The sequence below is a fragment of the Lepus europaeus genome, chromosome 11, assembly GCF_033115175.1.
Source record: "Lepus europaeus isolate LE1 chromosome 11, mLepTim1.pri, whole genome shotgun sequence".
NCBI classification, from domain to species: Eukaryota; Metazoa; Chordata; class Mammalia; order Lagomorpha; family Leporidae; genus Lepus; species Lepus europaeus.
In genome coordinates this window covers 53,844,475-53,988,653 of record NC_084837.1, presented here as the reverse complement: position 1 = coordinate 53,988,653, position 144,179 = coordinate 53,844,475, and the positions used below count along the sequence as shown (strand labels likewise).

Genomic DNA, 144,179 nt, shown 5'->3' with positions numbered 1-144,179 from the left:
TGTATCTAAGTGCACTACCCTGCTCCAGCTCCTGACTCTGGCTTCCTGCCAAAGCAGACATAGGAGGCAAAGTGATGGCTCAAATAATTGGGTTCTTCACACTCAAAGTGGGAGACCTGGATTGAGTTTCCAGCTCCCAACTTCAGCCTAGCTGAATCCTGACTGTTATGAGCATTTGAGAACTGAGTCAATGGATAAAAGTGCTCTATCTCTTTCTTTCTCTACTCCCTCTCTAATTAATTAATGATTTCAAATAGCTTAATGGTAAAGATTTCCGAATTACAGTGCTAACAGAAATAACACTCTACTAATTTAACATGAGAGACAGAATTAAGAAATACAGAAAACAGAAATATGTCAAAAGAAATCATTATTTTTTAAAATCACACTCTAGATATTTATCAATCCCAGCCAAATTAGAATTCCTTCTCCTAAAGCTGCTTTCACCCTAAATATTTTGTACAGACTGACCATAAAAACTTAATTTCAGGAGGCTTTGGTGGAATGAGTGGAATCTCACATAGTCACCAAACTACACTCTATTTTGAATTCATAAAAGTTATTTCCCGAGTATGGTAAAATCGTGAGTTCTGCCACCAATACTGTTGAGTAGCAACCACCTGAGATATGAGTTGAAACAACTGGTATAAATGAATCCTCCATTTCCATCTTCCAGGGAAGAGGAAGAAATAAAGGAGAAAACAGATATATATTTTTCCAGGTCCAGGAAAATTATCTGCCTAACACCGTCCCACTGGACCAATATTGAAATACAATGAGAATACTTGGCTAACTTGGAGCTATTACATTCCTATGTTGGCCACATGCCTCTCCATACCCATTCATGTGGTTGTGTCTCCCAGGGAGTCTCTATTTTATTATTTCTCAACCCACAATCTTCCCTCAGCCAGAATTTCTCTATGGTGCTCACTCAACAATTAGTGAACCTGGATTTTATCTGCGCATTAATAGAACTCAAATCCCAGTAATGATCTACTAGATATTTCAGGGTATATATAAGTAAACTTATTTCTATCTTAATGTCTTTGTAATTTCACCATAAAGAGGAACGGATGAAAATCATAGTGAAGGTCGAGGCACTCACATGGAAGGACAAGTGAAAGCAGCATCATGTGAAATGCTTTCCACTTCAGAACACTGGTCCTCAAGAAGACTGTAAAGTATACCATTGATCTCTCACTTCTCTCTACATAAAATATGTCTGTTAACCAACTTCCTCATGGCTGTCTTTACTTCCTTGTTTCTCAGTGTGTAGATGATGGGATTAAGTAAAGGGAATATCACAGTATGGAACACAGAAACTACTTTATCTAGGGAAAAGGCATCAAATGGACGTGCATAGATGTAGATGGATGGCCCAAACATTAGCACCACTATGGTGATATGGGAATAGCAGGTGGACACTGCCCTGTTGGTACTCTCACCTGAGCCCGAGTGTTTCTTGAGCATGGCCAGAAGGAAGACATAGGACATTAACAGAGCGATAAAACACACCACGGAGATCAGACCACTGCTAAAGATCATTACTAACTCCTCCGGGAAGGTGTTGGCACAGGCAATGCGGACAACCTGTGTGATGTCACAGAAGTAACTGTCTAACTCATTTGGCCCACAGAAGGGGAGTCGAACAATGAGAGCCACCTGTATTATGGAATGAATGAAGCCCCCCATCCAGGAGAGAGCCACCAGGATGCAACAGAGTCGTCTGTTCATGATGGTGGCGTAGTGGAGGGGGCGGCAAATGGCAGCATAACGGTCAAAGGCCATCACCGTGAGCAGGAACATCTCCGAGGCCCCAACAAAATGCAAGAAGAAGAGCTGTGCAATGCACCCCCCAAAAGAAATGATCTTCCTCTCCACAAAGAAGTCTACCAGCATTTTAGGGGCTGTGATGGAGGAGTACCATATATCGAGAAAGGCCAGATTTGCCAGCAGGAAATACATGGGAGAGGTGAGGTGGGGGTCGAGCCTGATGGTGCAAATGATAAGGATATTCCCTGGGAGAATGAACAAATAGAAAGATAGAAATACAACAAAAAGCACTAGTTGCACCTCCCGAGTCTGGGATAGGCCAGTGAGAATAAATTCTGTCACTCTGGTGTAATTTGCAGGTTCCATTTCTTCAATTAACTTTTTCATATTGTCCCTATGAAAAATAAAGAAGTTATAGTTTCTACAAATAACATTGAAATAGTTACATCAAGATTTTCAAAAATTTCACATGTCCTCTGTCATTAAGAAGCTGCACGAGGATATTTTTGGCTGTCCAATTTTATAGCTGAAAAAACAAAGATAGGGAGTAAAAATGATCTTCTAAATTAAACCATTAAAACCATATGAACTGTGTAACTTATCCAAAGAACAAATCTCAGTCTGTTATTATTCTAAGATTCTATTTTTAAGGCCCTAAGTAATGCATTAATCCTTCCACCAGACATCTGCCTTAGTGATAGAACATGCAGCTACTTCTGAATTTATCCAAACTTCAAACTTATAATGGAAGAAACAGCCTATTTCTCTCTAGACTTTTTTTTGTTGGGAAATCTTACCAATTTGAAAATATAAGCTGTAATCTAATATAATGTAGTCTGATCTAGCCATATTTTTCTTTTTGTTTTTAACTGACACAGAAAAATTATATATATTTATGATTTATATTTATATATAAACCATGTCATGTTTCAATACATGATGAAATGTATGGTGTCCAATCTGGGTACTATACCCATCTCTCCAAAGTGTTAACATTTCTTTATTGTTAAAAACATTAAAAATCTTTTTTTCTAGTTTTTTAGAGAAATATACTATACATTATCACAGAACACAAAATAGATCCCAGGGCTTTCCATAGAGCTAATGGACTTTTTTTCTATAACCAAAACGGATAGAGTTTAAATCTCAAAATTTGGTAAGCAGCTCCAATACACAACAGTGCAGGGCTAAGGACAATGCAAGTTTCTCTGACTATGACCGGCTCTATCCGCCAGGTGTGGACTTCAGTGAACTAATTAATCATATTTAGTAAAAGATGTGTAAGTTTAAAATTCAGTTTAGATTTTATCAAAAGAAACACAAATGTTGTCAAACTTAAAGCCTCTAATTTCTTTAAAATTTCGCTTCCCAGATGATGCATTTCCTATGACTCAAGAAAGCAAAGAGGATACAGCCTATAGTCTTCACAGCTAACAACACAGTACATAAATGTAAACCCACAGCACCCTAATTCGTTTTCATTGACTAACTAGTAAGTAAACTACAAGTTTTTGACAGTTGCATGCCACTGAAAGCATTTGAAACATCGTGATTACTCATAATCATATGAGTTCTCTTGGATATCTTGCTATTATGTAAATTTTTGAAAAGGTAGAATTTATTAGATTATTTATTCTTAATTAAATAATTGCTCTCCTGTTGTTGAAACAAGATGAACATCTCAAAGCAATAAATACTATTACAAGTCCCTAAGCTCTTTTTAAAAAATTTTGTGGTCAACAGCAATTCTGGTTATCATCACACAAGTCACACTTTCTTACCCTGCTCCAGCCTGTCCCCATCCATGAAAGAAGGAAAAAATGGCACTAGTCTAGAAAAAAAAGTGGCGAAGGAGTGTTGATGTCTTGGAAAGACAATCACACTTCATGTGTTGTGTAATATAAAGGTCATTTTACCACAAAAAAAAAATCAAAGAAGTTTCCTTTTATACATTAGTGTTTTAGAAGTGTCATCAACTTAGGAATTAAGGATATATACTTTACATCAATAATCAAACCTATTCTTATTTTTTGAGGAAAGAAATAGAGCACTCAACTTTCTTCATTCCTTAGTACATGACTCTCTCCTCCACTCCACACAACCACCAAGCTGAAACCCAATATTTTATTGGAGCACCCGAATCCAATAGTAAGAGAGACAACCAAATCCCCTATTCCACAACTAGCAATTTTTATAACACTACACATACACAAACACATACACACACACACACATATACACACGTGAAACCCTGCCATTAATATCATAAAACATATAATGATTCTGACTTTTGCCAGCATTTGCAATCCAATACTTATCAAAAGTTCTACATACACTATTGAGAGCTCTGTCTCAAAATAGACAACTCTGGGTCACTCCTATCAATTATTCAACTGTATATCCAACAAATATTTAGGGAGTGTGTGCCACGTACTCACTGCTGAGATTACACAAATGAACAAGGAAGTTTCAGTTTCTGCCTCACGGAACTTTCAATCTAAAAATATAATAAGTAATTAAAAAAGCAGTAAGTAAATAAAATATAAATGAATCATTATAGGCATTCTTATATAGAATTTCTTACCATGGATGGATGGAACATATTGATTCAAAATAAAGATATAGCAATAGTTATTTAGAGAAATGAATCGCTTATTTACAAAATATTTCATAGATATGACTGGTAGTGGATTAAATTTTGCTATGGTCATCATACCAATTTAAGCTGGAATTTGAAATTCATAATGGCAATATTTTTAAAAATTCTTCATATTGTCTGTCTCAGATCATATTTATCCAGCAACAATTCAGGCCTTTATTACCAAGCAAATTTACTGGTATATATTTGAATACACCTGTCATACTCTAAGAAAGGCTGAGAATTGTACAAAGAAAGTCTAAAGCAAGACATTATGCCTGCAGAGAACGCTTAGGGGAGCTCAGTCATCCACGGAGATGGTATGAGAGCACTCCTTTCCAAGGCTGCATTTAGGAGGAGTATCTATTCCACATCAGTTCTTTCTCATAGAGCAGCTAGAAAAGTTGTTTAAGGAGGTTTTACTTCATTTTGTGTCTACCCACCCTGTCTTGTCTGCTCCTCTTTCAGCAACATACAGTTAATTCCCATTCTTTGCTTAATCTACAGGGATGTAGTATCTAGGGATGACTATGGAAATACCTAGGTGTACAGAGGCCCTCCCTGGAGGTGAATATGAACTCCTAAAGGGAACAAGAATCTATACAGGCATTCTGTATTACTAACCATAGTACCCACCCATGTACCTAGCTAGCTAACACCTGACTAGCTACCTGGAGAATGTTGTTTTACAACTTTGAGGAACCTAGGGTGGTTGTCATATAGATACTGAAATAATGAGAGATTAAATGACTCAAGAGAGACTGAGTGACACTATACACAAGGCTTCAAAAAATTAACCATAATCTATATCTACCATCCAGTTTCTTTCCTTAGATGAAGATGTGAATAAAAAAACCTCATTTCTCCCAGAAGAGAAGTCACTGAGCCTCGCCATTCTTGGTAAACCGAAAACAAGCTCACAACTGAAAGAAATGCCTTCAGAATCTACTTCAATAACATCAAGTAGGATTAAGCTGAAACTAAGAGATTGGGAAAATGAAAGGAAGGGAGGCTGCAAAAGAAAGAAGATTTAAATCTTTGAATCTTTACGAGGATAGAAGAGCATCTTTATGGATTGAACAGCTAAGAGATGGGTAAGGAAAAAACTGATAAAAAGGGAAAATGATCATAAATAGACTTCAAGTAATGCTTTTTGGAAATCTTCTTTGGAGGAGTTTACTTGAGTTTTTCAAACTCACTGATGATGGGAAAAATGGTGAAGAAGATATTGTGTATTAGCCTTACTGAGCTAACGATAAAGCAAAAGACACACTGTGAAAGGATACTGAGGTCAGATGGAGAAGTGAGACTGTGAGTAAGTGTAGCAGGAAGCCACTAGATTTTTTAGAAAACACAAAGATATATGAAGTTTTTTCTAGAGGGCCTCCTACCTCAGTGAGATCCATATTAGAGAACTTGAATTCCAAAAGATATTTTCTCAACAGTGGGCTACACAATCACGTAAATAGTCATTAATTTAAGGCCTTTGTTGTGTCTTTATAACTCAGAAACATTTCATAGAGACTCATATACACACATGTTTATTTTGTACGTTTTTACCCCAAAGTCTTCACATATAACTGAATTTCAGAAGGTGTGGGATATTTATGAGACTCTTATTACAGTTTTAGAAGTAGCTGGAAATAATACTGAACAGTAATTGTGAGACTTGTGTTCGTATTGTATTTCAGCCACCAAAACATGTGTGATACTAAAAAAAGTTCTTCAAACTTTTTCCATGCAACTTCTTCCTAGAAACATGAGGCAATTAAACTAGAATTCTGATGGATATTCTAGCTCTAAAACTCTACGATTTGGGTCTGGCATTATGGCTTAGCTGGTTAAGCCGCTGCCCGTGACCCCAGCATTCCAAATGGGTGAGGGTTTGAGTCCAGGCTGCTCTAATTCTGATCCCGTTCCCTGCTAATGCCCTGAGAAAGCAGCCTGCACCCACATGTGAGAAGAAGCTCCAGTCTCTTTGCTTTGGCCTGGCCCAGCTCTGGCTGTTGTAGTTATCTGGGGAGTGAACAAGCAGATGGAAGATCCTCTCTCTCTCTCATTCTCTCTCTCTCTCTTTCTCTCTCTCTTCCCCCTCTCTCATGCTGCCAATCGAATAAATAAATAAATCTTTAAAATAAAATTAAACTCTATGATTGTATGAAACCAAGGGTAGATTGAATCACGGAAAGATAAATTAGCTGTAATATGGGTAACATTAAGCCAGAAACCAGAAAACAAATATTACATGTTCTCTTTCGTATGTGTAAGTTTTAAAAATTGGTCTCAGTGTAGAATAGTGATTACTAGAGGCCAGGCAGGGTGGGAAGGGGCAACATATGGAGACTGAATAATGGAGACTAAAACACAATCAAATAGGATGAATATGTTCTAGTGGTCCACAGCAAAATGGAGCAACTATAGCATACACTCGTATATTAAATATTTTATGATGAATTAGAAGAGAGGAACTTCAGACTTCAAATATTTAAAAATGATAAGGAAATGGAAATGCTAACTACCTGACTGGATCAGTGCATTCTATACACATATGTTGAAATATCATGCTGTACTCCATGAAACAATACCAGTATCACATTAATCCAAGATTTAAAAAAAGGAAAAGTACAGTATGAGTGATGATGTAGACTAACAGTAATATAATCACTGTTGTGGATATATACAACTACAACAGCTAAAGGAAAAAGAGAAATAGCTGGAATTTATTTTTCTGTTCCTCAGACAGCAAGCTTGGGGCTGGCGCTGTGGCACAGAGGGTAAAACCACTGCCTGCGATGCCAATATCCCATACGGGTGCTGGTTTGTGTCCCAGCTGTTCCACTTCCAACCCAGCTCCCTGCTAATGACCTGGGAAGGCAGCAGAGTATGGCCAAGTGCTTGGGACTCTGCACCCATGTGGGAGACCCAGAAGAAACTCCTGGCTCCTGGCTTCTGTCTGGCACAGCTCCAGTTGTTGCAACCATTTGGGGAGTGAACTAGTAGATGTAAAATCGCTCTCTCCCTCTGTCTCTCCTCTCCTCTCCTCTCCTCTCTCTCTCTCTCTCTCTCTCTCTCTCTCTCTCTGTAATTCTGCCTTTCAAATAAATTTACAACTCTTCTTTTTTAAAAAAGATAGCAAGCTTACCTATATTATTCTGTAAGACAATGAGGAAGGAGTGTATAAAAACATCTCCATATACTGAAAGATGGGTCTATGGATACACAGGGACTACAGTTCTCATAAGGAAACAAGTCACAGAAAATACCCAGATGTAGCAATTATCTTGATTTCCTGTACACATTGTTTTCCATAGTAAACTAGACAAGAAGAAAACATTGGACTAAGAGAAGTGCTGATCTCAACATGAGGGTGTCCTGAGGATTGTTTGCTGCCTTAGTGGAGCACTAGGGCTTTGTTCTAACCACAGCTCACTACTCACTTTTAACCTCAAGAAACTCACTTCCTTTCTCTGCCTCATGTGCCCCGTCAGTGCAAAGGAGATAACAGAACCTGTCTCGAAGGTATTCTTAAAGGCGGAATGAGGTCAGAAACATAACTTGGACAGAGCTCACACTTAACAAATCATCATCATCATGAGTGTTTCACTTCACAAAGTAGCAGGTGGAATAAGGAAATTATCATGCTAACATATGGTTTCCAAAACAGTGCCCTGTGATGTCTGTTTTCACGTCTCTGCCCTGCCTTGGATTGGGAAAACTAAGCAGCTCTTAGCTTGGAAGAAGGAAAACAAGGGCATTTGATCATTAAACATCACCATCTCCCCCTGTTTTTCCCAGACCCACCTTCATTTTGCCTGTTGCAAAATCACTATTACTAAATCTTCTGTCTACTCTCCGAAAGTCTCCTTTTCAAAATGCCTGCCATTTTGTGAAGGCCGTTTCTAACAACCTCCCTAGACATCATTTGGACCCACATGTCTGTACTCCATTCATACTGCCACTTAAAACTTCAACACATCATATGGTGATTTGTCAGTTCATATTAAACCTGACAAAAATATAGAAACGTTGAGTCCCTTGAAGTCCTAGAGTTTTTCTCATTTGTGTATCTACCTAGTGCTTAAGGTAGCAGCTGATAAACTGTGTCTTCAGTATGTTTAATGGGTAAATTAATTGATGATTAAATGAATTTCAGAATAGTGAACAAATGAAAAGTGACTCCAGAAAAAAATTATCGAATACTTCCAAACCTAATTGTTTTATTAACCCATTCAATTTTTTCTGATTCTGCTTCACAGTTCTAGATTTGTTTTCTAAAATCTGCTTTTTTTAAATACCTAGTCCACCTACATTAATTTTAAACAAGATGTCTTTTTGCTTCTAAATTTCTGTTTTGCTGTATTAACTTTCAAAGTCATTACTACTGCTAACTGCAATCCCTCACAAAATGAATATCAGAGGCTCTACACATCCAACCACTTCACAGGGCTCATCCTGAAAAACCATCCCTAGAAAGTAACTCTAGATATTGAGGGAATTTCCCCCAAGTGACAGCATTCTGATGACTAGCAGATTATTCTACTGATGTGGCATTCTCTGAAGGCCCATAAATTGTAATAGTCTTCTCTGTTAGAACTTGTTTAAGAATTGCTCTCGGGGAAGGTGCTGTGGTGTAGCAGGTAAAATGCTGACATCCCATATCGGTGCTGGTTCAAATCCCAGCTGTTCCACTTCCAGTTCAGCGCTCTGCTATGATCTGGGAAAGCAGTGAACGATACCACTAAATCTTTGGGCCCCTGCACCTGCGTGGGAGACCCAGAAGAAGTTCCTGGCTTCTGGTTTTGGATTGGCCCAGCTCTGGCCATTGCAGCCATCTGGGGAGTGAACCAGTGGTTGGAAAACCTCTCTCTCTCTCTCTCTCTCTCTCTCTCTCTCTCTCTCTTTCTCCCTCTCTCTCTCTCTGCCTCTGCCTCTCTGTAACTCTTCCTTTCAAATAAATAAATTCTTAAAGAAAAAAAAAGAATTGCTCTCCTGTAAGCAGATGATGACCAAGGTGTCTTCTCACTGCCTCATCTAGCCTTGAGTTTGATATTCTTTAGTTGTTGTAATCATTCCAAAGAAGAAATATGTTACCCCCTATGGTTATGAAGTGCTCTACACCATTACCATGGATTACATTTGCTTACTTGAGGTTTTCTGTTTCCTACCACTCTTCTCTGGGCATTTTACATGATTGTTCCCATCACTATATCTACCCAATTATTTTTAAAAATAGAATAATTTATATAAGTATTGCGACAGCATTCTTCTACCTACCAGTCTCAATATACTTGAAGACTATGGAGATGGGGTAGAAGATACCTCTTCCTCCATCAAAAGCAGTGGGCTTTGTCTTCTATATTTCAGCATATATCAGTTCCTGCACTGATGTAACAAAGAGCTAACTAACATGGCTTGTAACTATGAAAATCAATTCTCTGGAGGACAGGAGCAGCCAGGTAGGAATAAAAGCTCTGGGGGATAATTCAAAAGTTGGCACGAGCTTTGTCCAAAGAGCATTGAATCACAAGTTTTGAGTTGCAAAAACAAGTAAGGGGATATAAGTAAGGAAATTAACTAATTCCTAGGATTGGAGATATAAAATGTTATGATATGAAGTACGTCCTCCAGAGTAGGAATTGCATTTCCAATTCCCTAGCACAAAGGATTGTATTATTTAAAAGCGAGCAAAATCCTTAGGAAAATGGAAATATGCCCAAGTTCAATATTCACTGCTTGAGTAGTTTGCTTGTGTTTACCAATAAAGCCTTAAGTACTAACTCCCTCATCCAAACTATATTTCTTCATTATTCAATATTTTCTGCATGCACTTAATGATTATGCATTTGTCAGACATTATAGTAGGAACCAAGTATACAATAATGAGCACCAAAAAATTGGTCTTTATTTCCATAAAGTCACCCACAATTAGCTGGCCCATTTATAAAGCCATAGAGCTTGCCTGTATCTCTAACCTTGATATAACAGGTTTGCACTCGAAATTATCTTTCTGTGTTTCAATGTTGTGGATCCTAAACAGCATGATCATTTCAGGACATCAGAGTTTTTTGAGCTAATTGTTGCACTGACCATGGTAAACAATATATTGTATAAGTAAATGTGTGATGAACTAAATTATATTTTAGTACACATGAGATCTTCATTCTCACAGCCTTATACTAATTTAATGATTCTCTTACAGAGTCAACCTTAACAAATTAAATATTCCATGATAAATGACATTTGGTTCTATCTCTATTTTATTCTATCAACCTGATCTCAGTTTAACATAAAGTTGTTTGTTTGACACTAAGAATAAAATAGTCAATATGAGGCTGACAGAAAAACGCTGACGAGGGGAAGGAAGAATATATAAAACAGGCCAGTGCCGCTGCTCAATAGGCTAATCCTCCGCCTGCAGCGCCAGCACACCGGGTTCTAGTCCCGGTCAGGGTGCCGGATTCTGTCCCGGTTGCCCCTCTTCCAGGCCAGTTCTCTGCTATGGCCCGGAAGTGCAGTGGAGGATGGCCCAAGTCCTTGGGCCCTGCACCTGCCTGGGAGACCAGGAGAAGCACCTGGCTCCTGGCTTTGGATCAGCACGATGTGCCAGCCGCAGCGCACCAGCCATGGCAGCCATTGGAGGGTGAACCAACGGCAAAAGGAAGACCTTTCTTTCTGTCTCTCTCTCTCTCACACTGTCCACTCTACCTGTCAAAAAGAAAAAAAAAGGAAAAAAAGAATATGTGAGACAATAATCAGAGGATGTACTTAGAAATGTACTACATAAAAACAGAACATAAAAAGTTTTTAGGTCACATCATATGCAAATAATGTCTATTTAATTTCAAATTTTACAAAAATGTTGTCTTCTATCTTATTGCTTGGGCAAAAAGAATATGATCAACAAACATGATGGGGCTCACTCACGTTTAGTTATAATTATAAACCATACTTCAAAGAGTTCATATAAAATGGAATCAAAATGCAAGTTTGGTGCCAGCATTGTGGCAAGGCAAATTAAGCCTGTGCCTGTGACACCAGCATCCCTTATGGGTGCCTGTTTAAGACCTGGCTGCTCTACTCCTGATTCAGCTCCCTGATAATGCAGTTGGAAAAGCAGTGGAAGATGGCCCAGGTACTTGGGCCCCTACACCCATGTGGGAGATGCAGAAGAAACTCCTAGCTCCTGGCTTTTTAGCCTGGTCCAGACCCAGGTATTTCAGCCATTTGGAAAACAAACCAGCAGATGGAAGATCTGTCTCTGTGTGTGTATCTCTCCTCCTGTTCTATAACTCTGCCTTTCAAATAAATAAAACAAATCTTTTTTTTAAATGCAAGTTTATTTTGATGCACAAAAGTTAAATTCTATGCATAGTTGTATCATAATGCACATTTTCCATGAAATTTTTGAAGATCTCTGTTATAGACTACATATTCCTGATCTGTTCATTGATTGATGGAAACAAAGGTTATTTCCATTTCTTGGTGCAGAACACACCAGGAGCTAACACACAGGCATTGAGATCTATCACACCCAACTTTGGTGTACCCTGGATACTCACCACACATTGGAGCATTGACCAGAACCCCCTGGCCACACCCACCACACACCTCTTGGTATTCACTAAAAATGCTGACATTCAACCAAGCCACAGAAGCATAGCTCAAAGAGAAGTCAACTCCACAATGCCTAAAAACAAATGCAAAAAATCAAGAAGCAAGAATAAGGAAGACACCATGATTCCCCCAAAGGAACATGACGACATTTCAATATTAGAATGAGAAGATGAAGAGGTTGAGGAAATGCCAGAAACAAATTCAAAAAAACTAGTCTAGAATTACTCAAAAGTATTCAGAAGTAAATCTATGAACTGAAGAAAACTATACACGACATGAATAAAATTTATTTCTCATGAAATTGAGATCTTAAAGAGAAATTAAAATAAAATAGTAAAGAATTCAATAGATCAAAAAATGCACCGGAAACCCTTAAGTCAAAACAGAAATCAAAAAATTTCTGGAAATTACTGAAGACAACATGCATCTTATCTTGGATACAGCAAAAGTGGTGTTAAAAGAGAACTTTATAGCAATCGATGCCTACATGAAGAAATTGGAAAGGTACCAAATAAATGAGCTATTAATACATCTCAAGCACCTAGAAAACAACAAACCAAACCCCAGATTAGTAGGAGGAAAGAAAAAATTAGAGAAGAAATAAACAAATTTGAAACAAACAAAAAAAAAAAAACAAGGATCCATGAAATGAAGAACTGTTTTTTTGAAAAAATAAACAAAATCAATACACCATTGTCCAACTGAAAAAAAAAGGAGAAGACCCTAATCAATAAAATAAGAGATAAAAAGAAAATGTAACAACAGATACCAAAGAAATAAAAATAAGCATCAGGAATTACTATAAAGAACTATATGCCAACAAATTGGGGAACCTAGAAGAAATGGATAGATTCCTAGACACTTATGGTCTACCAAAATTGAGTCATAAAGACATAGAAAACCTTAACAGATCCATAACCAAGATGAACAGATGTAACATATATAAAAATCCTGAACAAAATATTAGCTAATTGTATCCAACAACACATCAGAAAGATCATTCACCTAGACCTAGTGGGATTTATCCCTGGTATGCAGGGATGGTTCAACACCCACAAATCAATCAATGTGATACACCACGTTAACAAACTGAAGATTAAAAATTACATCTCAGTAGATGCAGAGAAAGCATTTCATAAAATGTAACATCATTTCTGATGGAAATCTTAACCAAATTGGGTGGCAGGGAACATTCCTCAACAGAATCAAAGCAATTTATGGCAAACCCACAGACAGAGTCCTATTGAATGGAGAAAATCTGGATGCATTCCAGCTAAGACCCAGAATGAGAGAAGGATGCCCATTCCCACCATTGCTATTTAATATAGTCCTGTAAGTTTTAGCCAGAGCCATTATGCAAGAAAAAGAAATAAAGGGTTACAAATTGGAAAGGAGGAAATCAAACTATCCCTATTTGCAGATGGCATGATTCTATATATAGGGGATCCAAAATATCCCACTGCGATGCTACTGGAACTCATAAAAGCATTTGGTAAAGTGGCAGGATATAAAACTAGCACACAAAAATCAATAACCTTTGAATACACAGACACATGACTGAGAAAAAACTTTTTTATTATTTATTTGACAAATAGAGTTAGACAGTGATAGAGAGAGAGACAGAAAAAAATGTCTTTCTTTTGGTTCACCCCCCAAATGGCCACTACGGCTGGAGCTATGCCAATCTGAAGCCAGGAGCTAGGTGCTTTCTCCTGGTCTCCCATACAGGTGCAGGGCCCTAGCACTTGGGCCATTCTCCACTGCCTTCCCGGGCCACAGCAGAGAGCTGGACTGGAAGAGGAGCAACCGGGACTAGAACCCAGCACCCATATGGGATGCCAGTGCTGCAGGTGGAGGATTAACCAAGTGAGCCACAGCACCGGCCCCGAGAAAAAACTTTCAAGATCAGTCCCATGCACAACAGATCCAAAAAGAATTAAATACCTTGTAATAAATTTAACCAAGGATGTCAAAGATCTCTATTATGAAAATTATAAAACACTAATGAAAGAAACAGAAGACATTAAAAAATAGAAAAATCTTCCATGTTCATGAATTGGAAGAACCAATATCAAAATGTCCATACTACCAGAAGCAATTTACAGATGCAGTGTGATCCCAATCAAAATACCAACGACATTCTTTGCAGATTAGGAAAATAGTGATGTTAAAATTTATATTTTAGGCATGGAAAGCCAAGACACTCTGGCAAAAAAAAAATCTCTGGGAGTGAGATCCCAGTGGAAAGAACGGGCCATCAAAGAAGGAGGTACCTTTCTCTGAAGGGAGGAAAGAACTTCCACTTTGACTATGACCTTGTCTAAATAAGATCAGAGTCAGCGAACTCAAAAGGCCTTCATAGCCTTGGCAACTTATGACAAGAGCCTAGGGTGATTACTGATGCCATAAACAAGAGTGTCAATTTGTTAAGTCAACAACAGGAATCACTGTGCACTTACTCCTCATGTAGGATCTCTGTCCTTAATGTGCTGTACATTGTGATTTAATGCTATAACTAGTACTCAAACAGTATTTTTCACTTTGTGTTTCTGTGTGGGTGCAAACTGTTGAAATCTTTACTTAATATATGCTAAATTGATCTTCTGTATATAAAGAGAATTGAAAATGAATCTTGATGTGAATGGAAGGGGATAGGGAGCAGGAGATGGGAGGGGTGCAGGTGGGAGGGAAGTTATGGGGGGGGAATCCACTGTAATCCATAAGCTGTACTTTGGAAATTTATATTCATTAAATAGAAGTTTAAAAAAAATGAATAAGGTAAATCTAGAAAAAAAATCATATGGAAACACAAGAGACCGTGAATAGCTAAAGCTATCTTATACAACAAAAACAAAGCTGAAGGCATCATAATATCTGATTTCAAGACAACAACAGGGCACTTATAGTCAAAAAATACTGGCACTGGCACAAAAACAGACTTGCAGACCCATGGAAAAGAATAGAAACTCCAGAAATCAACCCAGACATCTACAACCAACTTATCTTTGACAAAGGAGATAAAATCAATCCCTGGAGCAAGGACCATCTCTTTAACAAACGGTACTGGGGAAACTGAATCTCAGGATGCAGAAGTATGAAACTAGACCCATACTTTACACCTTACACAAAAAAATCCACGCAAATGGATCAAAGATCTAAATCTATGACCTGATACTATCAAATTACCAGAAAACACTGGGGAAACTCCACAAGACATTAGCATAGCCAAAGGCTTCTTGGAAAAGGCCCAAAAAATGAAGACAATCAAAATCAAAATTGACAAATGGGATTACATCAAGCTGAGAAACTTCTGTACGGCAAAAGAAACACTCAGTAAAGTGAAGAGGCAACCAACAGAATAGGAGAAAATATTTGCAAACCATGCAACTGACAAAGGGTTAGCATTCAGAATTTAGAAAGAACTCAGAAATTCAACAACAAAACAAATTATACAGTTAATAAGTGGGCAAAGAACTTGAATGGCCATTTTCAAGAGAAGAAACTCAAATAGCCAACAAACACTTGAAAAAAGTGCTCAGGATCACTATCCGTGAGGGAAATTCAAATCAAAACCACAATGAAGCTTCGTCTCACTCCAGTTAGAATGGCTCTCATACAGAAATCAACAAATGACAAATGCTGGTGAGGATTTGGGGATAAAGGTACCCTGGTGCACTGTTGGTGGTAACGTAAACTGGTGTAGCCACTGGGAATTACAAATACCTCAGAAATCTTTTTTTTAAAGAATTATTTTATTTATTTGAAAAACAGGAGTTACAGAGAGAAGTAGAGCCAGAGAGAGAGAGAGAGAGAGGTCTTCCATTCCACTGGTTCACTCCCCAAATGACCACAACAGCCAGAGCTGAGCTGATCTGAAGCCAGGAGCCAGGAGCTTCTTCCAGGTCTCCCACACAAGTATGGGGCCCAAGGAGTTGGACCATCTCCAACTGCTCTCCCAGGCATAGCAGAGAGCTGGATCGAAAGAGGATCAGCCAGGACACAAACCAGTGCCCATATGGGATGCTGCCACTGCAGGCTGGGCCTTTAACCCACTGCACCACAGCGCCAGCCACCTCAGAAATCTTAATATAGACCATGATCCAGCCATTCCACTCCTGGGAATTTACCCAAACCTAAAGAAATCAATAAATGAAAGTTATCTCTACCCCCATGTTCATTGCAGTACAAGTCACAATAGCTAAGATATGGAATCAACTCAGATGTCCACCAACTGTTGACTGGATAAAGAAATTATGCTATATATATATGCTATATAATATATATATATGCTATATAATATATATATATTAGTAGAGTACTAGTCAACTGTAAGAAAAAAAATGAAATCCTGTCATTTGCAACAAGATGGGTGCAACTGGAAACCACTATACTGCCAGTATCAAAAAGTCAGATATCATATGTTTTGCCTTATCTGAGGTAGTTAATAGAGTACCTGAAATGTACTGTATTGAAGTGAGATAGATGTTTTGAGATTCGATCATTGTTTACAGCCCTTGTCTTTTCCGTTGTGGAACTGTGCTGGTTTTTTTTTTCTTCTCTTCATACTATTTGTTGAATTCTTTTACTAAGTATAGAGTTAACTGTAGGATAATTAAGTAAGCTAAAAATAGTTCTTTGTAAAAATTAAGTGTGGGAGTGAGAGAGGTAGGAGGAGGAAGGGTTGGAGCATGGGCTGGGGGGAGGGTAGGTGAAGGAAGTGTCACCATGTTCCTAAATCTGTATACATGAAATATAGGAAACCTGTACAGCTTAAATAAATTTTTGAAAAATCCATTTATAAAACATCATTCAAAATTTTTGTGAATAAATGCCTTGAATTTTATTAATAAAAATAATATGCTGAATTTTTTTATTTACAAATGGGTATATGTAGACAATGGTGTTTTTAGATGTTATGGGAAAGTTTTCCATATGTTGTAAAATATTTTTGCTCTTTGTTAAACAGTTCTTCTATGTAAATATTACTAGAAAGTATTCCCAAAAATTTGGATATGCTCCTCAATAAAAACTATAAAGCAGTTATTTAAGGGAATTTTTTACAGTGCATGTCCAACTCTTGAACAAAGCTCAACAGCTTCAAGATCATACCTTTGAGATATAGGCCACAAGGAGGATCACTGCTAAGGTGTCCCTGAGGAGTGTTTCTATGTCCAGTGGCCAAGTGTTCTAGAGAGCCGTCCCCCACAGAGATTTATGAGCTAAGAATTCACAAGTTACCAAGAAACCTAGGAAGCTTTGCCTGAATTTGCTAGTAATAAAAGAAATCCACAACTAAGGAAGATACTCTTCCATTTTACTAATTGATTTGTCACATGGAAACCAAACACTTAAAAATTGGCACACACTGTAGGTAAATACTTTCTCTTACTGTTGAAGGTTGAACTTGAAAATATGCATTATCTATCACTGTAGGTTCATATTCTTTGTGAAAGAAATCTGCCTTCCAGAAACATATCCTAATGAATCATCCAAGATACACAAATACACACCTACAAGTTTGTACAGTAGTGATTGTGATACTTACATATGATATATAAGTGATATACATGATACATAAAACAATCTACCTTATTTATCAGTTGAGCAGTATATAAATTTAATGGAATACTGTGTAACTCTTACTATTTTGTAAAATATTTAATGATATGGAATATGACTAGTGATTTAGTATTCTTTTTAAAATTAATTTTATTTTTACTCCTTAATTTTCAAATTTATGAATAATCTTCAATTTTCAAAAGATTTATTTATTTGAAAGAGTTGCAGGGGGGGGGGGAGAGACAGTGATCTTCCATCCACTGGTTCACTCCCCAAATTGCAATTGCCAGAACTGGGGCCGGTCCAAAGTCGGGAGTCAGGAGCTTCTTTGGGGTCTGTGTAGGTGGTGGAGGGCACTGTGCTTGGGCCGCCTTCAGCTGCTTTTCCAGCCACATTAGCAGAGAGCTAGGTCTGTAGTGAAGCAGCCAGGATTCAAACCAGCACCCAAGTGAGATGTTGGCATTGCAGGCAGCAGCTTTACCCATTATGCCACAACACCAGCCCCAGTAATTTTCAATTTTATTTTGTCAATTATTCCTCAGTAAAATGAGGAGGCAGTAGAATAAGTTAGAAGTTTTTATTATTCCCTTGGCCACCTGGTAATTGCTCTTAGATTAAAGGCCCATCCTCCTCTCAAATGGCTATTATAAATCTCTCTCTTTGGGGTTTCTATATCTCTGTTTCCCCAGTCCTTCCAGGTGTAGGGGTGTTAACAGCTCTGTTTCATCTTATGCCTGGTAAATGGCACTGGCCCACATGGCTCCTGCACATCTATAATGTTATAGACCATCTATTTAAAATAAGTCTTTCTCAAATTATACTCTTCTGAGTGTATCACTGGTTTCTTGTCGGGACCCTATGTGATACAGATAGTTTTATATATTTTAATGGTATCAAAGTATTCCACTCTATTGATTGTAGCCTTAAAAGTAAATGCCCCAAGTCATCAAATAATATAAATTCCTATTCTACCATATTTGCTGAAGCCTTGCATCCTGAGGGGTTCCATTCTGCTACATTCATTCTTCTCGGAGGGCGCTGTTCCTACCACCAGCTGTCTTCATGAAAGCAATGCAGGCCACCACCTGCAGTGTACGTACTGATGTATTTAACCTGTCTCTTTCTCTTGTTTTACCGGATAACTTGTAGCATACTTTCAAAGAAATAATACTTGTGAAGTAAGATTTTTAAAGTCTTACATATCTTAAAATATTTTGTTATGTCTTCCTCCTTTATTACTGGCTTTGTTCTGCATAGAATTCTAGGCTGAAAGTCAGTTGAAGTTATTTTCACACTGTATTCCTGAGCCAGTTTTGCAATGGAATGTACTCCTATGCCATTTGAACTTTTTTCTCATTTACAACCTGTTTATTTTTTCTCTTTTGTAATGAGTTAATAATCTTGCCAACCCCTAGAGTAATAAAATGTCAAAATAGTGTGCTTTGGTGTTTTTATTGAACTGTTCAGCTGGGTGCTTGGCAAATCTTTCATATCCACAGACATAAGCCTTTCTAAGAAATTTGTTATTTATTTTTAAATCTCCCCTTCTGTTTTTTCTGTACTTCTTGAACATGTATGAGCGGGATGCTTTGTCTTTTGACTTGATTCTTTGTGTTTTGCTTTGTTTTTTCCTATTCTATTTTCTATTTCTTTTTCTTTTAAATTTTACTGTCAAGGAGACTTCTTTACTCCTGTGATGTCTTTACCTCCTTTACTTCCCTTAATCCTTTGTTGATTTGTTTCAATTTTTAAAACATTTGCATATTTATGTATTTATATCATAGGCAAAAGTCAAAAAGACAGAGAGCTCTTATCTACTGGTTCACTCTCCAAATGCCCCAAATGGCTGGTGGTGGAACGGGCTGAAGCTAGCTACCACAAACTCAATCCAGGTCTCCCATATGAGTGGCAGGGATCTAACTTCTCGAGCCATCACTTGCTACCCTACCATGGAGCCCACTGGCAAGAAGCTCAAATTGGGAGCAGAACTGTCACTCAAAACAGGGTATTTCTACAAGATGATACCCAAATGTCTTTAACTGCAAGGCCAAATTCCCAACTCTGTTTAATTTTATCTGAAGTTCTTTAATTTAGCTTCCAAACATAATTTTAACTCTCCCTTTATTTTTTCAAAGCATCATGTTCTCATTTCAGGAATTCAAATATATCCTCTCCTACAGTAGAGGACATGAACAATTTTTAAAGTTTTTTTCCCTTGTACTATTTCTGATCACTAGATTTCTTTTGACCTTCATAGAGGCTCCTTTTTGTTTTTCTTTGTATGTTTTATTCTATGAATATAAAATATAAAACACAAATTATATGATCTCTGAACCTCTGGATCAATAGGATCAATTTTGCTAATTGATAGGCTTCTGGTGGGGGTCCCAGTAGAGAGTTAGTCATTCCATTGTGGTCTCCAAAGTCAGGATGTGAATTTTCATTCTGTTTTCAAAGCCAAGATGTCAATGCTCTACTTGTGAAACATATGCCTCTGTTAGCATGAGAGTAGGCTATGGGAAGAGGGAAGGGGAGACTGAACCACTCCTTTCTCCTAGTCTGTGTTGCCACCACTGAACCTCATCATCCCTCTGATCTGGTGTTTGCATCCCAAACACTGCTGGGATTCCAGGAAATCAGTGTGTCCCCTTCTCAGGGCTCCTCTCTTCTGCTTATTGAGAGTCAGCCTTCTCTTCCTACCCAACTTCCCTCCTTTGTCTTCTATCTGCCACATCTTCCACGGTACATAACTTCTGTCCTTTTTCCTTTGGCCTTATGGTTCTGAATGTTTCCCCTTTATTGTGTGTGTGTTTTTTTTTATCACTGTACTTACTTAGATCTTGGAAGAAAAAAGAAAACTAATGTAACCTATTAAATACAGTTCCAATGTATTTATTGTTTATTTTTAAAAATCAACTTTAAATAGGGATAGTTTACTAAAAAAAGTAATATAACAAATGACTATTAGGAAATGCAACAAAATATTAATAGTGATAATATCCAGAGGAGCTCAAGTGTAGAGAAATCATTTTAAAGAGTTTTCACAAGCCTGAGCCATCCATCATTAACATCATATTGTCCACTCGCAGCTGAAAAAGAGAGATATTACAATGCAGTATTTTAGCTTGGCTATCATAAAGTGGCCAAGTGTCTGTTACTGAGAGAGAAAAAGGAGCAAAGGATATCAAAATGACAACAGGAAAACCAAATTCCTAGTATGCAGCCATCCCTGGATCATATGTAGAGTAGAAAACAAGTGCTACGCATTATTTATATCCTTCATAAGTGTGAAAATGAGATAAAAATCCTTTAAAAACAAGAGCAAGAGTAAATAAGAGTATGATATTATTTTATTAAATTATATAAAGAATTAAGCTATGGAGAAAATAAGTGTTGGATAAAAATAACAACAGAATTCCTATGGCCAGCACTGTAGCTCAATAGGCTAATCCTCCGCCTGCGGCGCCGGCACCCTGGGTTCTAGTCCCAGTCGGGGCGCCAGATTCTGTCCCGGTTGCTCCTCTTCCAGTCCAGCTCTCCACTGTGGCCCGGGAGGGCAGTGGAGAATGGCCCAAGTGCTTGGGCCCTGCACCCCATGGGAGACCAGGAGAAACACCTGGCTCCTGGCTTTGGATCAGCACAGTGCGCTGGCCGCAGCGGCCATTGGAGGGTGAACCAACGGCAAAGGAAGACCTTTCTCTCTGTCTCTCTCACTACCCACTCTGCCTGTCAAAAAAAAAAAAAAAAAAAAAAGAATTCCTAAAAGACATGAGCTGTGAAACCAAACCCATAAGAAATTCCTAAGAATGAAAATGTCTTTTTCAAAGTATTATTGGGAATACTCAGCTATATCCAACATTGCTAAGACAACCACAAAAAGAAAATGTGCTATTCCAAGTTGTGCCTTTAAAGAATTGAAAACAGTGTTAACTAAGAATTTATAATAGAACTACATCTTGACTCAGTCTTTCAGTCACTCAAATGTCAATTCACTTCAGTTTCTTTAATTAATGTTGTCTCTGTATTGCAAAAAAAAAAAAGGAAGCAAGATTAGAGATATGATATTCGAATTCTGAAGGCGATCTGTAAAAACACAGCTCTCTATCTCAAAACTCATGAAATGCCATTTTCCCCCTGCGCAGAAATCATCCCTTGGGCAGCTTTTCAGGTTATGCTAACTTCCCTCATTAGATGCTGTGCATGTGTCTAAGTCTGCACTTGTTTTATTGCACAATAATTATCTCTCTACAAATATATTTCCCTTATTGGATTTTGTGGTATTTGTGGGGAAACAGTAGGAAATAAAGAAAAAAAAAAAAAAAGGATGGGGGGAGGGGAGGGAAGGAACAGGAATGCACCTGAGAAGCTAGATGTCTTTTCTAGCAGAAATGATCTTATTCCTTGGAATTTCTTTCTCTTGTAACCTCTTTCTAAATAATGAGATTGCAGCTTGAGTGTTTCATGTGAATAAAGGATTTAAAAAAGCATTCAAGTGAGGTATTGAGTATGAAGGTTTACTGTTTGATTGTGGAAGTAAGAGAGAACAGAACCTGCCCATGTGTGAAAGTTTAAATTTATCATAAAAAAGAGTGTCAACTGTTAACTCAACAACAGGAATCACTGTGCACTTGCTCCCCACGTAGAATCCCTGTCCTTAATGTGCTGTGCTGTGAGAATTAACGGTAAAACTAGTCTTCAAACAGTACTTTATACTTTGTGTGTCTGTGTGGGTGCAATGTGTTGAAATCTTTACTTAGTATATACTAAGTTGATCTTCTGTATATAAAGATAATTAAAAATGAATCTATTTGAAGGATGGGATGGGAGAAGGAGTTGGAGATGGGATGGTTTGCAGTTGGGAGGGTGGTTATGGGGGGGAGAACTGCTATAACCCAAAAGTTGTACTTTTGAAATTCATATTTATTAAACAAAAGTTTTCTACTAAAAAAAAAGAAAGTTTAAATTTAGCCCATGTGCAATAGCCTTGAATTATTTCCTGTCAAGTGAGGTAATTATGAAATAGTCCTATTATTGTTAAGTAAAAAGTTCAAGGTAGCTCAATTCTAGGGACCATCCCTTAACATTACTAATAAATTGGGGACCAGATCAGGTTATCATCTAGTTCTCAGACTTACCATGATAAGCTATCCCTTCTGCTTTTCCTTCAAGGAGAACTTGCGATCCCACAGTCTTTTCATGGCATTCTTTACGTCCTCGTTCCTCAGCGTGTAGATGAGAGGGTTCAGCATTGGGGTGATGGTGGTGTAGAACACAGACACTGCCTTATCCAGCGGGAATGTAGTGGATGGACGGAGATAAATAAAGATGCAAGGGACAAAGAAGAAAGTCACTACAGTCAGATGAGACCCACAGGTAGAGAGAGCTTTGCGCCTGCTCTCTGCAGATCGTTTCCGAAGACTAAACAGAATGACAGTGTAGGAGGCCAGGAGGATGAGGAAGCACCCCAGAGAGATGAGACCACTGTTGGCAACGACCAACATATTCACCAGAGTCGTGTCAGCACAGGCGAGCTTCAGGACTGGGTGGACATCACAAAAGTAGTGGTCTATGACCTGAGCCTTGCAGAAGGGCAGCTGAAAGGTCAGGAGCGTCTGAACAAAGGAGTGACCCAGGGCTCCCAACCAGGACAGCGACGCCAGCACGATGCAGACATTGGCACTCATGATGGTAGTGTAGCGGAGAGGCTGGCAGATGGCGGCATACCGGTCAAAAGCCATGACAGTCAAGACAAAAATCTCAGCACAACCGAAAAAGTGAAAGGTAAACATCTGAGCTATACAGCCCCCGTAGGAGATAGTTTTCTTCTCAGAAACGAAGTCGGCCATCATCTTGGGTGCTGTGGCCGAGGAATAGGCAATGTCCACGAGGGACAGGTTGCTGAGGAAGAAATACATGGGCGTGTGGAGCCGGGGGTCAGCAAGCACCGTGAGCAGAATGAGCAGGTTCCCCACCGTGATCACCAGGTAGAAGAGGAGGAATAGGGCAAAGAGCATCAGCTGAGCTCCAGGGTCTTGAGAGAGTCCCAGGAATATAAACTCTGTGACATTGTTGGCCACTTCCATGGGCTCACTGGCAGAACTGGTGGAACGGCTCTGGTTCTCTTAAGACACACACACATACGTTAGAAACTATGGTAAGCTTTATCAAGTCTAATACGAGGAGTCCTAAGAGAACATCTAAGTGATGCTAGACATGGTAGAAGAAATTATTCAGATTTCTTGAGAATAGTTCATGGGTATACTTTCTCATCATTAGTTGTTGAGCCACAGTATGGATTCACATTCCACTTTTTGTTACTTAGTGTTAGAGTTATTTTGTCCAAAAGAGAATCTAAGTAATCTGAAGTAGCTTTTCTCATTATTATCTCAAATAATAATGTTATTTCTAAAAAAATATTTTCCCTAATTACCTCTTTTTCTCTCTTTATCGCTTATCAAAAGTTTTTGCTGGTATGAAAAAAATATTAAGTGAGCAAATTAATTTGAGCTTATAGATTAATAACAAGTCAGAATCTAATATCCAACATTTAAAATTCCAGTGACTCTTTTTACAAATACTATGCACAGATTGTCATTAAAGAGTAACATTCTATTTAATCAAGGGAGGAAGACTCAGTTTCCAGTTTCTAAATTAGACTGGAAATTCCCAGTTCTTTTGGTTTGGTGTTGTGGTACAGCAGGTTAAGTCAAAGCTTGTGACACCAGCATCCCCTGTCCAAGTGCTGATTTGAGTCTCATGCACAGTTTTTTCCCGTAATACACATGCCATGAACTTTTTGAAGACCCTTCATGTGCACAGATTTTTAAAAAATGCTAACCAAAACAAGCATCTGTAAATTCCATTTGCCATGAACTTTTAAATATACCTGCATACAGCCTTCACCTTGGATCATGTTCAAGAAATTTGATGAAAAAGAAAATGTGTCCAACTGCATCCAGTTGAAAACCTCAGTAATTAAGGGTATTAAGAACCAATTGATAGATCAATTTCCAGGTATTGAACCATGGCTTAATCAAATCATGCCTAAGAAAGATCCTGTCAAAATAGTTCGATGCCATGAACATATAGAAATCCTTACAGTAAATGGAGAATTGCTATTTTTTAGACAAAGAGAAGGGCCTTTTTATCCAACCCTAAGGTTGCTTCACAAATATCCTTTTATCCTGCCACACCAGCAAGTTGATAAAGGAGCCATCAAATTTGTACTCAGTGGAGCAAATATCATGTGTCCAGGCTTAACTTCTCCAGGAGCTAAGCTTTACTCTGCAGCAGTAGATACCATTGTTGCAATTATGGCTGAAGGGAAACAGCATGCTCTGTGTGTTGGAGTCATGAAGATGTCTGCAGAAGACATCGAGAAAGTCAACAAAGGAATTGGCATTGAAAATATCCATTATTTAAATGATGGGCTGTGGCATATGAAGACATATAAATAAGCCTCAGAAGGAATGCATTGGGATAAATATGGATATTGTGCTGTATCTGTGCTTGTATGTGTGTGTGACAGCATGAAGATAATGCCTCTGTGGTTATGTTGAATAAATTCTACAGATGCAAAAAAAAAAAAAACCTGCATACAGTTAAAAAGGATCTTAATTTTAAAATTTTTATTAACATGTAATACTTACATATTTTTATAGAATACAGTACAATATTTTAACACATATACAGTGTAAACCCATGAAACCAGGAAGCTACTCTTGCCATTTCCTTCTACTTTCTTTTTGTTTGGAAGCTCCCAGCTCCTCTCTTTCAGCAGTTTTGTGAACTACAATGAACAACTACATTGTGCAATGGAACACAAGAACTCGCTACTCCTATCTGACTCTGTGTTGGTACCCATTGAGGTCATTTGATTTAATGCCACAGATTCAACCATTGGTGAAATAAATGAGGCACATAGAAAGAACTATCTAAGTTTTACTGTGAAGGGTCAAGCTAGGACTAAATTCTGATTAGAATAATATTGCTATGCACCTTAATGAGATTTCCTAAATTGCTTGATAGAATTATTAGAACAGATACAAGTGAGGAATTTAAATCTTCTTTATCCTTCAATATAATTTTAGTCAATACATACTGCCTTTGCTTCCTGTTAGTGGTTAAGGTATCCAGTTGGAAAACTTACTGTGGCTATCGTCTTGAGTGTGGTTCCACGACACAGATTTGAATAGCCTGAGATCTTAGATCAATAAATCTTTCTTAGAAAAAAATGTGATCTACACCCAGATGTTTGTACAAAAAAAAATGAGATCTAGATGCTTCTGTCATGTAGCTGACATCTCCTCTTGTACAGACTCTCTCTCTCTCTCTCTTCCTCTCTCTCTCTCTCTCTCTCTCTCTGGGTTTTATGAGGTTAAAATCATGTGTTGCCTTCTGACCTGGTCTGCAAAAGCTTCTCTCTATATTTATGGACTCCACAAGGGAGAAATTCTCAACAATCTTTGTGCATCACTAGGACCCAGGGGGAATTATTTCTGGGCAAGTAGTTGGATAGCAGTTGGAGAGTGTCATTAGGCAGAAAAAGTGCAAGTACAAGGGTGCTTGTGGAAAATGTGAATTGGATCTAGAACTTTATAATTAAAGATGATATTCACACTATTCTGTATCACATGAGATTGATGGACATACTACTCTATGAACTTGGAGAGAGTTCTAAATATGAGGGTTTCTCAAAACTTTGTGGGAAATAGGATTATGTATTTCATGCAAGTTTTTTAAAAACACATATAGCGCTTTCGTAATACACATTTTCAACAAACCTTGTGAAGGCTTCTCATATGCATGGATTTTTCCAGACTTTCTTTCAATATCAGCTGACTGAAACACCCCCTTTTCCAATGTTTCTCTTTTATAACAAAATTTAGGTCTTGAAACTCATTTTAAATGACCATGAATAATTGGGATTGCCAGTCTTATCTTTTAAAAAGTAAGAACCATGTGTGCTCTCTTTTGCATTTTCAATCCTCCAATACTTGCCTAATCAACTACTCACATTAAAATTCTTTTTAGTAACTGAAGTTTCTGATTTTTCATAATTAATATTATTTGGATGTCTGAAGTTCCATAGTGCCTGAATCAGATGCTGTGACCATTTCCAAAGCCTGCCTGAGCCTCCTCTCTCCAAAAAACATATCATTCTCACTAAATAACTCTTTGGGCAACTATATTGAAGGTCACTTGGCAAGTAACTAGCTAAAAGGTTGGGTCATTTCCACAGATTTACATAAAGTTGGGGCAAGGAAAGGGAAGGCTGGTGCTTCACATCATTACATTGGACCACGAACTCAACCACAACTGTCTTTTTGCTCATGAAACTATTAAAAGATTTGATTTCTTTTAAAATTTGCTACAGACACAGCCTCACGCCTATTATTTTACACCAACACATTTCTAAGGGATTTATGTCAAAGAAGCTTGACTATGGTTGAGGATTATGTTTTTTGAAATCTAACAAAGTTTATCACTGAATCACAGCACAAACTTTCAAGTCAACCCTAATGCTCTCTGAATGCCACAACCATAACAACAAAAAAAAAATATAGTAACCCAATAGTACTTACCTTGCATAGAGTGACTTTTTTTTTCAACCAAAAAGTACTTCTGTGGCCGGCGCCGCGGCTCACTAGGCTAATCCTCCGCCTTGCGGCGCCGGCACACTGGGTTCTAGTCCCGGTCGGGGCACCGATCCTGTCCCGGTTACCCTTCTTCCAGGCCAGCTCTCTGCTGTGGCCAGGGAGTGCAGTGGAGGATGGCCCAAGTCCTTGGGCCCTGCACCCCATGGGAGACCAGGAGAAGCACCTGGCTCCTGCCATCGGATCAGCGCGGTGCGCCGGCCGCAGCGCACCGGCCGCGGCGGCCGTTGGAGGGTGAACCAACGGCAAAAGGAAGACCTTTCTCTCTGTCTCTCTCTCACTGTCCACTCTGCCTGTCAAAAATAAAAAAAAAAAGTACTTCTGTGTTGCAACATAAAAGTGTTATTTGTGACTCTCAAGGATGCAAATAAAAGAACTTTTTTTCAGAATTACTTGAAAGGCTGTGTTAGAGAGGGAGATAGAGAGAGAATTTTCCATCTGCTGATTCACTCCCTAAGTAGCCACAATGCCTGGGGCTGGGCCAGAATAAAACCAGGAACCTGGGACTCCATACTGGCCTCCCACATGGGTGCAAGAGCCCAAAGACTCAAGCCATCTTCTGCTGCTTTTCAACGTGCATTAGCAATAAGCTGGATTGGAAGTAGAGCAGTCAGGACTTGAATCAGTGTACATATGGGATGCAAATGGGAACTGGGATTAAGACTTGCTCTCAAATACTCTTAGTCACTAAAATTAGGCCCAAGTCAAGCGGCACTTTACACGTCAGTAAAATGGAGACTCCTGCACATTATCCTAAATGTTCTTATCACCAAGTATACTCGGTACCCTTACATAATCCCAGATATATTTTTACCAGCCTCTGAGGCTGGTCAGAACTTGCAGATGAGAAATTATGGATTTGAAGAAAGAAGAGGAGATAGGTATGAATAGGAAGCATATATTAATTAGCTCAATTGAGTCATTCAACCATGTAGAAGTATTCTGAAATATGTTGTGCACAACCAATACACACAATTTTGTTTGTCAACTAAATTAATTAATAAGAAATCAGACACAGAAATGACAGAGAAAAGGAAATCAAAGCATTGTTCACATTGTTCATTGTCCACTGCAAGCTAGCAAAACTGAAATATCTTCTCATTCCCTTGCAATTATTGGAAGGTCAGTTTCCAACTTAAAATTCTCAGACTCCTTGAATTTTTGCACCATAATGTGGCAATGTAGATGGAGCAGGTCTTTGGTCCTCAGGCTCCATCCAGTTCCACCCCCCCATCTACTCCCACCAACACACCCTGTAATTCTCCTAGTTCCAGACCCTACCACAAGAGGTCGCTCATATATGAATACAGTGTCCAGGTGTGCCCACATACATTGTCCTACCACCAGTCCAGCCCAGGGAGGAACACACAAATGGTACAGTTCACTCTCAGGAGGAAAGCAGAAAGAAAAGGCTCAGACTGGTTGTGGAAGTGGCCATGGCATCTCGGCAGGGCCCTCTGGGTCACTGGACATCCAGATAGTATCAATCAAGATAATAGTAGAAAATCAGAAACTTTATCAATTTGTTGACACAATCAGAAACTTTATTAGTTTGTTAAAAGAATTTTAACACAGGCAGTGTTATAGCAAATCAATTCACAACAATAAGATATGGAATCAACTCACATGTCCCTCAACTGATAACTGGATTAAGAAAAATGTGATATATATATATAGACAAGGGAATATTACTCAGCCATAAGAAGAATGAAATCTTGTCTTTTGCAACAAAATGAATGCAACTGGAGACCATTATGCCTAGCGAAATAAGCCAACCCCAAAAAGACAAATATCATATGCTTTCTCTGGTATGTGGTAGTCAATATAGAATACAAAAGAAGTATAAGAATGAAACTAACACCTTATGATTTAATTGTTGTTTATAGTCCTTGTCTATGCTCCTGTGGGACAGTGGTCTTTCTACTTGTTACTTGTGGAACATTATGGTTAGTGTTGCACTAAGTGTGTGATTATAAGGTAAATTTAAGTATGTTATTGCAAAAATTAAAGTAAAAGAGAAGAAAATAAGGAAGGAGGAGGGATTGAGGTAGGTAAAAAGGGAGGGAGGGAAGGAGAGAGGAAAGTATGGTTAACTTCTTAGAACTATAGCTATGAAATACATGAAATTTATTCTCTTAATATCAATTTAAAAAAAAAAGTATTGTGGCACAGTGGGTAAAACTGTCACATGTGAGACAGCTGGCTGCCCCACTTCCAGTCCAGCTCCCTGCTGGTGGCCTGGGAAAAGCAGCAGAAGATGGCCCAAGTGTGTGGGCCCCTGCCACCCACTGGGAGACACAAATGAGGCTCCTGGGTTCAGCCTGGCATGCAGCTGGCTGTTGCAGCCATCTGGGGAATGAACCAGTGGATGGAAGACCCCTCTCTGTCTCTCTCCTTCTTTCTCTTAGCTCTGACTTTCAAAATAAATAAATATTTTTTTAAAATATTTTTCTTAAAAAAGAAAATGAAAATGAAAACTCTGGCTCATCTAAATATATTACTACAATCCCAGCTGTCCACAGGACTTTTAAAATGTTTTACAAGATGTGGAGTTTTGCTCTGAAAGAGAAGAGTCAGAAAAAGGGGATGTGCAGTGAGCTGAAACTGAAATAGAGTCTAGAGAAATCCATATATATGAAGAGTCTCCAAATGGTCATGGAAAACACATTACAAAAAAAAAACCTGTGCTTGAATTTCAAAAAAGTCTTTGCAACAAAATAAACTCATCTTTTAATTCAATATTCCAAAAATTTGTTAGCTATGCTGATATTTGGGACCCTCTCACGTGGCAGCCTTGTTCCCGGTCTGTGAGAAGTACAAAGTTACAGCTTCTTAAACATAAAATCACTGCATTCTAGCCTTAAATGAAAATCCATTCTTTATTCCAATATAAAAAAAGCTCTTGCCTAATTAGGAAATTGTAAATTACCCAGCAAATCCTAGCATGAGGTACAGTTTTAAACATTTTTGTTTGCTTGATTTTCAGCTAAGGAATCATAAAAGCTTCTCCATAGCAACTGATAAGGAAATAAAGTTAGCAAATATAAAAATATTGCTAAAAGTTTGTCTTTTTCTTAGTATTTAGTGAATAAAATACTCTTCTACAGTCATAAAATGTTGCAAGGAACCTTATTTCAGAAATAGATAGGAGTGAATAAAATTCTTGAAGATTTATTTATTGATTGAAAGGCAGAGTTGCAGAGAGGCAGAGGCAAAGACAGGCAGGTCTTCCATCCGATGGTTCACTCCCCAGATGGCAGCAACAGCTGGAGCTGCGCCGATCTGAAGCCAGGAGCCAGGAGCTTCTTCCGGGTCTCCCATGCAGGTGCAGGGGCCCAAGGACTTGGGCCATCTTCTACAGCTTTCCTAGGCTACAGCAGAGAGCTGGATGGGAAGAGGAGCTGCCGGGACTCCAGCTGGTGCCCATACAGGATGCTAGCACTGCAAGTGCTTTGAACCACAACCGATTTCTTTCTCTTTTCTTTTAGAGCTCAGAGCTCTTGCACGTGAGGATCCGTTGAAGCATAGCAACTTTCCTCACTGTAACTCCACTCAAAGGACGACTCCTGATGGAGTAGGATGCCTGCTCTAGAGAAGCCTCTACAGCACAGTCCTGAGAGCTTCTGTCACCCGGCACTTTAAACTCCCTTATCCCCTGCAGAAGCTTTGTGAAGAGTTTGTGTCCTTTTAAGTGAGTTGCCTGACTGCATTTGTAAAATTTGGCAAAATATGGATCACAGTTTCTAGGTAAACATTAATATGGAGGTTGCTTGATGGTGTTTTCAGGCTTTGCTAGAGACAGGACAAACAGAATTCACATTGCTTTGGAAGAGACTGCTGAAACAGAAGAGGACTTTCTGATGCTAGGATGGTGGAGTCTTACAAGAGCAGGACACAGAAGGATATGTAGCATCTTTTGTTTAAAATGAAACAAACTGAAATAAAGCAAGACTACTTGCAAAGTCAGACAAGCTAATTTCTCAAAGTGTCCTCTAACTTTAGCTCCCAGTGTATTCCTGTTATCAGTTGTGGGCCATGAGTTCCCTTGAGTTCCCTGCTCAAAACTCAACACCCAAGAGCCACCTGTCTGCCTTGCTGCTATAATCAAGAGTGATACAAATTTATGCAGTCTTCTCTTTTGCATCAAAGTCATCCAAATGATTTTCATGCATATATTCATGTGTAGGAAGAGTTAAGAGGAACCAAGAGGGGCCAGCGCTGTGTCGTAGCGGGTAAAACCACTGCCTGCAGTGCCAGCATCCCATATGGACACCAGTTCAAGACCCGGCTGCTCCACTTCCAATCCAGCCCTCTGCTATGGCCTGGGAAAGCAGTAGAAGATGGCCCCTGCACCCACGCTGGAGACCCTGAAGAAGCTCCTGGCTCCTGGCTTTGGGTCAGCACAGCTCTGGCCATTGCAGCCAATTGGGGTGTGAACCAGAGGTTGGAAGACTTCTCTTTTTCTCTCTCTCTCTCTCTGCCTCTCCTTCTCTCTGTGTAACTCTGACTTTCAAATAAATAAATCTTTAAAAACAAAAAGAATGAACCAAGAAAGAGTATATTATCTAAGTTTTCTCTTCCTTCTCATCCTTTCACAAGGCAATGGGGTGCCACAAACTTTTTTCTCAGCTTCTTCATAGATGTCTTCATATCAGCATTTCTGAGTGTGTAAATGAGGGGGTTCAACATAGGTGTGATCACTGTGTAAAATACAGAGAATACCTTATCCACAGAAAAGCTACAGAAAGGCCTCAAGTAGATGAAGACGCATGGCATGAAGATCAAGCTGACCACTGTTAGGTGGGAGGCACAGGTGGAGAGGGCCTTGCTCTGGCCCTCGCGGAAGTGAGTTCTCAGGTGGATCAGGATAACGGCATAAGAGAGGAGCAAGACCAAAAACTGACGAGAGACAGCAGACCGCTGTTGGAGACCATAAGCACCTCTACCACAAAGGTGTCCACGCAGGCCAGCTTGATGACCTGGGGGACATCACAATAGAAGTTGTCCAGTTCATTGTGGCTACAGAATGGCAGCTGGATGACCAGTATGATCTGTGTGATAGAATGGATGAAACCCCCACACCAGCATGCAAAAACTAACTGAAAACAGAACTGGCGGTTCATTACAGTCAGGTAGTGCAAAGGATTACATATGGCAACATACCTGTCGTAAGCCATAACTGTCAGCAAAAACATCTCACTGGCTCCTAGGAAGTGGAGGAAGTAGATCTGGGCCAGGCATCCTGAAAAAGAGATGGTCTTGCCCTGCTGTAGGAAATCCCCCAACATCTTCGGCACAGTCACACAACTCAGGCATAGGTCAATGAAGGAAAGGTGGCCCAAAAAATAGTACATAGGAGACTGGAGCAGTTGAGCATCAGCTTGCACAGTTACCACTATCAAGAGGTTTCCAAAGATAGTAGCCATGTAAAACAACAAAAATATTAAGAAGAGAAATAGCTGAAGTTCCCAGGAGGATGATAGGCCTAGAAGAATAAATTCTGTTGCCACGGAATCATTTTCTTTTTTCATCAAGCCAAGAATACCAAGTGATCTAGAGAAATAATAATTAAATTGGAACAAGATACATTAGACAAAAGGCAATATATATAATATGTATATTAGCTATCTTATTATAAGTCAAGTATGCATAGAATCATATTCCACAATGAAAATAATTCAACCAAGTTCTGTGAGGTACTATATATGTATATATAATATATATATATATATATATTCCTATACTGATAGAACAAAGAACAATTTTGATTTCTTCCAATTCTTTATTCCTGTATTGCTATTCAATTGCATTCACAGCATGAGGTTTGTCTTTTTTTTTCTTTGATGCACAGTAAATACTTTTTAGATTTTTTTATTAAGATAAAGAGAACAGATTTCATATATTTCTTTTTAAAATTTTTGATTTATTTATTTATCAAAAGGCAGAGTTACAGACAGAGAGAGAGGTCTTCCATCCGCTGATTTGCCATTGCAGACATTTGGAGCTGAGCTGATCCAAAGCCAGAAGTCAGAAGCTTCTTCAGGGTCTCCCACGTGAGTGCAGGAGCCCAAGTGCTTGGGCCGTCTGCCACTACTTTCCCAGGCTGTTAACAGGGAGCAGGATCAGAAGTGGAGCAGCTGGGACTTGAACCAGTGCCCATATGAGATGATGGGACTGCAGGTGGAGGCTTAAACTACTAAAGTATATCACCGGCCCCTCTTGTATTTCATAGATACAATTGTAAGAAGACAACTCCCTTGTTTAAAGAGCCTACTCATTCCATTGTTTGAAAGCACAAAATATCCTTTAAGGACAAGAAATCTGCAATGAATTTCTCAATGACCAACTCTACTACTTACCAAGTGACCTCAGGGAAGGTGTTAAACTCTCAAATGTTATACTTTGATTATTCTGTCTAATGTAATGATAATGGTATCTCCTGAGATTGTTTTGAGAATCAAATGAGATGTCTATGAGCACCACAAAACAAAATGACTCTTTCAAGATGAGGAAACGTTTCTTATTCATCCTTGTATCTATACATTACTTACTGCCTAAAAGAAGTTCAACAATTTATTAAATTTAAAGAAGAATGTATTATAAGTAATGAATTTTTGTCTTGTACAAAGATTAGTAGTTCGGAATCATTTAGGAATGATAAAAAATGAAGGTCATGTTCTTTTTCTTTATTTTTATCCTGAGTCACAAAGATTGAGAAGCTTGTAGATATTGGGTAAGAAAACAATTAAATCTCTACAGCAGTACATATAAGACTCAGGATATGTGGAATAGAGGCTCCAAAACACTTATCACCCAGAGAAGAGACTAAGCTCTGGACTCATATCATTGAGGTAAGTACAAAAGCCCACCACGACCTATTTTGAAGAAAAAGATAATAAGATAAATGAGAATGACGTTGCTCCTGGACTTGTCATGGCCATAGGTACACATAAGAAATAAAGAATATGCTAAATTATTGTTCTGTACATCAGATATGCAAATGGTATCCATTTATACCATTTCACCTGCCAACACCACATTCAGTCACAAATATCTTGGGTTGCAAACACAAAATCAGGAAACAGTCTTATGTTTCTTCCATTCAAATGCTTAAGAGTTAGTAGATCCATCTCTATATAGAATATTTTCTATTTCTAACCCATTGTAATTTTGCAAAATTTGAATATATACAATTTTATTTGTCCATTATATCTCTTTTGTTTGACAGATAGAGTTAGACAGAGAGAGAGACAGAGAGAAAGGTCTTCCTTCCATTGGTTCACCCCCTAAATGGCCGCAACAGCCGGAGCTATGCCAATCCAAAGCCAGGAGCCAGGTGCTTCTCCTGATCTCCCATGAGGGTGCAGGGCCCAAGCACTTGGGCCATCCTCCACTGCCTTCCCGGGCCACAGCAGAGAGCTGGACTGGAAGAGGAGCAACTGGGATTAGAACCCGGCGTCCATATGGGATGCCAGTGCCACAGGCAGAGGATTAACCAAGTGAGCCATGGCACCGGCCCCTGTCCATTATATCTTAATAAAGCTAAAGATAAAAGCATCACATGCATTTTGAGATGAGTAATGTTAGGCAGAAATTTCTAAGACAGAGAAAATCCCCTGTACAATCAAATGAAGAAAAATTAAAAATTACTTGACATAATCAAGCTTCAAGATTTAATCAAAGTTAAGTAGCAAAAAGAATATGAAACTATACCTAGGAAACTGGATTTCTATGTTTTCTGATCTTAATTTATTATTTTAATAAATTAGAAGCAATTTAGATAAAATACAAAATGAGATAAGATCTATACATTTCGTCAGAAGTTACTTGTAAAATGTTGTACTTAGTTCTCCTAAGTCATTAGAGAATGTTGTCTGAAATCTTTCATTCATAAAAGGTGTCAGGCATTTAGATATGCAACAAAGGAAAGTACCTGAATTTCAAAAAGAATAATCTTTTATGACAAGAAATATTTTTCTAAGATCCTATGAACTTGAGCTCTGACACATTAGAAATTATTCAGTGCTCATTGCATATACCAAGGATTCCACATTTCCATGAAGAAATGGCATTCTATTGTTCTTTCCACCTATCTAAAATGTCCAGTTGATGGGGAATTGAGCTCTCAGTAAACTTCCTGATCTAATTTCAGACATCATCTTGGAAACACTTGGAAAAGTCTGATAAAAATCACGGTGGGGGCCAGCATACTGGTGTAACAAGTTAAGCTGCTGCCTGCAATATACAACCCATACGAGTGCCAGTTCGAGCCCCACCTGCTCCACTTCCCATCCAACTCCCTGCTAATGCACCTGAAAAAACCATGAAAGATGGCCCAAGTCCTTGAGCCCCTGCACTTGTGTGGTAGACTCAGCTGAAGCTCCGGGATCCTGGCTTCGGCCTGGCCTAGCCCCAGCCATTGCACTATCAGATTGCACCAACTCCACTATCAGAATGCTTATCATGGTATCACAGTGCCCGTGTTCAAGAAAAACTCTTTGTAGTTGCCTGATGTTACATCACAATGCCTACATCATTCACCTCACTTCACCTCATCACATAGGCATTGTAGGAGCTCACATCAGAACAAAAACAGGGGTGAGTGCAGGAAAATAAGGTAGTTTAAGAGATAGAGATTACATTCAAATAAGTTGTATCACATTATATCACAATTGATTGTTCTCACTTATTATTAGCTATCATCATTAGCCATGTACTATGCCTAATTAGTAAATTAAACTATCCTAGTTGTATGTATGCATGCACAGGAAAAACAGCATAGCATATACTAGATTCAGTACTAATCCACAATTTCAGACATCCACTTGGGATCTTGGAAAACATCACACATGGATAATGCTACAATACTTCCATTTGAAAGGTGTATCTTTCACTTACTATTTCCATAGAACAGATACAGATAAAGATAAGCATGTATTGGGGCCAGCACTGTGGCATAGCAGGCTCAGGCTCCACCTGGGGTGCTGGCACCGCATATAGGTGCTAATTCGTTTACTGGCTGCTCCTCTTCTGATCCAGCTCTATGTTAATGGGCTGGGAAAGCAGTAGAAGACGGTCCAAGTGCTTGGGCCCCTGCACGCATGTGGGAGACCCAGAAGAAGATCCTGGCTCCTGGCTTCAGATCGGCTCAGTTCCAGCTGTTGCAGCCATTTGGGGAGTGAACCAGCAGCCGAAGAACTTTCTGTCTCTCCCTCTCTCTGTCTGTAACTCTACCTCTCAAATAAACAAAATCTTTAAAAACTTTGCTTTCATATAATATGAAAATATAACATCAACCAAATGGGAAGCTCATTTTTAGTACTAATAAGATGGTCATGTTTGGTAGCAGCATCTTCTAGTATCTACGTTTCTCATGTCTCTGACAACAGTAAGAAAATCAATGTCTTACTACTGTGTGAAAATGGAAAGAGCACTATGTACGTCAGGGTGAAGGAAAATCCATCGCCAAAACCACCTTCTATTGCAACACAATTTCGTTTGTCAAATCTCTGCAGGTGCTGGGGAAGCACCAAGGTCAGCCCCTATCAAGTGTTTTGTATTCCTAGCCTATCAATAAAAGTATTCTAAGTTTAATGAGTGAAAGAAATTGACAAGGTTTAACAAGAAATAAAAATTCATATGGAAGGACCCTGCTATATGAAGAAAAGAGGATAAAACCAAGCTTTTCCAATAGTGAAGGCTACTTGTGGACAGCTAAGAAGCTAATTTCTAGTCTTTCTAGTAATGAGTAAAACCTTAAGAAGGGAACAAGGTTTTCCTTGTGGGATTTGTATTTTTTAAAGAAAACTTGTAGCATGCTGTATTTTGCTGTTTTATCTGTTTTTTGTTTCTATTCAGCTATTAGGCATTATTAGAGGAAGAAACCTGACCACACTAACAATGGAAAGATGTTTGCTATGTAGATACCTCCTTATGTAGGTATCCATGTTTTCTAATTTCTCCTGAAATACCAAGAAGTGGGTGCTGTTGGAGGGAGATGATACCCACGATGGTATTTCCTATTGAGAAGAGCATGATTTTTCATCTTGTTTGAAATACTATATTTTAAATTGAATGTAGTAGAACTGAAGAAGATTTGGTCAAAAAGAAATTGAAATGATTGAAGAAATGAAAAATAGTGTCTAAAGGGGACTATGGTAGAATTATAGTCCTAAAACAACGTTGCCATGAATCTAGTGCCTTCAGTAACATAAAACTTGTCCATGTTATCCAACCCTTTTAAGATACCACCAACCCCAAAATTCACTGATACTACAGGAATTTCAGTTTTCTGTGGATGTTTTTCAGTGTATAAACAGCAAAACTCCAATGATATCTTGACACCAGAGTGGAAAGAAAAAAGGAATACGAACAGTAAGGATAAACATGGTGTCAGAGACAGCAAGAGGTGCAGGGAGGTGTTCAGAACCTTGAATAAGCTTATATGAGAAACTTACATCATTGCTTATCAGGAGATACGTGGTTTCAAGGAAGGAACATGTTACCCTGCCATTCAGGCTACCAGTCACCTCTTCACAGTCTCAGCTAGCAAAATGAGCAATCCTCAGATGGCCAGCACGGTTTTCCAGTCCATGCCTGACCTGCTTCCTTTTAAGCCAAACTCTAGTTGAGGGCTGGCTGTATGGATTGGAAAGCTCTTCTGTCCCCAGGGCTCTAGAAATGTCTGAGGTTTTTGTGGACCTTCTATCATTGCTCAGCCTAATGAGCCCTGGGATTCCCTAGACTGTTGTTTGAGTTGTCTATGTCTCCTTTCTAGCAAGTAAGGAGACCTAGGAATTTGCAGACCCTGAAAAGAGAACTTTGTTAAAGCAGTCCGTCCTGTTCACTTACTTAGAGTCAGTTATCAATTTACCATATGCCACCTGTTTTCCATTCTGTTCCTGAGTAACAAGCTTCCAGGGTTAGCTTGGTATTTATCCATAAGCTTTGCCATGGAAAGATGGTTCAGATAATGACCAATGAAGATGTTAATGTGCTTTGAAGCAACACCTGAGTCTTTGGGCTACATGGCACCTATTTATGGATATTGTCTAGAAAATATGCCTGTTATCATTCGTAACTAAATATTTTTATTTTTATAAACTTTTCCTGTTATAAATTTTAAATACCATGGACCATATTTCTCAAACAAATATATGCTGATTACATGTCAAATTGTGTTAATTCATTAATCAGGGACAGCAGGATAATAAAACCCATTCTAAAGAGAGCACAAAAATGATTTTATATAATCAGAGCACAAAAATAACACTAGAATAAAATTTTAAGTTAGATTTAATCAATTTAATTTTTAAAGGGCAATGCAGTTTTAATCTTTGGGATTATCTTTGTTAACACAGTAAAAAACATTTATATGATTTTATAATTTTCTATAACATCTAATTATACATAATTGCACAATGTCTTCTAAATATTAAATAGTAATATGCTTAAATAACAAATTAAATAAAATTACATCCATCTACAGTTAGATGACCCTTATGTGGGCCTACTAAGCAATGCTTTACATTAGCTCAAAAGATCACACATGCAAAGCTTGGCCTTATTTGCAATTTTTGGATAGTTATTCTTAAATGGCTAAGAAAGTCTCATAAATATTCATAGCCTCTAAGAACATTCTACATCACAAAACTTTTTTAAGTCATGGCATTTTAATTTATTTGCCTTAAATGTGTATGTCCAAGAAGTGTAAAATCTTTGCAAATCCATGCAAATCTCTTTGCTGTACAATCAGCAAATTACATTCAACCATTAAGATCAGAAAAGTAACTACTGCCTGAAAGTCACATATGTAGTCTGGTTGCATATTCAATAATGTCCATAATTTTGGAGAAGCTCTCTTTATTTCTATTATATGTGTATTCAGAGGCTAGGAAACTAAAACCAAAAATTTTATATACATTTAATCTTGCTGCATTAACTTTAAATATGAACAAATTCCTCTTTCCTCAATATCCTCCACATTTTCAAATGTCTTTGACTTACCAGATAGTAATTTTCCTTACTACATGTAAACCTGGGGTCCTGCAGGCCGTGGAGTGGGATCAAACCAAGTTTTGGGAAGGCTTTGTAGGCATTGTTTCAACGTATGCAGTGCAACCACTGTCCTGTTATGTAACCTACTAAATTAAGAGCTAGAGACAGAAAGTGAAGAAGAAAAAGACTTCTTTATATGCCTATCAAAACTAGAAGATTAAAAGCAAACAATAAAAGCATATGCCCTTCAAAATGAACAGTATTTTTAAACAAACACAATTACATTTCTTTTTTAGAACCACTGAAGTTTGGACCACCAATCTGTTTTCAAAAAATACTACACTGTGCACTTACTCCTCATGTGGGATCTCTGTCCTTAATGTGTTGTTCAATGTAAATTAATGCTATAACTAGTACTCAAACAGTATTTACACTTTATCTTTCTGTGTGGGGGCAAAGTGATGAAATCTTTACTTAATATATACTAAATTGATCTTCTGTATTTAAAGATAATTGAAAATGAATCTTGATGTGAATGGAATGGGAGAGGGAGTGGGAGATGGGAGTGGTGCGGGTGGGAGGGAAGTTATGGGGGGGAAAAGCCACTGTAATCCATAAGCTGTATTTTGGAAATTTATATTTATTAAATAAAAGTGAAAAAAAAACTCTCTGTCAAAATCCTGTCTGAGTTCTCTGTTATAACCCTTCATGAATTGTTTACTCAATGAAACCATGTCCAATTATGCTGGAAAGCCATATGTCTATTCCTTATGATATGAATATATAACAATACGCACTACAGTTCTTTCCATGGAAGTTTTAAAACTTGTCTTTCTTGAAGACTCAGTTTCTGACCTGTAGCATGTACTATAGGTCTTCAAGATAGCTGGAAAAAACTAGAAAAGTCTATGTTGATGACAAGAGTAGATAGTACTGGGGAGGATTCTGAAAATGTTTTTCTTTTAAGATTTATTTATTTATTAGAAAGTAGAGTTAGAGAGAAAGAGAGACAGAGTGATACTCCACCTGCTGGTTCACGACCCATATGGCCACAAAAGGACTGGGGCTGGGCCAGGCCAAAGCTAGCAGCCAGGAGCTTCATCAGGTCTCCCTTGTGGGTTGCAGAGGCCCAAACACTTGAGCCATCTTCTGCTGCTTTCCCAGGCTCATTAGCAGGGAGCTGGATTTGAAGTAGAGCAGCTGGGACTTGAACCAGCACCCATATGGGATGTGCAAGCAGTAGCTATACCCACTACACTACAATGCTGGCACCAAGAATCTGTTTTCTTAACTAGGTAGCAATTTCACTGGTAAAATAGATAGACACATTATAACTATTTTATGTAATTCTAGAAGGCCTACAAATTCTAGGGTAAGGCTTGGATGATAAATTGTGGTTAATTTCAGTCAATTTCAGCTATTAGCCCAGAGCAGCTACCATTTCCTATCCCCCAGAATGTGGCAAACAGCTTTGTGTATGTTCCTGGATCAGCTAGCACACAGCTTACTGGAGTGGGGTAGGCAAAATGGACCTCCTCCTCCAAATATTGAGGATATGTGCTCTCCTTGTCGATTGCTGTTACTGACCATAGATGTGCAAAGATATGCATGTTCATTTTGGGATCTCCTTCCACTTTTGCAAGTCCCTCCTTTTCCAGTGGAAGGAACTTGCAGGGGCTTTAAAGGGCTGGCATCCTTTCTTCCAAAATTTCATTTCACTCTTTCTTTTTTATTCTTTGGGAGCTAAATGTTAAAGACTAGGACATTCTAAAGCATCCACACCTATGGAAAAAGCTGGAGTGATACATGCTCAGGAAAAAGTGTGGGCTCAGGGAAGATCTGACATCAAGGAGGAACTACAAATGGCCAACAGACACAGGAAAAAATGCTCAGGGTCACAAGCCATCGGAGAAATGCAAATCAAAACCACAATGAGGTTACACCACACCTCAGTTAGAATGACTCTCATAAAGAAGTCAACAAACAAGAAATTCTGTAAAGGCTGTGGAGAAAACGGTGCCCTAACACACTGTTGTTGGGAATGTAAACTGGCACAGCCACTGTGGCAGACAGTATGGAGATACTGCAGAAATCTGCATATAGACCTACCATATGATCCAGCCATCCCACTCCTGGGAATTTACCCAAACAAAAAGAAACCAGCATATAAAAGAATGATCTGTACCCCCATGCTTATTGCAGCTCAATTCACAATAGCTAACATATGGTGGTATCAATCCATATGTCCATCAACTATTGACTAGATAAACAAATTATGGTACATATACACTATGTAATACTACACAGCAGTAAAAAAAAATGAAATCTTGTCATTTTCAACAAAATGGATTCAAAATACAAATACCACATGTTCCCCCTGTTCTGTGCTAAGTAGTCTAGCACCTAAAAGGTAATCTATAGGAATTAAATTGACACATTGAAATGAGAAGATTTTGAGCAGCCCTTGTTTCTACTGCTGTGGAACAGTGTTGTTTGTTTTTTTTTTCCTTCATACTATTTGTTGAACTCTTTACTTAGTATAGAACTATGAAGTTAACTGAAAAATAGATCTTTGTAAAAAAAAAATAGGAATGGGAATAGGAGAGGGAGGAAAAATAAGGGTGAGTGTGCAGGCAGGGGGCAGGGTAGGGTGGAAAGAACCACTGTGTTCTCAAATTTGTATATATGAAATGCATGAAGTGTATATATCTTGAATAAACGTTTTAAAGGTACCAAAAAAAGCATCTTTGCCACAAAAATATAAACATTATTGAAGTAGAGTTGTGCAACATGGTAGATTTTAGGACTCATCAAATATTCCTTTTCCTCCCTTTTGAGGGACAAGTATACACCTTTTTTCTCTAATGATGTTAAGGCTAGCCATGTCAATAGAAAAAAAAAGTGGATGTCTAAACAGAAGATTTAAAAATGTGATGTGTCTTGTTATTTTGTAATACTACCATTTTCCATGTGAATGGATCTATCCCAGCTAGGAGTTAGCTTCTTCAGTCTGGTCCTGAAATAATAATAATTATGGAATAGACCTAACACTGTCTTACAGCCTGAAAAGTCATCTTAGCTGATTCACAATCTTGTGAATGAGAAATAATTTTTGTTATAAATCACCAAGATTTGGAAATTATTTGTTATATAGCATTGTCCAAATTGCACAACTGGTTAAGCTACCACCTGGTATGCCCACATACCTACCTGGTATGCCCACATAATCCTACCTCTGCTTTTGATTCAGCTTCCTGATAATTTGCCTAGAAAGCAGAAGATAATGGCCCAAATACTTGGATTCGTTTTATCCATGTGAGAAGCCTGGATGGAGTTCCTGGCTCCTGGATTTGGTGTGTCCCACCCTAGGCTTTTGTGGGAATGCAAGCATTTGGGGAGAGAACCAATGAATGGAATATTCCTCCTCCTCCTCCTCTCTCTCTCTGTCTCTCTTTTCCTCTCTCTTTCTTTCTTTCCCCATCCATCCCTTCCTCCCTGCCTCTCTCATCTCCCCTCTTTCTCTGTCACTCTACCTTTCAAATGAATAAATAAAACTTTAAAATAATAAAAAATAATTGGATATATTGCCTGAAATTATTGCAAACCTCACTCCTAAAAAAGATACTTTTGTTGCTTCCTTCATCATCAGTATTAATTAATCATATGCTATTTTAAAAATCCATGTGAAATTTTTGTATTAATCAGCATCACATGACTTATATGGACTTTAAGAGATTCACAAACAATGGGTTAATTAGACTCGCTATGATCTGATAAACATCTGGAATGCCAGTAAGTGCTAACTCACAATGATTACTTAAGTACAACTCATACATTTCAAATTAAGTGAGTTAACATTAAAAGAAAATGATGGGGCCAGCACTGTGGCCTAGTAGGTAGAGCCACCACCTACAGTGCCAGCATCCCATATGGGCACCAGTTCAAGATCTGGCTGCTCCTCTTCCAATCCAGCTCTCTGTTGTGGCCTGGGAAATTAGTAGAAGACAGCCCAAGTCCTTGGGCCCCCGCACCTGCACGAGAGGCCCAGAAGAAGCTCCTGGCTCCTGGCTTCAGATGGGTGCTGTTCCAGCCATTGTGGCCAATTGGGGAGTGAACCAGTGGATGGAAGACCTCTCTCTCTCTCTCTCTCTCTCTCTCTCTGCCTCTCCTCTTTGTGTGTAACTCTGCCTTTCAAGTAAATAAATAAATCTTTTTTAAAAAAGAAAGTGAAATAAGGATCCCATGTCAAACGGAGAATCAGGAGCTTACATGGAAAGGCAAAATCTTCAATTCTAATTTATACTTAGGGAAAGCAAATCAATAGTGTAAGAAAAGTACACTAAATTTCATCTCAATTCAACAAGCTGATATTTCAAATAAAGAGATACAAACCAACAAAAAACAAAAAATTAATTCAGATGGTGAAATCTGGAAAAGCTATTTAGGAAACATGTCAGAGGAGGCATTTTTGCAATATGATTATTTGGGCCAGAGCTCATTAAAATAATAGCTTAGAGTGTGCATACACATACGCACACAAGCTGAGAATTTGTTGGAAACAAAATAGCCTTAAGAGAGAAACCATGTTAATAAATATTGAGCTAATAACAGTGGACCACTGGGTTATAAAACTAAAAATATAATGGAATTTTTTTGATGTACCATAAAAAAACTCCAATAACCTTTAAGCTTCTACTGTTTTCTTCTTTACAAAAGGCAAATATATTTTGGTTGTTTTCTTCATTTTCCACCTCTGTCTGGAGACTGGTTATATGGTTGTCAGCTTTCCCTAGAGAAATCTTATTTCCATAAAGGACAAAATAATTGGCTTTGAGTTCAAAAGACAAAAACCACATGTATATTCTTCATGCCCACTTTTCATTTTTCCTGGGTCCTTTCCCCAAGGAATTTAATACGGAAAGTAAAGGCAGATGCAAGCCTGAAAGACTGACCTGCCCATAGGAGTTCTGAGATGAAAAATCTATCTTTTTAAACTCAAGGGATCAGATGTTGGAAAACACTGAACAAGAAGAGACAGAGAATACCAAACTCTTCGGTACACCCTTCATTTCTCTCCAACACTTGAAAATAGGTGGTATTTGGATCCTTTCTTGCAAGCTAGAAATTGGAGACTACTCCAAAAGTCTCATTTACATTGGTCTTCCAGCCAGCTCCTCAGAAGAGACCATTGGCAGATATTGCACAGTTAATTGTACAAAAGAGGGTTCGTTTCTCAGTGAAGGTCCAAGAAATCCATATGTTTCAGACTAAGAATGAGAAAAAAGGACACAATTGACTTTGGTCTGGGATTCCTCCCCAGATATCACACCTGCTATAGAGAAATCATATCATCTCTCTACCTTTTTTTTCTAGCAAGATAATCCTGATTTGTTGTTTTTGATGGTGGTGTTGTTGCTGTTTCTTATGAAAGATTTGAAGTAAAAAATCCAGGTAACTAGAGCTTCAATTCCTGGAGAGGACTGATATTTGTCATTGAGGTAAGTAAAAATGAATTTATTTTCTAAAACATAAAATTGGCATAGTTTTTTTCAAATCTAAGTTCAAGTGTGCTTTCTATTGAAATAAGAAGAGTCCAGTTATGACCAATAACTCTTTTTTAAGACCAATAACTCTTACCAGATAATGCTAAATGACCTTAAAACATTGTTTCCCTGCATCTGTTTTAGATCCTGTATCTATAGACACTTAAAAAGTTCCAAAGAAACATAGAACTGAAAATGAAAGCTACAATAAAAATTATTGTACCCTGGAAAGTCCTAGTAGGTTAAATAATTAGGAAAATTAATTTGTTTTGAGGTGTCTCTTTTTTTTAAGATTTACTTATTTATTTGAAAGGCAGGGTTACAGAGAGGCAGAGGCAGAGAGACAGAGAAAGAGGTCTTCCATCCACTGGTTTACTCCCCAAATGGCTACAACAGCTGGAACTGAGTCAATCCAAAGCCAGGAGCCAGGAGTTTCTCTTGGGTCTCCCATGTGGGTTTGGGGCCCAAGCACTTGGGCCATCTTCCACTCCTTTCCCAGGCCATAGCAGAGAGCTGGATTGGAAGCGGAGCACCCTGGGCTCCAACTGGCACCCATATGGGATGCCGGCACTGCAGGCAGCAGCTTTACCCACTACACCACAGCACCAGTTGTGGGGGAGTCTCATAAACACATTTTAAAGCTAAAGAATGTGAGATCTCTAAGTTTTGATTTTACTTACATGTGTATAAAATTGTTTGACTACTGAGTAGCCAAAGCTGGGGATTTCACACTAATGGTTTTATCTAGCAAAACTGGGTTCTGATATCATCACAAGTAATGAAGCAGATGCAGGCAGAAAACCTGGCCAGAGCAAGGCAACAACTGGCAGGGAAAAAAACGAGATCCTTGACATTACCAAAGGTTCTTAACACCAACGTCTGAATGATCCTCGGGGAAGGTGAAGAATTTCTTTACCTTAAGTGAGGAAATGAAATTAAACTACTTTAGGTCTTTGTATTTCCTAAGTTGCTATACCAATCAGAGTGATCTCCAGATACCAGATCATTAAATGTTTCAGAAATCATCAACTCATTCTAGACGGGAGTAGCAACACCCAACTTCTTAAAAACCCTGTCAGTCTTCCTCACTGGTTGCTTTATCCAATTATATGTCCCCCTTTTTCTAGGGCTTCATGGTGTCTCTTTCTTCTAACAACACATTTAGAGAAATTTGGATTAAAGTAGCAACTGCTCAAAAGAGAAAACAAAATGGAGAAGAGCATAATGGCTCAGAGAAACTTTCCAGGTCCGAAGGGCTGGAATTACAGAGTAATTTTCCTGATGCAAATAAAGTTAACAGGGCAGCCACGTCCCTCGCTAGGACTTTGCCATGAATCTGCACACAGCTAGTGCATCCAGAGAGTGGCCTCAGCTGATGATTAGAATGATCATGCTCCATAGGACATCGCAGTTCTGGAAAACCAATCTGAGCACTTCCTCGCCATTGTTCCCCTGTCTAAGCAGTATTTTCATGATTCATATGGAGGTCCTTTCCTGTTACTCTGTGAATAACTAAAAGGGGCGGATCTCAATAGAATCCACGGAAACCAGTGCACACACATTCTTAACATAGGCTGAGTCCGTCTCGGGATCTCATACAGGGTGAATGACCATTTGTATCTCCTTGAGCCTGAAGTACTTTCTGAGATGCTAAGCACTGAACAGTCCCAGGTGAAAAGGAGCATTTATTTACTTTAATGCCACGCCACATTAGGCACCTCCTCTTTTTGGAGTGTACTTGCTCTAATCTGTCCCCACTTCCAGCTTCCAGGTATGATAATGAAATGTATGAAGTGATTAACTATTCCAGGGGAAAAGTTACCTGAATCAAGACTCAATTGGAGGCATAAATAGTGATGCATTTATTTAACAAACAATTATAAAGCCATATTGCTTACAAGATAACGCATTAAATACTGGAAAAAAATAAAGATGATTAACACTTGAGCTCTATTCTCAGAGTTTTACAGTCTTGTATGTAAATTAAGACTCAAAATATCTGTAGTGCAAACTATAAAATGTAAATCTTATTTATTATAGAAAAATCTGTAGCTTGTAGAATGTTACTTCTCATTTCTTCTAGTTTAACATAATGATCCAGTTATGAGTTTTGATAAAGCATAGCTATAATAAGTTTACGAGTACATACATTGGATGTATGGCAGGACAAAGAATCAGCAATGATTACAGAGTCCAGGAATGCTTCATGAAGGAAGAAATTAATGAATGGTGTAAACTGTAAGAACAAGTTACCCAGGCCCAAAAAAGAGTGAATAACTAGGTGGAAAGAAGGGAAAGAGAAAAGAATGGATGGAGAATGACAGAGAAGTTAGGAAGAATTAACAGCTATCTTGGGTATGACTTGTTAGAAAAGAAGCTATTCTGGCTGGTGCTGCGGCTCACTCCCAAGTGCTTGGGCCCTCCACCCACATGAGAGACCAGGAGGAAGCATCTGGCTCCTGGCTTTGGATCAGCACGGTGCGCCGGCCACAGCAAGCCAGTCGTAGCGGCCATTTTGGGGGTGAACCAATGAAAAGAAGACCTTTCTCTGTCTCTCTCTCTCTCACTGTCTAACTCTGCCTGTCAAAAAAAAGGAAGGAAGGAAGGAAGGAAGGAAGGAAGGAAGGAAGGAAGAAAGAAAGAAAGAAAGAAAGAAAGAAAGAAAGAAAGAAAGAAAGAAAGAAAGAAAGAAAGAGAAGAAAAAGAGAAATAAAGTTGAGCTGTGGTGCAGTGGGTTAACGCCCTGGCCTGAAGCGCCAGCATCCAAATACGCCCTGGTTCTATTCCCAGCTGCTCTTCTTCCGATCCAGCTCTCTGCTATGGCCTAGGAAAGCAGCAGAAGACAAGTCCTTGGGCCTCTGCACCCACATGGGAGACCTGGAAGAAGCTTCTGGCTCCTGGCTTGGGATTGGTGCAGCTCCAGCCATTGCAGCCATCTGGGGAGTGAACCAGCAAATGGAAGACCTCCCTCTGTCTTTCAAATAAATAAAAGTAAATCATAAGAAAAAAAAGAAACAAAGCTGTTCTTTTCTTAGTGAGGCACAGGAGTCAAGAGGACACAGGAAAAGAGATGAGATTTAAAAAATAAAAGAGAGGAGGTTAAAGAATAAAGGACTAGATCACGAAGGGTCATGTATGTTATGCTCAGTTGTTTGAATTTGGTCTCATGATAAAATATCTCATTGCAGGACAATTCACAGCTAAATGGACGTCTCTGGGTCAGATCCCGTTCTGAGTCAGTGAGTGAATCCATCTCTCTGGGTTTCCCCTATAACAGAGATTCAGATCATCCTGTTTTTGCTCTTCTGCATCATTTACCTCCTGACTCTCATGGGAAACAGAGCCATTATCTGTGCTGTGTGTTGGGACCAGCATCTCCACACCCCATGTACATCCTCCTGGGGAATTCTGCATTCCTAGAGATCTGGTATGTCAACTCCACTGTCCCAAACACACTGGTCAGCTTCCTTTTAGAAACCAAGACCATTTTTTCACTGGCTACTTCCTCCAGTTATATTTTCTCTTCTCCATGGGGTCCATTGAGCAATGGCGTTTGATCAGTACTTTGCCATCTGTCATCCTCTGCATTATGCCACAGTTATGACTGGACAACACTGTTTCAACCTAGTGATTTCCTGTGGGGTGTGTGGCTTTCTCTGGTATCTGGTGCCTGTTATTCTCATTTCCCAGTTGCCTTTCAGTGGCCCTAATGTGTTGACCACTTCATATGTGATTCAGTTCCACTGCTGACCCTTTCGTGTGCTACTGCTCCTATGTCCAAGCTCACCAGCTCTTAAGCTCTCTCATTGTCCTCCTTAGCTTCCTTTTCATCTCATATCTTATGCCTTGGTTCTACTTGTTGCCCTCGACATCCAGTCGGCCCAAGGCCTTTTATACCTGTGGGTCCCAGCTGTGGTGCTGCTATTCTATTGTACCATTATGGTAATGCACGTGAGACCTGGTTCCAGCCACTCAACCCTGATGCCAAAGATCATGGCCTTGCTCTATGCAATGCTTATTCCTCTCTTCTGCCCCCGATTTACAGTCTCAGGAATAAGGAAATGAAAAATGCTTTTGGAAGGCTCTGGAGAAGTTTAAAGTGCCTGTCAAAGTCTCTGGCAGGAGGTCCAGGAGAGATGTGGAATAACCTAGTTCAACAGAGTGTGAAACAGTCACTCTGTTACTTTCACATTTGTACAGTCATTCATTCAATAAATGCTTCCTGAATGCCTGCTCTAAGTTAGACACTTGTCTTACTGTTGGTCTAAGAAGATAATTCAGACATGATCTCTTCCCTCGCCAGACTGTTTTGTGGGGGAGATAGGCAGACAGAAAAACAACTATCATAAAATGAAATAAATGATTTAATCATTAAATGTACACAGAGTCACAGGAAAACAAAGAAATAAACACCTAATTCCCCCTGGAGCTGTGGAGTAAGAAGAGGATGCTAGTGTAGGGGATATTTCAGTCATCGCAGAACTAGACCTGTGTGCTCTGTGACACGGAGGAGAAAAACCTTACACTTCTACAATTAGATTTTCAATCTCAATGTGATTTCATTGAAAAGATATAAAATCTTGAATCAGAAGATCTTCATGAACCTTAATTCTTCTATTAATCACTTGTTTAATTCAGAGCGTCTCTTAATTTTGACTGTAAAATTGGAATGAGGGGTCGGTGCTGTGGCGTAGTGGGTAGAGCCACCACCTGTGGTGCTGGCATCCCATATGGGCACTGGTTTGAGTCCCAGCTGCTCCACTTCCGATCCAGCTTTCTGCTATGGCCTGGGAAAGCAGTGGAAGATGGCCCAAGTGCTTGGGCCCCTGCACCCACGTGGGAAGGCCCAGAGGAGGTTCCTGGCTCCTGGCTTTGGATATACAAAGCTCCAGCTGTTGCAGCCAATTGAGGAGTGAACCAGGGGATGGAAGACCTATTTCTCTCTGCCTCTTTTTCTCTCTGTGTGTAACTCTCCTTCAAATAAATAAATAAATCTTTTTTTAAAAGTTGGAATGACTATTCCTACTCCACAGAACAGTTACTATGAGGTTTTCATGAAACGATGGATATACAAGTTCCTAAAATAAACCCCAGCCTGCAGAAAGCACTCAACAGATGTTAATTGCTTAGGAATGATGATGATTTCCGTGTTATCATGTTCTTTATCAGAATTTTAAAAACTCAGAGCCTCACGCTGGAAGTCATCTCTTAGTACCTTCAGCAAATCCCTTTCACAACTTTCACTTCAGTTTTCATTGGGTCACAGAGAATATTGTTCCTACATTTATACTTATTACATTTGTGTTTGGTTTTGTTTTGGTGTGGTGTGTATGTGCCTATGTATGTACTCACACGCATATGTGTGCAGAGTATTTTAGATAATTAACCCTCAAGCTGGGTTTTATATACCCTTAGTGACACCGAAGACCCTGAAAAAAGGTACACAGATTGGATAGTCTTTTTTTATTTGACAGAGTTAGACAGTGAGAGATAGAGACAGAGAGAAAGGTCTTCCTTCGGTTGGTTCACCCCCCCAAATGGCCGCTAAGGCTGGAGCTACGCCAATCCGAAGCCAGGAACCAGGTGCTTCCCTGGTCTCCCATGTGGGTGCAGGAGCATGGATAGTTTTAATCTCCAGCTCCTCAGTCAACACATGTACATTTTCCCAAACCTGTTCTGCCTCAGAACTCACTTGTGGCTGAAGATTCCAGTGGTCTCATTTCACACATCCTCTTTCACAGTGACTCAATCGTGGTCTCAAATGGAAAAGCTGTCTTTCACCCATTCTGACCTCAGTTTTTATATTGGTCAAATGTATATAAACTCCTTATTGGGGTCATAAATGAATAATTTGCAATGCTGATCTCACTACAATGAAAGGAAGCAAATTCAACCGTCCGTGATAAATGCCTTTGTAAAGTGATTTAAAAGTATTTGTTCTCCGTACAATTAAAGGATGATGTCTTTTTTGGGGTCCTTGATGCCAGGACTTTGGTGCAGCTAATTTATTAGGAAGCAGGAATGTGGACAAACTAGCCTGTAAGTGCTGAGGATCATCCATCTGAACGACAGGAGGAGAGGCATTTGTCATGCTTGATCATGGACAGCTTAACTCCTCGTGTCTCCAGCTGGCTCCCAGACCGCACCAGAAGCGGTGACTTCAGAAATGGTCCATGACCCAGCATCCTGAAAAAAAGAAAGAATGCTGAAAGACAAACCAAATAATTCTTTTGGTCTTTAAAAAAAGAAATAGTCTATTCTTACACAAATTAAATATAACTTTCAAAGGAGAAAATGGGTGAACTATGAAGGAAGTGAGCTTCCCAAATGAAAGATAAAATTTATTTTGATAGTATTATATAGGATATTTTAGGTGCGATTTCTCTTCTCTTTCTTTTTTTAAAAATTTTTATTTAGTTATAGAAATTTCATGTATTTCATATATATGGATTTAGGAACATAGTGATACCTTCCACCCTACTGTCTCTCCTGCCCATTCTCCAAACCTTCTTCCTCCTGCCTCTCACACTCCTACTCTTAATCTTTATAAAGATCTATTTTCAATTTACTTAATGACCATACAGTTAACCCTATACTAAGAGACTTCAACAGATAATATGAAGAAAAAAAAAAAAAAAAAACACTGTTCCAGAACAGAAGAGACAAGGGCTATAACAAGCATCAAATCTCAGAATTTCCATTTCACTCCAATACATTGTATTTTAGGCCCTCTATTAGTCACCCTGGATCAGGGAAAACATGTGGTATTAGTCTTTTTGGTTACTGTTTTATTACACTAAGTATAATGGCTTCTAGAAGTGTCATTTTGTTGCAAAAGACAGGATTTCATTTTTTTACAGCTGAAAAGTACTTCATAATGCACATATACCATAATTTCTTTATCTAGTCAGTTGTTGATAGACATCTGGGTTGATTCTATATCTTAACTATTGTAATGGTGCTGCAATGAACATGGGGGTATAGATAGCTCTTTCATATGCTGATTTGATTTCCTTTGGGTAAATTTCCAGGAGTGGAATGGCTGGATCATATGGTAGGTCTATATTCAGATTTCTGAGGTATCTCCGTATTGTCTTCCACAGCGGCTGCACCAGTTTACGTTCCCACCAACAGTGTTTCAGGGTACCTTTTTCCCTACATCCTCACCAGCATTTGTCATTTGTTGATTTCTGAATGAGAGCCATTCTAACTGTAGTGAGGCAAAACCTCATTGTGGTTTTGATTTGCATTTCCGTGATGGCTAGCAATCCTGGGCATTTTCTCAAGTGTCTGTTGGCCATTTGAATTTCCTCTCTTGAAAAATGACTATTAAAATTCTTGCCCATTTTTTAACTGGATTGTCTGTTTTGTTGTTGAATTTCTTGAGCTCTTTATAGATTCTGGTTATTAACCATGTCAGTTGCATACTTTGCAAATATTTTCTCCCATTTTTGGTTGCCTCTTCACTTTGCTGAGTGTTTTTCTTTTGCAGTGCAGAAGCCTCTAAGCTTGATGTAATCCCGTTTGTCAATTTTCACTTTGATTGCCTATGCTTCTAGGGTCTTTTCCAAGAAGTCTTTGCTTGTGCCAATGTCTTACAGAGTTTCCCCAATGTTCTAAAATAGTAATTTGATGGTATTGGGTTGTAGATTTTGGTCTTTGATCTATTTTGAATGGATTTTTGTGTAAGGTGTAAGGTAGGGGTCTAGTTTCAAACTTCTGCACACAGAGACCCAGGTTTCCCAGCACCATTTGTTGAAGAAGGAATTGTGATATGTATGTATGTATGTATGTATGTGTATATTTGCAATGAAATGGTATGCAGCCTTAATAAAAAGGAAACTCTGATGTTTGTAGCAACATGGATATACCTAGAAGACACTGTGCTAAGTGAAATAAGCCTACCTCAGAAAGACAAATACTATATTAGTCCACTCATATACTCCCATTTTCAAATTACATTTCACACACATAAAACTATTCTTCCACAAGAATTTCTAAATGTTTACTCTTATATTCTATGTTTATCATGTATGATCACCCTTTGAGTACCACTGTTGTTTCAAGCCATATCCTCAAGAGCTTTCTAAGAAGTTTCTCAGAAGGAGCTTTAACCCACACAGATGTCTCCCACACTCTGAATTTCTTTTTTACTAAATATAACTAAAGTCATGAGAGCTTTTACTTTTTTAAAAATATTTTATTTAGGCTGGCGCCGTGGCTCAACAGGCTAATCCTCTGCCTAGCGGCTCCAGCACACCAGGTTCTTGTCCCGGTCGGGGTGCCAGATTCTGTCCCAGTTGCCCCTCTGCCAGGCCAGCTCTCTGCTGTGGCCAGGGAGTGCAGTGGAGGATGGCCCAAGTGCTTGGGCCCTGTACCCCATGGGAGACGAGGAGAAGCACCTGGCTCCTGCCTTCGGATCAGCGCGGTGTGCTCGGGCCACAGCGCACCGGCCGCGGCGGCCATTGGAGGGTGAACCAACAGCAAGGGAAGACCTTTCTCTCTGTCTCTCTCTCTCTCTCTGTCCACTCTGCCTGTCAAAAATAAATAAATAAATAATTTTAAAAATATTTTATTTATTTATTTGAAAGGTAGAGAGAGGGAATCTTCCATTCTCTGGTTCATATCCAAATGGCTGCATTGGCCAGAGCTGGAGCCAGGAGCTTCTTCCAAGTCTCCTACATGGGTGGAGGGGCCCAAGCACTTGAGTCACCTTCCACTGTTTTCCCAGCCCACAGCAAAGTGCTGGATTGGAAAAGGAATAGCTGGAACTAGAATTGGCGCTCATATAGGATGCTGGTGCCACAGGCAGAGGCTTAGCCCACTATGCCACAGTGCCAACCCCTGAATTTTTTAATACCTTTAAATGTAGTGCAATATTGAATTGTCATATGCCTGGGAGTTTTTTTTATCACTTTGGTTCAGCAGGTGTGGATTTTACAAATAAAAAACTGATGTAATAAAAATGTAAGTACTCAACAAGTACTTCCAATGAATGCAATATATTTCTAGCACCTATATTAACACAAAAAAATAGGATAACTTTTTTTGCCTTCAAAGAGATTACAATATTGAAGAGGAAAAACATAAATAAAGATAAACATATTATAAATCAGCTTGCTATTAGTATCATAAAAAGGACAAAAATTATAAAATAAAGGCGAGGAAAACATACTTTGGTTAAGGGCCTAAAGGAAAGAATTATGGAAAAATGTTATTTGAACTAGAATATCTTGAAGAACAGGCATAAGTTTCACAGGAGCAGATGAAGGCAAGAGGAAGTTCAGGTAGAGAGAATAACCACAAACAAGAGAACATGAGAAACCACCAGAGAGAGAGAAATACTGTCCAACCTAGCGGCTGATAAGACTAAGTCGTTGAAAGTGAATTGAGGAGGAGTTTGAGAATTTGAGCTTTATTGTATGAATAATGAAACCAGTGATGATTTTTGAGCAGGCAATAACAAAACCAAGCCTATATTCTCAGAGTTTCTAAGGACTAAAAATCGTAACTAAGAGACAATAAAAATCTAAATACTATTTTTCCTCCTTAGTCTGTCTTTTTAAGGGGACTTTTGTTGTTTTCTTTTCTTTTGTTTTGTTTAAGCAGTCTGTGGCCTAGAGACCTATGTTGCTAGGATGTATGCTTCGTGAATGCTACTTATGAATATGGATGTTTGAGTCATACCATTTAGACCCCCCAAATGCCATAGAGTAAAACTGAAAAGACAATGAAAGCAGATACTTTTCTCATATTAATTGAGAAGCCACATGTTCCTCTGAAACGTTTGTCAATTTTTTAAAAGATTTATTTATTTATTTGAAGAGTTACACAGAGAGGCAGAGGGAGAGAGAGGTCTTCCATCCTCTGGTTCACTCCCCAGTTGGCTGTAATGGCCGGAGCTACGCCAATCCGAAGCCAGGAGCCAGGAGCTTCTTCTGGATCTCCCATGTAGGTGCAGGGGCCCAAGGACTTGTGCCATCTTCTACTGCTTTCCCAGGCCACAGCAGAGAGCTGGATTGGTAGTGGAGCAGCCGGGTCTTGAACCAGCGCCCATGTGGGATGCCAACACTGCAGGCTGCGGCATTACCTGCTACGCCACAGCACCAGCCCCTGCAATGCTTGTCAATTAAATGTCTTACACTTTCCTCTCATATGTAAAGAAATCTTCCACGTTATGCTTCCAGAAGTTGTTTCTAAATTCTATCTGCTTTTATTGAATATCCTAGCAAATCTATATGTCAATATTTTCCTTACTTTGCTCCAGAAAATGAACGGTGATATCTGGAATGCCCTCAGCTTCATGTGAGAACTTTTGTTTGTAGTTTGTTATTTTTTTCTCAGATTGAGCATCCAGGAAGTTTTTACTGAATTCACATTTCAGACAGGCAAGCTGTTTGTAAATAATGGTACATTTGAAAAGTTGTCATTACTCTTTACTGAATCTTCAGAGAATACATGATCATCAACTTTCTAAAGATCTGTTGGCTTAGAAGAGGTGAACTTTCCTAATGCCACAGAGACCACATCCCAGGAGAACAGGAGATAAAGAAAGCGCATTCTTAACTTTCTGTGCAGCAATAAAACCGTCTAGCAAGAGCCAGGACAGTCTTTACGAAACAAGGTCATTGGGAGATTTGGTTCATGTCAGAGCTGTAAGAGGCGCAGCTCCTGAGTGCTGCTGAGTGACAGACACCTCTGCATCTTTCCATAATTTCTTGATGTCCATTTAGCAATGCTTCCTGCTTAGAGCATTTGTAAGAGATACACACAAACAGCTCCCGCCTAACTATACTAAAAGATATCCCCGAGCACTGATGTGGAGATCAGGCTAGAAGAAAATATTCTTCTCAAAGTTTTGTGTTTGTGCCCAAAGTGTAAACTTTTGACCTCCTTGCATATTACCAAAACAAAATTTTTCCAGGTATCTTACATCCTGATGTCTTTTCTTTCATCTGAATCAAGTTTATCTATTACAAAGAAAGTATTTTGACTTCTGCCATTTGGCAGTTTTTTTTAAATTTTGCACAAGCATATTAGGGAAATTAATTCTAAAATTTATGAGAAACCTTTAAAATCTACATGTCCATGCCTAGATTTTTTTAAAAAAAAATTTGTACATATTGACTAAACCAATGTGAAATAGAATATATATATATATATATATGATAGTGACTTTATCAGCCTGTAGAATTAAGGTGAAAGATTAGACAAAAATTTAAAGCTATTGTCTTCTACGGAAGACTCTACAGCATTACAAAAGGTAGTGTTGGTAAGTAACATAGAACTGAATTATAGAACTGCTCAAACTAACAGAAATAGAAATTTAGCGATTTAAAGATTTTACTGCCAACTCACTGCAAAATATGTTCAGTTCTTTTGCACATTTAAGTAATGTTGAGTACTATTTTAACTCAGCTATAAATAATCATATTAAATGGGTTTTTTCTGGATCTGTTGTAGTTATCAGTTGTGTTTGGAATAAGATAGTAATGCATTTATTAAGTATAAACTTTGGGTTAGATGCTAAATATAAACTATCATAGATCACACCTTTTCTCAGATAGCAAGCTTGCAAAATGAGTTTAACTTTGTTCAGTTCTATCGTGGCTTCATAGTAAGGGAAAGATTTAGAAACATGTAAAATTTGCTGGTGTGTAGCAATCTATTCGCTATACCCAAAACTCAAAGTATACAGTCAAGAAAGAGTAAATCATATTATCTTCCTATCTGAGAATTACCTCTTTAAACTAGTGCTAACTGATAACCCTCTGCTTCTTGACCTTGTAGGTGATGTCTCAATGAATGTCTCTGAACCAGGTTCCAGCATTGCTTTTGTAAGAGAATTTATACTCCAAGGTTTCTCTTGTGAGTGGAAGATTCAGATCCTCCTCTTCTCACTCTTCACGACAATATATGCTCTGACCATAACAGGGAATGGGGCCATTGTTTGTGCCCTGTGGTGTGACCGGAGACTCCACACCCCCATGTACGTGTTCCTGAGGAATTTCTCCTTTCTGGAAATGTGGTATGTCTCTTCTACAGTGCCCAAGATGTTGAACAACTTTCTCTCAGAAAAAAAAAGAATCTCCTTCTCTGGATGTTTTCTCCAATTTTACTTCTTTTTCTCTTTGGGTACATCTGAATGCTTTCTTTTGACTGTCATGGCCTTTGACAGGTTCCTTGCTATCTGTCGCCCCTTGCACTACCCTAATACCATGACTCTACATCTCTGTACTAAACTGGTCATTATCTGCTGGGTTTGTGGATTTGTTTGGTTCCTGATCCCCATTGTTCTCATCTCCCAGCTGCCCTTCTGTGGACCCAACATTATTGATCATGTTGTGTGTGACCCAGGGCCACTATTTGCATTGGCATGTGCCTCTGCCCCAAAAACACAGCTGCTTTGCTACACTCTAAGCTCATTAGTTATCTTTGGTAACTTCTTCTTTATTCTTGGGTCTTATACTCTTGTCTTAATCGCTGTGTTGCGTATGCCTTCAGCCACTGGGAGACACAAGGCTTTCTCCACCTGTGGGTCTCATTTGGCTGTGGTATCTCTGTTCTATGGTTCTTTGATGGTCATGTATGTGAGCCCAGGACTCGGACATTCTGCTGGGATGCAAAAAGTTGCAACTCTCCTCTATGCTATGGTGACCCCACTCTTCAACCCTCTCATCTACAGCCTCCGTAATAAAGAGATAAAGACAGCACTAAGGAAAGTTCTGAGACTCCCAACATAATCTAAGACAAATTAGATGATTCCCCATGATCAGATCAGTACACTCTAACAAGAGGCAATAAAGTTTACGTACTAATCTATATTTATAAATTTAAATTTAGTAATATTATCTATGGGGCCCTTATAAAATTAAAGTGACCAGATTATACAGATAAGTAGAAGTGTTTGGTTTTTTTCCTTGGCATTTAGACTTAATGTGTTTTAATTGAGGAATATGCATATTTATGGTTTTCTGTATAGTTATCATGTGATTCATCTGTGATTAAAAAAAATCTTATTCTATTTGATATTTAAATTTATAATTCTGGGATCAATAAAAATATGTCACTTTGTCTGTTTATTTAGCTGTTTTTCAATAGAAAAATAAAAGTATGTGTTTTCTGATTGTGGTCTTTAATATATTTAGCTTTATTATTTTGGTGATTCCACCATTCCTGATAAATAAGCATTAGAAGCAGTTTACCAAAATTTCTATGGGACAATATTCTAGCTTGTTAGCATCCAGACGTATGTTGTTTTCTTTACACATAACCTCTTTGTAAGCCCCTAAAGGTTAGATTCTAACTCCACAAAGAGTAACATCAGTCAAAATATCCAGCAATTCAGTGTCCCAGGTACCAAATATTTTTACTAAATGAAATGTAAACAAAAACTTGGTGGGTCAGGTGGTTGAGTTTTAGATGATAAAATATCTCACCTGAAAATTGGAGAGTGAAATGATATTCCTGAGACAAATTATTACACTTCAAAAAGATAAATAATCACTCACTGGTATTTGTTGATGAAATTGTAAAAACAGCATTAAGGAAAAATTTTAGAGGCTAAAAGTACCCAGAATTCAATCACTGTAATGCAACTCTCTTTATTTACAAGTGTATGTCTATTTTGTTTAATGTAGCATCAAATCTGTTCTTCTATGTTATAGCAAGTTTATAATTAGTATTTTAATTTTCCAGTGAATAAATATGGTACAGATTTTTAATTCTTATGTGGTGAAATGAACATTTTCCCACAAGAAAGACCTTCCTCCCAAGGAGTTAGGAGCTGACTTGTGAAAGATTCGTGAAAGGATTTTATGAGGGGCATTAAGAGAAAAACAAGAATGACCTCCTACATAATTAACAGTGGCACAGACATAAGATGACTGAACACTCCAAAACCCTCCTTCCATCCACTATTATTCCTTTTGGGAGGCATTATATTATTTCCATTTTTTGTTATAAGATAATGTTTCAATTAAATCTTCATAAAATTTTGCCATGATAATATTTTAGAACTCATCATCTAATCCAAAATAGAATTGCAGCAGAAAATCCATGATATTAGAATATTATGTGCCTACAACAATTATCTTTTTAGAGCTTTTTTAAGGTTTATTTTATTTATTTGAAAAAGAGAGTTACAGAGAGAGGTAGAGACAGAGAGAGAGAGGTCTTCCATCCACTGGTTCATTCCCCAGATGGCTGCAACTGCCGGAGCTGCACTTATCTGAAGCCAGGAGCCAGGAGCTTCTTCCGGGTCTCCCACATGGATACAGGGGCCCAAGGATTTAGGCCATCTTCTACTGCTTTCCCAGGCCATAGCAGAGAACTGGATCAGAAAAGGATGAGCCGGGACTAGAACCGGCGCCCATATGGGATACCTGTGCTTCAGTCCAGGGCTTTAACCCACTGTGCCACAGCACCGGCCCTAGAGTGTTTTTTTGTTTTTTGTTTGTTTGTTTTAACTTAGAACAGATTCTTGAGACAGAGATGATTATTCCATTGAAAATGTAAGAATGAATTTGTGAATTTTGACATTAACATTCCAGGGAAATAAGTGCTGTTTTGATTTGAGAATGTCATGCTTCTTAGTCAATTTTGCTTATTTGAATTCTGCTGAATAATTCTCACTAGTGCAGAGAAAGTGTCCTATCTCTATGTCCCTTTCCAGGGTATATGAATTTTAAATATCCCACAATCACCCAACAGCTCAAAGAACAAGTACCCAAAGCAGGCAATAGTTCCAGTTTCAGAACTCTGCCTTTCATTACTAAGTTAATCACTAGTTTCTCAATGGTCTCTTCTTACAATCTCAAACACATAATTGGTTCGCAAATCCTTTCCATTGTGCTAAATTATTTGAACAAACAACTATTTTTATACCATATTTTTGCAAAACCAAACTGAATCCCAAAGAGAGACAGAGGGAAAGAGAAAAAGTAAGGAAAGCAGTAAAGTGGTAACAGTTAATTTTTTTTTTTACCTGAGCACTTAGGTTTTCAAAAGAACACAGCAGGGTGACATTTAAAAATGATTGTGCTGATTAGCGGTTTCTTTGGAGGAAATGAAAATAGAAAGTTCATATTTTCCACTTTCTAAATGAGTCATAGTATTTATTAGATGTTTTTAAATGTGTGTTAAACTGACCAGATATTGAATTACAGTTCATTCCTTCCCAAAGCAAAATTTATTTCTATAACCAAAGTTTATGTACATTCAAGATTACTGGAAAAGTTAGGACCTGGAGTTCATGAGTAGACAATACTACAAGAAAAGACAAAGTATGAATTTATCAGTTTATTAACCACAACAGGGTTAGCTCTTTTGTCAGCAATGAAAAGAATAATGATCATTTTGAGCCACTTATTTTGTGCCAAGCACTATTCTGACTTTTCTATGTTATTTTATTTATTTCTACGTTACTTTATTTACTACTGATGACATCCCAAAGAGGTTAGTCAGTGTTACTGTATCTCCAACTTACTGAGAATGAAAAAGGCACAAAAAATAACTTAGTTAAAGATGACATCTGGCCCCAGGCAGGAGAATTACAGTGCCACTCTCTTGACCACTGTAGAGGAAAAGACCCAATACTCCAGAATCAGGTAGATTTGTTTTAAATATAAATGCTGAGATCCCAGTGGAAAGAATGGGCCATCAAAGAAGGAGGTACCTTTCTCTGAAGGGAAGAGAGAACTTCCACTTTGATTATGACCTTGTCTAAATAAGGTCGGAGTTTGTGAACTCAAGAGGCTTCCATAGCCTTGGCAGCTCATGACAAGAGCCTTGGGTGATTACTGACATCATAAATAAGAGTGTCAATTGTTAAATCAACAACAGGAGTCACTGTGCACTTATTCCCCATGTAGGATCTCTGCCCTTAATGTGATGTACTATGAGAATTAATGGTAAAAATAGTCTTCAAACAGTACTTTATAGTTTGTGTGTCTGTGTGGGTGCAAACTGTTGAAATCTCTACTTAGTATATACTAAGTTGATCTTCTGTATATAAAGCTAATTGAAAATTAATCTTAATCAAGAATGGGATGGGAGAGGGAGTAGGAGATGGGATGGTTTGCAGGTGGGAGGGTGGTTATGAGAGGAAGAACTGCTATAATCCAAAAGTTGTACTGTCGAAATTTATATTTATTAAATAAAAGTTCTCTAAAAATATCTAAATGCTATCACTAATTCTGTCAGTTTGTACAAATTACTTCATATTTCTACTTTGAAATGTGTAATACTCAATAAAATGGAACTGATGATAATATTTTATCAGAGAGTGGCTGTGATGAATAAAAGAAGTAAATTGAATCTGAAACAGTACTTTGGAATTGGTTCTATTAGTAAAATTAATGTATTTCATTTGTAAAGCTCTTTTTATCATTTATAAAACACTTTCCTAGTTTCTCTGCTCAGCCTCACAGTTTCTGCCACATAACTAGAGTAGGATTTGCCATACTCATTTCTTAGACCAGACACAAAAACACCAAACATACTGCCTAAGTTCACATTTAGTAAGGGAAGAAATCATACATGTTGAATCAAGTTTGGTTAGAGTTCTGATGTTCCATATATCCACTCCTGGGAACTGTGTCTAAGTTCTACCCTCAAAACTACATGGCCATGCATACTAAAGAGCTGGATATATCCTAGAAGTGAATACTGTAGAAGCAAAATGAATTTAATAGAAATACTTTATTTTCATTTGATTTAAGATAATAATTATAAAAATAATATAAAAATTAATTTAAAAGTATTTAATATGTAAAATAGTATGCTATTGAGTGAAAAGTGAAGATATGAAACAATATTAATTATACAATCTTAAATAAATATAGAGTAATGATATTAAGGGTAATCTAGATTCTGTATTTCCTTATTTCCTTTAGTAGAATACTTCAAAAATTTGTGGAAATAAAATTAAAAGTTGTTTGTTCCTGTGTAAAAACATTTTGAAATCCTTGAAAATGTAGATTATTTAAACTAGGCTTGGATTTCAAATTTTTTGCACCAAAATAAACATCTTTGAATTCCACTTTACACAAAGCTTTTGAAGTACTCTCGTTATCTATTTATCTCCTAAATTACCCATGATAAGCATGTGCACTTCACCCAATTTAGAAAGGATATACATTTTTAAGAATGCTTACAAATGGACATATAATTTAGAATGATGCTTTTAGATATACCACACACCTAAGCATTCTCCTGTACTTGATGTGTAACAAAGGGTAATGCTGCTGTTTGGGGCAAGCTTTATAGCATGTGTTTGCACAGAGCTTATAAATTAAATGGGTCTATATTACCTTTGAACATTAGTCATATAAACTATACCTATTTTTCATTTGCAACAATTTTGGAAAACAAAGAGACAAAAACTGGAAAACAACAGTTCAGTAAGAACTAATATCTATTATTGTATAAGGAACCATATACGTGAACAGTTACCAAACTAATTGATGTAAATAAGGTTTTCATGTAACTTTATTAAAGTCAGAGAGAGAGAGAATCTCATCCATTGATTCATTCTAATACTTGCAACAGCTTGGAATGGCCCAAGACAAAGCCAGACTGCAAAGAATTCAATCCAGGTCCCCCACATGAATGGGAGGAACCCAATTACTTGAGCCATCACTGCTGCTTCTCCCAGTCTACATTAGCAGGAAGATGGGGTCAGTAGCCAGAGCTAAGCAACCCAACTTGGACACAGGCATCTTGATCACTATCTTAGCTGCTAGGCTAAATGCCTGCCCTCAATAATTATTTCTTACTAAATAATTCAGTTACTCTACATTCTACTTACTTAAGTATTAGAAACAAAAAGAAAACTCAAGATCTACCAAGGGACCCAGAAATGTTGCATGTATTAGACTCAGATTCAACTAATAATAGAAGCTACAATAACAGCAGCTTATGCAAGATAAAGATTTAGGATTTTTGTTCTCATATAAACACTTCTGGAAGCAATCAATTCACAGTTCAGAGATAAACAGTTCCAAAATGGAATTAGGGACCCAAGGCTTCCTGCATTTTTGACAAATCCTTCATAGCATGTATTTCCTTTTTAAAAATTTCCTTTTTAAAAATTATTTATATAAATAAAATAAATTTCATGTCTTTCTTATATGCAGTTTTAAGAACATAATGACACTCACCACCCTATCCCCACTCTGCTTCCACCTTTCTTTCTTATTTTTATTTTAATTTTTGCAATGACATAGTTTAAAGTTACTTTATAATCACAAGCTTAATCCTCCGCTAAATAAAGAGTTCAACAAGTAATAAGCAGAAAAACTACTATTCCTCAGGAGAACGACAAGGGCCTATAAACAATAATCAAATATCAAAATACCAATTTCTCTCATATAAATTACATTTTTCCATATGTTTCCTTTTGCAAGGAGAGTTTATTATTGAGGATGGCAAGAGGATCTTCAGAGAGCAGAAAACAGGTCAGCATACAAATAACTTCTATTGTTAATTGAACACACTTACGTGAAATAATGACCATTATAAACAAGGATAGCTGTGATGGTTAATTTCTTAGATGAGCACACTGTCACCAGAATAAAATTGAAGCTGTATTAGGCAAGAAGAAAATTAATGATACAGCTAATAGCTCTATCACATTTGTAATAAGCAAACTATAAGAAAATTAATATAGGGATGGAAGTTTAGAAGTAGTGTCTTTTCTTAAAAGTCTCAATTTAGGAGGTTGATATTCCTCTTCAGTAAATCTTTACAGCCCAGTAAACAGCAAGACAGATGTATGTGGTGGATAGAGAGAGAAAGAGAGAGAGAGAAAGTGCTTCTGTCTGCTGGTTCACTCAACAGATGGCTGCCATGGCCAGGGCTGAGTCAAACCGAAGTCAGGAGGCAAGCATTCCACCTCGGTCTCCACGTGACTGACGGGGGCCTGCACTGCCTTCCCAGGCACGTTAGAAGAGAGCGGGGTCAGGAGCACAGTAGCGGGGACTTGAACTGGCGCCAAGATATGGCATGTTGGCATCACAGGTAGAAACCTAACCTACTGCACTACAATGCTGGCAGGATAGAAGAGATTTTTAAAAACAAATTTTAGGGGCTGGGGCCACGGCATAGTGGCTAAAACTGCCCCCTGCAGTGCAGGCATTCCATATGGGTGCTGGTTCAAGTCTCGGCCTCGGCTGCTCCACTTCTTGTTCAGCCCTCTGCTGTGGCCTGGGAAAGCAGTAGAAGATGGCCCAAGTCCTTGGGCCCCTGCACCTACATGGGAGACCTGGAAGAAGCTTCTGGCTCCTGGCTTTGGATCAGTGAAGCTTCGGCCGTTGCAGCCAACTGGGGACTGAAGCAGCGGATGGAAAACCTTTCTCTCTCTCTGTCTCTGCCTCTACCTCTCTGTAACTGTGTCTTTCAAATGAATAAATAAATATTAAAAAAAAAAACAAATCTTAATAAAAAACAGAAGCTCTAAAGAGCCTAAAATCTTAGTCAAAATTTAAGAATGTGTGTGAAAAATAATTTTTTTCCTCAGTCTACAAAAGTCCTCTAGGTGACACTTGAAAATTGAATGCTGGTGACAAGAGATGAGAAAACTCATGGCAAGAATAAAGGTAGAAAAATATTCCAAAGAGAAGTTCAATAAACTGGAATAAACTATAAATCCCTTCCTCCTTGGGACACTAACTTATCCAAACCCTACCCAGTTCAGATTTCATGATTTCTCTCCAGAGGTGTCCCAAGGCCTAAACCCTCTGGAAAAAAAACACTTATCATTCAGATAGAAACTGACCTTTCCTTTTCTCCCGTCTGCTCTGCACTCCCAGCCTCATCGGAAAAGTTGAGATCCTTCCAGAAATAAAATGAGGCCCTCCTAAATCTGGCTGTAAAAGAACTTAATATTAAGTGTATTGATTAATGTTGGGAGGACAGAGGGTGAGAGCAGAAATGCAGACAGGGTGGGCTCTTCTGTGGGAAAGGAAGCGCTCCTGAGGAGGGAAGAAGGAACTTGCTGTCTCCAATTTCAGGAGGATATGATACAAACTCGGCGAGAACTGAAATCCCCAAACAAGAGTGGAAAAGAGGAAATCGCACAAATGGTCCAGCCTGGGGAGCAGTCAAGGGGTTAACAGGGCATTCTCCCCTTTCCCCGGAACATCCCACCTCATAGCTAACTAACAGCCATGTCCCATCTATGCCACATCAGAGGCCAGTGTGGCGGGAAGAATCATGGAAGAGAGGACTTTCACTCCTTGGCTGTAGAAGGGGAGAACGCTTCCTGGGAGGTTTCAGCTCTGTCACTCTGAACTCCATTGCCTCCTCTGGGAAATAAACAGCTACAGCTCTGCCAACCGTGTAAGTATCGGACAAGGGGGAGGACCGATTAGCAGAACTGTTGGGAAGGAGTAAAAACTGAGAATTATCTCTACCTGGAGATCCTGTGTCTCTCCAGGGAATGTCAGAGGCCGGGAATTAGGCAAGGACAAGGCAGAGAGTTAAGGAGAACATTTGAGTTAAGACTTGTCACAATTTCTACAAATCGGGAATTGTCGATTGTGGGCCATCTGCATCTGCTTCAGTACCAAACATGATTTCCTGGAGACAAAGGTCCAGTCCATAGCTCACAAGTTTGCATATTCCCAGGATCTCTGTCCCATGGCCAATGTGTATCTTTGGTCCTAGAGAGTGAAGCCCCCAAATAACATACTATTTTTTAAATATTTTATTTATTTATTTGAGAGGTAGAGTTACAGGCAGGGAGGGAGAGAGAGAGAGAGGTCTTCCGTCCGCTAGTTCACTCCTCAAAGGGCTGCAATGGCCGGAGCTGTGCCAATGTGAAAACAGGAGCTTCTTCCAGATCTCCCACATGGGTACTGGGGCCCAAGCACCTGGGCCATCCTCCACTGCTTTCCCAAGCCATAGCAGAGAGCTGGATTGGAAGAGGAGCAGCCAGGCTAATTAATACAATCAGAGCTCAACAAAACAGCCTCAGAAATGCACAAGACTAGCCATGGAAGTAGAATAGAGCATCAGGTGTACAGAGTGAAACCCATAAGAACGTTGATGGCTTTGCAAGGTTGAGGCATCTAGATGGTGAGCTCCCAGGCGCCCTCAGGCCTCCTCTGGACTCTCCCTGACGTCCGAGACCCATACAACAGTGCTGGTGCTGCACCTGAAGGCATATGACTGAAGGAGAGGCAGTTTCAGTGCTTCCAGAGTCCGTGCATGTTATCTCCATGGTAACTCAAGGAAAGACAGAGAAGTCTATGTCTTTTAATACTAAGTCTTGCCTTTCCCAGGCACAGGTGACTGAATAAGCCCAAAGTGTCTCAGGAAAGCAATGCCTTCAATTGCGGTTGACACCTATCATTCCCAGAGCATCCTCTGTTCTCCCTCCTCTTTCCATCATTCCAAGGACCTAGAAGGAGAACATGTGATTACTGCCAATTTCATAGTGGGCATGTGGAGGCCGTATCACAGAGAAGGGATGAGCAGAAAGAAAATGGGCAGCGCAACCTCCTCTCTCCAGCATGGAATTCAGAACACAAAAGGATCATGATCAGCGCTTCAGCCTGATCACTATGCCGCTGACTTTCTCTGCTTTCTTGATAGCTGACCTGAACTAAGGTTTTCTGTTTTGCATAATCTCAACAGAGTTCACTTACAATGCTTCCTTATTCCTACCTGAGGCCTTCTGTGGTGGGAGCCTCAGTCCTGGAAACAGAAAATATGGGCGACAGTCCCTACACTGATGCATTCCACTTCTTTGACCTTAAACAAGCAACCTTGCTTCTTTGACACTGAACTGCCTCATCAGTGAAATGGAAAATTATATGTCACATGGTTTAAGATCAAATGAGACTTATGTCCTTTTGTTATCTCTGCATTATTAACATTCTTTTTCCTCTCCAATATACTCTGTTATGGACAAGTAAATTTGCTGCCTAATCTTAAAGTGAGCCTTATACACCTACGGGCCTCCCTCAACTTAATTTAGCAACCTGAGCCAATCATACGCAACAGGAAGATTGGGAAGTAGCAGCAGTTTCTCTGCTGGGACCCCTCACAGGTTGTGAGTATCTGGCCCTTCTTGCTGCCCTCTTTTCCTGTCTCCCCTGGGTCCCCACCTGCAGGAATTCACACTTGAGTATGCAGAACGTGAGTTCCCTATTTGGTCCAATGCCTCCTACATGTCATGATCACAGAGCCGTTTCTCCCACATGATCCAGAGCCTCCAAGGATGTTATATGCATATTAAAACCCTGGGCTGGGATTGTTAATGTTTATAGGATGTGACACCCTTATTATTTCTACTCTTTTCCTAGAAGCAGCACCAAGGATGAAAAGGTGTCTGTTCTCTACTCTGCTCCTACTGTGCATGATGAGCTTCAGCTCCAGGAGCTGGGCATGGACCGCGCCTGACTGCACCATAGGAGACGCATCCCTGTTGTCTAACCTCTCTTACTACGTCCCTTTCTGTCCTTTGGTCCCAGGACTGCACCTTTTTGCATCATGCTCCAGTGTGAAAGACCTGCCTCAGACCCTGACTTCCGTGCCTCGGGATATAGAAGCACTTTGTCTACAGGGCACAATTCCTATCCTGCCGGATGATGCCTTTGGCCTCTTCCCTTCTCTACAACTGCTGAGGCTGCAGCTGGGGACCACCAAGGTTGCATCTGGGGCATTTCAAGGGTTGCACCAGCTCCAGCACCTCTCCTTTGAGCATCATGCTCCCTGTTGTTTGAATCTGTTTCTCCCTCAAGATACCCTGGAGTCCCTCGGATTTCTCAACAGCATTTCATTTCAAGGCTACTGCTTGAATTACAGCCAGAGCATCCGGTTACCAATCAGCCTTACTCATCTGACCCTGAAGCACAGCTGCCTGACAGAGCTGCAGGAGCTGCAAAAGCTCTTCCCAAACCTTGGCTCTGGTTTCTCTCCTACACATAGCCCCAGACCATGGTCTGCCTTCCTGGAAGTCCTGGATCTGTCTTCCAACCTGCACCTGAGTCAGGTGGGTGTCGGAGCCTTGAAAGGCCTCCATCTCCGCTCCCTGAGATTGGATGGCACTCCACTAAACACATCAGGCTTACTGGACTCAGGATTGCTCCACCTGGACTCCCTCTCCCTTGTTCATACAGGTGTAAACAAACTGCCTGGGAACGTGACAGGCTACTTTGAACTTCGCGCTCTTGACCTGGGGAGGAACCAAATCCAGAACATAAAGGATGAGGAACTCCCAAGCCTGCACTCCCTGGAAGTCATCAGTCTTTATGCCAACAGCCTGCAGTTCCTTCCTCCTGGCTTCTTCAGTGCCCTTCCCCAGCTTCAGAGGCTCAACCTTTCCATGAATAAACTGGGTCCAACCCTGGTGCTTCCGCAGGGATTGAGCTCAACCCTCAAAGTGTTAGATCTGTCCCATAATGAGCTCTGTACCCTACCCCATGGGGCATTCTCCTCTCTTCCTCAACTCCAGGAGCTCTGGCTGAGTGGTAACAACATCTCCAACTTATCCAGTGAGAACCTGGAGGGACTGAGATGGCTCAAGTCCCTAGATCTGAGTTGGAACCAAATTAAGGTGCTCAAGCCAGGCTGGCTCTCCTCTCTTCCTGCCCTAACTTCATTGAATATTCTGGGCACCTATTTAGAGACCATCTCAGGCAGGCATCTCCAGGGTCCCCACAAGCTGAGCCATCTGCAGCTGGGTTCTGTGGCTGCGCTAGATATCTACCCTCCCTGGCCTCCAGAGCTGCTCAGCTTGGAGGTATGGACACAACCCAGTGTATTTTTTCATGTCGCAAATGGAGAACCCTTCTTATTCTTGGAGAACCTCACCTTGCAGTCTTCCAATGTGGTGCTAGTTCCATTCAATGCCACAATCCATTTCCCATCTCTACGGCACCTCACTTTGCGAGGCTGCAGCCCCTTCATTTTCTCAAGCCGTGGTTCCAGATTCTTCCCACAGCTTCCTCTCCTGGAGCACTTGCACTTCTGGTCTGGTCATGAGGATGCCAAAAACTTGCATCTGTCAGTAACGCCCAAGCTGCGAGTGCTGGAGTTGGGGGACATGGACTTCTTCTATAACTTAGGTTCAGTGACACTGGAGGAGGTACTGAAGGAAGTACCTCAGTTACAAGTGTTGGCATTGAGCCACCTGAACCTTGGGAACCTCTCCATCTCCACCTTCAGGGGACTGGGTCTCCTTCGGCTGCTGTTGCTCAACTCTGAATGGGACCTGGGGTTGGACAGCAGCCTCCAGGAGATGATCCCCCAAATGCCTCAATATGTTTATTTCTCTAATGTCACCTTCATATGCCAGTGTGAAAGCTCTTGGGTGGGGCCTTGGGCAACAGGTGCCCCGAACACCTTTGTGTATGGGTTGGGGGACTCCATCTGCATGGCTAATGCCTCTGACTATTCCAAGACTCCCCTGCTTTCCTTCCTTTCTAGTCGCTGTGCACATGATCTGAATTTCCAAGGTTTTCTCATTAGCTTCATTCTGGTGCTCCTGCTGATGATCTCTGCACTGCTTGGCTGCCCCAAATGGCCCTGGCTTCACCAGCTCCGGAACCTATTTCATACCTGGTGGTGGAAATTGTGTGGGCGGGGCCCCAGAAGCCCATTCCTCTATGATGTCTTCATATCCTATTGTGAGCAAGACCAAGCCTGGGTATTGGACAAACTGGTTCCTACCCTGGAGAAGCCTCCTCCGGCTGGTGAGGGCTTGAGGCTCTGCCTGCCTGAGAGGGACTTTGGGATTGGTCAGGACAGGATGGATGCTACAGCTGCCAGCATGGAGAGCAGCAGAACCACCCTCTGTGTGCTCAGCTGTCAAGCGCTGAGAAGTCCCTGGTGCAACCTGGAGTTAAGGCTCGCCACCTACCATTTGGTGGCCAGGCCTGGGGCTGTTCGCCTCATGCTGCTGTTTCTGGAGCCCATTGATCGACGACAGTTACACAGCTACCACCGCCTTACCCGCTGGCTCCAGAAGGAAGATTATTTTGATGTGCCTCAAGCGGGGGTGCAGTGGGATGATTTCTGTGAGCGACTTCGGAAAAGACTAAAGAGAGCTGAACAAGAACGAGAAGATTGCGTGCTGTGAGAGACTTAGCCACACAGAGGTATGTTTCAGCAAGGGCCTGGGTATCATCACGTAGCTGGACAGCACTTACTTCAAGCCCATTCTCCACACCAAAATCGATGCAGATAGACACCCGATCTTGAGGCCAGCATTGAGGCCAGCATTGTGGTGTAGTAGGTTAAGCAGCCGCCTGCATCCCATATGAGCAGTGGTTCGAGTCCTGGCTGCCCTGCCCCGGCCATTGTGGCCATATGTTAAGTGAACATATGGATGTAAAATCTCTTTCTCTCTCCCCCTCCCTCCCTCTGTGTGTGTGCACAGGTACATGCACACACGCGGCTCAGTCTCTCTGTAACTCTTTCAAAATAAATAAATTTTAAAAAAAGACAAAACACGTCCAGTCTCAACAGGAGCATCTATTTGAAAACATTTGAAAATAGATATTCTTTCAAAAAACAGTTCAAATACCTGGTGGGCCTTTCATAACACAAGCCATCCCCCAAAAAGGAATACACAAAAATGGAATCTCATGAGCATTTTTTAAAATGAATTTATTCTGTCTCTGTTGAAAGCTAGTGCTTGTATGGTAAAAAGCTATTTTATCCCAGAGGAATAATGTAGTAATCAATGAACAATAGTGAATCAATGAACAAACATGTGAATTCCCTGACGTTAAATTGAAACTATGTTTTCAATTACCTAAGATCCAATAAATTCAGAGCTTCCCTAATTTATGAGATTCTCACAGTATTACATGGGTGAGAACAATAGTTTTGATTCTCTACTACCCATGAGGAATTATAGTACATAAAAGTGTACTAAATCATAAAGTTCAAATCTGATGTCTGGTTTTCTAAGTCATTATCTGGCCCTCTGCTTTCTACTCTCTACCAGTTATCTCTTATTTTGTTACAATGTTAAGGTAGGTAAAATTGGAACATCTTAAAAGTACACATATCTGACCTATTTCTAAGAATTTTTTTGGAGTCTCAGAAACTGCATAAAATTTTAAGTATCCCCAAAAAAAGGATAAAGTACATTGATTAAAATGGAACATCATGGACCCTAAAGGATAGTAATTCTAGTAATGTTGAGTGCTATGGAAAAAGTTCAAGTGTAACATTAAAAAAATTGAAAAATTGCATGTACTATTATTCTAGTTTTGAAAAGAATTGCATAGTATCTATTGTGTAAAATATGAAGAAAGACTAGAAATGCAATATAGCAATGGCTCTTGGAAATAAGATTGTGAAAAAATTTAGATTAAAAATTTTTAAAAATTTTAATGATTGTGATTTAAACTTTGTATTATTTTCTATGTTATTGATTTTTATATGTAATTAATTGTTATTTCCATAATAATAAAAATTATCTTTGAAAAATTAACACCTTATTGTACACCAATTAGTTTAATTCTCTACATTCTGCTTTTACAATACGCACTTGGGAGAAAAGATGAAAGCTGAAATATGTAATCACACAGCAATAAGACTAAAAAGCCATAACCATACAACTTCAGAGATCAGCTATTACATAAATGAACCAAAGATGGCTTCATTATCAGGGACGCTGGGTTGTTTGCATCTTCAGAGCAAGATGAATTCCATTCACTCAAAAGTCCTCCAGTGCCAAAATTTGTATATGCCCAATTGTTTTATATAGTCTAAATAAGAAGATTTGTTAACCATTTAGAGCCTACCTTCCTTGTATGCTATGCCCAGCATTAGCTAGTCATAGAAAAGATAGACTTAGGGTTGTAAAGCCCCCAAGTTGCTCTGTCTTTTAAAGTTTCGTGCACAGAACGTCCATATCGGGCTCTTACACAATGTCACATGAACATTTAAGCCTCTCTCTTGCTACACTGCCTCCAGCAGTTGCCTGGTCCTCCTCCCCTTCTGAGTAATGGCCCCAGTGCCACAGTTTCTGGGAGATCTCATGCTATGAGGGACTGCCCCAGCATGCAAACTGGCCAAGGCAGCTCCCCCAAAACGCGTACCTGCTATTTCCACCATAGGCTCATACATTCTCCTTTGCAAAGCCCCCAAATCGCAGGTCCTTAGATCACCTGGCCAAATCACTCAAGTTTTGACTCAGAAAGTAAAATATTCACAAACACACACACACTTGGAAAAAAGGCAGCAATTTCTTCAGTTAATAGAGTTGGACTACTTAGAGCTCAATGCTAAGACTCTGGGACATTGCTGACCAAGCCACAGATCCAGCGTTACCTTCTCCCTCCCATACCCTTTGTCTGCTGTCAACCAGTAATTCTTAGAAAATAGTACTCATTTTTATCAAAGTTAACAAAAACCTCAACTTCTCCTTAACTTTAATATGTCCCAGTACAGTTTTTTTATGTCATTGAGTTGACCTAGATGATTTTCCTGGCTTATCTTAGGTGCATATAAGGGAAGTTTGGGATGAATTTTCATCTGATGCTTGAATCCCTTCTATTAGTTTCCCAGCCTTTATCTGATAAAATTCGTGATTAAAAAAAAAAAGTCATCTTTAAAAGTGGTTTGTTCCATCATTGAATTGGCTTCTTCTAGAAAATCATTCTCCATATTAAATTGTAATGTGTTACCCAGTAACTTTTATCAAAATTTTTAATTCTGTGCTTTGGAAATAAAATGGATAAATTCAACTGCTCCACTAAATTATCCCTCTTCATTTGTTCCAATAGAATAGTGTCTTCTGGTCTTCAATTTAAATATACCATTTCCCTCTACTCTTCCTTCTTCCTTACTTCCAAGTCCTGTGTCAGTTGCTTTTCTTCCATTCACTACAGTGTGACTGTGTTCTTATGAGACACATCATATACAGAGAGTTCTATATCTCATTTATGTAGATTTAAACTGGATTATGCCCCCCTCGAGTTTTAGATTATTGCTTCCACTTATACACTATTATTAATTGTGGCAATAATAGTGTTTATTTAAGTGTTTGATTTTTCTGTAGCTGAAGTGAGAATGGAAGAACAAATTCAATAGTCTACAGTTAGGACAATAGTTTCCAGTTATGTAAAAACACAATGATTGATATTAATCAAAAAAATCCCAACATAACCACAGTGTACTTGGGACTGATGTATGTGCAGAATGATGGAAAGAAGGGAACAAACAGATGGAAAAGTTTTTCAACTGCTTCATGAAGTCTTTGCAACAATTAACTTCTCACTTTTCTATCCTTGGGATTCATAGAACCCTTGCTCTTAATTTTAATTCTTAACATCCAGTGTCATCTTTATTTGTGGGAAAATGTAACTGCATTACATAAAAATATGTACAGCCATGTGTGTCTATACTTCACATTCTGATGCAAGGCTTAATTCCATTTTATTCTTCAGATTAGGCCCAGGCTTCCTCATCTTTCTCCCTCTCCCTAGAGGCTGGACCAATTTAGATCTCAGCTGAGGAAGTACTGTTTGAGTCCCGGCCAAAACTTTCTGTTATCCCCAGATGAGCCCCTGGGAGAAGCTGGGTAATCCATAAAGGTCAGAAGCACATATTGGCCCACTTATGAAGTGTGGTGGGAGCTGCGGCTCAGCAATAACCACGAGTGCACACGTGGCAGCATGCCCTGGGTCACCCACCCACGAGGACAGAGCAGCCGTGGCTCAGACGTCTCTGCCACACACTCTCCTCTAGAGGCTGAGACTTAACTGGACCCTGCTAACACAGGAAAGGCCACAGTGCTCTTCACAGCTGCATGTCTCTATCTTTTCTCGCTCAACCATAAGGGCCTGTGTGGGCTCCCAGGAGTTGCTGCACTTGATGCTACCTTCCAAGATCCACTCCCTTTGAGAAGCCTGCTGAGAAACTTGTATGTTAGAAGTACTATGCTCATCTCTACTGTGTGCTTCCTTCTGCTGAATTAAGAGACAAGGAGACGGAGGCTAACTCGTATACTCCAAGAGACAAAAACCTGAATTTGGATGTCTACTCTCTCATCTGATTCTCTATTCTCATACAAGAGCATCAGGAAAGATTCCATCCAGATTTCTTGTTTCGTGTCTTTTTCACTTTCCTCTATCCCTTGTGTCAAATTTTCTCTATATGAAAATGTAAATTAGAATAGCTTCCTCATAACAGAAATTGGTTAGATTTTCAACTAGACAACACAGTCTCCAGCATGAGAACTGGTCTAAAATAATTGAAAGTTAATGCTTTCATTTGTGAATATATTTAATAAAATAATAATATTTTACTTAAGTTTGGATGTTAGATTAACTACAAAGCCAGGTAGAACAGGAGTACATTTTGTAATCATGATTATTCAATACCTTATTACATTTTAGTCACATATGCCAGAGTTCCTGAACCTAAATATCAAAATAAGTAAAAGAACTTTTTTATTAAAAATATTGTCAGGAATCTACAGGACACTATTAAAAAACCCAACATTCGGGTCCTAGGAGTTCCTGAAGGCATGGAGAGGGAGAAAGGATTAGAAGGCCTTTTTAGTGAGATACTAGCAGAAAATTTCCCAGGTTTGGAGAAGGACAGAGGCATCTTAGTACAGGAAGCTTATAGAACCCCTAATAAACATGACCAAAAGAGATCCTCACCACGACATGTTGTAATCAAACTCACCACAGTGAAACATAAAGAAAATATCCTAAAATGTGCAAGAGAGAAACGTCAGATTACTCTCAGAGGATCTCCAATTAGACTCACAGCAGACTTCTCATCAGAAACCCTACAAGCTAGGAGAGAATGGCGAGACATAGCCCAGGTACTAAGAGAGAAAAACTGCCATCCCAGAATACTATATCCTGCAAAGCTCTCATTTGTGAATGAAGGTGAAATTAAGACTTTTCATAGCAAACAGAAACTGAAAGAATTTGTTGCCACTCGTCCTGCCCTGCAAAAGATGCTTAAAGATGTGTTACACACAGAAACACAGAAACATGGTCATCAATATGAAAGAAGGTAAAGGAAGGAAACCTCACAGCTAAAGATCACAGGAAGCTCAATTTCTCTTTGACATAGAATTAAAATCTGATTATCTGTTAAAGCAATGTGTTAAAGTAATCTATTGTGTTCTCTTGATGTCTGTTAAATTCTAATTGTTCAAAAACAGCTGCATTTTTATTAAGAGCTATGGATTATTTAAATATGTGCTTATTTTCAAAGATTTGAGTAATCACCTTGTAACAATGATCAAATTTGGTCTATGTTATGTCATGATTTTAAGGAATCTTATTTCAACCAGATATTTTGGATTTTGAGCCTTCTTGGCATTCTTGACAGGCATTCAAAAAATCAAAGTTTCAAACAATCTGGACTCTAAAATTTCCAGTAAATCCTGGACTTTGGTTTCTCCAGTTTGGGCCCAACTGAAAAAATCGAAGCACCTATGTCTCTCATCTTATAGAGACACCAACTAATCAGGCTATTTGTTTTTTTTGTTTTTTTGTTTTTTTTTTAACTTTTATTTAATGAATATAAATTTCCAGTGTACAGCTTATGGATTACAATGGCTTCCCCCCCCCCCATAACTTCCCTCCCACCCGCAACCCTCCCCTCTCCCGCTCCCTCTCCCCTTCCATTTGCATCAAGATTCATTGTCAATTCTCTTTATATACAGAAGATCAATTTAGTATAAAGATTTCAACAGTTTGCACCCACATAGAAACACAAAGTGAAACATACTGTTTGAGTACTAGTTATAGCATTAAATCACAATGTACAGCACATTAAGGACAGGGATCCCACATGAGGAGCAAGTGCACAGTGGCTCCTGTTGTTGACCCAACAAATCGACACTCTAGTTTATGGCGCCAGTAACCATCCTAGGCTGTCGTCATGAGTTGCCAAGGCTATGGAAGCCTTCCAAGTTTGCCGACTCTGATCATATTTAGACAAGGTCATAAAAGACAGAGTGAGGATAGTAACCAATGATCCTAAGAGTGGCATTTACCAGGTTTGAACAATTATACAGCATTAAGTGGGGAAGAGGACCATCAGTACACACATGTTGGGAGTAGAGCCATTGGTGGTAGAGTAGAGGTTATGATTACAAAGGAATGAGGCCCAAGTGCACTAGACAGGGCCTAGAACAAAGGACAGAGTCATTATTAGAGGAGCTAAGAAAGGTGCTGTCTAAGCTACAATTAAGTTTTCTGATTGAGAGGCAAATAGAACCTGATAGAAGGGGCTTGATAATAATCTGGTGGGCTTTAGGCCTTGTAAATTCAGAGGCCCAGACCTATCTATCTCTTCACATGGGGTATATCCTAAGGGAGGTGTGAACCTCCTAGGGGAAGGCACTCTGTTGACTTTCATTACTTGGCTGGCCTGGGAGGAGAGCTGGCCAGGTAAAGGCAGGTGGCATCTCTAACAAGAAATTTACAGTTCTGCCTGCAATGTTGCTGACCCTACTTGACCATCCCCTCAGCTGCAGTGGTCACTTTGGAAGTTGGGCTGAGTGAAGGGCTTTTCAGCTTAGAGCCAATAAGATCTGTGGCTCTGACCTGGGCATCCTTCGACTCCAGGGCAGGTCCATTTCCAGTGATCCAACTCTTGGCAGAGCTGCCAGGGCTCTTCACAAGCTGACTTCTGCTGAAGCCCAGGCTTACCACATTGAAAGCCACTGCAGTGGACTGGCCTGTTGGGTCTCCTTGAGGGCAGATCACTGTACAGATCAGCCATTAATAGGCCTGCCACCCATTGCTTCTGATGCCAAGCTTTCTTTTCCTCCTGGTTTGTGTTAAAGCAGACCAGAGGATGCAAGTCAAGGGAGTGCCCGTATCCCATCTCTAATCTTCGGTGGCCTGAACTACAAGTCTATAGTCAGAGGCATGTTCTGTAGTAGTTTTTCTAAGGTAGACAATGCCCATGAGGAAAATTATATCCTCACTTAAAAACTTTCTTTCCCTTTGGTCTGAAAGGGAGGTTTTTTCTACTTACTGTATACTTCGCTGATGGCGAAGTGAATCTAGCTATGAGATTATTATTTAAGTTCTTATTTTGGCTATGCTATTACAGAAAAATGTTAGCCATCTCTTTTATAAGGTCTAAAGATTAAATTGTGCGTCCTACAGATTCCTTCATAATAGAATTAGTTTCCTACCTTGAAGAGAATAGAGAAATGAAAGAACAAGTTGGGCTTAGAATAGAGAAATGAGGGAGCAAGTCCTAGATCGCTTGCTGACAATAGCAATATCACATGAATACTTAGCAAACCGTTTCAACCATTAGATAACAACTTAAGAAAACATTTACCAGAAGGTCCAATGCCTTCTATAAATTTTAAGAATCATATATTTGAAAACACCTCTTAAATATCTAACATGGTGTAGTTTGTTTAGCCAGTAAACTTAAGCACAACCATCTAAAATGTTTTTAGTTTCTTTCTACCAACAAGTCTAAAACATATGATACACAGATTCAGGTCCCACAAATTAAAATGTATCTTTGATTGATTTTAGCAGCTTAAATTTATGGACAATCTTATCTATAAGCCATTTAAAATAAAACTCTTAATAAAATTTCCCCATGTGGACATACAATATGTACACACATATAATATAGCATAATAGACCAATATAGCAATTTTAATAATAGCTTTTAAAATCTTTAACTCTTTTTGTAGATTGCCAATTGATTTGAATTGCTTTTTCTTTTTAGTAACCTCAGTTAACCATACTTTCTCTCAGTTGATACTGTTAATACATTATTGGCTTCATCTGTTTACAGAGCCATCCCAAAGTACTGAATACAATAAAAGTGGCTGGAAAAAGTCCATAGGAACCTATAGGAGGACAGCTAAACACAGAACCAACAACGCTTTAGTTTTATGAGCAGCAGATCATATATAACTGTGGATGACAAAAGACTTTAAGTCGCCATGTTTAAAATTATAAACTCATCAACCAACAAGAGGCACTTGCTTACTTCACAGTATTTTTGAAAGCACCTGTAGGATTTTACAAGTATTTAACCCTTTAAGCCTCTGGGGCTTTCTCATTAAGATAACTATCATGTCTAGTAACACAAGATCATTAGCCTTTTTAATTCTCAAACATTTGTATTAATAGCATTTTCCATTATAGAAACTTAAAGTCTGGTACCACATCACATCTTGACAGTACTTCTAATATACTCCAAATAGCCTGATTAGTTGGTGTCTCTAAAAGATGAGAGACATAGGTCCTTCGATTTTTTCAGTTGGGCCCAAACTGGAAAAACCAGAGTCCAGGATTTACTGAAAATTTTAGAGTCCAGATTGTTTGAAACTTTGATTTTTTTGAATGCCTGTCAAGAATGCCAAGAAGGCTCAAAATCCAAAATATCTGGTTGAAATAAGATTTCTTAAAATCATGACATAACATAGACCAAATTTGATCATTGTTACAAGGTGATTATTCAAATTTTTGAAAAAAGCACATATTTAAATAACCCATAGCTCTTAATAAAAATTCAGCTGTTTTTGAACAATTAGAATTTAACAGACATCAAGAGAACATAATAGATTACTTTAACACATTGCTTTAACAGAGCATCAGAGTTTAATTCTATGTCAAAGAGAAATTGAGCTTCCTGTGATCTTTTGCTGTGAGGTTTCCTTCCTTTACCTTCTTTCATATTGATGACCATGTTTTTGTGTTTCTGTGTGTAACACATCTTTAAGCATCTTTTGCAGGGCAGGATGAGTGGCAACAAATTCTTTCAGTTTCTGTTTGCTATGAAAAGTCTTAATTTCACCTTCATTCACAAATGAGAGCTTTGCAGGATATAGTATTCTGGGCTGGCAGTTTTTCTCTCTTAGTACCTGGGCTATGTCTTGCCATTCCCTTCTAGCTTGTAGGGTTTCTGATGAGAAGTCTGCTGTGAGTCTAATTGGAGATCCTCTAAGAGTGATCTGACGTTTCTCTCTTGCACCTTTTAGGATCTTTTCTTTATGTTTCACTGTGTTGTGTTTGATTACAACGTGTCGTGGTGAGGATCTCTTTTGGTCATATTTATTAGGGGTTCTATAAGCTTCCTGTACTAAGATGCCTCTGTCCTTCTCCAAACCTGGGAAATTTTCTGCTAGTATCTCACTGAAAATGCCTTCTAATCCTTTCTCCTTCTCCATGCCTTCAGGAACTCCTAGAACCCGAATGTTGGGTTTTTTAATAGTATCCTGTAGATTCCCGACAATATTTTTTAGATTTCTAATTTCTTCTTCTTTTCTTTGGTTTGCCTGTTTCCTTTCCTGTTCTCTGTCTTCTAAGTCTGATATTTTCTCTTCTGCTTCGCCCATTCTGTTTTTAAGGCTCTCTAATGTGTTTGTCATTTGACCTATTGAACTCTTCATTTCATTATGATTTCTAGTCACTATCAGAGTTTCTTGTTCCACTAGTTGTTTCATTTCATTTTGATTCCTCCTTAATATTTCACTTTCACGAGAGAGATTTTCTATCTTGTCCATGAAGGATTTCTGTAGTTCAAGAATTTGTTTTTGAGAACTTCTTAATGTTCTTATCAATTTTTTGAGATCTGCTTCTTGCATTTCTTCGATCTCATCATCTTCATAATCTTGAATTAGGGTGTCTTTTTCATTTGGGGGCGTCATAGTTTCTTCCTTGTTCTTGTTAGCTTGGTTTTTGCGTTTGTTGTTTGGCATGTTGGAGATATTTGGTTTCTTCACTGTGGTGTTTTTTCTTGTTACACTATGGCTCTATATTAAGTGGACTGTCCGCTTTCAGTGGAGCCTTAGAGACTTGAGATGAGTGTGGACTGAGAGCTGTGTTTGGTTCCTCAGGGTTGAGGGTGTGTCAAGGATGACACTCCCAGGCTAGGCGTGGTAAATCTCTCTTTCTTTTTTTGATTTAAAAGGGAAGTAATTCCGCACAGCTGAACGTAATTGGAGGTAGTTAGCAGGCAAATGATATACCCACAGGAGCCAGAGATCGGAAGCTCTTTCCCAAGGACCACACAGGGAATCTCTGCTGCCCTCAGTGTGGGCTCCAATTCTCCTGCAGTCTCCCACTGGGTTGCCAAGTTAGATGCTAATCTCCTGTTATTTCACCCCTCCCCCCAGAGTCAGGTTTTTCTGCTAGGCTCAGGGCCGGTGCAGACCTGAGGTCGCCCTGCTTATGACGTATGTCCAAAATGGCTCCTGCTCTGTCTTGTTCGCCTTTGAGAGGTGAGCGGAGAGAGAGAAACTTGTGTCCGTATCAGTCACTTTTTTTATTTTTTTTCTCTCTCTTCTAGTTAGCCTGGTGAACTTTTCCCCACGGAGTTTCAAGCCTCGTTCCCTCTAGTCTCCTCTTTCCGCTTGCCCGCTGGTGTCTCGGGCTATTGAGGTTCGGCTCACCTCGTGTTCCAGCGCTGGTGTGTTGAGTCTGCCGCTGGTGTCCCGAACTTGGGCTCCCACGCTCTCCACGCAGGTCCACTGTGAATCACTAGTTCCGGAAGAGTTTCCTCTGCTGTTTCATCCCCTACTCTTCCTTGACCCTGCAGTATCTCCACTTATATTAAACTTTCTTTCCCCCCGGACTAAGTGTGCTCCCTGCCTATTCCGCCATCTTGCCGCCGACCTAATCAGGCTATTTGGATTATATTAGAAGTACTGTCAAGATGTGACGTGGTACTAAATTGTAAGTTTCTATAATGGAAAATGCTATTAATACAAATGTTTGAGAATTAAAAAAAAAAAAAGATGCATGGGTTAACCAAAGAGGAAAAAAATCAGGGAGTGACTACAAACATATTTTCTTTAAGAGGAATAAATTTTAAATGATTCACTTATCCATTTAAAATAAGAGGAGTATAAAAAGTCACTCAATATAAAAAATTAAAGATTTGGATAATTAGATTTAGAAACACATTGAGAGAGAAGACACTTTAAAAACTGTGTGTGTATATATACACATAGTTTTAAATGTGTCAGTATATATATACACACAGATAGTTTTAAAGCATGATTACTACTTTGCAAAATGTTTTCTCTGATTTGTGCTGGCTAACATATGGAGTACAAGAAAATGTAATGTATGTGAGTGACACTGACATAAAGATTTGATTATTGCTTATAGTCCTTGTCTGCACTACTATGCAATAGTGGTCTTTCTACTTTCTGTTTGTTGAATTCTTTATTTAGTGGAGTACTAAGCCTGTGATTATAAAGTAAATGGGAAGTATGTTATCACAAAAGTTAAAAGAAAAAAGGAAGGGTAACGGAGGGAGGGTGAGCCATATCATTATGTGCTCTACATTGTGCATATGAAATACATGAAATCTGTTCCCCTTATATAAACCAATTAATAAATGAAAAGTTTTTATAGCAGTGAAAGTGAGAACTTCTTTTTGGTATATACAAGATTGAAAACTATGTCGGAGAGGGAGGAGATATACAATTTGAGACATGCTCAATCTGACTTGCCCCATACGGTAGAGTTAGAAACGTGCCAGGGGATTCCAATTCAATCCCATCAAGGAGGCATGTACCAATGCCATCTCACTAGTCCAAGTGATCAAATTCAGTTCACAATTGATCATATTGATAGGTCTAAGAGTCAAAGGGATCACATAAACAAGACTAGTGTCTGCTAATACTAACTGATAGGATTAAGGAGAGAACGATCCAACATGGGAAGCAGGATACACAGCAGACTCATAGAAGAGCAGATGCCCTAAACAGCACTCTGGCCTCAGAATTAGCCCGTAAGGCATTCGGATCTGGCTCAAGAGCCCATGAGAGTATTTTAGGCATGGAAAGCTAAGACAATCTGGCAAAAAGGAAAAAAAAAAAAAAAAAGACCTAAATGAAAGATCTCTGCAAGTGAGATCCCAGTGGAAAGAACAGGCCATCAAAGAAGGAGGTACCTTTCTCTGAAGGGGGGAGAGAACTTCCACTTTGACTATGACCCTGTTGGAATAAGATCGAAGTCGGCGAACTCAAAAGGCTTCCATAGCCTTGGCAACTCATGACAAGAGCCTTGGGTGATTACTGATGCCATAAACAAGAATGTCAACTTGTTAAGTCAACAACAGGAGTCACTGTGCACTTCTCATGTGAGATCTCTGTCCTTAATGTGTTGTACAATGTGAAGTAATGCTATAACTAGTAATCAAACAGTATGTTTCACTTGGTGTTTCTGTGTGGGTGCAAACTGTTGAAATCTTTACTTAATGTATTCTAAACTGATCTTCTGTATATAAAGATAATTGAAAATGAAAAAAAAAACTTGGTGTTAAATTGGAAATTGCATAGAAAATTAATCAATTTTTTAAAAAATATCATGTAGGATCTCTCTCCTTAATGTGCTGTACATTGTGACTTAATGCTATAACTAGTACTCCAACAGTAGTTTTCACTTGGTGTTACTATGTGAGGGCAAACTGATGAAATCTTTACTTAATATATACTAAACTGATCTCCTGTATATAAAGAGAATTGAAAATGAATCTTGATGTGAATGGAAGGGGAGAGGGAACGGGAAAGGGGAGGGTTGCGGGCGGGAGGGAAGTTATGGGGGGGGGGGGAAGCCATTGTAATCCATAAGCTGTACATTGGAAATTTATATTTATTAAATAAAAGTTTTTAAAAAAAGAAAACATATGTTTCTGCTAAAAATTGACTAGATTATGAATGTATTTGGAACATGAGGTCTTACAGATTTCATGATAGTTTGGATGTGGAGTGTTGAAAAATGTGGTAAAAATAAACAAAATAAAGACATAGAAATGTTGGTATTACCTTGCTGCCATTATTGATTACAAATTATTTCCCTGATATTCACAATGCTCCATGAAATAAAACACCATCTAAAACCATGCATGTGATATTTTTAAGGATTGTATGTTAAACAAACCCTAGCTATATGTTTATATGGTCTTTTAATATTTCTTCCTCAGAGATTGAACTGAACAATTGTTTAAATTCACATGAGCTTATGTAAGTCTGAAACACACTGTAAATCCCCAATGGCAAGAAAGGGCCTATCTTGTCTCACGCAGTGCTGAAGACACTAACAGAGGCTGGTGTTTACTGAACCATGATGGGCATGGCACTCAAGATGTTGAGACTGTAATAAGCACCCAAACCCCCAAGTTTCATTTCCTCCCAGCGTCACACTGAGGCATAGGCTGAAATCTATTAGTTACCTAGGACTGTGCTATTAAATAATAAGTTGTAAAGAAATTTAGAGAAAATGTTAATGAAAAAATTGTATAGAATCACATAACTTGACCATTTCTTACATTGCAGTGGTAGGAGAAAAAAATGAAAGACCCAGGAAGTCATAATCACTCTGACCCTGTGAGTGCATTCATTCTTCTTGGATTCCCTTGTCCCTGGGAGATTCAGATCCTCCTCTTCTCCCTCTTCTCTGTGACCTATGTCCTGACACTCATTGGAAACCTGTGCATTATCTGTTCTGTGTGGTGGACCCAGCATCTCCATGCCCCCATGTACATCCTGTTGGCCAACTTTTCCTTCCTGGAGATCTGGTATGTCACTTCCACTGTCCCCAATATGCTAGTCAACCTCCTCTCTGGGACCAACACCATCTCTTTCTCTGGCTGCTTCCTCCAGTTCTACTTATTCTTCTCCATGGGCACCACGGAGACCTTCTTCCTGTCTGTGATGGCCTTTGACAGGTACCTTGCCATCTGCAGGCCCCTGCACTACCCCACCATCATGACAGTGCGACGCTGCTGCAGACTGGGAGCCTGCTGCTGGGCGTGCGGCTTCTCCTCTTTCCTCCTCCCAGTGTATCTGATCTCCAAGCTTCCCTTTTGTGGCCCCAATACTATTGATCACTTTTTATGTGACCCTGGGCCCCTTCTGAAGTTGTCTTGTGTGCCAGCTCCTTCCACCGAAACCATCTGTGCTGTAGTCAGCTCAGTCCTAATTTTCTCCACCTTCCTCTTCATTACCGGCTCCTATGCCCTGGTGATCAGAGCAGTGCTCCGAGTCCCCTCGGCTGAGGGCCGGAGAAAGGCCTTCTCCACGTGTGGCTCCCATCTGGCCGTGGTCTCCCTGTTCTATGGCTCCATCATGGTGATGTATGTGAGTCCCACAGCAGGCAACCCAGCAGGGATCCAGAAAATTGTGACTTTGTTTTATTCTGTGCTGACTCCACTTTTCAACCCCTTGATTTATAGCCTCCGGAATAAGGAAGTGAAAGAGGCCCTGAGAAAGCTGTTTAGGGTTGCAAGATTCGGTCAAAGACACCCTCTCAAGAGCTAGAGTCAAGTATGTGTAGAACATCCAGTGACATGAAAATGTGGGACAATAATGATCCCAGGGAAATTTGAGAGAGCAAATATTTCTGGAATTTTTTGAGGGATGCGGTTCAATGATTCAAATAGCAAATGAAATGTTACAGGGGCCAGCACTGTGGCTCATCAGGTTAACGCCCTGGCCGGAAGCACGGGCATCCCATATGGGTGCCGGTTCTAGTCCCGGCTGCTCCTCTTCCAATCCAACTCTCTGCCTGGGAAAGCAGTAGAAGATAGCCCAAGTCCTTGGACCCCTGCACCCGTGTGGGAGACCTGGAAGAAGATCCTGACTCCTGGCTTTGGATCGGCGCAGCTCCAGCCTTTGCAGCCAATTGGGGATTGAACCAGTGGATGAAAAACACTCTCTCTCTCTCTCTCTCTCTCTCTCTCTCTTTCTCTGCCTCTCCTTCTTTCTCTGTGTAACTCTGACTTTCAAATAAATAAATAAATCTTTAAAAAAAAAGATACAGGTACCGTAATGAATTCTTTGTATTAGACTTTGTTGTACTATTATTCCAATGACCTCTGCCTGGAAACAAGAAAATGCCAGACATTCTCAGACATTTTGGAAGCCAAAATCATATGTAACCCAGATATCAATTGATCAGTTTCTATCCTTTGCAGGTGTGTATAAATCTGTCTCCAATCCCTAGTTCCACAGTAGTTATAAATCTGGAGGCCCCCAACTCTCTCCTTGCACACACACCATGCAAATATATTCATGTGTGCTTCTCTCACTCCTTCTTCACCTGCGATCTTGGCTTTGATCACATCAACTTGGGTGCATGACCCAACTCAGCATTTTGTCCAAAATCAAACTCACTTCCAGCTCTATGTGGGTTAATTAGCTTCACTGCAAATTGGGGTGAGGAAGGGTTGCCACACTAAAAGTCCATCTCCCACGTTGAACCTGCCTCTTCTTCCTCACATTCACCTCACCACCGACAAAAATAGTTAGATAATATTCCCTGTTACATTCACAATTATTTTGCGCATTTGTAGACTTTTTGGTGTCTGAAATTCTTAAGTGAGCTAACCAAAAATTTCTTCTCAGCAACATAAGACCTAAATGATATGTTGTGAAAATAATTTTTCTCCAACTAGTTATTAATTCACATTGCTTTAGATTCATATAACACGGCATTTTCTATCATTATCTTCTTAGCACCCACAAGTTCTCAAAGCAAAAGAATAAGTGTACTGAAACAAAAAGTGTAGCTGTGGCTGGCACCGTGGCTCAATAGGCTAATCCTCTGTCTGCGGCGCAGGCACACCAGCTTCTAGTCCCGGTCGGGGCGCCGGATTCTGTCCCGGTTGCCCCTCTTCCAGGCCAGCTCTCTGCTGTGGCCCAGGAGTGCAGTGGAGGATGGCCCAAGTCCTTGAGCCCTGCACCCATGGGAGACCAGGAGAAGCACCTGGCTCCTGCCTTCGGATCAGTGCAGTGCGCCGGCTGTAGCGGCCACTGGAGGGTGAACCAATGGTAAAGGAAGACCTTTCTCTCTCTCTCTCTCTCTCTCTCTCTCTCTCTCTCTCACTGTCCACTCTGCCTGTCAAAAAAAAAAAAAAAAAGTGGAGGTGAGATGTAGAAATGTGTCTATCTAGAATAAGCCTAAAGAAACAATAGTAATTTGTGCCCTAAGTAATTTGTGGGTTTTTTTTTTGTTTGTTTGGTTCTTTTTTTTTTTTTTTTTTTTTTCTTTTTTGACAGGCAGAGTTAGACAGTGAGAGAGAGAGACAGAGAGAAAGGTCTTCTTTCTTCCGTTGCTTCACCCCCCCATGTGGCCGCTATGGCAGGCACGCTGCGCCCGGTCCAAAGCCAGGAGCCAGGTGCTTCCTCCTGGTCTCCCATGTGGGTGCAGGGCCCAAAGACTTGAGCCATCCTCCACTGCACTTCCGGGCCACAGCAGAGAGCTGGACTGGAAGAGGAGCAACCGGGACAGAATCTGGCGCCCCAACCGGGACTAGAACCCCGGGGTGCCGGCGCCACAAGTGCTTTTCTCTCCATATGTATCAGAATGAACACTAGCCATGCAGAGAATATACAGTGTCTGATAATACTAATGTCTAAAATGAGGTGCGTTATTCCCCCAATACTTTTGCAAAGTGCCCTGCTCATTTTGCATCTTAATAAATAAATAACACTCTAAGAACACAGAAAAAGCAAGATTCACAGAGCCTTTTTATTTCATCTACAAAAGGAGATTAAAGTTGGGCACTGTATAGGACTGCCAGCATGTCTTAATTCACTCCCTGAGTACTGGATAACACTAGTTTATTGAGCCCATAGCCTACACAGCAAATCAGCCAGGCTGCAAATCTGGATGCACAGTGCCTTTGTGCACCCCATTGTCTGGAGGGCACACAGATGTCAGAGTGCCCACTTCAGCTCCTGCAGCAACAGTGAGTGACAGTCACCATCCTCTTCTGGGCAGACTTCTTTTTAAAAAAAAAAAATTTATTTATTTTACTGTCAGAGCTACAGAGGAAGAGAGAGAAGACAGAGAGAGAGAGAGAGAGAAAGAGGTCTTCCATCCACTCCTTAGATGGCTGCAACAACCAGGGCTGGGCCAGGCCAAAGCCAGGAGCCAGGAGTTTCTTCCGTGTCTCCCCGGACTTGGGCCATCTTCCGCTGCTTTCCCAGGCCAGGAGAATGGAGTTGGGTTGGAAATGGAGCAAGTGGGACCTGAACCAGCTCCTGTACAGGATGCCAGTGTCACAGACAGTGGCTTTACCCAGTATGCCACAGCACTAACCCCTGACAGGCTTCTTACGCCAAGAATGACCTCCGGTGCCTCCTACAATGGCCTTGGTAAGAGAGGGAAGAAATGAACAGGTGCAACTTTCCTACGTTCTCTCATTAGAAATATTGAATGAGGGGGAAAGGCAAGTGCTTAAATCTCCTGCCAGCCTAAAAGATAATGAAGAGAAGGCCAGCGCCGCGGCTCACTAGGCTAATCCTCCGCCTTGCGGCGCCAGCACACCGGGTTCTAGTCCCGGTCAGGGCACCGATCCTGTCCCGGTTGCCCCTCTTCCACGCCAGCTCTCTGCTGTGGCCAGGGAGTGCAGTGGAGGATGGCCCAAGTCCTTGGGCCCTGCACCGCATGGGAGACCAGGATAAGCACCTGGCTCCTGCCATGGGATCAGCGCGGTGCACCGGCTGCAGCGCGCCTACCGCGGCGGCCATTGGAGGGTGAACCAATGGCAAAAGGAAGACCTTTCTCTCTGTCTCTCTCTCACTGTCCACTCTGCCTGTCAAAAAAAAAAAAAGATAATGAAGAGAAAAAGAAGAATTAGAACATAACACACCAATACTCATCAATTATCTCTTGAATGGGAAACTTAAAATTTTGTTCTCATCCTAGCACTTATTTTTGTTTTTTTAAAGCAAATACTAGCAATATTTTGCATTGAAATTACCATTAAAATAACTAAAACAGTAATTAAAAACATTAAGAAACTTTAAAATGATAGCTAGATGCAAGTAAATAAAAAAACTGTGCTTCATAATAGCCACAAAATGTAATACACTACCGAACACATTCACCAAAATAGTGAAGTAAATTTGAAATAAACTGAGTTCTTTTCTGAACACATTAGAAAAAGAAAAGTTATGAAAAAGTGGATATGACATACCATACTTTGGAATGTAATAAGTGTAAAATAATCATTTTATGTCAAATAAATCTATAAATGTATTGAAAAAAATATTCATAACATCAAAATCATACCTTCTCAAATGTTCAATAACTGGAAATTGATAAAGTGAATTATCATATGTACAGGACATAGTACAAGTTGTAGCCATTAGAAATCACATTTTGGGGCTGGCGCTGTGGCGTAGTGGGTAAAGCCACTCGCTGCCTGCAGTGCCAGCATCCCATATGGGCACCGGTTCGAGTCCAGGCTGCTCTACTTCCAATCCAGCTCTCTAGTATGACCTGGCAAAGCAGTGGAAGATAGCCCAAGTCCTTGGATCCCCGCACCCATGTGGGAGACTTGGAAAAAGCTCCTGGCTCCTGGCTTCAGCTTGGCACAACTCTGGCTGTTTGGGCCAATTAGGGAGTAAATCAGCGGATGGAAGACCTCTCTCACTCTGTGTAACTTGGACTTTCAAATAAATAAATAAATCTTTTTTAAAAATCACATTTTGAAATATATCTATCTGGCCGGTGCCGCGGCTCACTAGGCTAATCCTCCGCCTGCAGCGCCAGCACCCCGGGTTCTAGTCTCGGTCGGGGCACCGGATTCTGTCCCAGTTGCCCCTCTTCCAGGCCAGCTCTCTGCTGTGGCCCAGGAGTGCAGTGGAGGATGGCCCAAGTCCTTGAGCCCTGCACCCATGGGAGACCAGGAGAAGCACCTGGCTCCTGCCTTCGGATCAGTGCAGTGCGCCGGCTGTAGCGGCCATTGGAGGGTGAATCAACAGTAAAGGAAGACCTTTCTCTCTGTCTCTCTCTCTCACTGTCCACTCTGCCTGTCAAAAAAAAAAAAAAAAGAAAGATATCTATCTGATAGCTTTGGAAAATGTCAACAATGTAATGCTAAGTTATTTTTTCTTTCAGAACTGAAGATTCGCACAACTGCTTCCTAATTAGACTACAGGAAGGAAAAGCATCAAACCTCACAGTTCCTTAGCATAATGTAGGAGACTTTCCTCTGCTTCTTATATAAATTAGCATGACAATTTTTTATTTATCAAAATAAAAAATATTTAGTACAACAACAAAACAAATGATCCAGTTTAAAAATGGGCAAAGGAAACGAGAAGGCATTTTTCAAGGGATGAAACACAAATGGCCAACGGACACATGAAAAAATGCTCAGGATCACTAACAATCAGGGAAATGCAAATCAAAACCATAATGAAGTTTCACCTCATTCCAGTTAGAATGGCTATCATCCAAAAATCAAAAACAGCAAATGCTGGCAAGGATGTGGAGAAAAAGGTGGGAATATAAACTGGTAAACCTTAGGGGAGGCAGTAAGAAATGCCTCAGAAATCTAAAAATTGATCTACCATATGACCCAGCCACCTTACTCCTGGTAATATTTACAAAGAAAATGAAATCAGCATCTAAAATATTACTTGTACCCCCATGTTTGTAGCAGCTAAATTTACAATAGCTAAGATATGGAATTCAACCCAAATGTTAATCAACTGATGACTGGATAAAGAAAATGTAGTATACACCCACAATGGAATACTGCTCAACTATAAAAAAGAATGAAATCCTGTCTTTTGGAGGCTAGCAGGTAAAGCCTCTGCCTGCCATGCTGGCATCTGAGATGGGTGGGAGTTCATGTCCTGGCTGCTCCACTTCCTATTCAGCTCCCTGTGAATGGCCTGGGGAAAACCAGCAGAAAACAGCTCGTTTGTTCCCCGCCACCCATGTGAAGACCCAGATGAAGCTCCTGGCTTCAGCCTAGCCTAGACTCGGCTTTTGTGGCCATCTGGGAAGTCCCTGAGCAGATAGAAGATCTCTCTCCCTCTCACTTCTCTCTATATATCTATAACTCTAATTTTCAGATAAATAAATAAAATAAAATTTAAAAAAACCTGGCCGGCACTGCAGCTCACTAGGCTAATCCTCCACCTGTGGCGCTGGCACCCTGGGTTCTAGTCCCAGTCGGGGCGCCGGATTCTGTCCCAGTTGCTCCACTTCCAGTCCAGCTCTCTGCTGTGGCCCGGGAAGGCAGTGGAAGATGGTCCAAGTGTTTGGGCCCTGCACCCACATGGGAGACCAGGAGGGAGCTCCTGGCTTCGGATCAGCGCAGCGCCGGCCGTAGCAGCCACTTGGGGGACGAACCAATGGAAGGAAGACCTTTCTCTCTGTCTCTCTCTCTCACTGTCTAACTCTGTCTGTCAAAAAAAAAAAAAAAAAAACTTATGTTTTGCAGCAAAATAGATTCAATTGGAGTCCATTATGCTTGGTGAAATAAGCCAAACTCAAAAAGACAAATAGCACATCTTTTCTCTGATTTATGGTAACTAATGGAGTACAAAAATAACATTAATATCTATGAATGAAATTGCTATCTTCAGGATTTGATCATTATTTATCGCTCTTGTCTCTATTCTTGTTGAGCAATGGTCTTTCTTTTGAACTTGTTGAACTCTTTACTTAGTGGAGCATTAAGCCTGTGATTATGAAGGAAATTAAAAATATGTTATATAAAAGTTTAAAAAGATAAACCCGATCCTGTCCCGGTTGCCCCTCTTCCAGGCCAGCTCTCTGCTGTGGCCAGGGAGTGCAGTGGAGGATAGCCCAAGTGTTTGGGCTCTGCACCCCATGGGAGACCAGGATAAGCACCTGGCTCCTGCCATCGGAACAGCGCGGTGCGCCGGCCGCAGCGCGCTACCGCGGCGGCCATTGGAGGGTGATCCAACGGCAAAAGGAAGACCTTTCTCTCTGTCTCTCTCTCTCACTGTCCACTCTGCCTGTCAAAAAAAAAAAAAAAAAAAAAAAGATAAAAAAAAAAGGAAGGAGAGGAAGGAAGGGAGGGAGTTTATGTTCTTAGGGTTGTGTCTATGAACTGCTTGAAATTTGTGCTCTTTGTAATAATAAATAACTAAAAGAAGAAAAAGACAGACATATAGAGAAACTAAATAGGTTAATAGTTCAGAAATTAACCCATATACCCATGTTCAATATCTATTTTCAACAAAGATGTTGAGTCCAATTCAAAGCAAAAGAATAATCCATTCAACAAATTCTGCATAGACAACTAGAAATCCACATGTAAGAGATTAAGTTAATCTCTACACTTCAATAATATGCAAAAAATAATTAAAACTGCATTGAAGACTTAAATATAGGGGATAAAATTACAAAGCATTTACAAATAAACATAAAATTTCCATGACTTTCAAAAAGTATAAAAAACAAGGAAGGTGAAAGAGACAAATTGAGCATCAACAAACATCTACATATCAAAGGACATTATGTAAAAAGTTAAAAGGTAGCAGAGAATAGAAAAATTATTTGTATGCTACATTTCCCAAAAGGGTACAGTATCTAGAACATATAAACAATTCATAGAACCTTACAATACATAGAAAATCAAAATTTGTATAAGATAGCTTTTACATTAGTACAAAAATCTAGGACTAGCACTGTGGTGCAGCAGGTTAAGCCACCATCTGGGACACTGGTATCTCCTATAGGGGATTGTTCAAGTCCCAGCTGTTCCACTTCCAATCCAGCTCCCTGCTAATGTACTTGGGAAAGTAGCAAAAAAAGGGCTCATGTACTTGGGTTCAGCACACACATGGGAGACTTGGAAGAAGCTCCTGGCTCCAGGATTTGACTTGGCCCCACCTGGCCATTGTAGCCATCTGAAGAGTGAACCAGAGGATGGAAGACCTCTGTGTGTGTGTGTGTGTGTAAAAATCTGCCTTTCAAATAAATAAAATAAATCTTTTTAAAAATCTTGCTAGGAGTCAATCTAACAAAAATCATGAGACTTCAACATAGAAAACTATAATACTTTATTTTATAAATTAATGGAGGATTTGTGCCAAGACTATGGATTGTAAAAAATCATTAAGTAGATTACAAGAAACCTTCCCATCCAAAACTGTCCCAATCAAAATGCCAGCAATCATTGTTTTGCAAATTGACAAGTGGATTTTAAGTTTATATGAACAATTAAAGGTCCAAGACTACCCAAAAATGTTTGTGGAGAAATGAATAGAGAGGATTTATCTTAGCAGATGTTAAGATCTACTAGAAGGCTACAATAAGAGAATGTGTTACTGGTACAATGGGCACAAATTGCAACATGAGATTCCAGACATCAATCCGTATATAAACACCTATACTCAATTTATAATAAAATAGAACTGCATGAAAATGGTGAAGTTATAGCAATGGTGAAATGAAGGATTTTTTATCCATAAAAATGCACTAAGTCCAGTGTATTTTCAAATTCTCTCACTCAAAATATTGTTTAAATACCTTGTTCTCTGGGGGGCAGTCTCTATCAATTTAAAATCAAAACCTGCCACTCTAAAATTCCATCTCTGCTTCATGCTTAATTGTTCCCATATTGTTTTCAATCTGCTGTATTGTTATTTTTTAAAGATTTATTTATTTATTTGAAAGTCAGAGTTACACAGAGAGAGGAGAGTCAGAGAGAGAGCGAGAGAGGTCTTCCATCCGCTGGTTCACTCTCCAGTTGGCCGCAACGGCAGGAGCTGTGCCAATCCGAAGCCAGGAGCCAGGAGCTTCTTCCAGGTCTCCCACACTGGTGCAGGGGCCCAAAGACTTGGGCCATCTTCTGCTGCTTTCCCAGGCCATACCAGAGAGCTGGATAGGAAGTGGAGCAGCTGGGTCTTGAACAGGGATGCCGGTGCTTCAGAACTGACATTCATTTGTGCTCCACATAAGATGCAATACAAATGCCTCTAACAAAGTTTACAGCCACAGTCTGTGATGAGCAAAGAATGAGATCTTCAATGTATGCAGAGGAAACCAATGGAAAGCTCTATTTCAGCTATTGTGAGAACACCTTCTGTGACTTACTCCCTGGGAATCTTACAGAACACACAATTCTAGAGAAGAAAGGACCGACCCTACTTTGACACCTTTACTCTTCTTTGGGGAACAATAAGGCTATACCTGATTGTAAATGAAAATTCAAAAATGACCTCTTCTTTTGATGGAACTGTCAAGTCAGCCCAACACTCCATGACGTAAGCAAATAGAAATATCTAACGCTTTCAGCTGGCTTTAATTTTTCCAATAAACATACACTTTGAAGTTGGCAAAAACAATTTCAAAGATTCACTGTTTACATACTATGGACAATGACAAACTGAATCAACCAATTTCCTGGATATTCCTCACATGTCTTTCATTCTATTGAGTAATAGTTTCTCATCTGTGAGCTTCTCAACACTACCCAAGGAGTCAATGTAAAAGTTTTTTTTAAAAAAAGCTGGACCCCCCACCCCTGCCCTGCCATTCACCAAACTTAGGCAATTAGGTTAATGTATCAAAATTTTATCACTGCTCCAAATACATTGATTTAAGGAGTAAGTCAACACTGACTTAAGAAAAAATATGAAAAGTGTCCTCAAAGGTAGGTGAGACTCTCAAAGCAGTCTCAAATATATAGGTCTCAAGTTTACTCTCACTGTGAATTAACTATTGGCTATAACATATTGGCAGAGAACAGCAGCAGAATTGTAAAAATCTAACCTAATCTCTAAAGATCGTGAATTGCTGCTCTCAGGTTAGAGTTGTGCCCAGATCGTTAGATCCCCACAAAGACCCCCAGAGAGTCGATCACACCGAACTGCAGAAGCAAGGTTTATTTGGGAGTACAAGCCGCGACAGGGACCCCATCCAACCAACCGGCACAGCAGAGGAAGGAGTGAGGCCCCGGTCTTTGTTAGGGACAGTTTTTAAAGGAAAAAAAGGGCTACATCAGCAGGAAAAAAGAGTTACATACAGCATGGAAGCTTTGGGTACAGGGAGTTACAGGGGGGGCTTACAGCACGGAAGCTCTGGGCACAGGGAGTTACTTTGTTTAGCAATCTCTACTGAGCTGTCCTTGGTCTACGGAGCTAGCTGTCCCTGGTAAGCTTTGATACCTCTGAAATGCCTGAATGCCTGCTTTTACAAGGACTCGGGTCTGCTATGGGAAAGGGAGGCTGCTTTTTTTGTTTGTTTGTTTTTTTAAAATGGAGTCACTTTGGTTCTTCATTAGTATTAACGGCACAGTACACAGGGTGAGTCTCTTTTCCTCCTCTAAATCACAGAAGAAAATCCGAAATGTGTATGAGTCACACACATTACCCAAGGGACAGTGAGTGAAAGGACAGTCCACATGTGCTGAGCCATACTGCTCGAGGGAGGCAGCACCCACCACCAAGCCTGCAGGCTTCCAAAGCCATTTCTACCTGAAAAGAGGACTTGGGCCACACCGGCGACCACTTCTTTCCAGCTGATTTCAGTGCTAGCTTCCGCCCAGTGGTCACAAGTTAGTCTCCATCAGGAGCTCTTAGCTGTCGAATGTCTTCCTGATCCCAAAGAAAGGGTTTGTTGTTTTTGTTTGATTATTTGCCATTGCACTAAAATATTTTATCTTACCTGGCAATAAATGAGCTCAATATTTTCCTAGGACATTCAGGCTACTTGGCACTCCTGGTTTTACTGTCTGGAGTCAGCTACCTACTGAAGTTTACTAAGCAGAAGACAAAGAGCCAGCTGGAGATGTCACGGTGTCGGTTGCCATGCCAACAATTGTTATAATACATCACAGAGACGAGTGTAAGAGGGAAGAAAGCAGAGAAAAGTGCAGGAAGAACTGAAGAATAATAGGAAAAGCGTGCAGTATCTAAATATCAAGTGTAGAAATATGTTGAAAATTCTAGGGAAAACAACTGTTTTTTAGGAAGACTGACTTTCTTGTTGAAAAGAAGTGGTTTCATTGAAATGATTTCTCAGCTAATTTTCACCTTAGACTAAAAGTAAAAGGATTGAGATTGATTTGGGGTACACAGACTATTGTAACACCAGGAAGTTCAGTTGAAAGAAGCCAGAGAGCCATTGAAATAGCAGGAAATCAGTAGGTGTGGAAGATACAGTGACACTGTAAATACTATAGGGGCTGTTGCTAAGCAAAGTTAAAATATCGTGGAGTCCACACTGAAAGAGGGGTAAGTTACAGGAGAAACCTAGGAGGTGATGTAATTCTGGGTGATATCTGCTCTACCTTGCTCCCAGCATCAGTGTATGTAGCATGAGCAGACTGAATGTACACGCTAAGCCAGTCTGAATGAGCTGATGAGGATTATCTTGCCCCCTTGTGGCTGGGGACCAACACGCACAAAACTTGAAGACCGCAGGGAGAAGACTCCCAGTACGCCTGTCTGAAGAAGGGCGGCTCTGAAACTCCTCCTCCCTCCTCGCTACAAACATCGACTTGCCCAAGACTCGTCCAGTTCCAGCAGCATGAGATGATCAGACATTCATTCAATTAGCTAGAAGTGAACAAAACCTGATGCTCAGCCCTTATGGGAGATTCTTGCTGGGATAGACTCCCTAGGACTTTGATCAGAGTGGCTTATAGCACCCTGAGGTGAAATATTAATCTTCTCTCTCCTGAATCTAACATTCAATTATTTGTTCATTGAATCAGGTTGTTCATAAAGTATAGAGATTTAGTGGCAAGATTATTTAAGAAACAAGCCCTAAAAAATGACTGTTAGGCTCAGAGTGAAGATGAGCATAAAAATTTACTAACAAGAAGCTGGTGCTGTGGTATAGTGGGCTAAGCCTTCTCCTGCGGCAGCAACATCTCATATGGGCTCTGGTTTGAGTCCCAGCTGCTCCTATTCTGACCAGCTTGCTGCTATGCCCAGCAAAGCAGGAAAAGATGGCCCAAGTGCTTGGGCCCCTGTAACTTCCTGGGAGACCTTGAAGAAGCTCCTGGCTCCTGGCTTTGGATCAGCCCAGCTCTGGCTGTTGTGGCCATTTGAGGAGTAAACTATCGGATTGGAAGACTTTTCTCTCTGTTTCTCTCTCTCTCTCTCTCTCTCTCTCTCTCTCTGTAACTCTATCTCTTAAATAAATAAACAAATCTTTAAAAATATCTAGTAACATCTAAAAGTTATCTTCATTCTAAATATATTGTTCACTAGAGCTATCCTATACTCTTGAAACATAAAACACTAAGCTGCCTTTAAATCAAATCTAGAGGCAGGCTCTGTGGTGTAGCAACTAAAGCTGCCGCCTACAGTGCTGGCATCCCATATGGGCTCTGGCTCTAGTACCATCTGCTTCACTTCCAATCCAGCTCTCTGCTATGGCCTGGGGAAGCAGTAGAAGATGGCCCAAGTGCTTGGGCCCCTGCACCCACGTGGGATGCAGCTCCAACTGTTGCGGCCAACTGGGGAGTGAACCAGCAGATGGAAGACCTCTCTCTCTCTCTCTCTCTCTCTCTCTCTCTTTCTCTGCCTCTCCTTCTCTCTGTGTGTAACTCTGAATTTCAAATAAATAAATAAATCTTTAAAAAGCTAAGGCTGTTTAGGAATGTTATTGATATATATATGTGGTAGTCCCTTGACTGTCCTGGTGCTTTGTTGTATATATTATCACACAAAAGGAGCCATAAACCGTATTGTGTTTATCTAGAAATACACTTTAGATTACAGAAAAATAAGCATATATAATACCATATCATTCTTGTTCAAAACCCCTGTGCCTGTTTCCTAGGCCCTCTAAGAGAACGCTTACTTAAAGAAGGGTGAGGACATTTCAGAATGTTTGTTGCGCCCCCACCACATCCACATTCATCTTTCTCAAGTGAAAAGAATAAACAACTCACTCACTCACTCACTGATGTTGCTCGGTTTATGCTGCTCCTGCCTCCCTCCCACCACAAACTCTGAATTCTGTTGAATTGTTCTGTACAGGGGAGACTTTTTCTGCCTTCTTCACCCACTTTAGTTAAGTACTCCGTATGTTTGTCAAATAACATTCTACCAGTTTTAGCACTTAAAGTGCCATTTTAATGGCTATCATAATACAACCAATGTGTCTCTAAACAACAAATTTGAGAACTGGTATTGGTCTGTGACGTATGTTTTTCTCTTTCTTCACAATACGAATGGAGACTCTGGGCAGATATTTCTGTTGTAGCTCTAGTACTATTTAATTATTCCCCAGGAACCTTCAGCCATGCCTCTTTACTTGAAGCATAGCAGGAAGTAGGAACTAGTTCTGTTAGTTCACTTTTCCTCAGGGAATGGAAGGGCTTGGGAGTTCATCATGATTAAATAAAATTTCAAAACTATTTCATCTATTGGATAAATATTTTAAAACATCAGGGGAGAGGACCCCAAATATCAAAAGGTCATGATGCCAATAAAAAAAAAAAAACAGAAACAATTCCTTTCATCTGGGCTTTCATATTTACTATAAATATATAAATATGAGATTTGAAGCAGGCAGAAAGCCTTTTAAAATTCACCTTTTGAAATTAATGGCAAATTACATATTGAATCATACAATTCTCCAGAAGCCCCTCACATTCTTCTTACCCTATGGGGTAATATTTTATTTTTCCTCTCTGAATTTTCTTCTTGACACATAGCCAAGGAGTAAGTTGAAACCTTACATACCACAAAGCCATAAGTGTTAAGTGTCATGCATAAATGGACCTACTGGCAAGTGATTGCTTTGTGCTCTTAATATGTACATATCTATTCAAATAAAATTCAGACAAAGATGATTGAAACTGTAGATTTTCTTTCCATTTCATTGAGTTTTGGAAAAGCTATTTATCTAGTTTCCTTAACCCTTTAAAACATTAATCAATATTACTTACAAAGAAATTTAAGGATTTTGTGTGAAATGTGTAGCTCATAAATTTATGGAGTTAGATTTATATAAATATTATAATGAACTTCACTGCTTATTCAACAAAGAAAACATGAAAATTATCTTACCCTACTCTAATGCCAAATACTCCCAGCCCAAATATTGCTATCAGTTTCATTAGTGTAGTATGCCTCAGTTTTATGTGAAACAACCCTTCTAAGTTGCCAAACCCATTCAGCAGCTCTATGCTTTTTGTTGGTTGCATTTATAGAATCTTCTTTGAATTATGACTCCATACAGTCAGTATCCACAAGAAATACTGCAAAAGAAGACTCCAACAAGGTGACTATTATTTTTGATTTGGTATGAGTACTAGGATCCCACTGACAGAGAATATAACCGAGATAGCTGAGCATGGGGTCCTTGGAATTAGGACACAGGTCAAACTGTAAAGGGTTACTGCCTTTAAATCAATGAATCACCTGTGGAATGTTCTGGTTCCCAAGAGAACTCCAAAATGTTCCTTCTACATTCTAAACCCCCAACACCACACACACACACACACACACACAATTAAACCTATTTTCAAGCTACAAAAAAATTACATGAGTTTTAAAAATTCAGTTTAATGAGTTTTGAAGAAATAATCAGGATTTTGAACTTATAAGCAGAATGTTCCCTTCAATAAGAGAGCACTATAGAATAATTTATAAGCATCCCACAGGTAAAGATTTTTTTTAACTTATTAAGGTCAATGGTCTCTACTTTCTCATTTCCTGATAATGAATATGTTGTACTCAATATATGTATATGTTGTCTAGGAATGGCCATCAGAATTTGCTATCTCCAAGCAATGTAATACTTATTCTTTCTCAGATATACTATACAATAACCTCACCAGACAATTCATAGAGTTGTTCAGAATAACAAACCTGAATAAGCTTTTCGTTTCAAGCACACTATACAATCACAACAGATCAAGAGAAAATCTATGTCTACCAGGGTAAAACACACACACACACACACAAGCACACATACTCATAATTCAACAAACTATGGTGTCAACTACTTTTCCACCTATTATAATGTGATTGATAAGAGAAACAAATAGATTGACATACCACATTGCATTTAGATTTCAACAATCTACATAGTCCCATAGGCAGTAATAATATATAAACAGAAATCCTACTTTAGGCACCAAATGTGATAGCTAACAGTTGGGTCCTAAGAAAGCAAATTATAAAGTTAAGCTTCATTTCAACAACAATTTGGGAGGATTAGCAGAAGGAAGTAAAGCAAGATATCCCATATCTCAAGATTGTCTCAACAGAAAATCCCCAGGATGAGTATAAGAGAGCACAAGTGTTACAAATAAAAAGGAGACCAAAAAAACCAAGCACAGAAATGTTAAGGATAAAGCAATATGGTAACTATACATATACAAATCAAAATGTTTGTCTATTTTGCAAATTTTTGCAGCAAAATTGTCCAAGTCTGACCACAGCAAACAGTCTAGTCACTCAGAGCAATTTGTCTGTGGAAGGTCAGTTTCCCTAAATTGTGTATCCAGACCTCAACTTCACAGAAGAGTGTATCAGAATCTTCAGAATTTAAGGTGCAAAAGTGTAAGATTCTTCGCCATAGTGCAGTAGACCAGCTAGAGAAAGAGCATTTCGTACACTTGAGAACTTTAGTGCATGGAAAAATTGAATTATTTTAATGGGAAATTCATGCAATTTTTCATAATACACATTTTTCATTAACTCTTGGAAGACCCCTCACACATGGCAAAGAGATGAGAAAATGCACAGCTAGAGGTAAAGTAACTTACAAAATGATAAAGCTTGGACTCTTATATGAAATCCTGTATCCTGACCTCATCTAATGTTTTCCCCAAATTACATTCCTTATTTCTATTATTGTTTGTGTCTCACTTTCAAAATGAGGTCATGCTCTTCAGGAGAAAACCAGAAATCAGTCTTGTTCATGGAAACCTCACCTTCTGCTACTTTCTCAAAAAAAAAAAAAAAAAAAGTGGTAAAGGAATTTGGTGTTTCCAGGGGGAAAAACATCAACATTCATTAAACTGCAAAAAAACGTGTCATCTTCTTGTCTTCCAGATTAATGAATGTGCCCAGCAGAGAAAACATCCACTGCATCAGCTACTCTATCCTCATGGGCTTTCCCTCAAGCCCAGAAATGCAGCTCCTCTTCTTTGGACTCTTCTCAGTAGCCTTCATTCTGACCCTAATGGGAAATACAGCCATGGCCTGTGCTGTGCTGTGCAGTGGGACCAGAGCCTTCACACTCCCAGGTACATCCTCTTGGGGAACTTCTCTCTCCTGGAAATGTGTTACATCACTACAACTGTCCCGAACATGGTGGCCAGCCTCCTCTCCACAAGCAAGGCCATCTCCTTCGTGAGTTGCTTTGCACAGTTCTACTTCTTCTTCTCCTTTGGTTGTGATGAGGGCTTCTACCTTTGCATCATGGCCTTTTACAGGCACCTTGCTATCTGCCACCCTCTGCACTATCCACACATCATGACCAGACAGCTGTGCACTGACCTTGTCATCTTTGGCTGGTCTTCTGGTTTCATCCTCTTCATAACTCCTGTTGTTCTCGTTTCACAGTTGCCCTATTGTGGCCCAATATCATAAACCATCTCCTGTGTGATCCTTTCCCCCTGCTGATGCCGTCCTGTTCTGAAGACACCACCACTCAGTTCATTCACTCTACTTTCAACATTATCTTCATGGTTGGCACTTTTCTCTTTATCCGCTCTTCTATGCTCCGGTGCCAGAATTAGATTCTGGCCATGCTGTGGATGCCCTCAGAGCAAGCAAATGGAGGCTTTCTCCACTGGTGTCCTGTTTTTTGGCTCTATTATGGTAATGTATGTTAGTCCTGGATCAAGACAGCCAATGGAAGTGCAAAACATTGTGACCTTGTTTTATTCTGTGATAATGCTTCTTTGCAATTCTCTCATTTACAGCCTGAGGAACAAGGAGATGAAGGCTGCCCTAAGGAAAATCTTTGGGATGGAAACCTCGCTCACAAAGCATACATCACAAGACATGGTAAAACAAGTTCCATCATGACCTACCTGAAGAAACTGTAAGTAAGAAAGCTCTCTGGAGAAGTCAATCTTTTCAGTTAGGGAACTGTTACAAAGGAACTCACTATTGTCTATTGATAATATTACTATTAATTACTAATATTACTGTTAATTACTAATGTTACTATTAATTACTAATATCACTATTGATCTATTGAAAAAATGATTTTCTTGAGAAAATTGGAGCTTTTGCCTGCATGTACAGCTCCATTGCTAAAATGCTGCATAAATGTGCTTTGTACTTCAGAATTGGAGGAATCTATAAGATTGTAATATAGATCATACCCTTGTTTACAAATTAACACTAAGAAAATTCTCTTCCACTGATAGTTACTGAGATAAAGGAAGGAATTCTGAATGAAAGAGATTTAACCTAGCAGGTATGATCCTAAGACTCTACCTCCAAAGAAAACAACATTTTTTAAAAAGATTTATTTATTTATTTGAGAGTCAGAGTTACACAGAGAGGAGAGGCAGAGAGAGAGAAAGAGAGAGAGGGAGAGAGAGAGAGAGAGAGAAAGAAAGGTCTTCCATCCACTGGTTCACTCCCCAATTGGCCACAATGGCCAGAGCTGCGCCCATCCAAAGCCAGGAGCCAGGAGCTTCTTCCAGGTCTCCCACACGGGTGCAGGGGCCCAAGGACTTGAGCCATCTTCTACTGCTTTCCCAGGCCATAGCAGAGAGCTGGATTGAAAATCGAGCAGCCGGGTCTGAACCAGTGCCCATATGGGATGCCGGCACTTCAGGCCAGGACTTTAACCTGCTGAGCCGCAGCTCCAGCCCCAACATGTTTTTACTATAAAGATTTTTTAAACAAACTAAGAGCTTTAGATGAATATTAAATTATAGCTCAGATGCACCCAAAATAAAGATTTGGAATTTAGGACTATTTTTTTAATCTAGAATAGAGTGAAGGCAGATGCTAAATGTACATGATCAGGCATTAATCAGAAATTAACTCCGTTTGCTGCAAATCCAGTGATGAATCACAGGTTTGGAGATCATATTTTATTTTAGTGTTTTTGCTGTGAGGTATCTTTAAGTATTATGATAAATATCTAAAGGTTTTTTTGAAATATTGATCACAATTATTGGTTTGATAATACATTTTATTTTAACTATTGCCCAACTATCTTTCCAAATATGACCCACTAACGCAATGAAACAATATAGTAAGAGAAAATGCAACTTTGTATGAATTTGCATTTGCAACCTGCAGGAAGTCACCTTACAACCCTAAGTAACTTCCTTTTAGGAAGAATTTGAAGTTGTCTGGACTTTGAGAGGCAGGATTTCTGGGAGGTTCAATAACAAAACAGATTTCTTTATTGTATTTCATAGAAGCAAAGCAATCCAGTGAAAACAATTGCCTAGACAGATTTTTTCATGAGCGGCAAATTCACCCAAAATATCATCAGTGTCGCGACATGATGCTGAAGTTTTCCTGATAACTTTAATTGTGATTTCCCTCCGGGAGTTTAAGTCTCATTTATTCTACAATATTTGTCTCATGAACAGAGTGGGAAAAGACATGAAAATATGTTGTGCTTAATAAAGTTCATTGTTTATGAAAGTGTATGGTTTCTGCATTTGCAACCATCTTCATACTAATAATTAATGTGACTTTTCATATCTCAGACTGACCATATGCTATGAAGACTTTCACTCTAAGTGATTTCTGCCACTTAACAGAATTAAATATAAATTATTTAGCAACTCTTATTGAAAATGAATCTTGATGTGAATGGAAGGGGAGAGGGAGCGGGAAAGGGGAGGGTTGTGGGTGGGAGGGAAGTTATGGGAGGGGGGAAGCCATTGTAATCCATAAGCTGTACTTTGGAAATTTATATTCATTAAATAAAAGTTTAATAAAAAAAAAAGACTAAAAAAATTATTTAGCAACTCTTGTAAATTTAGCACTTTATAAATTAAGAATATAGCTATATCATAATGTGAAAGTCAAATGTGTTTATTTTGCTAACTATTCATAAGGATACAAACAAAAATGTCTCCCACAAAGTAAAGATTTCTTGTCTTGATTTTTTCTCACACATACTCCTCTCAATCACAATCAAACAGTCAGATTGTAAAGAAAAAGGGGAAGGGAAGAGGGAGGGGGAATAAATGAAGGAAAACAGAGGAGGAGGAGGAAAAGAAGAAGAAAATGAGTCACATTCTTTGCAGATCACACGTATACTTCCCTTTCCACAGATGGAAGGCAGCTTTACCACCTACTTCATTTATTTCAATCTATTTCAATACTACTGAGTATTTATCAATTGCTTCTCATTGAGGTAAACCTCTTACATAAACTATCACCTAATTTTTAAATAAGTATTTCTAGGAATTCCATGTGAAATTAATAGGAAAGGGAGTATAGTCTATATTTAAATAAAGCAAGTACTTTATTACATTAAATTAAGGCTCTTACGAAGTCTCAAAAACATCATAAACCTTAGTAATCTCCAAAATAGATATATTGGTATAGACTTTTATCTAATATGCATGGGATATCTTCCTTTTCTTCCTAAATCACCTCATGGAACTACTATTCCACTGAACATGTTTTTTAAATTATATATATAGGTATTTGTAGTTTAACTATTTTAAACATTTGCATATTCATTTCATGTGTAGATACTATACATATATGTACTATTTTCCTTGAAAACAGGGACATTAATATCAGACAACACGGGATTCACGAAAACAATCATGAAGTGAGGAAGAAGGGTATATGATTATAGTATAAATCAGTGAAGCATTTATAACCCTCCATATACCAAATAATAGGACATTTACACATGTTTATATTTATACAGCCATCTTCAAAAATGTAATCCACTAAATATGTTTTAAAAGCAGCCACCTCATTTATTACCTACAATAAATCATTATATACACAGCCTCTGGAGCAGGCTGTAATCAGTGTCTTATTAACAGATTAGAAAACTAATCCAACAGTTTTAGTGAGGCTTAGTAATTTCTTGACATCACACAATTAGTAAATCACAGTGGAATTAAAACATTCTGATAAGAGGCAATTTTAGTCAATTTCAAATTCCACCAGCAGGGGTGGGCTCTGTGGAGAAACAGGTAAAGCGGCTGCTTGAGATGCCCACATCCCCTATCAGAGGACTGGTTTCAGCCAAGCTGCTCCAGGCTCTGATCCAGTTTTTGGGTTCCTGCCACCTACGTGGGAGACCCGTATGGAGTTCCTGGCGTCTGGCTTTGGATCTTCCCAGGCTGCTGTGTGCATATGGGGAGTGAACCAACAAATGGAAGATATCTTTCTCTCTCCTCCTCTCTCTTTCCTTCTCTCTCTCTCTCTCTCTGTCTCTTCTTGTTTCTCTGTCACTCTGCCTTTCAAATAAAAATAAATAGATCTTTTTAAAAATTTCACCTGTAGCTGAATTGAACAATTTCAAGTGAATTTTAATGACTCATGTAGCTAGTCTGAATTAGCATATGCTGTAAGTATAAAATTAACACCAAATTTCCAAAGCTTAGTGTGGGAAAACTGAACACAAAATATCTCAGTAATAATTGTATGCCATTCACATCTTGGAATAATATTTTGATATATTGACTAACATATTATTCAAATTAATTTCACTTCTTTTTCATTTTATATAGTACCTACAAAATACTGATTTTTTTAAATTTTTGAGAGGAAGGAAGAGAAAGAGGAGACGAATGGAGAGCACTCATCCACTGGTTCATTCCCCAAATGCCCACCGTGGGCTCTTGCTGCAGCCAACACCAGGAGACAGGATCTCAGTTCAGGTCTCCCACGTGAGTTGAGCTCTGCCTCAGTCTTTACCGTCCATGAAACTAAAGGCAGAAGGTGAGTTCGCCTCCTCCATAAACTCAAGTACAGGAAAACCTCTGCTCACGGCGGAGGAGGCTTTTTGCCCCAGAACGGAATCCATTCAGCTCTACCAGGAGGTACTTCTGAGCCTCCCTCAGGAGGGGCTGTGTCTTTCAGACCTGGAAGGTGAGCAACACTGGCCTGTAACAAAGAAAATGCATTCACGCAACAGAAGTGAGCACATCCAGGTTACTAGCTCTTACACACCTTCGTAGGACCCAAAATGACTCCGCATCAAGTCGAACGGAACCTAAGGGAGGGAGAGGGACTGAAAAGAATAACAAGGGCGCAGAGAATGGAGCCAAGACAACAAGGCTGGTCAAGGCTCATTTATTCTAATGTCTCGGTGGTATTTATACATAACCAGCTGTAGAACAAAGAAGCACAAAGAAGCACAAAAGATAAAAACGTAAGCAACTTATCGGGGCCTCTGGTAGCACAGATAATTTTAACAGAGCATTCTTGATTATCATCCTCCTTCAGGATGGGAGTATGTGACTTTCTTATCCTAGAAATTCCACAAGCCAAGATTGGCCTTGATTTGTCCAAAGGCTGCCTACAGACTCCTTTCTTTTATTTTCCCCTGGTGGTAATGCAGTTCCTAACAATCCTGTGTGCAAGGGTGAGAGCGAACACCTGGAGATGAAGTCCTGCCCCTGAGAAGGTGGTGGCTGTCTCCACAAGGCCATTCCCTGGCATCAGAAGAAAAGCTAAGGGGCGGCATGGAGGGCACAGCACTGCTGGAGCTGGGGAGTGGAGGGGCATTCATGATTTTCTACCTCTTACAACTGAGCAAAAGTTACAGCACCAGCACCATAAAGGAAAAGAAAATGCACACACGAGCAAAACTGATGCTGTGGGGGCTTTGGGAAGAGTGCAGTAGAGATGTTAACATGATAATAATTTAGAAACAACTGACATTGGTAATGTGCTTTGATTTTACAAATACTTTTATATGTGATCTCATTTGATCTACATAAAACCCCAAGGGAAGATCTTACTAAATAATGTTTGCCAGGGTCGGCACTGTGGCTTAACAGGTAAAGCCACCGCCTGCAATGCCAGCATCCCATATGGGTACCAGTTTGAGTCCCGGCTGCTCCACTTCTGATCCAGCTCTCTGGTATGGCCTGGAAAAGCAGTACAAGAAGGCCCAAGTTTTTGGGCCCCTGCACCCATATGGGAGACCCGGAAGAAGCTCCAGGTCCTGGCTCCTGGCTCCTGGCTCCTGGCTTCGGATCAGCACAGCTCCGGCTATTGTGGCCATTTGGGGAGTGAACCAGTGGATAGAAGACCTCTCTCTCTTTCTCTGCCTCTCCTTCTCTCCCTGTGTAACTTGGACTTTCAAATAAATAAATCTTTTAAAAAAAAATTGTTTGCTGAGACAGATTCAGAAAGCAGTCATCAATCTTTATACTGCGAAGCAGAAAAATTGTAGCACAAATCTTCTAGAAGACAAGGGAAGAATGAAGGGGACTATAGCAACTATAGCAAAAATGGTTTTCTTTCAATTTTGCCATTCCATATAGTAGCTCTCTTTAGAAAATAAGAACTTTTTTCTTAAAAAATAACACTTTTTTAAAAAATTTATTTTAAAGACAGAATTGCAGAGATAGAGGGAGAGAGAGAAAGAGAGAGATCTTCAATTTGTTAGTTAACTCCCCAAATGGCTGCAACAGTCAGGGTTGAGCCAGGCTGAATTCAGGAGCCTATATATAGGAGGATTCTATATATAAATTACAAACCACAGCAAACAAACAAGGAAGAACAAAATGAAACTGTCAATAAAGAATGAAATATACAGTTCTGAGCAGAATAGAAAAATACAGCCTGATGTTGGTCTTAACCTAACTTCAGGCCCAAAAGCCTTCCTAATTCAGGGAGACATTCCAATAATACCTGATGTTGGTCGATGCATTTTTATGTAATTATTATTGATAATACAATATTATATTTATTAAGTATAAAGCACTATTATAAATGCTTTCATGCATTAACTCATTCAGCCTGTTTGATGCAGATATAATGTTAGGAATCATCTGCAGTTAAAATTAGGGAAGCAGGCAAATAACAATTTGAGTAATTTGACAATAGAGACAAGTTTTGAAACTAAGTAATCAGTCTGAACCAAGAGTTTGCATCTCTGTTTTGTTCTGTAGCTTAGCTTTTTCTGTGTATATTTTTTCTGAAAATTAGATTACACATATAACAATTTTACTTTTTAAATTATTGGAGGGGTGAGCATTTGGCATAGTGATTGGGGTCTCCCGTACCATATCGAAGTGTACCATATCCCGTACCATATCCTGATTTCAGCTCCCTGATAATGTACATCCTATGAGGCAGCAGGTGATGGTTCGAACACATGGGTCCCTGCCACCCATGTGGGGGGTCCAGCCTGAGTTTCCAGCTCCTGACTTTGGCCTGGCTCAGCTCAATGGTTTTAAGTCACCATCTGGGGAGTGAGCCAGTAGATGAGAACGTTCAGGTCATTGTGAACCCTTGCATCTTTAAAGCAGATATTAGGATGTATTACAGTTAAGAGTCTCATGCTCTACTGACTGAGCAGCTTGGATTTATTTGCAACGTTGTCCATTGTGGCCAAGAAAGAAAGTTTCTCTGTGGCTTCAGGATGACCATTTTCTCAGGAATATAACAAAATCATATAAACCTCCCAGGCTTTCACTGATCAAGACATTCTCAGAGCTGTCAAATAACTATGATTCCAACTATAGCCTTAAAATTTTTCATGCATGTATCTCTTCACAGGTAGTTATTTCATGATATTCTTGGCAGAGACAGAACTTCCAAGGAAGGTAGTGCTTGGATATGCACATGGAAAAGCATCCTTATAGTCCACACACACAAAGAGTTCATTCTGAACTCTTTACATAATTTGTAAATAGTATCTGCTATGATTATCAGCAGACAAGATTCTGATAAGGAATAAATGCTATAGCATTCCATTTTACGATATTATCTTGTGGAAGCACTTGTTCCAGACCTAGAACCTTTTCTTCCATTTAATTGTGATTTTTCTTTACTCTTCAAAATAGGACTCAAGAGAAATTTTATCTCACCAATGTGTCTCCCATTCAGGAATGACTTTAAACTTTGCACACAACTTTCCTCAAGGCAATCTTCATCTCCTTATTCCTGAGGCTATAAATCAGAGGATTTAAAAGTGGAGTCACAATTGAGTAAAACATTGTTACAAATTTCTGCATGCCAGGCTGATTGGCTGCCCCTGGGCTTACATACATCACCATGATGGAGCCGTAAAATAAGGACACCACTGTAAGATGGGACGCACAGGTGGAGAAGGCTTTTTTCCTGCCTGAACCTGTGGGAACTTGAACCACAGCTCGAAGGACCAGAGAGTAGGATACGAGAATGTAGACCAAAGTGACGAGCAGTATTACAGCGCTGAAGGTGCTACATGTCAGAGTTGTCTTGGGGACAGGAACACATGATATGGCCAACATTGCCCCCAGATCACACAGGTAGTGATCAATAATATTTGAACCACAAAATGGTACTTGGGAGACAAGAGTGGCAGGTGTCACTAACCAGAGGAAGCCACCCACCCAGCAGGCAGACACAAGGGTTCCACAGAATTTCCTGGTCATTATGGTGGGATAATGTAATGGACGGCAGATGGCAACATACCTATCAAATGCCATGAGAGCCAGGAAGAAAAGTTCTGTGGCACAGAGAGAGAGGAAAATGTAGAACTGTAGGATGCAGCCATTATAGGAGATGGTCTTGGTTTTGGAGAGGAAGTTGAACAACATATTAGGCACATTGGAATTTATGTAGCAAATCTCCAGAAAAGAGAAGTTGGCCAATAAGATATACATGGGGGTGTGGAGTTGCTGGTCCCACCACACAGCACAAATAATAGCACCATTGCCCAACAAAGTCAAGATGTAAATGAGGGAAAACAAAGCAAAAAGAAGAATTGCTACTTCTTGGCTACACAGGAAACCCAGAAGAATGAATTCATGAGTGGCAGCAGTGACAGTACTGTTATGTGAAAGAAGCATTTTCTATTATGACATGCACAGACAGAACTACTTGTTAAGAGTCTCCTATTTCATTCATCTCTTCTTAAAGTCTCAATTTCTCATTGGAAGTAGACAGTATTTCAAATGAAATGGAATGTTTAATTAACATGGAGACTTTTTAGCAAAATAGAGCAGTTGTAAAACAATAAACACCATGGATTATTTTACTTTAAATATCTCCTCCAGAGTAATTTTCCAGTTTTAGCCTGTAAGAAAAAAAAGAGATGAAGCATTATTACTTAATCTGCCACTATAGTACACTTTATTATTAATTACAACATAATTTTATAAATTTACCACCTTGTTTCACCTTATTATACCAAATTGCACCCTAATTATTATACATTTATTTAATGTACATGGAGCTGTTAAGCTTGAGAAATGTATTTATGTCCTTGAGTGGAGCTTTAAATATATTATATTAATTATATTATTACTTATGCCACTATATCAGTCAGACTCACAAAGCCTATTAATTCTTTCTAACTGCACTATTATAGATAATTGGCAGGTGGCAATTATAATCCATATCCCTAAGTAAAAGTTGTTCCATTAATTACTTAGCTTCCATTAGAAACCCACATTCCCAGACGATTCTAGTGAGAAAGACAATGGCTGGCTCTGAGTATTACCATTAAGCCCTATGGCTGACAGAAAAGTTTGATCTCAGAGAACTTTGTTTCAGAAGGTTTATATCAACACGGTTGATCCATTGTGTAATTATATAGGCTAGACTACCGAATTAGAAGCAGTCTGCTAACATGGAGGAAAGCTAATAAATAACTGATATCAATTCAGCAATTCAGAGTCTAAATATAACATGCTGTACAGCCTTTCTTTCCCATTTGCAAAATTCGCCCGTTTACTACTCTTTGTTCTATTCCTATCTGTTTTATATCTAGATATTTTGCATTACTTCAGTTTTCATTTTAAATACATATAATTTAGAGGGGAAAAACAAAGGGTTTCACTTCCTAATGCTTTATAAGTAGAAAGTCAAAGTGACTTTCTAAGAATTGGGACACATTACAACTCAATAGCCAACAGCAACAAAAATTCTTAAATAAGCAAAGGCCTTGAATGGACATTTCTTCAAGAAAATGTACAAAAGTCAACAGGTATAAAAATACACTTATCATAGCTAATCATCAGGGAAATGCAAATTAAAACCACAATAAGAGGCCAACATAGTGACATAGCAGACTGGGGACCAATTCATGTCCCTGCTGCTCCAGGACCCATTCAGCTCCCTGGTAATGTGCCTGGGAAAGCAGCAGAAGATGGCCCAAGCATTTGGGTCCCTGTACCCCCGTGGGTGAGCCAGATAAAACTCCTGGTTCCTGGCTTCGGCCTGGCTCTCAGCTCCAGCCATTGCTGCCATTTGAGGAGTGAATCAGTGGGTAGAAAATGTTTCTCTCTCTCCTTCTCTCTCTCTCATTGTGCCTTTCAAATAGATAGATAGATGATAGATAGATAGATAGATAGATAACAAACAAACATTTAAAACCAACACAAGGAAGTGTTACCTCACACCTGTCAGATAGCTATAATCAAAAATAAAAAATAAAAGCTAGCAAGTGCTATTAAGATTATGAGGAAGTTGGAATCTTTGTACACTACTGGTGGGAAATAAAAGAGTGGAGCTGATGTGGAAATGATATGGAGATTCTTCAAAAATTTCAAAGCAAACCAAAATATGATTCAGCAATCATACTTCTAGAATATATTTAAAACAACTCAGATGAGTATCTTGAAAAGATACCTGTTAGTAAAATGGTGCAGTCTTATCTATGGCACGATCTACACCCTGATACCATCCTAGGCTCTAGCCTCCGCTGCCATTGCTGGAAGCCAGGTGGCCACATGGCCCAACCACCCGCATCCTAATGGCATTCGCTGCTCCTACTTCCCTGCCCACCCCTCGGCAAAATCTTAAAAGGACGTGTTGCTGAACACGTGGCTCTCTTTCTCTCCATCTCCTGATCTCTGTCTCTCTTATGCTCTCCTTCTCCCCCTTTTCCTTCTTTGTCCTTTCCCTCCGGTCTATCAGATTTCTCCCAATTAACTCTTTCCCTTACTCCGGTGTTTGGTGTGTTTTGTGGCAGCCTTACAATACCTACACTTCTATATCCATCACAACACGGTTCACAGCAGTTAGAATGTGTAAGCAACCTACGTATTGATCAATAAACGAACAGAAAAAGAAAATGTAGTTCATATATACAATGGATATTATTCACCCTTTACAAAGAAGAAAATCCTGTCATTTGAGACAATGTAGGTAAACCCAGGGAACATTATGCTAGGTGAAATTAGACAGTCACAGAAGGACAAACACATGACCTCATTACATAGGTATGTAATATATTCAAATTCATAAAATAGCTATTGGAATAGTGGTACTAGGTGAGAGGGGGTGGGGAAATGGAAAGCTGCTAATCAATGAATGCAAAGTTTCAATTATCCCAAATGAACAGGTTCAAGGGCTCTCTGCAAAGTGTTGTGCCTACAATTAACAGTATTTATTAGGAAAAGAGTTGCAGAATAGAGAGGAGGCAGTGTACAAATTTACAGCCAGACTGAATTTATTCAAAGAAAATAAATTCTTAGAGGTGGGTGATCAACTGCCCGTGTGCCCATGATGGAACACACGGCAGAAGGCCCTGACACCCAGGGGCCAGGCCTTTTTACATTTTTGGAGGGCTAGGGATGGGGCTGGGGGTAGGGAGCAGCAGACAGAGGTGAATTCCTAGAGGTGGGCGGGGACTTGGGAACCTGGAAAGGAATGCAGGGTGAGACCCAACTGAGTTCAAGGGCAAGGAACATTTCTGGGTTTCTTGAAGTTAACTACAATAAGAAATTCTCCTTCCATGACAAAATTTCACATTAAGTTGAAACTTAGAACTTCTGGCGCAGCTTGCTTTCTATACTGCCTGTCTGGTATATGCTCAAGTTGAGAGGTTAAAGGTGAGGTTGTATCCTCTATGTCTGACTAGTAAAACCCTTTTTACTCCAAGAAAAAATCTCAAGTAAGCTTTTGGAATACTGGGCTTTAGAAATATTTCATATTTTCCCATATCACAGAATAGTAAATGAAAGAGCCAGAACTTGAATCCAGTCTGCAGTATTCCAAAGTCCATAATACGCTGAACTCAAATAAATTGCTAGATGTAAAACTACAGGCAGATTCATCAAATGATAACTTCCAGATCTGGCCCCTCCTTTGCCTGCTGTAGAATGACCAGAGTCATTCCTTCCTGTCTCTCCTTTTCCAACCTAGAATGAATAAGTGCTAGCTACACAGAACACCCTCTCCACCTCCCACTCCCATCTTTGCATCTTTTCCATTGTTTACTTGAATAAGCGCTCTTGAAGCAAATTTGACATTAAACAGGATATGGCACACATAATAGGAGGCCTTCATCCCTGAGATGATCCTGAACCAGATGGGATTACAATTCAAAACAGCGAGATTGTTTAGAATGAATGGTAAACAATTGGGACTACGAAACAAAGTTATTACATGGAAGCTCTATTATTGCAAGGAAAATTATGAAATCCCAGAGGATATTTAAGTTATGATAAATGTTCAAGGTAATGAATACACTGATCACCACACATTGCTTATATCCATCATAACATCACAGTGTACCACAAAATATGTACAGTTCTTAAGTGTTGATTTTAAAAATTAAATTAAGAATTAAATCATGAAAACTGTCATTGAGGCCTGACTTGTCATAATACAAATGACTAAAAAAATCACCTAGAAACCTTTGAGACATGATCTAAACATTGAGATACATGAAAAATTTTGCCAAGATGAATTTTCCTATATGTTATGACTCTAAAAAAATAATGTTGATTCTCACAATAATTTTATCAAAGAGTCAACACATGAGGCCTATCACAGGTGATATATCATGCAGAATAAAATGCCCAAATTAAGTGCCTTCCTCAAGACACTTATTCATCCATTCAGCACATATAATTTAGCCACCTGTTGGGAGATAGATTAAAATGGAAGCTTCACTGATGCTCACCTAGGCAAGGTATGGCCAACCTCCCATGGAATCCAAAGGTCTTGTAATCAGGAGAAAGCATAAAGCATAAATTTCTAGCACTCAACCACCTCTGTATTTGACAAGCATATTATTTAACTAATAAGGGAAATATATCTCCTTTTTCATAGTTTTGCTTTCCTTAATGTGTTTACCTTCTCCTGAGAACACCAGAAAAGGAATGCTGGGAGAAATCCTAATTGCCCTCTAGGGTGCATAGATTTTTTTGTTTTAATTTTTAATGAGTTTTTAACAGATTCAATGTGCTTTGTAGATACAATTCTAAGAACATAATGACATCCATTTCTCCATCCTTCCCTCTCATCCTCCTTCCTTCTCTCTACTTTTTTTTTATTTCTTGAGATAAAACATTTTAAATTCACATTACCATAAAAGGAGTAATGCTTCACTGATTAAGTTTAACAAGTAAAAAGCAGAGAGACCCTAGTGTAGTAGGAGTATAGACAACAGCAATCAATAATAGTTGAAAAGAAAATGAACATTTCAGCCATATATAGTAAAAAAAAAAATAACAGATCATTAAAACTAAGTAGTAGAACATTCTTAGCCACTGGTTTCATAAAGGTATATGTATTGGGTCACAGATTTAGGTCTTTGATCCATTTCGAGTGGATATTTGTGTAAGGTATAAGATAGGGGTCTAGTTTCATACTTCTGCATGTGCAGATTCATTTTCCCAGCACTATTTGTTAAAGAGACTGTCTTTGTTCCAGGCATTGATTTTAGCTCCTTTTTTCAAAGATAAGTTGGTTGCAGATGCATTGTTTTCTGGAGTTTCTATTCTATTTCATTGGTCTATCCATCTTTTTTGTGCCAGTACCAGGCTGTTTTGATTATAACTGCCCTGCAGTATGTCTTGAAGTCAGGTATTGTGATGCCTCTAGCTTTGTTTTAGTTGTATAAGATTGCTTTAGCTATTTGGGGTATCTTGTGTTTCCATATGAATTTTTTTTTGACAGGCAAAGTGGACAGCGAGAGAGAGACAGAGAAAAAGGTCTTCCTTTTCCATTGGTTCACCCTCCAATGGCTGCTGCAGCCGGCGCACTGCAGCCAGCACACGACGCTGATCCAAAGCCAGGAGCCAGGTGCTTCTCCTGGTCTCCCATGCAGGTGCAGGGCCCAAGGACTTGGACCATCCTCCACTGCACTCCCGGGCCACAGCGGAAAGTTGAACTGGAAGAGAGGCAACCAGGACAGAATCCGGCACCCCAACTGGGACTAGAACCTGGTGTGCCTGAGCTGCAGGCAGAGGATTAGCCTATTGAGCTGCGGCGCCAGCCAAATATCTTTTTATTTCTATGATTTTTTTAAACTTGGTAACCTAAATATATTTTACTTATAATACAACAAATAAACTATTTTCTCTATGCTGTAATTCAAACTGATTATTTTATTCTCTTTGTACTTCCTGGTTATTTGCACTAGTTTTAATGACATATTATATTGTATTATCAACAAAATGAAATATTTTTGTTCTGTGTAAATGTTCAGTTTATGTAGGTTGTTTGGAGTTTGCAGAGTTCAAGGCCATTCACTGAGGAGAAGTCCATGAATAGGAAGACAAGAAACTAGAAATATTAAGTGAATGACAGATATGAAGTGAAATGCATTTCAATCTGGTGTCCCGACCAGGACTAGAACCCCATGTGCTGGCACCACAGGCAGAGGATTAGCCTATTGAGCCGCGGCGCCGGCCTCCATATGAATTTTAACATCATTTTTTTCTAGATATACAAAGGATCTCATTGGTATTTTCATTGGGATTGCATTGAATCTGTAAATTACTTTTGGTATTATGGATATTTTGATGATATTGATTCTTCTTCCATTCCATGAACATGAAAGATTTTTTCATTTTTTATGTCTTTTTTGATGTTGAGGTCTTAAGCCTGAGGCTGGCCCCTTACCAGCAGGGGACAGTACAAGCACTCCCTGACAAGGCAAAGAGGAGAGGGAAGATCGATGGGTCAAGCACACTGCAACAAGCACCCGTGAGTTCTGTTGAAGCAGGAACTACTTTATTGAGGAAGTGTACAGGCTTTATAAAGCTTACGAAAGACATGCACAGTAGGGGAGCCAATCAGCAAAAAGGTCATGCAGGCATGGGTGGTCCATGCACAGGGGCATATAGGGATCATGCACTGTCCACGTGTCTGGAACTAAAACGGACCTATCCCTGCAGGTGGTCTGATCTTGTGTGGCTTAACCACAGTGGCTGCAAACATGCCCCCCGAACATCTGCCAGGTGCCATGTTATTAGGGACTAGTTTAGGCAGTGCCCAATATTTCCCCCTTTTTGTTTTATATTAAAGAGAGAAAGAAGAACTGAGTGGAGAGTGTGCCTGTCTTAGGTTGTCCCCTCTGACTGGGATCAACCCTTTAGGGAGCATGCCTGTCTTACGTGGTCCCCCTCTGGGGATCTTACCTGTCTTTGACTACTACTCCAGCTGTTAGGAGCTGCCCCAAGGGATCTTACCCATCATTGTCTACCACCTCAGCAATTCAGGGTATGATGTATTATACCTCTACATTTTGGCAGTGGCTGTGGGTGGACGTATAGGGTTCCCAATCTGGTGCTTAAAGAGCAGCATAACCCGGTTCTTGAAGAGTGGCATATTGTTGTCGGACCACCATCAACTGGACCGCAGCGATGGGATCTTAGACAAATTTATGACGACATTGGAGACCAAAGGGCCCACAAGGGGGTGGAGATAAGGAAGCCATCCCCCAAGGCCCGACCACAGGTAACTAGAGCTTCTTGGAGGGTCTTGATCTTGTCCTGGATGATGCCCGAGCGATTAGCATAAAAGCGGCACTCCTGATGTACCATGATGATCCAGTCACAATGAAGCAGAGAGTCCAATATGGTCTTTTCATCCCTATAAGAGAAAGAAGAATTACTCCTCAGGAGGGAGTCCTCCTGAGTGACCTTCTTTGGCAAAGGGGAGATATCTAAGGTTTCTCGCAGGTACCCATATGGGATTGGAATTCCCCTGAGGGAAGACACATCCAAATCCTCTACCAGCACTTAACAGTGGGTCTGGTCCTTGCCAGCATCCCATTAGTGGGTCCTTCCATTTTTCCCTAACCAAAAGGTAGAGTACTTGGAGGGACCAATGTTTGTGAAAGGCTGATGTTTTGGAAAATTTAAAATATTTAAGGTGAGCATGGCCATTCGTAACTGGTCTTGTGGGGATATGATTCCCCCTGTTTGTTTTATAAGTTGGTCTTTTAAAATTTTATTTTGTCTTTTGATGATTGCTTGTCCTTGCGGGTTGTGAGGAATTCCAGTGGGGTGTTGAATATGCCATGTGTTGAAGAATTCTTGTGTTGTCTTACTAATGAAACAAGGGCCATTATCAGTCTTAATTTTTACTGGTAGCCCCCAAATAGCAAAACATTGTAGAAAATGACTAACAGCATGTTTGGCCTTTTCACCAAAGTGAGCAGTGGCCCAACAGGCATGGGAGTACATGTCAAAGGACATAAAGATATATTTAAGCTTGCCAAATGGTGCATAATGTGTAACATCAGTTTGCCATAGTATGTTGGGCTTTAGTCCTCTAGGATTTACTCCAGGTGTTTGGAGAGGTGGGACTTTGTAACAGGGGAAGACATGATTTGCAGGTTTTTATAATCCATTTAAGGTCTTTAATGGGAATGGGAGGAAATCTATGATGTAACCTCTCCAATTTAGATGTGTAAGGTCATGAAGACCTTGAGAGAGCTGTAAACCAGGAATGGTTTGAATTGTGGCTGTCAAGATCCCATGCATAGCCAATTGATCTGCCGTTTTATTGCCTTGTGACAAGAAACCTGGCAAATTTTGATGTCCTCTCAAATGTTGTACAAAGAGAGGTTAACTTCTTTGTCTCAATAAGGACCTTACCTGGATCATTAATGGGGTGATAAGATTGTTATCTAACCTAATATGGGACAAAATTAGAATGGGCAGGAGATTGACCACATAGAGACTATCCGAGAATACATTTAGTGGCTCTCTAATATGGGACTTGGGCATGGCTACAGCATACAGTTCCTTAAATTGGGCAGATCCCTCAACAGACTCAAAATATAATTGAGGCAACCTTTTTAGGGCACTTGATGTAGGAGGGTAAACTACTACTGCAGAACCAGCTTGTCCCCCATCTGTAAACACATTGACGGCCTCCTTTAGGGGCCTGGTAGAGAAGAGGGTAGGAGGTGGGAAAAGGAAGTTACCCACCTAGTTGGACCGTAATGGCAGTCAATTTTTCCTAGAAAACCCTCTAGAGCTAAGGACACCCTAGGGTTGTTTTTTTGTATCCATTCAAAGTCTGAGGACCGGTAGGGGACAACAAGCATCTCAAAATCTTTGCCATAATGTCTAACAGAGGTGTCTCTCCCCTTAATGATGAGGTTTGCCAATTGGTCAAGATGTGAATACACTCTAGGGGATCCTCCAATGGAGGTGTTTATCCATTGGAGAGGACTTCCTTTTTGGGTGATTACAGCCATGAGCAGTTTGGCTCCTGAAAGGATCCAAAGGTTCACTGGATACTTAGGGTTATATCTAGTTAGTTGGACATTATCAAGGGCCAAGTGGACCTCTTGTAGTATTTTGAGGTGTGTTACATTTAGACTGATAGTCTCAGTAGGGTCCTTGTCTTTTAATAAATCAAAGAGAGGGAGGAGATCCCCAGTAGAAATATGGAGCTAGAGCCTCAGCCAATTTACTCTCCTAGCAGTTTTTGTAGTTCCATTAATGAATATTTTGGCTGTATTGATAGCTGAGGCTTAAGGGGGGAGACAGAATCCATATTGAGATGCATCCCCAAGATTTTGAATAGGGGTATGGTCTGGACCTTATTGCTGGAAATATAGAGACCAGCTTGAGCTAGGAGTTTTTGTAACTGTCTGAAAGTGGACCCTAATTGTTCTGGGTTAGTAGATCCAATAATAATGACATCCATATATAAATAAAGTATGAGCCCTTCCTGTTGTAAGGGGTGCAAAACCCGGGAGACAAAATGTTGCAACAGGCAGGACTATTGGCCATTCCTTGGGGAAGAACTACCTATTCATATCTTTCATCCAGACCCTGAAAGTTTGTGGAGGGTACGGAGAAAGCAAATGTTTCACAATCATTAGGATTTAAAGGGATAGAAAAGAAAAAATCTTTGATGTCTGCTACTAAAGTGTCAAATTGGAGGGTATAGAAGGGATCCAAGGCAGCCCTCAAAGGGCAGTTCTTCCCACCTGGGTTATACGGTCATTGATCTTTCTAAGGTCTTGTAGCATTCTCTACTTTCCAGAAGCCTTTTGAATAACAAAAACAGGGCTATTCCATGGACTCATAGAGGGCCTAATATGTCCCAGTTGTAAATGTTCTGATATGATTTCTTTTAAGATTGACAACTTGTTTCAAGGCAGTGGCCACTGTTCCACCCATATAGGTGGCCCCGGGACCCATTGCATTTCAGGGACCAGTGGAACAGTGGCCTCTACGATTGGGTGTGGGGTCTGACCCAGGGGGCTAGAACACCAGTCCTAGAAGCCTTGAAGAATGGGTCACCTCTGTAGTTGCTTAGGGAGCCTGGTGACTTAAATTGCTGTTGATGTTCTTCCTCCTCTAGGAGAGCCTTGTAGAATGCCTTATGATCTGTAGTAATATATACCTCAGTTTCTCCCAGTATATCTTGTCCCAACAGGTTAGCAGATAGACCAATGGCCACAAGGGGGTGCACTTCCCCTGGCTACCATCCACATCTTCCCATTTTAGGAAATCTTTAGTTTCTTCTGCCGTTGTATTTCCCCCAACTCCCATCAGAAGGGGCCCTGGGACTAGTTTCCACTGTGGAGGAACTTCTTTTCTCAAAACCATGTGGTCAGCCCCAGTGTCGATCAGACAGCAGAATTTCTTTTCAGCTATGAAAATATTCACCTTGGGCCTAATTCCTGGAATAATGGGGACAATCCAGTGGGCATGGGGGAAGGGGAGGGACCTTTGGGAGTAAACCTAGACCTATTATCTCCTGCAGCTGGTGAGGTCAAGGTAGAGGTTGAGGAGATACCTCCTTTATGTGACGGGGCTGGAGGGTGCCTTGTGTCTAGTTTAAAGGCTTCCCTTCAATATCAAACTTTGATTTACAGTCCTTTAGCCAATGGAAACCTTTGTGACAGCAGGGACATGGAGTCTCAGGTTTCATGCCTCCTTTTCCTCCAGAGGGCAGAGAACAAGATAGCGCTTGAACAGCAGGGTGGCTATTGGGACATCCCCTCTTAAAGTGACCTGATTGACCACATCCAAAGCAAGTTCCCCCTTTTTTCCCAGTGGCCAGAATGAGGGCATTAGCAAAGGCCCCAGACAGTAAGGTTGTCTTGGTTTGTAAGGCAGCTCCCAAGGACTGAGATTGATGGGCTTGTGTCCCCACATTCTTGGTGGCCATGACCCATTTACCCATTGACCTGTCTTTCATACCTGCACAAGCAAGTTTAAGATCAGTAGTCATGCCCTCCCATACTAACATCTTAACAAATTGATCTCTCAGGGGCCCTGGGGGGAACTTCCTCCGGAGGCTCTTTTCAACCTGCTCTATAAAAGTGGCCAGGTCCTCAGACGACATTTGAGTGATCCCAGCTACAGGTGGTTCAGAGGGGCCTTCCTTCAGCTTTTTCCAGGCAGCCACTCCTATGGCCCTTACTTGCTCCTGGTAAGGAGCAGGAATGGCAGCCTGTTGCAGGCCAATAGCATATTGGTCACTAGATCCAGAAAGCATCCCGAAAGTTACTGGTATAGGAGGATTAGCGGCCTGGTTTCTTTCCACCTGCATATGACACTCGTCATTAAAAAAGGCACACCACTTTATGTTTAGAGGACCAGGAAGTACAGCTTTAGCCAAATTTTTCCAGTCTTGGGTAGTACATTGTTGATGAGTGAGACCCTGGAGAATAGTCTCGGTCCATGGAGAATTTGGCCCATCTTCAGAAACAGCCTTTTTTAATTCTTTTAGCTCATTGGCTTCCCAAGGATACCACGGTGCAGGCTGGTTGCCTCCCAGATTCACGTTTACTGGAAAAGCCATGCAGGATGAGGGTGAGACTCCACCTGGCCCATAAAATGGCGGCTGTAAGTCATCTCATTCAGAGGGACAAGATGGCAGTGGGCGATCCAAGGGAGGGGAATGCCCATAAGGGGTGGCCACATGGGCGGCACAAAGCCGGACGTCCCCTCTGTAATTGGAGGCACGGTGGGTTGAGGCCTCGCTGGGCCTTTAGGGGTTACCTCCACACCTGAAGGCTCTATCTTAGTTTCAACTGCCTCTGGAGATTTATGAGCCTATGTGACATTCCTCATCAAAGGCCACCCAGCTCATCTGTTTCATATCAACCGACTTACTTGTTCAGGTTGGTGGAAAGGAAGCCTTAAGGGCCAACAGGATAGGGTAGGTCCCCAATGGAGGAACAGTCCCGAGATTGATCTCTGTTTTTGAACCAGCTGTTCCACCCGGTCCCATTTGGACCAGTCAAAAAGATTGGCAGCAGCGAGCCATGGCACCACTTCAGTAAGGGCTTCTCAAACCTCCTCGGCTTGAGAGTCAGAAATTTCTAAGCCTTGAGTCTTTAGTACGTATCTCAGCGCCTTAGGCACTGGGTCATCAAACTTAGCATGAGATTGCTCCATCCTTTCAGAATTAGTACAAAGAGCTGTATACCAACAAATCTGGAGACTAGAAGAAATGGATAGATTCTTGGACACATACAACCTACCAAAACTGAACCATGAACACATAGAAAACCTAAATAGATCAATAACCAAGACAGAGATTGAATCAGTAATAAAGATCTTTCTCAAAAAAGAGTCCATACCAAATAGCTTCACTGCTGAATTCTACCAGACATTTAAAGAAGAACTAATTACAATTCTCAAACTGTTCATAGCAACTGAAATAGAGGAAATCCCCCCAAAACCCCTTCTAAGAAGCTAGTGTCACTTTAATTCCTAAACCTGAAGAAATATAGAACAGAGAGAAACCGGCACTGTGGCATAGCGGGTAAAGTCACCGTCTGCAGCGCCAGCATCCCATATAGACACCAGGTTCAAGTCCTGGCTGCTCCACTTCTGATCCAGTTCTCTGCTATGGTCTGGGAAAGCAGTGTAAGATGTCCCAAGTCCTTGGGCCCCTACACCCACATGGGAGACCCAAAAGTAGCCCCCCGGCCCTGGCTTCAGATCGGGGCAGCTCTGGCCATTAAAATAAATTAATAAATTTAAAAAAAAATACAAATGAAAAAGATGAACATGGACACAAAAATCCTCAACAAAATTTTAACTAATTGAACCCAACGACACATCAGAAAGATCATTCATGTAAACCAAATGGGATGGTACAATAGGTTCAAGCAGGGATGGTTCAACATTCCCAAATCAATCAATGTAATACATCACATTAACAAACTGAAAACAAAATCCATATGGTTATCTTAATAGATACAGAGAAAGCATTTGATAAAATACAACATCCTGTCATGATGAAAACCTTAAGCAAACTGGATACAGAAAGAACATTCCCCAACACAATCAAGGCAATTTATGACAAACCCACAGCCAGCTTCTTATTGAATGGGGAAAGGTTCCCACTAAGATCTGGAACCAGACAAGGATGCCCATTATCATCATTGCTATAGTCCTGGAAGTTTTAGCTAGAGCCATTAGGTAGGAAAATTAAATCGAAGGGATTCAAATTGGGAAAGAGGAAGTCAAACTATTCCTATTATCAGATGACATAAATCTATATATAGGGGATTCGAAAGACTACACTAAGAGACTATTGGAACTCATAAAAGAGTTTGGTAAAGTGACAGGATATAAAAGTAACACAGAAAAATCAACAGCCTTTGTATACACACAAAATGCCACAGCTGAGAAAGAACTTCCAAGTAAAATCCCATTCACAATAGCTTCAAAAAGAATTAACTACATTGGAATAAATTTAACCAAGGATATAAAAGATCTCTACAATGAGAAATACAAAACATTATAGAAAGAAATAGAAGAAGACACAAAAAAATGGAGAAGTCTTCCATGTTCATGAATTGGAAGAATCAATATCATCAAAATGTCCATACTACCAAAAGCAATTCACAGATTCATTGTGATCCTAATCAAAATTCCAAGGCCATTCTTCTCAGATCTAGAAAAAACAATGCTAAAATTTATATAGAAACAAAACCCCACTATATACTGCCTACAAAAAAAAAAAAAACTCACTTAACAAGCAAAGATAGAAACAGACTGAAAGTGAAGGGTCAGAAAAAGATACACCAGGCAATGGAAACCACAAGTGAGCAGGTGTAGCAATCTGGTTACCAGATAAAACACATTTTAAATCATAAACTGTAAAGAGAGATAAAGAAAAACATTAAATTTTGATAAGAGGTTCTATTCTGCAGGAAGATATAAAAATCATAATTATATGCACCCATCACATGACCACCAGAAGCATATAACAAATACTGTTAGACCTAAATAAAATACTCCAATACAATAATAGTGTGTGACTTCAATAACCCACTTTCATCAATGGACACGTCATACAGACAGAAAATCAATAAAGATATATTGGAGTTTAAACATACTATCAAGGGGCCGGTGCTGTGGTGCAGCGGGTTAAAGCCCTGCCCTGAAGCACTGGCATCCCATATGGGTACAGGTTCTAGTCTCAGCTGCTCCTCTTCTGATCCAGTTCTCTACCTGTGGCCTGGGAAAGCAGTAGAGGATGGCCAAGTGCTTGGGCCCGTGCACCCACGTGGGAGACCAGGAAGACGCTCCTGGCTCCTGGCTTTGGATCAACTTAGCTTCAGCTGTTGCGGCCATCTGGTGAGTGAACCAGTGGTTGGAAGACCTCTCTCTCTGTCTCTACCTCTTTCTGTAACTCTTTCAAATAAATAAAATAAATCTTTAAAAAAATAATGTAAAAAAAAAAATAAACATACTATCAAACAAATGGACCTAACAGACATTTGCAGGACATTTCACTCAATGGCTACAGAATACACATTCTTCTCATCAGTACATGCAATATTTTCTATGATAACCACATATTGTGATAAATCAAGTGTAAGCAAACTTAAAAAGTTTGAAATTGTACCATGTGTATTCTCAAACCATAAAAGAATAAAACGTGAAATCAACAACAAGAACAATAGATTACTCATAAATACTTGGAAATTAAATAATATACTACTGAATGATCAATGGTTCATTGTGGAAATTAAAAAAGAAATAAAAAACTTTATTAAATAAATTAAATGAAAACACAACACATCAAAACCTGTGGGATACAGCAGAAGAAGTTTAAGAGGGAAGTTTATAGCATTCAGTGCTTACATTAAAAAAGAGAAATATCTCCCATATAGCAACACAAAGTGAAAAAAAAAATACTGTTGGAGTACTAGTTATAGCATTAAATAAGAGTGTACAGCACATTAAAGGCAGAGATCCTACATAATATTTTTTTAAAAATTAATTAATTTTCTATGCCATTTCCAATTTAACACCAGGTTTTTTTTTTCATTTCCAATTATCTTTATATACAGAAGATCGATTCAGTATATAATTAGTAAAGATCTCATCAGTTTGTGCTGTACACTCTTATTTAATGCTATAACTAGTACTCCAACAGTATTTTTTTTTTACTTTGTGTTGCTATATGGGGGCAAACTGTTGAAATCGTTACCTAATATATACTAAACTGATCTTTTGTATATAAAGAGAATTGAAAATGAATCATGATGTGATTGGAAGGGGAGAGGGAGCGGGAAAGGGGAGGGTTGTGGGTGGGAGGGAAGTTTTGGGAGGGGGAAGCCATTGTAACCCATAAGCTGTACTTTGGAAATTTATATTCATTAAATAAAAGTTTAATTAAAAAAATTTTTTAAAAAAGCTAAAAAAAAAAAAGAGAGAAATATCTCAAATTAAAGACCTAATGATGCATCTTGAAGACTTTCAAGAAAGTTCTTGTTTTCGAAAAACAAGAACAAACCAAACCAAAAATCAGCAAAAGGCAAGAAATGATAAGGATCAGAACAGAAATAAATGAAATTGAAACTTAAAAAAGAAGACAAAATATCAACAAAACAAAATTTGTGTTTTTTTTGAGAGGACAAGCAAAATAGAAAAACCTCTAGCTAGACTAACAAAGAAAAAAAAAGGAAAAATTTAAATAAATAAAATTAGAGATGAAAAAGAGACATTACAAACAACACCACTGAAATACAAAGGCTCATAAGAAACTACTATGACGAACTACATGTTAATAAACTGGAAAGCCTTGAAGAAATGGACAAATTCCTGGATTCATGTAACCTACCCAAGTAACCTACCTAACTCAAGAAGATACAGACAACCCAAACAGATCCATAACAAGCAATGAGATTGAAACAATAATCAAAAATCTTCCACCAAGGAAAACTCAGACCTGATGGCTTTACTACTGAATTCTACAAAACATTCAAAGAGGAACTAACTCCAATACTTTTCAAACTATTTCAAAATATTGAACAGGAAGGAACTCTGCAAAACTCTTTTTATGAGGCCAGCATGATTTTGATACCAAAACCAAAGACTTGACATGAAAACTATAGACCTATATCCTTAAAGAACATAGATGCAAATATTCTCAACAAAATACTAGCAAGTCAAATCCAAAGCACATCAAAAAGATCATACATCATGATTAAGTGGGATTTATCCCAGAATTGCAAGCGTGGTTCAACATTCACAAATCAATAAACATCATAAATCACATCAATAGGATGAAGAACAAAAACTGTCTCAATAGATGCAGAGAAAATGTTTTATAAACATCCCTCCAAATTAGGTGTAGAAGGAACATTCCTCAACAACCAATATCCTACTGAATGGAGAAAAATTGGAAGTATTTCCCCTCAGATCTGGAACAAGACAAGGATGTCCACTTTTACCATTCTTATTCAATATAGTACTGGAAGTTTTTAATGAGAGCAACTAGGGAGGAGAAAGAAATAAAGGGTATCAAAATTGGAAAAGAGGAAGTCACATTATCCACATTTGCAGATGACATGATGTTGTACATGCAAAAACCTAAACACTCTACCAAAATACTGTTAGAATTGATAAACCAAATCAGTAAATTTGCAGGTTACAAAACAAACAAAACAGTAGATTTTTTGTATGCTAATGATGAACATACAGAAAGAAAAAATCAAGAAAGAAATCTCATTCACAATAGTCACAAAAAATAAAATATTTAGGAATAAATTTAACCAAAGAAGTAAAAGAGCTCTACAATAAAAATGATCAAACATAGTGTGTCCTCGAAAGAATCATCAAAGGCAAAAAAAAGGAACAATTTCCTTGTTCATGGATCAGAAAAATGAGTATCATTAAAATGACCCTACTACCAAAAGCAATATACAGATTCAATGCAAATACCAATGATTTTTCTCATCTAGAAACCTTTTATTTAAGGTAAACAAATTTCATGCATTTCATATGTACAAATTTAGAAACTGATTCTTCCCTCCCTGTCTTCCCTACCACTCACATTCCCACCCCTCTTCCTCCTCCCTCTCCTATTCCCATCTTTATTTTTTACTAAGATCTATTTTCAATTAACTTCATACACATAAGATTAACCCTACATTAAGTAAAGAGTTCAATAAGTAGTATGAAAAGAAAAACTGTTCCTCGACAGCCAAGATAAGGGCTGTTCAAAATCATAACATCTCAAAAGTGTCAATTTCACTGCTATAGGTTATCTACTAGGTGCTCTATTAGTTACCACATATCAGGGAGAACATATTGTATTTGTCTTTTTAAGACTGGCTTATTTCATTAATAAATTAATAATTTCTAGTTGCATCCATTTTGTTGCAAATGACAATATTTCAATTGTTTTTACTACTGTGTAATGTTCTGTGGTGTACATACACCATAATTTCTTTGTCCAGTCTTCAGCTGATGGACATTTGGGTTGATTCCATGTCTTAGCTATTTTGAATTGAGCTGCAATAAACATGAAGGTACAGATACTCTTTCATATGCTTATTTCATTTCCTCTGGGTAAATTCCCAGGAGTGGAATGGCTGGGTCATGTGGTAGTTCTATATTCAGATTTCTGAGATATCTCCATACTGTGTTCCACAGGGACGGTACCAGTTTACACTCCCACCAACAGTGGATTAGGATACCTTTCTGAGAAATACGAGAGAGGAGTAGCAATACATTCCTCACAACATTGCATTCAATGTTTAAATTTAACTTCCTAGGTTTAAAAAATAATATTGGTCACTCAACAGTTAAATACAGTTGATAGGATGTCCTGTTGGGAATTTTCTCATTCTCTTTAACCCTGGCTGGTGCAGAGGCTGACTTTAAATCCAAGTGGCAAATGAAGGAGAGAGAAAATTCTACAGGGTAAGTCTGACATGGTACAAATAGGAGACCACCTAGCACCGTGGCATATTCCAGAATCAGTAACGCTCATGAAAATGCTTAGGGAAGGCTGAAGACCCAGAAGAGTAAGTATCTTCAACAATAATGTTTTGTAATGATAGTTTTTCAAATTATAAATGTTATATATGCTGCTCATAAAAATTTGGAGAAATGTAGATATGTATAAAGAAGAAAATTATATCCTGTCATCTAATCCTGCATATGTGCCACTATTTAATTTTCAGTTATATATCTATCCAGTAAATTTTCTATTACTTTTATTGTTTAATTTTTCTGCAGAAATGAGTGTAAAGAACTACCTGAATTCTTACTATGCAAAAAATTCTATAAAGAACTACATAGCTTAAATGCTATAAGGAACCATTGCTACTAAAAGAACCAGCATTACCTTGCAGCTTATTAGAGTTTAGAAATCCAAGTCTCACCCATTTCTTTTGAGTGACAATCTGCATTTCAACATCAAGCTACCCAGGAAATGCACCCTTCACTTCTGTAATGAGCTTATTTATGATTTGCCTCTCTACATCTCTCATTTTATTTAATGGCTATAAGTGTTTTTAAAGCTCTTGGTATTTCTAAGCAGCCTTCCAGAAAAAGAAAGGTTTTATAGGTTTATATTCCCTACAACAGTCGTTCTGAGTTTTTTTTTTTTTTTTTTTTTTTTTTTTTTTTTTTGACAGGCAGAGTGGACAGTGGGAGAGAGAGAGACAGAGAGAAAGGTCTTCCTTTGCCGTTGGTTTACCCTCCAATGGAGGTTTACCCTCCAATGGCCGCCGTGGCCGGCGCACCGCGCTGATCCCATGGGGTCTCCCATGGAGTGCAGGGCCCAAGCACTTGGGCCATCCTCCACTGCACTCCTGGGCCACAGCAGAGAGCTGGCCTGGAAGAGGGGCAACCAGGACAGAATCCGGTGCCCCAACCGGGACTAGAACCCAGTGTGCTGGTGCCGCAAGGTGGAGGATTAGCCTGTTGAGCTACGACGCTGGCCCTGAGTTTCATTTCATTGCACCTTCACTAACACTGATATCATGATTATTTGCTTTGCTAATTTAAAAGCAAAAAAACTTATTTTTCATATTTAAGGAAATTCATCTAGAAACATTGGAGATATTGATTTAACTCCTGCAAGGTACACTGCAATTTCATATTCACTTCTTCTGATGCCCTTAACTTTACTGAAAAGAATACCACTTCTAATTTTAAAGACATTTCACCATGCAGCCAAAATATCCATTGCACTGAAGAATTTGCAAGAATATTGGAAGTACTCAGCAAACTTGTTGAATTTTTTAAACTTTAGGCCAGTAATCAACTAGAAAGCAGAATGAGTTTAGGAGTCTAAAAATATGTACCTATCATCTAATTGTCCAAAATATGATAGCAAAGTGACCATTAATAGAAAATGATCCAACGTTGCTGATAGACAAAAATCAGAAATTTGTTGTTATTTTGCAAACAGTTTAGGGGAAAATGCTATGAACTATTGTTCTTTAATTATACAAGTATTAAAACTATACAAGATGGATAGTATGAGAGCCAGTTTTTAAAAATTTTCCAGAAACTGAAATCCCATATCATCTCATCTTAGAAGTAACTCTAAAGAAAAAAAATCACATTTGTGGAGGGACAGACATAAACAGAGGTAGAGACAGAATTAGTTGCGTGGAGGAAGAATGGATTTCTCTAAGAATCTCAGTGAGCTTTTCATTTGACCAAAACCTAATGAGAAGGGCTGTCCAACTTCAGCTGGTAACATTGTGCTGAGAGGTTCTCCTTGCTTGCAAGGCTTACAATGGCAGAAAAGTGAGCAAAACAGAGTGGACCAGTTCATGCCTTTTGAAGAATCACTGGGCCTAGCATGTATTATAACAGAAACAGCTCCAAAGGGTCATATCTGTTCCAAAGAAAGAACAAACGTGGAAAAGAGAATTGATATAAAAAAGCAAGTCAAACTCAACTATCTTTAATTGCTTAAGTACCGAGACCTACACAAATTATATCCCAGGGTATGGACAGGATTACAGATATGATTTCAAGACTATTAATGGGTTCTTTAAAGAATCCTGGAGAATGAAAGAAAATTTTATTACACTAAAATGGAGCAGAGATATCAGTCTTTTAATGCCATGAAGGTGAAATGTAAAAGTTGCTATGAAAAACTGTTTTATGAACAATCTGTTTAATAATATGCCAGAATGCTATCCAGAGGTACAGCGCTGTCTTCACCATGTTTGTACATTTTTCTATTTCTAGCTTAGCCATATATCTACAATTGCTGATAACAGATGTTAAAATTTAAAATGTTTTAAATGAAGTGAAAAAGTGTTTTCTGATGTCTACCCAATATTTTCATCAAAGACAGTTGAAGCACACAAGATTTATCAAATGTAAAAGAGATAAAAATAATAGAAAAGAAATACTTTGAAAGTTAATACAAAGCTCAAGATCTTGCTAGCCTGAAGTACTTGGTAAAATTTAATAATTAACGTATCTCACTTCAAAAACCCAACAACACAAGGATCAAATAAAGTAAATCTGATTTTGGAACGTTCTCGTGAGTAAACTCTATGGGCTTTTTGTCGGAAGAGTAACACATGTTTAAAATCTTAACAGGACTCAAAATCTTACCAGAGTGTGTGTGCATGTGATGGACACAATTTCCTGAGACAGAAAAAAAAACAAAACTTTAAATCAAAAAGGGAAAGTGATTCAAGAGTGGCAGAGAGAACAGGAATTTGCAACTTCTGTAAGTAAGAGCTGCTCTGAAGGGCGGTGCCTTGCCTTCTTTGGAATGAATTATTTGCTGTTGATTATCCCAAAGATGCTAGATAACCAACTGGCAAGAAGATAGAAGATTAAAAGATAAAAGCTGCCAATGCTGGTGGAAGCAGGGCTAGAAAACTGCTACCATCCCCAGCTCCAAGATTCAGTGAGTTCAGATCAAGAAAAAAATGTGATTTTAAAGATTCCATTTTAATCTGTAGTTCTCTGGGCTATGGAATGTGAGCAACACATTATGCCAAGAAATAAATGGTTACACCTGACAGTTTCTTTACTTCCTTCAAAATACAGGTGGAAACAGGTGATTAAAGACAGTGTCCCACTGAGTAGATCTCAAGACAAAGCACATTGAATCAATTGTCCTTTGTGCTATGAAAATAAGTGGAAAGTAGAGAATCAGTGAGGCAAAAGGAGAAAAGAGGATAACATTATGAGTCATGAAAAATTGAAAGGCAATCATACATCTGAGATTTCAACAAATAGAATGATAACATCCCGAGTGCTAAAGAAACAGTTGCATTTATCTTGATTTTTAATAAATGGTTGAGAAGTGATCTGACTTCAGTTGTAGATAACCATAGAGAGGCTTAATATTGAGTCTCTCAAAAATCAGGTAAGAGTAAAATAGCCCTAAAATAACTGTCTGTTGTGCTCTTATTGTCTTTCACCTGAGAGTGATTGGCCTCAAACTACTGCCACGAAATAACAAGTGCAGCAGATCTCATTTTTATGATCAATAGATGCCATTTTATGACCACTTTAGAGGATGAGCTACAGTTGAACTCCTTAAGTTGGACAATGTTGCAAAGTATTTATATGTTCTTTCTTCGTGTTACAAAATAAAATAGACTGTAAAAATGAAACATAAAGTAAAAAAAAAATCTTAATTTTACCTAAGTAGTATGACTTCAGGAGCACTCAGAAGATGTGGTATCTACCAGTATCAACTGGGATTCATTTTATTACTCCCTACACTTTCCCTTGAGATGGTGACATTGTAAATACATTTACACTGGAAGTCCTTTAAAATGGTGAGAAAATGGTAAAAATAAGAACCAGAAATCATGGACTCTTATCCTAATTCTGTCATTACTGGCTTGGGACCTCAGACATTTAACCTCTTTGAGTCTTCATCTCTTCATATATGAAATTGAGGTAATAATATTTGCTAGGACTCCTCTACAGAGTAATTAAAAAAGCCAGAAAAAAGGTTAACTTGTCTAAAACTGATTCTCTCAGGCTACCCTTCCAAAGAGGAAGCTGCCTCCTGCAAATTTCCATAGAAATGAGAAAAGCTGCTGCATAGTGCATAAGGAAATCACTTTGTCCACCACCTGGCTGATTCAAAGAACCCTGCTACTACCCTGTCATGTGTGGCTTGAGCCACAGCTCCCAATCACAGCAGAACAGCTGATATCTTCCCACCCAAGCCACAAATTCTGTATCTAGCAATAAGACCAATTGATGCTTTCTTCATTTTGATATTATGTCTGGCCCTAATCACAATTGGAGAGAATTTGCTTCCTCAATTCAGGTAAAAGAACCCATAGCCTCAAAGTTGGTTGCATGTCTTGGCATGTGTAGTCCAAGATTTCTGTGTGCTGCCTCAGTTACAATGAGCAACACGGATCTGCACGCCTGTCACTGATGCTGGGCCCGTGAGACTGACACAGTAAGTGATGTTCTCGTAAATCTGGTGTGTGTGTGCCATATCGTCATGATCACAGCGGGGGGGAATGCAAAATCTTTACAGGTGTTGTGGGTTCAACTTACACATGAGCTTTTTGGACTTCTTTCTATAGGAAACTGATGTTACTAAGAAAAGGCAAACAGAGCATTTGGTCTCTAGGCTTCCAAGATGGGAAAGCAGAAAAACAGATGAAAAATGGTTGACAAATTCTTATTCCAAGGTCTACACTTTAGAGAAACTTCTCTCTAGTCTCTTACATTCAAAAACAAACAATAAACACAATTTTGTCCAAGGCAAAATAAACCCTAACCCTAACCCTAAAAACAAAGAGTAACAGAGAATAAATTTTTTTAAAAAATTGCAACAAAATCTGAGTTACACAAGGCCACCTTTTTCTTTTTTCTTTTTTTTTTCTTTTTTTACATTTATTTAATGAACATACATTTCCAAAGTACAGCTTATGGATTACAATGGCTTCCCCCCCCCCATAACTTCCTTCCCACCCGCAACCCTCCCCTTTCCCTCTCCCTCTCCCCTTCCATTCACATCAAGATTCATTTTCAATTATCTTTATATACAGAAGATCAGTTTAGTATATATTGAGTAAAGATTTCAACAGCTTGCTCCCACACAGAAACACAAAGTGAAAAATACTGTTGGAGTACTAGTTATAGTATTAAATCACAATGTACAGCACATTAAGGACAGAGATCCTACATGAGGAGTAAGTGCACAGTGACTCCTGTTGTTGACTTAACAATTTGACACTCTTGTTTATGGAGTCAGTAATCTCCCTAGGCTCTAGTCATGAGTTGCCAAGGCTATGGAAGCCTTTTGAGTTCGCAGACTTCAATCTTATTTAGACAAGGTCATAGTCAAAGTGGAAGTTCTCTCCTCCCTTCAGAAAAAGGTACCTCCTTCTTTGATGACCCGTTCCTTCCACTGGGATCTCACGCATGGAGATCCTTCGTTTAGGTCATTTTTTTTTTGACAGAGTGCCCTGGCTTTCCATAAGGCCACCTTTTTCAAAATGATTTCCTATTATCATCATTTGAACGCAGTCTGACCTTTCCTCCTACAAGAAGTCATACAAGGAAGCAAGGTGAGAAAGATGTAGTGTAGACAATAATCACCCAGGAGCTTGTAGAGATTGAAAATAGGGTGGCCTTAACATAAACCACAGTTTAGCCACCAGGAAACTATCCAGTCATACAATATAGCAGTGGAATCCCCACTAGGAAAGAAAGCGCATAATGAAGAAATTGGGGACGCTGATGTGTTTGGTGGGCAAAAAAAGGTCTTGAGGAAGCTTATTAGAGATTTGCATCTTTGGTGTGTTCCAGGAGAACTGGGAGTACTCTACTATTCATATATGTGTATAAGAACACACAGGCATATACTTAGCTGTCACATGGCTAAAATTCCCCTGGCCAAAACACACACACACATACACACACACTTTTGCATTTTGAAAGCCATTTAATTTCTAAGACTAACAAGGGAATGTGTCATCTAGCACAATAATTCCTCAATAACTTATGTTTCTGTAGTATTTTACATTCTACAAATAACTTTTACGTATCTTGCTTTATACAATTCACGTATGAGTCTTGCTGTGTAGGTTTTGTTAGTCATAGTTTATACAGAAAGTAATGTAATCTCAGAAGTTCTTTTCTTAAGGAAACACTGCTTAAAAATAACAGTCTGGATTCAATCCCAGATCTTTGAGTCCAAATCCCATGCGCTTTCAAACCAGTGGATCCCAATCCCAGACTAGAGCCCAGAAATCTATACCTCTCAAAGGATTCCCCATATAATACTGATAACACCAACGTCCCAAGCCCATGTACTACAGCAGCCTACAGATAGAGAATACATCCTGATAGTGGTCTAGAAATTGCTACCTGATGTAGCTAAGTTATAACTTTCTTTAAATTGCTCCACCTCTATGTAGGTATTTTCATATCTGGCTTCTTAAGCTTCACGTTCTCTCCCTCTATGTTGCTTAGGTTATATTAGGTGTTTTGTGCAGTAAACCTATAAGTTATTTATTTTTTGTAAGTGAACTACCTACATCAAAGTTAGCATATCAATTTAGCTTTAGCCTGCAACTTACTTGCCATGTCTACCCAGTGTTCTCGAAAATTAGGTACACCAGGTGACCTACTGAAGAATGCAGAAGAAAATATTTGAACTTCTGTTTTTATTTCTATTCCAGGAAAACTTTCCAAAAAGCTTTACCAATATTTACAATTTTGATGAACAATAGCTTATATACAGTTAATAAGCAAATAGTCAAACATACAAAGTATCCTCAACAACTGTATTGTTGGGGTGTGCATTCAAACAAGTTAGGAACCGTTGGTCTCAATTGCCACTCATATGACCAGGAAAGTGTACTCACTCCATCTCCTACAGAGGAGTAAGGAAGCCTAGTTCCCTTTGGATATGTAATTTTTGCTACAGTCCTCACAGGATAGAAGGAAATGACCCCAGAAGCCAGAAATACCTCCCACACCGTGAGTTACTTCATCCTCTTGGGCTTCCCTTGCCCCTGGGAAATGCAAATCCTACTGTTCTCCACATTCTTTGTGACTTACATCCTGACTCTGCTTGGAAATGTGGCAATCGTGTGTGCAGTGCACAGGGACCACCGGCTCCACACCCCCATGTACATCCTGCTGGCCAATTTCTCCTTCCTGGAAATCTGCTATGTCAACTCCGACGTGCCCAACATGCTAGCCAACTTCCTCTCCAAGACCAAAACCATCTCCTTTGCCCGGTGCTTCCTCCAGTTATACTTCTTCTTTTCACTGGGCACAACTGAGTGCTTATTTCTCTCCATCATGGCCTATGATCGCTTCCTGGCCATCTGTCGCCCCCTACACTACCCCACTACCATGACTACTAAGTTCTGTAGGAGCCTCGTTCTCTTTTGCTGGGTCTATGGTTTCCTCTGGTTTCTGATCCCAGTAATACTCGTTACCCAGCTGCCATTTTGTGGCCCAAATGTGATTGATGACTTTCTGTGTGACCTCGGTCCCCTGCTGGCTTTGGCTTCAGCCTGCGTCCCAGTCCCAGGGACGGTTCTCATATGTGGCACCATGAGCTCCCTCCTCATCTTTGCCACCTTTTTCTACATTGTTGGCTCTTACACCCTGGTGCTGAGGGCTGTGATGCAGGTGCCCTCTGCTGCTGGGCGGAGAAAGGCCTTCTCCACCTGCTCCTCACACCTGGCTGTCGTATTTCTGTTCTATGGCTCAGTCATGATGACCTACGTGAGCCCAGGATCAGGACAAGCAGAGGGCATGCAGAAGTTCACGACTTTGTTTTACTCAGTGTTGACCCCTCTTTTCAACCCCATGATCTACAGCCTCCGAAATAAAGAAATGAAGGATGCTTTAAAGAAAGTTCTGGGAAGCTCATAAAGCTGAGCTGTGAGTTATTTCCAAATGAATGCACACTGAGAACCTTCATCAGTGAAAAGTTGAGAAATGTCAAGTAAATGCAGACTTTTCAAAGGGGACATTTCAAAATATGCTAATTATCCTGTAATTTAAAATGTTTCTGCTTCTTGTATAATAGTAATCTGTTTACAAGTCTGGCTCTACATGTCTCCCCTTTCTTATTAGATTGTAAATTTCCTTAGAACAGGAATGGTGCTTTATTAATATCTGTGATTCCAGAGGTCCGATGCTGTGGCTTAGTGGGCTAAGCCTCTGCCTCAGGCACCAGCATCCCATTTGGTCACCTGCTGGTGTCCTGGCTTCTCTTCTTCTGATCCTGCTCTCTGCTATGGCCTATGAAGGCAGTAGAGATGGCCCAAGTGTTTCGGCCCCTGAACCCATGTGGGAGACCCAGAAGAAGCTGCTGGCTCCTGGCTTCAGATCGGCCCAGTTCCAGCCGTTGCAACCATTTGGCAAGTGAAGCAGCAAATGGAAGATCTCTTTCTCTCCCTTTCTCTCTCTCTCTCTTTATCCATTGTCTACCTCTCCCTCTCTCTGTAACTCTACTTCTCAAATAAATAAATAAAATCTTTTTTAAAAAATCTATTAATTCCAGAATCCAACACAATGCCTAGCATGTAGATATAAATGATGTCCACTTAAATAAAGTAATTTGTTCATATTTCCTCACTAGATTCTATGGTTCTTGATGATCTGGACAGCATTTTTTTAAACTTTTATTTAGTAAATATGATTTTCCAAAGTACAGTTTATGGATTACAATGGCTTTTCCCCCCCATAACTTCCCTTCCATCCGCACCCCTCCCATCTCCCGCTCCCTCTCCCCTTCCATTCACATCAAGATTCATTTTCAATTATCTTTATATACAGAAGATTGATTTAGTATATATTAAGTAAAGATTTCATCAGTTTGCACCCACACAGAACATAAAGTGTAAAACACTATTTGAGTACTAGTTATAGCATTAATTCACATTGGACAACACATTAAGGACAGAGATCCCACATAAGGAGTAAGTACACAGTGACTCCTGTTGTTGACTTAACAATTTGACACTCTTGTTTATGGTGTCAGAAATCTCCCTAGGCTCTAATCATGAGTTGCCAAGGCTATGGCATTCTCTTGAGTTCACAGACTTCGATCTTATTTAGACAAGGTCATAGTCAAAGTGGAAGTTCTCTCCTCCCTTCAGAGAAAGGTACCTCCTTCTTTGATGGTCCGTTCTTTCTACTGGGATCTCACTCACAGAGACCTTTCATTTGGGGTTTGTTTTTTAGTGTTTTTTTGTTGTTGTTGTGTGTGTTTTTTTTTTTTGCCAGAGTGTCTTGGCTTCCCATGCCTAAAATACTCTGTTCAGCCAGATCCGAGTGCCTTAAGGGCTGATTCTGAGACCAGAGTGCTGTTTAGGACATATGCCATTCTACGAGTCTGCTGTGTATCCCACTTCCCATGTTGGATCGTCCTCTCCCTTTTTGATTCTATCATTTAGTATTTGCAGACACTAGTCTTGTTTGGATCTGGACAGCATTTAATGAACCTGTTCAAACTCTAATGATCTATACTTATATGTCCAATAGACAAAAGGAAAACGCTTCCTAGAAGAATGTGAGGTCAGCCTAAACTAGTTGGACCAACAATTAAAGGATAATAAAATAAACAGAAAAGTTTCACCAGATGAGTTAATCTCTGATAAATTACCTCTTTCCCTTCCTTCATCAATCCCTTTGTCTAATAATATAAGTTGCTTTATTTGATTTTCTTGTGACTAACCACATTCCAACTCCTGCACATTTTAAAATACATTATGCAATTCTTACTGTTGAAAGTGTCACCTGTGAGTCATTGGCAGGGCACCACTAGGGAGTTCTTCATAAGGCAAAATTTCAGGACTCCATCCTAGGATTATGGAATTGGAATCTGTATTTGAACATTATTCTCAGAGCATTTATGTGGACATTTAAGTTTGGAAAGCAATGATCTACAACAGATTCTAGGAAGGGGTAACTGTAATCATAGTCACATATAGGACTCTATTGATATGAGCATTCATTTGAGTAGTGGTTCTCCACAAAGGAGCTCAGAATCAGGGGGTGAAGCCTAGAGATTTTGCAAAGTTCCTCCAAAAGAATAGGATGGGGTACCAATGCATATGAATTTACTAATTACCATACTCTACAATAACACAGAATGAGACCCCATCCACATTCCTTTTCTTTTCCTCCCTTGGTCAAATCAATAAAACCAAAGAAATATTAGATTGCAAAATCTATAACTCAACTGTAGTCATCATTATTTTGTCAAAAAAGTTTTATATACAAAACAGACAAGTCTCTTTTGAGTGTTTTTTTTTAAAAAGACTTTATTTATTTATTTGAGAGGTAAAGTTAGGGAGAGACAGAGAGAAAGGTCTTCCATCTACTGGTTCACTATAATAATGGCCACAATGGCTGGGGCTGAGCCTATCTGAAGCAAAAGGAGCTAGGAGCTTCTTCCGGGTCTCCCGCATGGGTGCAGGGGCCCAAGCACTTAGGCTATCCTCCACTGCTTTTCCAGGCCATAAACAGAGAGCTGGATTGGAAGAGAAGCATCTGGGACACAAATTAGCACTCATAGCCAACACTGGTACTGCAGGCAGAGGCTTAGCTCACTATGCCACAATGCTGGCCCCTTGAATACTTTTTCCATGCTTGTATTTGGGACATTATACAGGGTAAGAACTAATAATATGAAGAAAAGAGTGTATTGGAAAGTTATACAAGCATTCAGTTAAAATCCTTCCATGAAAAAATCCTCTGGCAATGTACCAGCCTTTGGAGTTACTCAATATAAAAAACTTTGCTCCAGTACAGCTCATTTTATTCCCTCCTTTTTTCTACTTTTTATTGTCATCTGGGTGCTACATTTCTATATCAAAAACACACTAGTATGACTTTATAATTGGTGTATCTTACAGTTGTGCTTTGGGCCAGATAGAATTACTTTTTTTTTTTTTTTTTGGACAGGCAGAGTTAGACAGTGAGAGAGACAGAGAGAAAGGTCTTCCTTCCATTGGTTCACCCCCCAAATGGCTGCTACAGCCAGCACACCATGCCAATCCAAAGCCAGGAGCCAGGTGCTTCCTCCTGGTCTCCTATGTGGGTACAGGGCCCAAGCACTTGGGCCATCCTCCACTGCCTTCCCGGGCCACAGCAGAGAGCTGGACTGGAAGAGGAGCAACCGGGACAGGATCCGGACTGAATTACATTTAAGAATAAATTGAGAGGGAGTGTGGTGGCACAGAAGATTAAGCTTCCACTTAGGCCCACATCCTGTATCAGAGTGCCTGGTTCAAGTCTCAACTACTCTGCTTCTGATCAGAAATACTATTTGAAGAAATAACGTCTGAATACATTCCTGGTTTGATGAAAATTTTAGCCAACATTTTCAAGAAGTTTAAGAAACTCTGAATAGGATAAACACAGAGATTCACATCTACGCACCCAAGGGTCAAACTGTTGAAAGACAAAACCAGAGAGAATCTTGAAAACAGCAAGAGAAAAGCAACTCAGCCCGTACAAGTGGTCAAGTGGTTACAAATGAGACTAACAGCTGACTTCTCATCAACACCATGGAAGCCAAAAGACAATGGGTCAGCATATTCAAATGAATGGAGAGAAAAATTATTCTCATCCAAGTATTTTATATCCAATAAGACTATCCTTCCAAAAATGGGAGAGAAGAGCATTCCCAGATCAATGAAAATCAAAAATGTGTTGGTATTTAATTTTTCTTATAAGCAGATGGAAATGAAAGAATAGTAGATAGTAACTTTAAGTTACACAAAAAAAGTAAAGGTATAAGTAAACAAAGGTAAATATAAAAAAAACAAGATAAGTGTTTTAAAGAATTATTTATTTATTTGGGAGGCAGAGTTACAGCAAAGAAAGGGAAAGACAGAGAGAAGTCTTGCTACCACTGGTTCACTCCCCTAATGTCTGCAACAGCCAGAGATGGGCCAATCCAAAGCTAGGAGCCAGGGGCTTCCACCAGCTTTCCCATGTAGTTGCAGGGTCTTAAGCACTTGGACCATCTTCTGCTGCTTTTCCAGGCCATTGTAGAGAGCTGTATGGGAAATAGAGCAGCCAGGACACAAACTGGTCCCCATATGGCATGCCAGTGCCATAGGCAGAGGCTTAACCTACTAAGCCACAGTGCTGGCCCCAATATAATCTATTTTAAGCATCATTTTTTTTGTTACTTCAAAGGCAAATGACCAAAAGAAAAAGAGAAAGAAGAGAGAGAGAGAGAGAGAGAGAGAGAGAGAGAGAGAGAGAAAAGAAAGAAAGAGAGAGAGAGAGAAAGAAAAGAAAGAGAGAGAAAAGAAAGAAAGAAAGAAAGAAAGAAAGAAAGAAAGAAAGAAAGAAAGAAAGAAAGAAAGAAAGAGTGAGAGAGAGAAAGAGAAACAGAAGCAGACAGGGACAGAGACAGAGACAGAGACAGAAAGAACTCCATCATCTGCTGGCTTACTCTCCAAATGTCCTGCAACAGCCAGGACTTAGCCAGGCTGACATAAAAAGCTTGGAACTCTGTCTGTATATCCTATGTGGGTGTCAGGGGCCCAAGCACTTCATCCATCACCTTGTCTTCTTCTTGGACCCCCATTATACATTGGTACACTTGATGATATCCTATCGGTCTCTGAAGCTTTGTCTATTATTCTTCATTTATTTTGCCTTTGTATCTCAGACTGGATCTTCTCAATTGATTTATCTGAAAATCTGTTGATGTTTTCTTCTACCAAATCAAATATGTTTTTGGGCCTTCCTATTGATTTTTTTTCTCATTTCATTTACTATAGTCTTAAACTCCAGGGTTTCACCTGGTTTATAATATATATCTTCTTGATACTTTCTATTCAGTGAGATAGCATTCTCATATTTTCCCCTTTTCGTGTTTTCATTCTTTAATGTTTCATAATTTTCATTGTGGAGATCTTTAACTTCCTTGGTTATATTTCTTCCAAGGTATTTAAATTTTTTGTAGCTATTGTGAGTGGTAGTGATCTTATAAGTTCTTTCTCAGCCATAGCTTTGTTTGTGCATACAAAGGCTATTGATCTGTATGTGTTGATTTTATAACCTGCAACCTTGCCAGCATTTTATTTATTTATTTATTTTACTCTATTTTTCATGTTAGTGTGAGATTAATACAAACAGAGCAGATCTAATGTAGTTCATAGATACAATTCTAATATAATGATAGAAATACAAAGATAAACAGAAACTTCTTCCAGCAAAACTTGTATTGTTATAATATTTACCCTTCCATTATTATAACAGGAGCCTGTAGATTGAAAAAACTAAGCATCTGTTTTAAAAATAGCATAGATGTTAAATAAAAAAAGAGAATATGGGAAGAATAAAAAATGATAAAAAGCAATTACAATGGGGAAAAAGGCAAAAACGTAAACTTAAATAGAGAAGCAAAGAAAAATAATTCTTTTTCACCCAGTTGCCACTCTAAACAAAAATAAATAATGAAGTAAAATGAAATTGTATTTCCAATCAAGCCAAATAAAATAGACATTAAATGGAAATAATGGAACATTTATTGACAAGACCTAGGCCTAGTTTTTAAATTTGTTTCTATTTGAGCATTAAAAAAATTTAAACTTGTGGAAATAAAATATTTCATATGCTAAAAAAAATAGCATAGACTATGTGATTACTTCTGGAGACACTGGGTCCCAAGGGCCAATTAGTGGGCTCCTGCAGGAAGGGAACATGGGATACAATTGACAATCTACCCTCATAAATTCCAACTCTTGAAATCCACAGGAGATATTATCCCTTAAGACAAGTAAGTCATAGTTTTCAGAGTAACAGAAAAGGCTCTGTGGTGGAGCAAATCTACCAGATTCTGTCCAATCAGACCTGCTTTGTGCCATGCCCTCCATCCTGTCTGGCTTTTGCTGCAATGAAAACAAATATTACCAGTCAGACCTGCCAGTTCTATGGATATGGATTCAGAAGAGATACAAGTCTGGGACAGCGCTTAAGTGTGCCTTTTACCTCTGCTTTCTTTTATGTGGCTATAAAAATAACTTCCAGTTATATGAATGGATGGAAGGAGACTCATCTTTATAAGAGGCTAGGAAAGTCTGGAAACTAAAGATCATGATGCTAATGGAGGGGCCTCAGTATAATCTGAATTCTGTCTTTATTAACAGAAGTTGTACTCAGAAGGAAACATAGGGTACCAAGAAGTATTAGCAAACTGACTTCTGGGAAGAACTGACAAAGCAGCTATGAGGAGCAGTGCTGAAAACAACCTCAGCACTGCCTGATTTCAGTGCTGCTTTGTTCTTCAAAGGAGCAGGTGGCCGAGCACAAGAGAGCAGAGACCGGGAAGATGACTGAGCACACCACACTGGTGAGTTCAGTCCCACCGCGCTTACAAAGCGAACGGAATCTTCCTGCATTAAAACCAAGTATTTCTTGCTTTTGTTCACACTTTCCTCACCATTTCTTTGTAACTTGGTGTACTCTGAAGTACAGCTACAGAAGAATTACTCACAGCTTCTCTATGTCAAAGGTGATCTAAGTAGGTTGTTCAAAAAGTTCATGGAAAAAATGCATGCTATGAGAAATTGTGTGTAATTCAAAAAATTATTTTGCCCGAATAAACTTGTTTTAATTTCTTTTTCCTTCTTAGTAAGAATTTTTATTTATTTATTTGAAAGTTAGAAAAAGTTCTCCGATCTATTAGTTTAATGCCTAAAACAGCCAGAGTTGGCCCAGGCCAAAGCCAGAAACTGGAACCTCAGTCATGAAGACCAGCCATCACCTGCTGCCTACCAGAGTGTGAGTTAAGAGGAAGCTGGAGTTAGCAGTGGAGCCAGGACTCAAACCCAGGCACCGATGCAGATGTACGGATGCAGTCATCCCAGACACTGTCCCAAATGTGTAACTCTCAAGAACTCTTTGAAATCCTCTCTGATCCACAGACTCAAGAGGTCCTTAAAGTGCAATAGGATGCAAAAAGTTCAAAATTCCTCCCATTTATAATAATCAAGACTAACCTTAAAGGTACAACACTATGGGATCTGAAAAGGAGCACATTCTGTAACCAATGCATTAATAAACATTCTTAGGTAGAACACTTAGATAAAAATTGTCTGGGCTGTATCCTGCACTTACATTTGCCTGTATTAACATCATCACTCCATCATTTTCAAAGCACAAAAGGCAGCTGTCTCTCATGAATAGAAAGGGTCAAGAAAACAAACTAACCAAGTATGACCAGACTACTGGTAATAGAATCTTAGATTATTTGGAGACTATTTATTTTTTTTTCTTTTCTTGGCCTTTCTCACAGCAGAAAACATACAGTACCCTAAGTCCAACTCAGAAAAGGAACCTTTTATGTAGATTATCCCTTCACTTCCCAAACAACTTCCGCCCTCCAGACCTATAATGGGATTTGAGTAATATACAGAGTGGAGGAACAAGAGAGGATTTCTTCTCCAGACAGGTGGTTTATGGCTCTTGCTTCTTTTTCAACACCCAAAGTTCCTTGTTGGAAATATTTCATATTTATGACCTCTGCTTCCATCCATAAACCAAATAATGATCTTCCTAGAAATCCTAACACATCAAACAAAAATCTCAGAAATCTTAAAATAGGGGGCCAGCAATTGTGGTATAGTGGGTTAAACCATCACCTGCAACACTGACATCCCACTAGAATGCAGGTTGAAACCCAGTTGCTCTACTTCCAGTCTAGCTCCCTGCTAATGTGCCTGGGAAAGCAGTAGAAAATGATCTAAATACTTGGGTCCCTGCCAGCCATGTGGGAGACCTGGATGGAGTTTCTGGCTCCTGGCTTCAGTATCTCCTTCTGCTGTAGCCATTTGGGAACCAGAAGATGGAAGGCTCTCTCAATCTCTCTCAATCTCTCTCTCCCTCTCTCTCTCTCTTTCTCTCTCTCTGTGTGTGTGTGTGTATATGTGTGTAACTCTATCTTTCAAATAGAAAAGATACATATTTTAAAATCTTAAAATAATAAAGTGGATTCATTATTCATTTTTTCTATCAGTACATAGTTTTGCCTAGAACAAAGTATTACAGAAGTTTTATAACCTAGCTGAAAAGATGAAACCAAATCAAAAGCCATTCTATATAGATCCATGGACATTCAAAGCTTTCCTGAATTAAGAAACTTTGATAAGTTTGATCAATTCCAGAATTGATCCAGAGTAAAAGTGAGAAGCACACAAATTTAATTGTGTCACTTGCTACCTTTCCTATTCCTGTGATGCCAAACATTTGTGTCTCTGGTTCCAAAGAACTATAAAATTGAAATTTCTTGTCCAATAATAAAGGTACTTTGGGGGTTTTTTGTTATGTAATTTCTTTTTTTAATTTAAGGTAATTAATCATATTTTGTATCTGATTCTATGGACACAAAAACATGAATTTTTTAAGCTTTATTTATTTATTATTTGAAAGTCAGAGTTAGAGAGGGAGAGACAGAGGGAGAAAGAAAGATCTTTCTTCCATGCTCTGGGTCACTCCCCAAATGGCCAATAACAGCCAGGACTGGGCTAAGACAAAGCTAGGAGCCAGGAGCTTTCTGGGTCTCCTACATGGGTGGCAGGCCCCAAGCACTTGGGCCATCCTCCACTGCTTTTTCAGACACAGTAGCAGAGAGCTGGATCCTAAGTGGAGCAGCCAGGACTTGAACTAGAACCCAAATGAAATGCCAGCACTGCGGACAGCGGCTTAGCCCACAGCACAAGCACTAAAAACATGAATTTCACATCTCTTTACACACATTTGTAAGTGCAATCACTAAACTTCTCCAAACTGCTTATAGAGTAACATTCTTTTACTGGGAGAAAATTCTGAAAGATGAATGAGAGTCTAAAAATTCAGTGTGTGAGCATATCAAGCATTCTCAAATTCTGAGTCTTCAGAAGTACAGATATATTGTATTTACCTAATAGAATAGCAAAATATGAGGAATTTACAGATCTCTAAAAGGAAAATATGCTTGAGTTTTAGGGAACAAGGTCAACCATGTCACTGTCATTTTATTCTTCTCTGTACTACAGGAAACCATGAATATGTCAGCAGTCAGCACAGTGACTGAATTTATACTCCTGAGTTTCCCCTGCTCCAGAGGGGCTCAAGTCTCCCTATTTGCTCTGTTCTTCATGTCCTACATCCTAACACTGATGGCAAATGGAGCCATCGTCTCTGCAGTGATGCTGGATAGCAGACTTCATACCCCAATGTACATCCTGCTGGCCAACCTCTCATTCCTGGAGATCTGCTACATCAACACCACTGTTCCCAATATGTTAGGAAACTTCCTTTCAGAGACCAAAGCCATCTCTTTCACAGGTTGTTTCCTCCAGTTCTACTTCTTCTTCTCATTCGGTATCACTGAGACCTTCCTGCTGCCTCTCATGGCTTTTGACCGGTACTTGGCCATCTGCTGGCCTCTCCACTACCCGACCATCATGAGCGTGCCTCTCTGTAAGAACTTGGTGGTTCTCTGCTGGGTAGCTGCCTTCCTCTGTTATCCAATCCCTATCTACTTTACCACACAACTCCCCTTTTGTGGTCCCAATGTTATTGACCACTTCGTCTGTGACCCTGGACCACTGCTGGCCTTGTCCTGCATCCCTGCACCTGGAATTGAGCTTTCCTGTTCTATTTTAAGCTCCGTCATTATCTTCATCACGTTCTTCTTCATCCTTGCATCCTACACCCTGGTTCTCAGGGCAGTGTTGCGTGTCCCCTCAGCAGAGGGTAGACGTAAGGCCTTCTCCACCTGTGGTTCCCATCTAGCTGTGGTGTCTCTGTTCTATGGGAGCATCATGGTGATGTACATCAGCCCAACCTCTGGGAATCAGGCTGGGATACAGAAGATTGTGACTTTGTTCTACTCCTCAATCACTCCTCTTATAAACCCACTCATCTACAGTCTCCGGAACAAGGATATGAAGGCTGCCTTGAGAAAAATTCAGATGTGCACAAAAATTAGCAAAATTAATGAGAGCTTATGAGTGGCCCATGAACAGAATTTGTGTTTCACCACTTGCTTTCCTAGTTATGAAGTAGTACTTTGTTCATTTGCACTTGGAGACACAGACACAAATTCATGAATCTCTGCGCAGTCAAGTAATGGTTAAGAAAATCCCAACTAAATCTGTCATAGCCTTCAAAGCAAGACTTGATTGACAG

At 39.5% G+C, this 144,179-nt stretch overlaps 10 protein-coding genes and 1 pseudogene across 10 annotated transcripts; 7 read left to right on the top strand and 4 right to left on the bottom strand.

Moving 5' to 3' along the window:
* Positions 1-1,197: 1,197 nt before the first annotated feature.
* On the bottom strand, positions 1,198-2,139 carry LOC133769486 (olfactory receptor 4M1). The gene has a single exon (XM_062204696.1). It carries the CDS (start codon positions 2,137-2,139, stop codon positions 1,198-1,200), a length of 942 nt encoding a protein of 313 aa, XP_062060680.1.
* A 20,589-nt stretch (positions 2,140-22,728) lies between these two features.
* Positions 22,729-23,667, bottom strand: LOC133769484 (olfactory receptor 4S2-like). Its single transcript, XM_062204695.1, has one exon. The coding sequence runs from the start codon at positions 23,665-23,667 to the stop codon at positions 22,729-22,731; it is 939 nt and encodes a 312-aa protein (XP_062060679.1).
* Positions 23,668-24,486: 819 nt separating this feature from the next.
* On the top strand, positions 24,487-25,155 carry LOC133769483 (malignant T-cell-amplified sequence 1). Its single transcript, XM_062204694.1, has one exon. The coding sequence runs from the start codon at positions 24,496-24,498 to the stop codon at positions 25,039-25,041; it is 546 nt and encodes a 181-aa protein (XP_062060678.1). The 5' UTR covers positions 24,487-24,495; the 3' UTR covers positions 25,042-25,155.
* A 6,669-nt stretch (positions 25,156-31,824) lies between these two features.
* LOC133769482 (olfactory receptor 4Q3-like) lies at positions 31,825-32,816 on the bottom strand. Its single transcript, XM_062204693.1, is given in 2 exon segments — positions 31,825-32,141; positions 32,144-32,816. Coding segments are annotated over 2 exon segments (945 nt in total). The 5' UTR covers positions 32,772-32,816.
* A 2,887-nt stretch (positions 32,817-35,703) lies between these two features.
* Positions 35,704-49,006, top strand: LOC133770527 (olfactory receptor 11H4-like; annotated as a pseudogene).
* A 7,575-nt stretch (positions 49,007-56,581) lies between these two features.
* LOC133770526 (olfactory receptor 11H2-like) lies at positions 56,582-57,523 on the top strand. Its single transcript, XM_062206603.1, has one exon. The coding sequence runs from the start codon at positions 56,582-56,584 to the stop codon at positions 57,521-57,523; it is 942 nt and encodes a 313-aa protein (XP_062062587.1).
* Positions 57,524-67,086: 9,563 nt separating this feature from the next.
* On the top strand, positions 67,087-69,867 carry LOC133769481 (toll-like receptor 11). Its single transcript, XM_062204692.1, has one exon. It carries the CDS (start codon positions 67,105-67,107, stop codon positions 69,865-69,867), a length of 2,763 nt encoding a protein of 920 aa, XP_062060676.1. The 5' UTR covers positions 67,087-67,104.
* Positions 69,868-83,061: 13,194 nt separating this feature from the next.
* Positions 83,062-84,030, top strand: LOC133770525 (olfactory receptor 11G2-like). The gene has a single exon (XM_062206602.1). The coding sequence runs from the start codon at positions 83,062-83,064 to the stop codon at positions 84,028-84,030; it is 969 nt and encodes a 322-aa protein (XP_062062586.1).
* Positions 84,031-107,489: 23,459 nt separating this feature from the next.
* LOC133769480 (olfactory receptor 11G2-like) lies at positions 107,490-108,428 on the bottom strand. Its single transcript, XM_062204691.1, has one exon. The coding sequence runs from the start codon at positions 108,426-108,428 to the stop codon at positions 107,490-107,492; it is 939 nt and encodes a 312-aa protein (XP_062060675.1).
* Positions 108,429-132,965: 24,537 nt separating this feature from the next.
* Positions 132,966-133,907, top strand: LOC133769479 (olfactory receptor 11H6-like). Its single transcript, XM_062204690.1, has one exon. It carries the CDS (start codon positions 132,966-132,968, stop codon positions 133,905-133,907), a length of 942 nt encoding a protein of 313 aa, XP_062060674.1.
* A 9,140-nt stretch (positions 133,908-143,047) lies between these two features.
* On the top strand, positions 143,048-144,001 carry LOC133770524 (olfactory receptor 11H6-like). The gene has a single exon (XM_062206601.1). The coding sequence runs from the start codon at positions 143,048-143,050 to the stop codon at positions 143,999-144,001; it is 954 nt and encodes a 317-aa protein (XP_062062585.1).
* Positions 144,002-144,179: the final 178 nt, after the last annotated feature.

Coding starts and splice junctions, on each gene's coding strand:
- LOC133770526 (XM_062206603.1), top strand. CDS start 56,582: ATGAATGTCTCTGAACCAGGTTCCAGCATTGCTTTTGTAAGAGAATTT.
- LOC133770525 (XM_062206602.1), top strand. CDS start 83,062: ATGAAAGACCCAGGAAGTCATAATCACTCTGACCCTGTGAGTGCATTC.
- LOC133769484 (XM_062204695.1), bottom strand. CDS start 23,667: ATGGAAGTGGCCAACAATGTCACAGAGTTTATATTCCTGGGACTCTCT.
- LOC133770524 (XM_062206601.1), top strand. CDS start 143,048: ATGAATATGTCAGCAGTCAGCACAGTGACTGAATTTATACTCCTGAGT.
- LOC133769483 (XM_062204694.1), top strand. CDS start 24,496: ATGTTCAAGAAATTTGATGAAAAAGAAAATGTGTCCAACTGCATCCAG.
- LOC133769481 (XM_062204692.1), top strand. CDS start 67,105: ATGAAAAGGTGTCTGTTCTCTACTCTGCTCCTACTGTGCATGATGAGC.
- LOC133769479 (XM_062204690.1), top strand. CDS start 132,966: ATGACCCCAGAAGCCAGAAATACCTCCCACACCGTGAGTTACTTCATC.
- LOC133769486 (XM_062204696.1), bottom strand. CDS start 2,139: ATGGAACCTGCAAATTACACCAGAGTGACAGAATTTATTCTCACTGGC.
- LOC133769480 (XM_062204691.1), bottom strand. CDS start 108,428: ATGCTTCTTTCACATAACAGTACTGTCACTGCTGCCACTCATGAATTC.